This window comes from Cupressus sempervirens, chromosome 10 (genome assembly GCF_028749045.1).
Source record: "Cupressus sempervirens isolate cs-2001-9-10 chromosome 10, ASM2874904v1, whole genome shotgun sequence".
Taxonomy (NCBI): domain Eukaryota; kingdom Viridiplantae; phylum Streptophyta; class Pinopsida; order Cupressales; family Cupressaceae; genus Cupressus; species Cupressus sempervirens.
The window spans coordinates 124326290-124470468 of NC_143127.1; the positions used below are offsets into that span (position 1 = coordinate 124326290).

General features: G+C 35.6%; 1 protein-coding gene and 1 long non-coding RNA gene across 5 annotated transcripts; one reads left to right on the forward strand and one right to left on the reverse strand.

Annotated features, from left to right (window-relative positions):
* The first annotated feature begins 33301 nt into the window (after positions 1–33301).
* LOC149532915 (uncharacterized) lies at positions 33302–34774 on the forward strand. The gene is made up of 2 exons (XR_016356769.1): positions 33302–34198; positions 34312–34774. It is a non-coding gene; the product is annotated as an uncharacterized LOC149532915 (long non-coding RNA).
* A 1409-nt stretch (positions 34775–36183) lies between these two features.
* Positions 36184–75027, reverse strand: LOC149532916 (PHD finger protein ING2-like). Of its 4 annotated transcripts, none has more exons than XM_089803541.1 (7): positions 74669–75027; positions 74487–74558; positions 74167–74354; positions 37629–37692; positions 37145–37398; positions 36958–36996; positions 36184–36861 (listed from the first exon to the last, which is right to left on the reverse strand). In XM_089803541.1, the coding sequence occupies exons 1-7, from the start codon at positions 74712–74714 to the stop codon at positions 36733–36735; spliced, it is 792 nt and encodes a 263-aa protein (XP_089659667.1). In that variant the 5' UTR covers positions 74715–75027; the 3' UTR covers positions 36184–36732. The 4 variants fall into 4 exon arrangements, with proteins under 4 accessions (XP_089659667.1, XP_089659664.1, XP_089659666.1 ...); XM_089803538.1 differs by having other exon boundaries at positions 36958–37002; positions 74660–75009; XM_089803540.1 differs by having other exon boundaries at positions 36958–37002; positions 74669–74990.
* Between the last annotated feature and the right edge of the window lie 69152 nt (positions 75028–144179).

Consider the following 144179-nt stretch of genomic DNA (forward strand, 5'->3'; position numbering starts at 1 on the left):
TAGATCAGTCTACACTACAAACTAAATTATGTGATAATCTTGTATTGGTGAGTGTAGATGAATTTCAAAAATCAGTGACTGAAATAACAAGGGAAGAGGTGAATACACAAGAACCACCTACTATTACCCCTCAAGTCATTGATGTACAACCTTTGGATAAAGTACCTAAAGCTAAATTAGAAAAGGTTGATACAATTGAAAAAGTTGATACAGTTTAGAAGGACACAGTGGAAACTCAAGCCACTACAAAAGAATAGAGTCAAATAGGTCAGATAATCTTATTTGCACCTCCAACACAAGTACAAGGTGCAAGTCAAGGCATTATGGAACACAAGGACAAGCCTGAAGAGATTGAGTTGACACCAAAGGTGAAGGAGCAAGTAGTCATTCAATCCTTGGTAACTTTACCAAAATTTGGCACACCTGTTACGTATTTTTTTCCCCTGCCAAAAAATTTGAATTCAAACATTTGAGCCCACCCAACAGTCACTTCCCATCTTTAATATTATTTAAATGCCCTAGAAATACAAAAAATAAAATGATTAAAACTTATGGTATTTCTTTTATTTTTTTCCACTGGCTCGCAAATTTCCGTGCCATCAGATCTTTCGTGATCTATGGTGGGCACTTTCCTACATTCTCAAGATGAACTACCTTTAAACAATGTGGGTAAGCCCCTTTGCGATGCGTGGAAGGGGAGACAAATGTTCTGTGTGGGCTGCAAAAGGGAAGCAAGGTTTTAGAGGTGAGCTGGCAGTTTGATTAGCGCCCGCTTTCCCGCATTTTGTCTTTTGTCAGACTTCTTGACAATGTAGGCAAGTGCCCTGTGACACATGTCCTAACGACGTCATAGAGGATATTAACGTAGGTTCAAAGGGTATGAATTATGTACACCATCCGATGCAAACAGATCAAAGGCTAGCGCTCCCCCACATTATGAAGATGCAAGGATATTAAGGAATGCAGGAAAGCACCTCGTTGTTGCATGTCTCTATGGGACTTTTTTCTTGTGTGGGTTGCCAAGGTGGTGCTAGTTGGATGCCAGGTTATGTTGAATGATTCATGGGCCCAAAAAATTTAGTGGGTAGGTACAGTATGATGAATGTCTTTCACAATCGTTGATCTTTCAGAGATCAACGATTGACGCTTTCCCACATTCTGAAGATGCAAGGTAATTTAAAAATACAGGGAAGCACCTAAAGGACACATGTCCTTGCAGGCTCGAGGAGATAATGCTATAGTTAGCATTAGCAGCAGTTAAGGCTGGCAGTTGGGAGACCATCGCAGTTAGAGTTGGGAGGTGGCACAATTAGTTATGAAGATGTGGTCAACTCGAGAAGACTTTATAGGGTGGTAGAAAAATAAAAGACTATTGGCCCACATGGCCTATTTTTCTTGAAGGACTCATTTGACTTGCTGACTTTGCTGACTAATGAGCCAGAAATGAAGGAAATTAAATTTTCTTGCACGATCCGATCTTTATGATCGATTCCAACCACTCTCAAGTGAATGTTGTGCTTGGTAAATGAAGGAGAACACTCCACCACCTCTACTCCTACCCATCTACTCGGTCAAGATGGTTTAATGGAACCGTTTTCTATCTTCTCGAGGTCCTGCTTCAACAAAATATTAGATTTCATTATAGGTCCACACCAAGGTTGGATTTGCCCTAGATCTACATGATTATTCTCTGTGAGACTTAATGACAGTAGTTGTGGAGTAACTTCAATTAGAAAACATCTAAGTTATGCCTAAGCTATAAAGGCAATTTTTGTAGATTTTTTTAAAGTTGACTCTTCTCTGACTTCTTTGATATTGCTTTGCAATTTCACTATAAATCTCCTTTTCCTTTGAACTGTATGACATTCTTATCTCCTTCAGCCATTGATGTGAAGTGCAGGAACTATTTGCCTCTCATTGGTGTATTGTAGATATCTGCAATCTTGCACGACTGTATCTCTTTTGGCCTGTGAATGGTATATAAGTGAATCCTCTCTTTCCTTGTGTCATTCATTTGTGTTTTCTAATCTACATGTGATTGTTAGATTAAAGAAAGTCTGGATGTGTATATCTTTTGGTGTCATGATGGTTCAATAGTGCATGTATGGGTAGAGATTGGTTTGAAAACTCTATTTTGGTGCATCACCCCCTTAGGTTAGAATAGGTAGATTTTCTTCTATGCATTAGTTCTCCCTTTTCCTCTCCAAGAGTAGTTAGGTGCACCCTGATAGTAAAGGAAGTCAGCCTTCTCCAGAGACTCAACCTCACAGTTCAAGTACCATAGCTTGGAGGTTGTTTCCATGTTTCACAAGGTTGTCCTTAGGTAAAAACTTTGGATAAGGGTGCAAATCTTTGTGACAACAATTTTTGGCAAGCCTGATTGGACTATATTCAAAAAATTCTAGTCTACTAGTGTCAAAAGGAAGATTTCAAGATCAATATCGAGGAGATAGTACTGGCTTCAGTGTTCAAGCCTTCAAGGGATTCATTCTTCAAGTACTTGGTGACTTTGAGCTTCAAATACATCTGGTTCTAGACCAAAGTTGCAGTAATTCATGCCCAAAGCTGAAACAAGGGCATCTTCTAGAGGTAAATTTTAGTACCATGAGCTTTCATTTTCAAATCCTAGAAGAAGGAGGGCTAGAGTATCTTTATCACCAGTTAGGAGTGCAATAGTAAAAAATACACCTGCACGATCCATCTCTACTCCTCCCGCTATTAGATCTTAGCCTAGATTGCCATCAACACATATCAATAGATCACTTGTCTATATGGCACAACCTAGGGCTCATGCTTTTGCCATTTTTAATGGTGGAAGTCCTCTTTTATTGGCCCAAAGACATGACATACCAATAGCTGCACTCAAAAGTATACTAGAGTTTATTGGTGAAACTTCTATCTCTCCCTCAAAAAAAATTCAAGAAGTTGCAAATGTCTATAATATCCATGGTATTACAGAGGACGATGTTTTAATTAGGCTTCTAGCCTCATCATTGAAAGGAAAAGCACTACAATGGTATAGAGGTTTGGCTCATGGTTCTATAGTAGATTGGGATGGATTAGGAGTAGGATTGGGAAAACACTTTGAGGACAAAAGTGACCATTTGTCACTTTTAGAATAGTTGACTACTATAAAAAGAGCCCCCCATAAATGTATGATTGATTTCAACTATAGATTTCAAAAGACATGGGATAGAATACCTACTTCATAAAGCCTACCCCTGGTAATGCCCTCTTGCATTACCTCAATGCTTTTAACAGTGACATTGCCACTACAATCCAAACTATGGGAGGAGATACCTTGCCTAATGCTTATGACATAGCAATAAAGTCAGAAAACATGCTAATACAAGGAGGTAAGCTAGCTCCAAGGCCTCCTATGCCTTTCTTCCCTAACGTTCCAAATCACCAACCAGCAATGGCTCCTCTTCCCACAACTTCCACATCACAATCCCTTTCTCTAGTTACTCAAGCTTCCACATCTTCAAATGGAATAGATGAAATCAAGGAGATGATGCAGTCTATGATGCTGAACATAGATAACATAGATAAAATATTGCAAGGCCAAGAGAAGAAGCTAGAGAATAGCTTCTCTGTGATGCAGAAAGTGAGCAACAAGGTGGTGACTTTAGAGAGACAACAAGCTCAAGGTAGTAAGGCTCATCAATTACAATATCAAACTCTAAACAGTGGTAAGCCTCCAAATCATAGTCATGGGAACAATTCTTTTGATCAGAATAGGCAGAATAGCCATGCTTCAACCTCAAATGTAAACCAAAGTAGGGCCATAGTTCCTCAAAACAACATGGCCCAAGATCAAGATTTTTGTCCCTCCTATAATTACTCATATGTTTGTTGCATGTGTCAGAAGGCTGAATCTTATTTGGCTTTAACCATCCAAGAGCTTGCAACAGGACAATCATACAAGGAGGACCAATTTAAAGATACCTCGTATATGCAAGGACAAGGTGATTGTGCCTTTATGAATCATCAAGTCGAGGAACATTGTAATATAAACCAGGATTCCATTGCTCAAAACACTAGGAGCAAAAGAAGAGCTATTGAAGATGCTACCCCTCCTCCTCCCAATCATGCCTCAACTTCAAATGCAAGACCTCATGAACAAGCAGTAAATGATCAATCCAATACCTTTCAGCAACAAAGGCAAAATAATAGCAAAAAGGATGTAAGTGATCCTCAAGTTGTTCCATCTCAACCTCCTACAAATGCATCTCCCAAGGCTTCTACCAAAGTACCTACTATGCCATTCAGTGTGGTAGAACAAATGAAGAAGACAAATGCAAATATTTCCATGTGGGATGTTGTTGCTACTATACCCATGCAAAAAAGGTTGCTACAACAAGAATTGGAAAGTATTGAACCAAAGGGTCAGCCACCAAGCATGGAAAGTGCCACAAGCCTAGTACAGCCATCAAAGGAGGTAGAAACAAGTAAAAATGTTAGACCCCCTCCATTTTATGTTTCTCTAATTATAGGGGGTAAACTAGTCCATAATTGCATGATTGATTCAAGGGCTAGTAGTTCAGTGATGCTAATGTTTTGGAAATGAAATATGAGCCCACTGTTAGAGATGTATTACAGTTGGATGGTAGTACTGTCAAGACTGTAGGGATCCTTAGGAATGTGGAAGTGGTCCTACGTGCATGCCCTGGTTGTACTATAACTCAAGATATATCAGTTGTTGAAGTCAAGCCACATTTTGCCATCTATCTGTCAAGAGACTTCACTACCCAAATAGGTGGTTACATATCTTCTGATTGGTCATATATGTCTTTTAGAACAAGAAATGGGATCAAAGCTTCAATTAGAGCAGAGCCTATAGCCCTCCATCATACGAAACCCCACACCCTAATCTCATCAACATGAATTGCACTATCCTAGAAATGGATGAGAATGACATAATGAATGAGCCTACTACTTCCCTAGCAGAGATACCTAATTTTCTCTTAAATGAATGGGCTAATGCATATCAATTTGAGCCTATGTCAGAATCCCTTGAGACAGGCCTCAGTACATATTGTATATTAGAGAAGGATGCTCTAGTTCCCAATCTTGTGGAGACTAAAGAAGATGTGAGTGAGATTTGGAGTATGTACTTTGATGGATCAAGGAATAAGAATGGATCAGGGGTTGGCATGATGTTGATTTCTCCTTCACAAGTAAGGTACTACTTCTCCTTTAGGCTCTAGTTCAGTTGCACTAATAATGTGGCCGAGTATGAATCCTTGATTCAGGGTCTCCTACTTGCTTAGAAAAGAGGAATTCAAGCCTTAAGTGTATATGGATATAGTGAGTTGGTGGTTAATCAAGTGAGAAATTAGAATATCACCAAGAATGGTTTGCTCAAGTCTTATAAACATAGGGTATGGGATTTTCTTGAGGATTTTGATGCATTTAATATTCAAAGCATCCCTAGAAAAGAAAATAGATATGCTGATAGGCTTGCAGCAATAGGTACATCTTATGATGTGCCAAGGAATCTTGAGGAGAAGAAGAAGCAACAAATCAAAATGGTAATAAAGCCTGCCATCCCTGACAACAAAATCCATTGGCAAGTGTTTGAATCTGATGAACAAATTGTAAGCTTCTTATAGAATGAAGCAGAATTTTTAGATAGAAACCATTCGAGACTACATGATCAGTATGGTGATCAAATCATTAATCTCAATTCCAACAAATTTCCTAAGGGTCTCATTACCTTAGAGAGTGTTTTCAATCTTGATGACCAAGCAAGAAGTAGAGTCATGAACCTAGCTGCTGACGAAGATGATCACACCCCAGTCATGGTTGCTAATGGAAAATCCTTAAACATGGGGAAGGTATGTTCTAAGATTGAGAAAGAAAGTTTTATTCATCTATGTCAAGAATTTAATTATGTGTTTTCCTAGGCCTGTGATGATTTGAAGGGTTTTGACCCAAGGTTGTTTCAGCATGCCATAGATTTAATTGATAATGTCAAACCAGTAAGACAAAAATAGAGGCTAGTGAATCCCAAAATTGAACCCTTAATGAGAAAAGAGCTATCCAAATCAATTGAGGCCAATATAATTTTCCCCATCAAGCACTCGTCATGGGTAGCAAACCTTGTCCCTGTTAGGAAGAAGAATGGAGAAATTAGATTGTGTGTGGACTTTAGGGACCTTAACCAAGCTTCCTTTAAAGATCAACATCCTCTCCCTTCCATGGAGCAAATTTTGTCCAAGGTCAGTGGTTCAAAAAGGTTTTCATTTCTTGATGGATTTTCTGGCTACAATCAAGTGTTGGTCAAAGAGTCTGATAGGTACAAGACTGTATTTACCACCAAATGGGGTACCTATGCTTATTGTAATATGCCATTTGGACTAACCAATGTAGGTGCTACATTTCAGAAGGCAATGGAGGTGGCCTTCAAAGATGTGATTGAAAAGTTTGTATTAGTTTATCCTGATGATATCACAGTGTATTCAAAGAATGTAGAAGATCATTTTGATCTTTAAGATAGGTGTTCTTAAGGTGTAGAGAGTTTGGGGTATCCCTTAACCCAAGCAAGTGTGTCTTTGCTACCAATCAAGGAAAATTATTAGGACACGTTGTATCTGAGGATGGTTTAGCCATTGATCCAGAAAGAACAAAAGAAATACTTGCTCTCCCTCTTCCTAAACATAAGAAAGGGTTGCAAAGTTTCCTTGGTAGGATAAATTTTGTGAGAATATTTATCCCTAATCTTGCTACCACGGTAAAACCCCTTATGGCTATGCTCAAGAAAAGTATGGTCTTTGCATGGACCAAGGAAGGGAAGGAAAGTTTTGAAGAGATCAAGGTAGCCATAGCCTCAGCCCCTACTCTCATTAATCCAAATTTTGAAAAATATTTCATCCTTTATGCCCTAGGTGGTGAGTCAAGCATTTCCACTGTCTTGACTCAAACAAATGATAAAGATGAAGAGCATCCCATAGCCTTCTTTAGTGAAGGGCTTAAAGAGTATGAAAAAAAATACAGCTATGTAGAGAAGCAAGCCCTTGTAATCATCAGAGCTTTAAAGAAATTTAGACACCTCCTATCTCATAATAAAATTCATTTGTTAGTACCCCATGCGAGTGTGAAGGATTTCCTTTTGAGCAAAGATATTAGTGAGAAGAGAGTTGGTTGGATTACTAAAGTAATGGAATATGATGTTGACATCGAGATCACCAAGTTCGTAAGAGGGAGGGGGTTGTGTAAATAGATGAGGAATTCGCTATGATACTAATAGAACAACAAGAGACAAGAAATGATGGCCCAAGGAATTGGATGGATGATATGAGGAATTTCTTATTAGGAAATGGATATCCTCAAGGTTTAGATAGAACTAAAAGGAGACAGTATAGATTACAGTCAATTCCTTATCTCATAGTTGATGGTATCCTTTTCAGGAAAGATTTTAATGGAGCCCTATTAAGATGCATTGACATAGACCAAGCTGAAAGAATGATCAAAGAGCTTCATGATGGTCCTCATGGTGGTCACTTCTCAGCAAGGATGACTGCAATGAATATCATGAGGGCTGGTTACTACTGGCCATCCCTATTCTATGATTGTCATAGGTATGTGAGGAAGTGTGAAAAATGTTCCTTCTTCTCTAGTAAGCAAAAGCTTGCAACTCTTCCTCTTCATCCCATTCAGGTGGACCATCCTTTTGCTCAATGGGGATTGGATTTCATAGGCCCTATCAATCCTTCTTCTAGTTCTGGTCACAAATGGATTTTAGTTGCTACAAATTACTTCACCAGATGGATAGAGGCAGTTGCATTGAAGGATGCCACAAAATCTTCAGTTGTTGAGTTCCTTGACGGAATTGTGACTAGGTTTGGTGCCCCTTCAATCATTATTTTAGATAATGCAAAATCTTTTGAAGGAGCTCAGATTTGTGCATGGGCAGTTGACCATAATATCTACTTGAGCACATCCTCAAACTACTATCCTCAAGGCAATGGTTTGGCTGAGTCATCCAACAAAAACTTGATTAGGATTATGAAAAGAACTATAGAGGATAACCGGAGGTGTTGGCATCAAAAGTTGAGGACTGCACTGTGGGTTGACAGAATAAAACCTAAGAGGTCAATAGGAAATTCACCATTTATGTTGGTATATGGCAGAGAAGCAAGGATTTTAATTTCATTAGAATTCCCATCCTTAGAACTAGCTCAACAGCTGGAGCTAATTGAAGATGATGCCATGAAAGTGAGAATGGCAGAGCTAATGGAGCTGGAAGAGAAAAGAAGTTAGGCCATGCAGACTCTAGAAACACATTAGCAATAGGTGAAAAGAAGGTTTGACAAGAAGGCTAGGGTCAGAATCTTCAAAGAAGGTGATTTGGTTTTGAAATGGGATGCAGACAGGGAAAAGCCAGGGAGACACTCAAAATTTGATGCACTATGGAGTGGTCCCTATGTGGTTTTCAGTTGCAAGTAGGCTAATGCTTTTCAATTAAGCAAGCCTAGTGGTGAAATTTTTCCTATCCTAGTCAATGGGATCTATCTCAAACCATTTTTTTGACAGGGGTTGAGGTTTCATGTACATAGGTAGCTTAGTTTTCTTCCTATTGGTTTTCGGCTTTCCAAGAAGTGCACGAGCATATATGTTTTGCTGAGTTTCCAGAGGAGCAGAGATAGAGCTTTTAGTGTTTTACTACCCCAGAGGTAGGGTTAGGGTTTCATAATGCACTGATCCATAGTTTTTATGACTCTATGGCCCAATGGATGCATAAGGTCACTAGTCATATGCACAGCTAGCTTGCATCCTCCCTGAGTCGCCAAAAATGTTACCTATTTTTGTTCGCCACCAAAAAATTTGAATTCAAACATTTGAGCCCACCCAATGGTCGCTTCCCATCTTTAATATTATTTAAATGCCCTGAAAATACAAAAAATGAAATAATTAAAACTTATGGTATTTCTTTTATTTGTTTCCACTGGCCCACAACTTTTTGCGTTGTCAGATCTTTCATGATCTATGGTGGGCGCTTTCCCACATTCTCAAGATGAACTACCTTTAAACAATGTGGGGAAGCCCCTTTGTGACACATGGTAGGTGAGACAAATGTTCTGTGTGGGCCGCAAAAGGGAAGCAAGGTGGCAGAGGTGAGCCGGCAATTTCACTGGCGCCCGCTTTCCCACATTCTATCTTTTGTCAAACTTCCTGACAATGTGGGCAAGCATCCTAGTGACACATGTCCTAACAATGTCACAAAGGATATTCATGTAGGTTCAAAGGGTATAAATTATGTACACCGTCCGATGAGAATAGATCAAAGGCTGGCGCTCCCTCGCATTATGAAGATGTAAGGATATTAAGGAATGCGGGCAAGTGCCTTGCTGCTACATGTCTCTGTGGGATGTATTTCTTGTTTGGTTCACCAAGGTGGTGCCAATTGGATGCCAGGCTATGCTGAATGGTTCGTGGGCCTAGAAATTTTAGTGGACAGGCGTAGTATAATGAATGTCTTTCATGGTCAATGATCTTGAAGAGATCAACGATCAGCGCTTTCTCGCATTCTGAAGATGCAAGGTAATTAAACAATGTGGGGAAGTTCCTAAAGGACACGTGTCCTTGTGAGCCTAAGGAGATAACACTACAGTTAGCATTGGTAGTAGTTAAGGCTGGCAGTTGGGAGACCATCAAGGTCAGAGTTGGGAGGTGGCATAGTTAGTTATGAAGATGTGGTCAACTTGGGAAGACTTTACAGGGTGGCAAAAAAATAAAAGACTATTGGCCCACATGGCCTATTTTGCTTGAAGGACTCATTTCACTTCCTGACTTTGCTGACTGATGAGCCAGAAATGAAGGAAGTTGAATTTTCATGCATGATCTGATCTTTATGATCAATTCCAACCACTCCCAAGTGAATGTTGTGCTTGGTAAATTAAGGAGAACACTCCACCACCTTTGCTCCTACCCATCTACTCAGTCGAGATGGTTTAATGGCACTGTTTTCTATCTTCTCGAGGTCCTACTTCGACAAAATATTAGATTTCATAGTAATTATGTCTATGCCAAGGTTGGATTTGCCCTAGATCTGCATGATTATTCTCTGTGAGACTAAATGACGGTGGTTGTGGAGTAACTTCAGTTAGAAAACATCTCAGTTATGCCTACGCTATAAAGGAAATTTTTGTAGATTTTGTTAAGGTTGACTCTTCTCTGACTTCTCTGATATTGCTTTGCAATTTCACCTTAAATCCCCTTTGCCTATGAACTGTATGGCATTCTTATCTTCTTCATCTATTGATGTGAAGTGCAAGAACTATTTGCCTCTCATTGGTGTATTGTAGATATTTGCAATCTTGCATGACTATATCTCTTTTGGCTTGCAAATGGTATATAAGTGAATCCTCTCTTTCCTTGTGTCATTCATTTGAGTTTTCTGATTTGCATGTGATTGTTAGATTAAAGCAACTCTGGATGTGTATATCTTTTGGTGTCATGATGGTTCAATATTTCATGTATGGGTAGAGATTGGTTTGAACACTCTATTTTGGTGCATCACCCCCTTAGGTTAGAATAGGTAGATTTGCTTCTATGCATTCCTTGTCCCTTTTCCTCTCCAAGAGTAGTTAGGTGCACCTTGATAGTAAAGGAAGTTGGCCTTCTCTGGAGACTCAACCTCACAGTTCAAGTCCCACAACTTGGAGGTTGTTTCCATGTTTCACAAGGTTGTCCTTAGGTAAAAACTTTGGGCAAGGGTGCAAACCTTTGTGACAACAACACCTTCAAGTCATACTCTTTAGAAGTTGAGCACAGATGCAACACCATTGCAGATCTCTCAATGTCGATTCCAAGCTCATCAAAGGCTAAAGAAGTGATACAATATGGAGATGTAAGCCTTGATGAAGAGATTCTATTACCAAAATATAATTATGACACAATGACCATAGAGAAGATGGGTATATTGCAACAAGCCCTAGCAAGAAATAAGCATCAAGAACTGCTGAGAAGGGAGCATAGTTAGAAGCAAGAATTTCTAGACATCAAAGACATCTTTTTAGATTTATTCAATCTACCAACTACAAATGAGACCAAGCCACTGATTGAAGAACTGACAACTATAGTGAAGAAGGTTAGTGATGCAAACCTGGGCAAAAATGCCAAATTTTTAGAATGGTTAGAAAAGAAATCTAAAAATAAAGTGAATGAGAAAATATTAGGTGACATAGCACTCACACAAGTTGCATTGGCAACTAAGGTTGAAAGCATGAAGAAGGTACTTGAGAACATTTTCTCATTGTACACTAAATTTTGCAATCCAACACTCTTCACACAAGAGACTAGAAGTCACATTTTGAGTTTGGAAAGTCAAATAAATGCATCAAGTGCAAAACTGCCTATGACACCAACTCAAAGTGAGAAGCACTTTAGAACTTTGCTACAAACCCAAAGTCAGTTAGCTGCATTGTCAAAAAATGAAGCCAATATAAGGGAAAAACTGATTAGCATCCAAACAATACTCACCCCACACATGGAAATTTTGCAGAAGGAGTTAGGCTATGTTGAAACACTTATGAAGAAAGATCCAAATCTTTCAACATTAGATGGCCTAGTCCACTTTACTGCCGAGCTAGCCATCCAAATCAAGTGTTTGGATGTAGCATGTGAAAATTGGGATGCAACTCTCAAGATAATACTAGATGTCTATAAATCATTTTTGGAAAAACACACTATTAGTGTATAGCTCATTTATGTAAGTGTCAAAAAGGGGGGGAATATAGCAAGAGTGCAAAAGGGGGAGATATGTGCAAAAGGGGGAGATATAGATTTTGGGAGAGATAGAGAAGAATGGGGGAGAGTAAGAAAAGGAACAGAGAAAAAGACAGAATAAGCTAAGGGGGAGAAAGTACAGACAACATGAAATCAATGAGGATCAGTTGAGACATATTTACTCAGCAGGAGTATAGAATTTTTGAATACAAAATAGATCTATCAACTCAGGGGGAGTTATCAAATTTTGAGGTATCGAAGTTGTTACAAAATTTTGAAGTTTTGAAGTTTTGTACATAAGTTGAATAAGAGATATGTTATTCTCATAAGAGTAAGGATGTTAATGCATGACCAAGTGTTTTTGACACTCATGTCAAAGGGGGAGATTGTTGATCTCAGATTGGTTTTGACTAATGAGTGTCTACACACTTATGTCATTTACTTAGTTCATGTCGAATAAGTAATACATGCTGAGCACAACATGTAAATAATAAGAGGATGTCGAGTCCATAGTGAGTGTCGAGCCACTCATGTGCCGAGTCACTCAAGTATTGAGCAGACAGTGTATGCCAAGTAATTCAGGAGCCGAGTGAGTAGTGCATGCTGAGTGATACAAATGTCGAGTCTTGGTATAGAAGATAGTATATGTCGAGCATTAGAGACTTCAGATGCCAAGTGACATAGTTTTGTTATAGTTGTTTGTAATGGCACAAACAATTATGTGAACCATTTTTTGAGCTGACTAAAGATTGACTTACGATATTTTGAAGATAAGGATGAATCTTAAGTTGGATTCCCAATGCAATTACATGCATCCAATCAGAAAAAGGGAAGGTTTAAGTGGCAAAATGGATGAATCATAGTCATGGATTCATACCTAACCCTAAGTCACCTAAGTATTCTTAAGGAGGACAAACCCTAAACTATCTAGAGTGCGAGAAAGGTGAATGAAGAAGTGAAGAGAGAAGTCTGCATGCACAAGCAAAGTATTCATGGTGGCTAAGGAGTTATGATCTGAGATTGCATTACAAAATCAGTTAAAGGTGAATAGAGGAAGTGAAGAGCACACATTAGAGAGACATATGATCAAGAAGGATTGAGAATACATTAGTTTAGAGGTGATTTGTTATCAAGAAATCAAGTGCTAACTGCAGGATCATTGCTGAATCATTCTAGCAAGTGAATCAAAAAAATCTCTTAAAAGAGTAATCTTAACATGCTATATTGAAACCCTCTAACAAGGTGCTTACTTAATTGTGAGCTAAAGTCCTTTAGCAAGGCACACTTCTAATAGGGTGTTGAAATCCTTTAACAAGGTGAGACCTAACAGTATTTGTAAGCCTTTAACAAGGCATACCTTTCATAGGTTAGATCATGTCTCATGATCAAAATATTATAACCTTCATTGGATACACTTTATTACTGCAGTAGTGAAGATTTGTGGGTTTCATCCCCACCCATATTTTACCTTCTCATTTGAGGGTTTCTGTGTAATTATATCTAGTGTCATACATATGTGAATGTTTACCTTCTTATATATTTTCATGATTTAGATGTACATGCTTTACATGGTATTTCAGTTTACTTAGTAAATGTATGAGATGGATGTGTGGTGAAAACTTTTATGGGTCAAATTTTAAACTATTGATTCACCCCCCTTCTTAGAAGTTTATCTATCATATTGTAAATCCAATAAGGAATAGGCAGGTTTTGTTCCTAAAAAGTCCATCTTCGATGACATTATTATTATCCAAGAACATATCCACTCAATTCAACAAAATAAGAAACTCATTATGCTCATTAAATTAGACATAAAGAAAGCTTATGACAAAGTCGATTCACATTTCCTTTGAAAATGTCTAGAGGTTTCAACTTCTCGAAAAGATGGATAAACTTAATCTTCAACTTCATATCTTCACCTATGATTTCCATTCTCATCAATGGTCAATATAAAGGCTTCTTTGAGGTACAAAGAGGACTTGAACAAGGTGATCCAATATCACTTTTCCTCTTTGTAATTATGACAAAATCCTATGGTCGAATGATAAAGCATTAGCATTCCTTAATTATATTAAATAGGGCTAAAGTGAGAGAGGGTTTTCAAAACATTACACACCCACAAGTTCAGGATGATACCATTTTACTGACTAAATCATCTAAGGATGAAGCCTTAAACCATAAAGAGATCCTTCAAGAGTATATGAAATCCTCAGGACAATAGGTAAATGGAGATAAATCATAAGTATTTTCCTTAACATTGAACCATTTGTAGAAGCTAACATTTTCAATATCCTAGACTATAAAAAGGTACCTCTCCTTGTAAATATTCAAGCATCCCAAGTGATAAAGATAATACAACTACCAAAGTTTTGGATCATATTCTTAATAAATTTGACCAAAAAATAGAGACTTGGAAAAACATACGACTTTCAAATTTTGGCTAATGAACAATGGTAAAAGTTGTTCTATCAACCCTACCCTTGTACCAGATGTCATGTTTACATTTATTAGCTAAGGCAAAGTCTAACATTGAAAAGAAAATGAAGAGTTACTTTTAGAAAGACATGTCTAACAATAAAAAATGATACTAATTAGTTGGGATAAAATTTATAAACCTATAGAAAATAGTGGTCTTGGGATTAAAAGACCTAAATGGAAAAATTAGGCTGTGGGAGCCAAATTAATATGGAGGATGTATCAAAACTCGTAAAAAAAAGTGGTTATAAATCTTTTTTAATAAATATTTGGACCCCAGTTACAATACTAATATCTTTAGAAACATTAACCCAACAAGAGGTTCTAGAGTATGGAACTTTATGCTAGAATGCAAGAATATTATAACAGAATTATTTTTTTGTGATATAGGATTGGATAATAAATCCCTCTTTTGGGAATATTCTTGGGGAAACTTTAATAGTTATATTCCCCGAGGGAGATCCTAGCCTTGCATGGAAATGAAAATCTTTGGATAACACCCCTCTGACAAATGACCAAAGATTAGAGTTATCTTTTATTCTCGCTTCTTGAAATATTAGTTCCCTAAAAACTTAGAAGATTCTCTAGTTTGGTTGGGTTCCAAAATAGGGATTACAAGGTAAAAGATAGATATCAATCCTTAGTTAATAAATAGAATTGGAACCGATCTGAAATACCACTCTAGTTATGTTTGGATAAATTATGCCTTCCTAAAGATGGTATGTTTATATGGGCCTCTCCACAAAAATGAATCCTAACAGAAGAATGGTTTAAGAAAATAGGATTTGGAGGTCCATCTAGATGTGTCATATGCAAAGCACATGAAGAGACTATTGATCACATCCCACTAAATTGTCATATCACTCAAACTTGTTGGTTTTGGTTACTTAGAAAATTGCAATTACGTGCACCCCTTCCTAATAATATTTTCAATCTTTTCAAAATTTGGCCTAACCCATTCAAGAATAATACCCTATATCGCTTAACCAAAATTGCTCCATCTATCCTTATCCAGGAATTATGGATGGAACTCAATTGCAAGAAATTATGTGATAAAAATATGAATTCAAACAATCTAATTAACAAGATAGAAGCTAGTATTTTTATTTTTTAATAAGATAAACAGGTTTTACAGGGACCTTGAAACCCAATAGTTAAAACAAAACCAAGTCTGATAATAAGCAGTTAAAGCCCAACCAAAAATAGACAAGTCACAAGGCTGAAAATAAGCAAGAAAGCCTAGCCAAAAACAAAGGCCAATGAAAAGGCCAGTTCAACTTACAACCAAAAATCTAAAACAAGAAAAAGCCAACTTGACAAAAAACATTAGTTAACAAACAGCAAAAGACAAGAAAAAATAAACCATGATTACTCTTCTATCTTTTGTTCGAGCTCCTGCATCGTCTGAGATGCTTCATAGACTTTGTGAGTCTCCTCAGCCATCTACTCCTGAGTTTTCTAAGCTTCCTGATCTAGGTTGCTAAAAGTTATTTTTGTCGTTGTGTCCTCTTCCTTCCTGGCTCTTTCTCTATCCTTGTCCTCACTCTCATCCAGCAGACCAATAGACAAAGGTAGATAAGGTCCTCAAATAATAAGGTAGAAGCTAGTATTGTTGAAGTAACGAACAATAGACTTAGGTAGATAAGGTCCTCAAATAATATCTTCTCACAATGGGATAATGACATTTAAAATGAATGGTACAATCTAAGGATTCCCCCTCATTATGGTAATGGTGGGAAAGACTCCTCAGAACAAAGACAACACTGCATATGGTCCCACCACAACAAAATTGGTACAAACTAAAGTTTGGTGGGGCATCCTGTGGAAATCTTGGCCTAGAAAGTATTGGATATGTTCGAGTCATAAGGTATTTTCTTATTACTTATATTTTCCTTAAGTTGAACTTTAGGCATATAATAATTAATTCATTTATTAATTATTATCACCTAGGTTTTACCTTTTAGGGTTTTGATCTCCTTTATAAGGATGGATCTCTCTTGTAATTAGCAACACAATTCATTCATTTCTTTTGATTAATATCAATTTAAATCTTTTTGCACATCAAGAATGTCTCCTCTATGGATCTATGAATTCCAGCCTCAATAGTTTTTGCTTCCGTCTTTCTATGACAGGTGTTTGCATGCAGGTGATTCTTGAGAATTATGGGGTTGATCTTTCATCAAGATATTGCAAAACAAATGGTAGGCTCTCTAGAAGCAAAAAAAAGGCCTCAAATAACCCCTCTAGGCTAAATTAAGCCCCCTTGGGCCTACATATGATTGTGGGCTAGGTGCTTGGGGGTTGACAGTCATTGACTGGTGCAACAAGGATGGGTTTGGGTCATAGTGATGAGAGGGCTGAGTGGAGGTGGCAGGGTGGCGGGGCACAAGCAACGATGTGTCAAATGACTCTCCGAAGGTGTGGAGGCAGTGCAACGATGTCTCTATGATGATGCAACAACGATCGTTGCTTCCCAACGATAGCATGTTTATTAAAATCTACAACATTTTTTAAATAAACACAAATTTATAAAAAAAAATTCCAAAAAATCATATTGGGATATGTGCAAAGGATCATACGACCCTGACTAGAGATGTTTAATATCAAAAAAGGGGTTTTTAGGCACTATGAGCTCAACAACGAGGTCTTTTTTTTTTCCAAAAGTGCACCAAAAATAGTGATCTCCCTATTTGTATAAAAAATACCATATCAAATCCAACAAACCCTTGTTCCTATTTTCTTCAATAATCCCAAACAAGTTGTAGTAGATCCAGCTCTGATGCCATAAAGGATTTGAGCAAGACAAATCCATAGATCTCGTAGAACATTTGCATGCAAGAACTTGTCATAGAGAAGCAAAGATGAGAGAAGGCAAGGATTTGACTCTGAAATATGCAATAATATATTACCAGAGAAAAAGAATGAGCAAAAATATACAATGGATCAATCCCTATAAAAGGAGATTGTAAAACCTAAAAGGAAAAGCCTAAGACGTAAAAGACATTTAATAATTAATATTTAATTATTGAATGGAAATGAAAGTGCATAAAGGTAAATCTTAAGAAGGGAGTGAAGTTAATTTAATCAATGTAATTAAATTAATTTTTTACTCTAAAAGAATGTATCCTTCATAGTTGGGATTATGAAATTTGTGGAATAATTGCTAAAGTCACAGGGAGAGCCACTAATAACATTGTTGAATTAGAAGCCATGTCTAAAGGACTAATCATGTGTAAATACATTGAAATAAAAAAACCTTGAAAGTAAAGGGGATTCCCATATTGTAATCAACACCATTAGAACATGATCAACCCTACTTGGTGCCTAAATTCAAAATTAGAAAGAATTAAGGGCACGTTAAAATACTTTACCAATATTAGCTACAAACATACATACAAAGAGGGAATTGTTGTAGCCAATAAGATGACAAACTTAAGAATAGAGGGAACACCATTAAAACAGGATCAACCCTACTTGGTGCCTAAATTCAAAATTAGAAAGAATTAAGGCCCTGTTAAAATACTTTACCAATATTAGCTACAAACATAAATACAAAGAGGGAATTATTGTAGCCAATAAGATGACAAACTTAAGAATAGAGGGAACAAACATTTTTGAACTTAATAAGACAATCCCTTCATTAAACTATGTTTAAAAAAATTATTTTGGTGTCTAATGAATTACTAAAGAAATTATCATAATAGGCATAGTTATTTTAGCTACCATAATGGAAGGATGGATCTCTTTGTTCAAGACTGAGGTAGGTATAAGTATACTAAGTTTCAAATTTTGATGCAGAAATTAAATCCTTTGGGCAGAATTTTGGTATTAAATCCAAGTAAATTGTTAAAGATTATAACATGTACCTATTATTTTTAACATTAATAATATTACGTTAAGAACATAAAGAAAACCTCTTTACTCCATACTCCTATGAATACATAGTTTTGAGATAATTATTAATATTGGAGCTAACATTTATGATGCAAGATTTAAGATTCTATCCATAAATACAAGTATAGCTTTGAACATGAGTCATAAAACTTAAAAGGGCTAATAATGAATTCACAAGCAACATATGATTTTGTAATCACTATATATCTTCCAATCTATGTAAATTTCCTCAAGTCTAAATCCTTAGTTTTCTCATTTGTAACAAGAAATAAGATTTCGCCCCTCACTCAACATGTAAACTATGTACGTCCCATAAAATTGTATGTGTGCTCTAAATGAATTGCAAAACAAGGGTATGCCCATGAATGATATGTAAAAGGGGTACACCCCTTTATTCTTTCTGTATTAGTAACAAGACTTTGATCCTAGACTATACCAGAAATTTTCTTGACTCCATTCTTTTCCTCTGGTGCTTGCACTAAATGGAGGAATCTATAAATTTTGTTAAACAAAATAAAAATACAAGGTTTAGCCATTTATTGAGAAAAATAAATTAAAATAATGTTCAAATAAAATATGTTTAAACAAAATGAACTATTGTCATCTTGTAAATATAAATACAGAAAAAATCAAAAGTCTACGATATGGGAACTGCACAAAAATTAAGATTTTGTCAGTGGTCTCCAACCATTCCATTGTGGAGGCTCTTATTTGGTAGTCGAGCTTCAATGTCTTTATCACTTTCATTGCTATTGCTGGCTATATCAACCTACTTCCCTCCTTGCAATACCGAACTAGAAGAGTAGTATAAATATTATTTCTCAAATTTTGTTAGGTATAAATTTAATCCAAATTTTATTCCCTGCATAAACAAACCCAAAGAAAATCTTGGCTAACTCTGCAATGATTGTTGAGGAACAATATATGTATTACAAATGCCAGTGCGTTGATTTCGGTACCACCTCTTGCAAATATCGTGATTCAGACTCCTAAAGCCAAAATGACAATAGGGCACAATCAATATGCACCAACCAAAATCGACGATCGTCTTGCGGAGGGAGACTTACTAAAGAAAATCTGTGCGTTGTTAAATTTTTTTAGAATTATTAAAAGTGAGAAGTTGATGAATTTTGTAATAGAGTCCTTAAAATTTTAAACACTACAATTTGTGAAAGCTAGTGATTTATTTAAGTTAGTGATGTATTTGACATATTCAATTCATGCGATTAAGTAAATAAATAAGTAATTGATAAAAATTCGACTCAAAGCGAACGAAGAGCAGAATAACAAAAATCGAAAAGGAAAGGCATAATATCATATACACTTTTTTGCAAATTCGTAGAAGCAGCAGAGTAAAATATGCAGTCCAAAAAAAGAATGCATTTGGCGCGTTAGGCTTGAAAAGCACTCCAAAACGAGTTTTTGCTAACACCAGGCAGGGGAATCTTCTATCAATAAAAATAAGGAATGGATCTCGGTCAGAAATCGAAGAAGTATAAACAAGATAATCAACTAAAGATTACACCGAACATTGGAAACCCCCATCTCTCTTGCCAGGCGGGATCATATTTCTACAAAACAAAATATTGCAAGTTTCAGAGGAATTGCGGGGTCGATCACAAAATCCTAGCATACAAGGAGTGTTTATAAAGACAAGATATGCGCGGAAACAATTTTCGATCCGATTATCAGCAAGGTAATAAATCATTTCCTGAACCTAGAACCAACATTTCCGCTCAAGATATGGAATGTGAATACTTGATCATCAGCAACCAAACAACTGAAAGACTATGGCGTTACTGTCACGAGTTGGGACTAATAGCGTTCTGGCAAGATCGTCTTTTTTCTAATTTTAATTTAGCATCTTGGCTTTCCACTCACTACAAAGGACAGGTATGTACCACTGAACTTCAAAATGGTTTCGTTTTCCTAAAATGCCTTAATAAACAAATAAAAGATAAAGATGTTATAAGGATTATTACTATCTATCAAAGGTTTTTCTTTTTCTTTTTTTAGAATGGAGTGCCGATCTAACCAAAGTCCCCATTGACTTTTTTCATTAGATAGATATTTCAATTTCCTGTTGAATTAATGAGTGTTTCAATTCTTGCAAAAAATGGGAATTTATTGGGAGGATTTAAGGGGTTGAATTTCCTTAGCTCCAACTGTGTGAAAAATATGCTAGACTTTTCTACTAGGAATTCGTTAAAAATGATCAAGATTATTACCAATAACTCGGTTTATAATTTAACACCATCTTTTTTCAGAGGCAACATTGATTCAAATATAGCCTTTGTAGACTCTAAATTAAGCAATAAATTTTATCTTATAGAAAAAAGATTGGTTAATTCAAGTATAGAGGTAGGATTTAGTTTTTTAAACAAGGGAGATTTGTCTTCTGAATGCTCCTCCATCAAAAAAAAGAGGCTTTTGTGCCCCCTTTCCTCTCCTTTACCAGATATGTGCTCCCCTATTCAATTGGGAAGTCCTTTGTTTGACATATCCCCTATATTGGATTATGTCCAATCCCATATGAATCTAGACCTTAAGACTCATAAGAGGACAACTCTTGAAAATCCTTCTCCAAAATGAACTGAAATGGATGTTGTCTCCACCCCATATTTGGAGCAAGTAGAAAAAGATTCTTTGGATACTGCTCCCCCATGTAAGAAGCTAAAGTTCAATAGTATGAAAGACAAACAATTTCATAAATAAAGTTGAAAGGAACATGTCAACCCTTAATGTCCTAATGAAAGATGATAATAGATCTTTGGAGGGTAAGATTTTAGAAGCGAACAAGAATGGAAAAGAACCTATGAGATATATCTCCAACTTGTCCAAGGTTTCTGATAAATAAATAACAGATAATAGAGGAACTTTTATTATGTTGGGAAATGTTAAAAAAGAACATACATTACAAGACAAATTGGGAGAGAAATCTGTAAACACTAATTCAAATTCAAATTTAAAAAATTTGGAGAATGTGAACAACTTTATAAGTAAGGTTGAACATTATACGACAGCTCTTAGTAACATGATGATAAACATTGGTGCAATTCATGATGAAGTATATGATATATCAAAACAACAAGAATTTATTAAGAAAGACTTACAAACAAAGATTAAAAACACAAATGAACTATTAGATCAAATCAAGACTAGTTAAGAGAAACATATAAACACAACTTTTATTGAGAACTCCATCAAGATAACTTTAATCACAAAAATGTAGATATAAATTTCAAAGAAACTCCAGTATCAAATTTCATCTTTGATCATGAACCTAATCTGATAAATAATAACATATTTATGTCTAATTCAATTAAGAATCAAGCTAGTTATGAAGTTAGTAATCTAGTTAAACCCATTAATATAGCTAGAAAACCCTACAATAGCTCCATTATCAATAATGAGGGCGAGCAGAACATTAAAATTTTAAAGATCAGAATGTTAAAAAATCAAAAGATCCACAATTAAATTCACCAAATCCTAAAGTGACTAACAACGTATTTGTGTCCAAACCATTTAATGCACAAGTTCAATCCTCTAATAACCTTCAAGATGAATTCAATACCATTGTAAGCACCCATGAAAAGGTAGATAAGTTAAATAAAAATTACAAAACTAGCTTTTATATATATATATATATATATATATATAGAGAGTAATCGTTCTCGAGGCGCCTATTTTCATTTAATCCCAAGGTTATTTTAATCACAGTTGGGATTTATGAAAATGAAAATAGGCACCTCGAGAACGATTACTCTCGGTGTAATATATATATAGGTATATATAAGCTAGTGGCAATCGCGGCGCAACAAGAAAAGTATATTTTAAATTTTTAAATTTTTTTCTTTTTAAATATAGTTGTATAAACTTACTATAAAATTGTAATAGTGTAAACTTACTATAAAATTATTCTTGAACATTTTTTTTTAAAATTCTGTATATGGTGTTTATTTGCATCACTTTGGTTTAGTTTTATTTTAAGCATATTGTTACATAAAATGTTATACTGAAGAGTAGAGGTATAGTTAGCATTAGGGTTAGGGCTAGGGTTATAGTTAGGGTTAGCATTAGGTTAGGGTTAAGGTTAGGGTTAGAGTTTTGAGTCAAGGTTAAGGTTAAGTTTAGGATTAGAGTTAGGCCTAGGGTTAGAGATAGCTATAGAGAAAGGGGTAGGGTTAGGTTTAATGGTAAAATATGAGTTAGCCTGGTTAGGGTTATAGTTTGAGTTAGGGGTAGACAGAGCATAGGAATTATGGTTAGGATTAGGGTTAAATTTAGGGTTTGAGTTTGAGTCAGGGTTTCAGTTAAGGTTAGGGTTAGAGTTTTGAGTCAAGGTTAAGGTTAGCATTAGGATTACCATTACAATTAGGGTTGAAGTCCAATTACAATAGAGTAAGATTTAAGGCTACAATTAAAGGTAGGGGTAGTGTTATACTTATAGTTAGGTTTAGTGTTGGACTTAGAGAAAGGGTTAGGCTTAAGGTTATTGGTAGGGTTACGTTTATATATAGAGTTGGGTATAATATTAAAGTCCAATTATGGTAGAGTTAGATTAACGGTTAGAGTTAGGGGTAGGGTTATATATAGAGCTACATAAGGGTTAAGGTTAGGGTATGAGTTTGAGTCAAGGTTAAGGTTAGAGTTAAAGGTAGTGTTAGGGTTTTAATCAACGTTAAATTTAGGGTTAGGGCTGCGGTTAGAGTCTAATTATGGTAGAGTTAGATTTAGAGTTAGAGTTAGATTTAGGGTTAGAGTTAGGGGTAGGGGTAGGTTTAAGGTTAGGGTTAGTGTTAGGATTAGAGTTAGGGTTAGGCTAGGATTAGAGTTAGGATAAGGGTTAGGCTTAGAGATAGGGGTAAAGAAATGATTACAATAAGGGTTAGGGTTAAGGTTAGGATGACAGTTAGGGCTAGGGTTAGAGTCTAATTATGGTAGAGTTAGAGTTTGGGTTAGAGTTAGGGGTACGGGTAGAGTTAAGGTTAGGGTTAGGGTTAGGATTAGAGATAGGGGTAAAGAAATGGTTAGGATGAGGGTTACGGTTAGGGTTAGGATTAAGATTAGGATCACAATTAGGGTTAGAGTAAGGGTTAGAGTTAGGGGTAGGGGTAGGTTTAAGGTTAGGGTTAGAGATAGGGGTAAAGAAATGGTTAGGATGAGGGTTACGATTAGGGTTAGGGTTAGGGTTAAGATTAGGATCACAATTAGGGTTAGAGATATGGGTAGAGAAAGGGTTAGGGTTAGGGTTAGGGTCAAGGTTAGGGTTCAGTTTACTATTAGAATATAAGTTAACATTAGGGTCTAAGTTATAATTAGGGTTATAGTTTGAGTTAGGAGTAGACAAAGCATTAGAATTATGGTTAGGGTTAGGGTTAGGGGATAAAGTAGGACCGTGGTTAAGAGTTACATTTAGTGTTCCATGTAGAGTTACATTTAGGAAGGAATCTTGTTCTCGTTAGATAGGCCTCTTAGCATAATGGAGCAATATAAGGATTACAATGTTCCTTAAGTAGTTTTATAATTTTATCAGTTAGGTTTATAAATAGACCATTGGTTAATGTTAATTATATTTAGGGTTAGATTTTGGGGTAGGGGTAGGGTTAAGGTTAAGGTTAGTATTAGGATTATAGTTACGGTTAGGGGAGGATTAGAGTTAGGGTTAGCCTTAAGGTTAGGGTTAGAGATAGGGGTGAATAAAGGGTTAGGGTAAAGGTGAGGGTTAGGTTTAGTGTTAGAATATAAGTTAGGTTAGAATTTAAGTTAGAAATAGGATTATAGTTTGAGTTAGGGGTAGACAAAGCATTAGAATTATGGTTAGGGTTAAGGTTAGGGGACAAAGTAGGACTGTGGTTAGAGTTACAATTAATGTTGCGTTTACAATTATATCTAGGAGGGTAGCTTGTTGTCGTTAGACATGCCTCTTAGAATTAAAGAGCAATATAAGGATTACAATGTTCCTTAAGTAATTTTATAATTTTATTAGTTACATTTATAAATAGACCGTTGGTTAATGTTAATTATGCTTAGCATGAATAGTGTAGCTAGAAACACAAAGGTCAAGGAAAAACATTTCAAATATCTGCAAGTATAGTCGAGAAGAATTTGAGCTAAAAAGTTAAATCATTTATTTATTATTCTGATACATAGATGAAAGGAGAACTATATCTCCTAAAACAATTATTTAGATGAAGTAATAACTGAAAAAATGAAAGATGAGAAATCATCATATGGACCATGTATAGAGTTCTCCATAATGATGTAAGTACATAACATATTCTTAAGAGATTAAAATCGTATTACGACCTTTGTTTGTAATGTGATCATCATAGACCTCTTTCATCATGGGTGGAAATGCATCTACTTTTGTAGAAGTGTTGCGTTCATATTTGGCAACATCTTCCATCTCCATTATCTCTATCTCTTGTACATGATCAATTGATAAAGCTGCATTCTCAAGTGCTTTTACCATAGTTGCACAACATTTTTTAATTATTCGTGCACACTTCTGAAACTCTGTCTCAAAAAAATGATTTGATCCTACAAAAGAAGTTGGGCTCATGTCAAGAATGCTTGATTGTCTATCAGAGGCTGCCATGCCTAAAACAAATCATGGAAAACAATTTAGTAAGCATTAGCACCAATAAAAAAGAATAATAAATGCATAGTTAATGAGAGGGACATAAATTTTATATAAATAATGGTTTTGAAAAAACATAATAGGTCACTTAGTATAAAAACCTAATTGTATTAGAATTGGTAATGAAATTTTGGTTATGGAAACATGGTAATATTATAACCTTTGAAGGATAGTGAAGAATATACAAACATAATTTTCAAATATTGAATAGCAATGTATTGGTTGAAAGTCATGAAGCATAATCATTTTGATTTATTTCAATCAAAGGTGGTCTTTATAATTTGAATTAATGTTATAGCTACCTTAATGTGAGGACCCAATTGATGATCATAGTTTAAATTAGAAATTGGAGAATTAGTAAAATTAAATTTCAGCGTAATTGTACTTGCAACCATTAAAAAGTGCAAATAATAAGGTTATAATGTTGCATTGTGCATATCCAATTATAGTTGTCATTAACTATGGAATATAAACTATCAATGTAATAATAAGAATAACAACATAATAGTTCACGATGATAATAACATAATGTAGTAGAACAAATAAATCTTTATTATTAAATAGTTTGTTTAAAAGCATCAATGATTTTCAAGACTTCTCAATCTACATTCTTCTACTTTTCTCTTTGAAAGTTGTTTCCTACTTTTCATTTTCTCATAGCGGTCGTATGTAAATGGTGGCATTATCCTCAAAGCTTCCAGTGACTTAACACGAGATATGGCCACAAATGTCAATCCTGCTCTTTCTCTTGGACCTATGTCAATTGTGGCTTTTGAAAGAGTTAGCCCTTGAGATTTGTGAATAGTCAACGCCCATGCCAACCTCAATAGTAGTTGGAAGGTCCTACCCCTCTGAAATGGAGCTATTGGTATTATGTTTGGATGATGATCATCAAATGGTACTCCAAAATAATTATCAAATTCAACTGTAACATATGTTGGTGGCTCAGGTGGAGCAGTTCCTGGTTTGTAGACAATATTTCTGATATATCCCAACGATCCATTCACAAGACCAGCTTCTATCCATAGATTTGTAGTCAACATTACTCTTGCATTGTGACTAATCAATAACTCTGTTTCAAGTTCGTCACCTGATAAATCTTCATTTCTATTACCATTCGTTGACTTGGTTGCAAGGCTGCGTGCAACTGGATGTCTTAAAGAATACAACATCCTCATGTTATGGTTATGAACATTTTCATTTGTAGAGAATAAATGCACTGCCTTATCAAACTCATCATTGCTTGCAACATCTAATCTTATAGGTGTTCTTGTCATGAGCAAGTTCCAGTCATCTATTTGTGGATTCGCATCTCTGACATTTGTGAGAAGCTGACGAAATCTTTGTTGTTGGATATTTTCTCCATCTTGCCTAAATACTTTATCTAGTGTAACCACTATCTTGAATTCCTGCCATAATAACTTTGCCGCATGTTGCTATCATATGCTAGTCTATCATTAACCGGAGGTAATTGCCCCAAATCACCAACTAAAATAATAGAGACACCTGAAAGATAGTTGCAAAATTTTAATTTATGTACATAAAGTAAAATCGAAAGATATAAATTCTATATGACCAATGTTAATAAGAATTGAGAGACATTAATAACACCATGTGTTGTAAGGAAGGGGATACCTCCAAAGCTTATGTCTGCTTTATGTGGGAAGGCTTGTCTAAGTCAACTATCTATATTTTCCAGCATATTCTGGCCAATGAAGCTCATTTCATCAATCAAAATATATTTGATATTTTCCATCTCTTGTTGAAAGCTTGAAAGTCTTGTTCCTTGTAATTGGGCAAAATCTGTAATTGGAATCCGCAACTTTGAATGAATGGTAGATGCTCCTATATTGAAAGTTGCAACTCCAGTTGGTGCAAACAATAGAAGTGGAGAAGGATTTGTCATTGATGCCATCTGAAGAGATTGATTGATGGCACAATTAGATAAGACTTTCCAGTTCCCGTTGTTCCTTGAATTACCATAAATAAAGGATTTTGCACTTGATTGGTATGGTAGTGTGTCAAAATAATGTCAACTGCCTTTTGTTGCTTGTGACTGAGAGTTGTAAAGTTGATGCATTGTGGAATGTCATCATACATAAGACATCCATGCTTTTTCATTTCAGGTATGAAATTTATTGCTCGGATTGTCTCCTCTTCAGTTTGATATTGACTGGACCAATTTGTATTTCTATCAATATCTCTCCTTCCCAACATGTCAATTTCAGAAACTGGCATATGTTGACCACGGTGTAACCCAGATATTATTTCCCACTCATGTTCTATAGTATTTTCCTGAATGGCTCTGTTATCTTCCATCTCTGAATCAGTTGAAGGTTCATCATTTTGTGCATGTTCTTGCCTTTGGACATGCCAAGGATTATAGTTGAATGAGTCCCAATTTTCTACTATAGTATCATATCATGACCAATGTCTCTGTCAACATTACGAAAAGGTTTGTATAGTATCAAATCAGACAAACAAAAGTCCACCCATTTATTAGAATCTCGCGAAGGAATAGTAAAATGCCTAGGGAAAACTCTAACAATAGCTGCTTTCTTTCTTGGGTTCCATTTATTATCTCCTCTTCTTTTGGGATCATATATCCAGGACCTTGCTGCATCAATCAAACTAATACCTTCCATAGAAAGTGGTCTTATTTTATAACCATCAACAAAAGATTTTGTGAGTTCTTCCTCATTTCCATCATCATTGATTACCACAGGTTTGAAAACTTCACGTGAGACATTTAGATTAACAAACTTTCTGCTGCACTCCACCAATGAAAGTTGTAATAACATATGACACGTTTCTTGAGCTCCAATATCTCTTTCTATAACTGTCTCAGTTAAAAGCTTTCTATATGCCCGTGATGCTAAATCATCAAGATTTTCAAGATTTGAAAGACGCATCAACATTTGTTGATATGTTTCAGAACTTTTCTCTGCTTTTGCTGCATACTTTGCAATATATTTGATAACTGCATGTCTTGAAAGGACAGGTTGCCAATCAACATTGGCCCTCCACAATTGCAGTATGTACCGATTGTGTGTATTAACTCTATCATCATTTCTTGCTGGTTCAAATTTTCTCTCACCCGAATTTGCATCTATGTATAACTTTAACCCATCCAAATTTAATTTCCAAGGAGCATTATACCTGAAACATTGATGAATAGATATATTGTCAATCCAACTTGTTGAAAAATGTGAAATAGATAATTTAGATATAAGTTTTTTTGAATTTGATTAACCTGCAAACCATGCGTCCTCTTTTTTTACGAAGGCATGCTCCCTCCTTACATGCCGTGTGTCTTTCAACACAATTGAGTATCTGTTCATAATCTTGATCTATATCCATCTCAGCGAGTTGTGTTGTATTCTTCAGGCATGGATGCTGACCAAAATTCTGGAAGACCTAAAAATGATAATTTATATATTATTCTATTGGATAGAGGTGAGAAACATATAATAATATTTAATTGATTTATAATATGAAACTTACATGTATATTTCTTTGATGCGGATCATGTCTAGGATTCCATGCATGAATAATGGAGTCAAAATATCTTTCTACACTTTTTCGTTCATCCTCATTTGACCAATTAATAGTGTCCATATTTGGTGCCCCTTCAAGCCATAAGAAGCCGTGAACATGAGGTGAACCACGATGTTGCCACTCATATCTACACCAAAAGTCCTTTACTTTCATACCTTTTTCAAGTATTTCTTTCCTAAACATTGTATTCCTTAAGTGCATGTAATAAGTGACTATATGTGGATAGTCAATGATATTCTTCCTTCTCCATTTTTGAGCCTCTCGTGGATCAATAGGTGGTGTACCAGGCATTAGTGCATGTAAATCAGGCCATTGCATATCGGCTACACTTAATGTAAAGAAAATAGTAGGTGTGCCAAGCTGGTCAAGCAAGTCAGTTAATTCTGCTTTATTTTTTGCCCAATATGACCTTGTTCCTCTTAGACTTGTTCCGAACCGCATTAGCCTATCTGTAAGGTTATTAGATGGCATATTCTCCATATGTTCACGCAATTCATTAATAGTAATTGGCATTTCATGAAAGCTCCTTTTTACAAAAATAAATGCTGAACTTTGCACGCAATGTCTCATTACCATGTTCTGTGCAAAATACCTAAACCGTGGATGTTTTCTAAAGCGGTGATCCCTGTATTTGATCAAATGCTTTACAAATTCATGCAAGTATACTCATTTCATTCTAGGCTCTAACCAATCACAACTTCCATCTGTAAATAATGTTGGGAAAGCCATATCCAACAACCCAGATGTGACATACTCATTGATAGGTGATGCACCTATAGATGGCCACTCAATTAAAGCAGAGGGAATGGCATCAGGATTATTAACCCATGCATGAATTAATTCCATTTCCCTTTGAGCATTAGGTGGCCTTGAAGCCATAGAGTTTGTGTGCTCAATTATATTACCTTCATCTATCTCCATGAGAGGACCTAGGAATACAACTTCATTTGCATCTTAATCAAACTCCATGTGCACCGTCTTTAATCTATGAAAAATATTCTCATCCATATTTGTAGGCAAGTCATTAAGAGCACTTTCATCTATCCTGACATCTGCATAGAATTTATCATTTTCAACTTTGTATTTCAATGCTGTATAAACATGATCCCTGTTCACAATAAAGTTATATTGTGCACCACGTTGATCCCTTCTTCGAACAATAATGATTGGTAAATGAGCAATTGTGTGTGGCAAGACTTTTGATAGCTGTTCAACATGCTGGGGAAAACTAATGGTATGTCCTTTATATTTATACTGACCACCAGTTGCATGTGTAACTTGCAATATAGGGTTTACACGTGCAATCAATATCTCTTCAACCTGAGTTAAATTTGCAAGCTCTGGTGGTTGACATCCAGGATCCATATTATTTGCAGATGAAAACCTGTGAATTCCTGTCTCTTGACGACACCTATTGCATATTGGACCCTCACTGGTGCGATATACTTTCATTCCTACATATGACTCGTGACAAACATAACACATATTTGGTGTTTTCAAACTATCTATCTGATATCTAAACTGCATTTGGAATCTTCTAAATTCGGATTGAAGCATACCATTTGGGTTGGGCATGTTTTCTGTATCATTTTGAAGCGTACCATTTGGGTTGGTCATGTTTTGTCTATCATTTTGCAACTCTAAATCAACATGTATGTGACTTCCATGTTGTGGTGTTTCTGGTACACGTTCTATGGATGGTGAGTGTCCATTCTCAATATTTAGTTGATTATTTGTATTTGGAGGATGGTCATATATGTGGCTTGGTTCTGCTTGAGGATGTTGAACTTGGTAGCTTTGTGAATTTTCAGGAAGGACCCTCTCAGAAGTACATCGACGATGGTTTCTGTCTACATTTTGTAGATCTCGATTTTCAGTTTCCAGTTGTTCAACTGTTATTTCTGCACTTCTTCTGGCATATCTTCGCCTGCGCCCTTGATTTTCTATTACTCTTTGTTGTTCTCTTTCAAGTTCTGTTTGTTGTTGTTGTTGACGTCTACGATATTCTCTACGATACTCTCTTCGATATTGTCTTTGGTATTCTCTCCTTTCCTCCTCCGTCTCAAAATTCAACCTAGGTCTCACCATAGCTAGTAGGAAAAAAACATTAATGAAGTAACATTTATTTATATATACATGAGAAATATTTAACCAATAAATATTATTAAATTTATCTATGCATAAAAATTATATTGTAATGTTAGAAAATGGCGGCATTGCCTTCCACATTTCAAACATTAAAATTATTTATGGATAAAAATGACATTCTAATATTCTACAAAAAAATTAGATTATAATGTTTGAAAATGGCGGCATTGCCTTCCACATTTCAAACATTAAACTAATTTATGAATAAAATATATTTGAATAAAAGAATTAGCAATATAATATAAGAAAAATGATGGGAGTGCCTTCCACTTTTGAAACATTATTTATGGATAAAAATTAAATTGTAATATTGTACGAAAAAATTGCATTATAATATTCTACAAAAAAATTACATTTTAATGTTTGAAAATGGCGGCATTGCCTTCCACATTTCAAACATTAAACTAATTTATGCATAAAATATATTTGAATAAAAGAGTTAAATAGAATTAATATGTAAACAGTAATGTAAATGAAAATACTATTGTAAATCTAAATATTATTGAAAATCTAAATAGTATTGTAAACAAAAGGACTATTATAAATGAAAATAATACAGATCAGATCACTGAGATTATCTATAATGGATAGATATACTCACTAACTTCCTTTTTAATCTAGTTCTTCCCATCATACACATCTACATGTATACTTAAATGAAGATATTATAAATTTATGCAAGTAACCAAATTTACATTAATAAAAATATTACTTCTTTAATTGTTAATTATCATTTTAAAATGATAATATGTGTTTTAAATCATCTATTTTTATTCCACCCTACAATAAAATTATATAAAAAATAATTTGAATAATAACTTTCGTTTAGACAAATTATTATGATTAAAAGCAGTTCAAAAAACTATTTTGAATATAATACTAAAATAAAACAAAAAAACAAAAATTAAAACTGTTTTTTCTCGCCTTTCTGGGAGCAGTTTAAGAAATCGATAATGCTGGTAATAATACATTTCAGAAACCTACAACCTTTCATGAAAATAAATTCGCTTCAATAAGAAGAAACACCATAAACAATTAGAAGATTTTTAATGTAGTTATAATTTGTGCTAATCACAGAGAAAAAAATGACGATTGTATTTGAAGGGAAATGGCTAAAATTTTAAACAATCCTTTTTAGGATAATATCAATCATAGTAAAGCTTTGTTTAGCAAAAGCAAGACAACCAGAATTTGGAGCAGATTTAGCTATTCTACAAAATCATATGAAAAAGAAAGGGATTGTTTGAAAATGCATTGAAGTTTGACACAGTGACTATTCTCAATGAATGGGAAAAGGTTTTACCGAGTCTTGAGATCTGACTCTTAAACTATAGCTAAACCAGAGGCTAAATGAATACAAAGACTCGACAATACCTGAGTCAATGCTATGCAATCAAATTGGTTGTATCCTAAACTCCAGACGCGAATTGGATGTATCCTAAACTCCAAACGCGTTTTTTTGATCTCCACGGGAAGCAGTGGATTATGGCAGAGCAGAAGTCGGATCTGCAACACATTTAAAGTATTGGAATGACTTTACGGCTTCCTGCCGTTAGAAGATTGTAATCGATTTGCATTCCATCGATTGGAAAGACAAAATGAAAACGCCAATCGAAATGAAACACAAATGCATGTTTAAAAGTAACCGCTTCCATTTCTTTTTTGTTGACGGAGAATCCATTTTGGCATATTCCTCTGCTGGGATGTGTGCTGTGATTGTATAGAACGCCTCTCGGCGTAATAAACTCTGAATTCACCTTGGATCTAGCTTCAAAATCTACTTTCAATAATAAGGTCTTATATGAAGATCTTTCTAAGGATTCTGATTCTGAAGATGAAATAGTGAAGTTGCAATATTGGAAAAGAGCTAGCTACTAGCAAAAATCTTGGAAATAGATGACTCAGAATCAGAAGATGACTAATCTTGTCCAAAAAGTTTGAAAATTCAATTTTAAATAAAGATGATATCCAAAGTACTATTAAATCTTAATAATAAAACACTATTAGATCTTAAGAATAAGATAAATTATTCTTGGATAGACGTTATTTAAATAATTTTTAATGATAGTTTATTATGGAGCCAAATAATTGAAATCAATGGCTCCAATCTCAGCATTAAAACTATAAGTTCATTTATTATCAGTATAAGGATAACAATTCTTTATACTCGTTGAGCAAATTTATTCAACCAAAATAATAATTGTACCCTTACCACCTATAATCTCATTAATGATAAAAGGACTACCAAAAAACTAATAACCCATTTAATATGACAACAATCATTAACTAAAAACATCAAACTAATTTATCTAACCTCCTCTATTAATTTGTCTAAAAGTTATGATTTATCTTTTATAATATGATATGTATTTCATCTAACAATGATATTGGTCAAAATGTGTTTAAGTTTTGCAGCTAGAATCATATAAGGCGAGGGAAGGACTCTTATCCACAATGTAGTGGTATATTTCTGTCAAATGAATGATCTAAGCACATACAATCTCTAATAATATGTCTAAATAGAAATATTCAGAAATCTTTCATAAAGAAAGGATATGCTCAAAGAATTAGTGTAAAAGGAGGTATGTCTCCTAAAGTCTTATATTTTCTATACTTTGGACTTTGATATTTAAGGTATGTCCCGTACAAGACTGGAGGTTTTCTTTCCCTTTCTAGCCTATCAGTGCCCACAGTAAATAGGGACTCTGTATAATATAATTTAATTAATAAAAATTATTTGACTTTGACCTTCTACCGATTAAAAAAAGTAGACTCAAATGTAGTAGCACTGAAAAGTAGAAATAGAGACTACTACATTTAAAGAAAATTTTCGATTAATCTTATAGCAATCGCAATCTTTTTTTCCGACTTCATGAGGCCTCCTGCTCTGAAACAATTGATCCTCATGAAACAGAGCTTGTAACTTACCTTGACACCTATGTAATTGAAAGTGCTAAAATACGAGAATGATGGGTTTCCGTCCTAGAGGACAGTGCTACAGTCATGCGGGCACGGGTCAATGTTTGTTGTAGGTCTTTGTAGATTCTTAAGTTTTATTTTGCATGGCCCCGGGCACTTTCCTTCTCTTTCCTTCTCTGGCAATAGGGTCGAATGTATTGGTGGCTTGTGGGGCCGTGTATGATCTTATTAATAGTACAGAAGTCGTATGAAGTACAGGGGATTTTATATAGAATAGCGACCTCTTTCTAATGGAGTGATTATTGCACATGTATGAGCAAAACAGGGGTTGTGGTCAAGTTTGCACGATGCCATATGGGTTCCATGTTATTAACGCTAACCCTCAAATCTGAACAAGAAACAAGCCTGATCTTTAGCGTTGTGAGCGAGGATATTTTCCCTGGTCTGAATTGAATACAAAGTGTAAGCATGCTATCACAGGTCTACATCTTGTAAGCTGCAACTGATCCTGTGCTTGTGCACGTAGAGTATTTTATGCATGTAGCTTCAGCCAACTGTGATAAGGCTTGAGCAATGTAATTGTGTTGCCACGTGTATATCTACACCCTTGTGGCTATTAGTGAGGTCTCTATATTAATATGAATTTTAGATGAATGTAGGGCAGGTCCTTGAATCAATTCTGGTTGTGTGTGTCTTGGTTTATTTTAAAACATCGAGTGATGCAAATCAGATCTTGATAAGTGAGAATCCACACTGTAAATTAGAGGAAGAAAGGATGATGCAAGGAATTTTCTGTGGGTGGACTCTCCATGCCAGGATGTGAAAATAGTATATGATTATCTTTTCTTGTTACATATGGGATATCATTGATTTGCAAAAGATGTTTGAAATATGTTTACCTCTAGATTGTCTTTAATCTCTATGTTTCTATGCATTTGCAGCTTTGAGTCCATTGCTGATTATACGTATGTTCTCATTGTCCTTGCAAGCCCTGACCATGTTGGTCAGTGAAGTAGGCACTAGAGAAGAAGGTGGAAGACTAACCAGATCAGAAGATGATCATCTCTCTCAAGCAGTTGTTCTAGTTAGTAAGTTATTCCATGTTTGTATGATCTAATAATGAAGCCAGTAGCATATCTCATGCAATCACTATCAGAGGATCATGTTAGTGTGTTTCCACATTGGTCGTGTGCATGTACAACTCGAGAACTCGTTTGTATGGAAGCAAAACTAATCTTATGTTACATGTGCAAGGGTGTGTATATACTTTATTATTAGAGGTTTTATAGGTCTATTTACAACTGAATTTAGTGATATTCTTCAGATTCATAGGACTGTGGGTATGCTAAAAGCTGTAATTAATTCATTTATTTTTAATTGTCTTGTTATAAAGGTCTCAGGGAACACCACCTTGGCCTAGCAGATGCCTAAAGAGGAAGCTTTTGCCCTTTTTCATGAATTGGCACTCGGTTCATACTCTATTGATGCGTTTCTGCCCTATTCGCTTGATAACAACTTTTTGTAGCCTTAGGGAATGGTTTTGTGTCTAGAACTGCAAAGCCTGCACTTTTAAGCCAACAAGGTTATATTAGTATCTCACATTCAGAAAACACTGAATATTGAGCCACGGGGGCTAACGCCATGAGTTTCTAGACTACTACAAGTGTGGACAGTAGATCCATATCGAGAAGTTTGTAGTATAAGGCAGAGCCAAATGTTGAAATCCATTTCCTCTCATTAGAAAAGTTTCAATCCTCTATCCTATACAATTCTGAGTACAGTTACAGTCATGTTCGTCTTTAGAACAGCCTACAGATGTTATTGTAAAACTAGTTGAGACATTGTAACACATGTATAATTGTGGCCTAATGGCATGGGAACATGGGTTGTTCTTAAGTTTTATACATATCCAAGGGGTTCTCCATAGTACAACCTTGTCCTTGCACATACACGTGCAAATTATTGCATGTTGAGCTGTTTTCTATTATAACCCTTCATTACTAATAAAAGATGATTGATAATCATTGTAAGTGATCAAATGCATAAGAAAATAGCTGGCATTTAAATCCATTGTTGATACACTGGAGTCTAACATAACTGCCCTGGATTACGGATCGCTACTATCAAATGCATTAAACAAAAGTTCAACACTAAATATGACTATTGCTTGGATTTCAGACAACATCATGATTTGGTTTTCAAATCCAAAAGGTCTAATTAATACATTATGCTCTACTTATCCAAATCGGTCTGAAAGAATTTAGAGAATATCAAAAGGTGCCTAGCAAATAGGCCTATTAAGTAAAAGACTTTTAGCATATGTTTTGGATTTTGTACCCAAGTGAATCATTAAGCATTCTGATAATATTCAATGAAAATGGAAATCAGAGATAACAGTTCCCCAATTATTCCATAAAAAGGGAACCCGGCAATGTGTAGTCCAGCATATAAAATCATGATCTATAAAAGAATACTGGACAATAATTAATAGATTGCAGCAGCCAAGGCCTGATACAAGGTTCTTTGCCAATTAAACTATATCTGATTTTTAATCAGAAATTTCAGAAATTATATTTTGTCTTTCCTAACAAAACACTACCCATTGGGTTTTTTTTCTGCATTTCTCTTACTAAAACTAACATGATTGTTTCAAAATTATTTTTACATAACATATTAACATCCACTGGCTGTGAAATCTTATACTGTTAGTTCAAAATGGTCTCACCATTTTGGAAGATTCATAATCTTCGCAAAAACATTGAGCTTTCAAACTATGGCCGGTTTGAAAATAATACTTACCTTAAATCCAGAGATGGATGGAATAATCTGACTTGCATTATTGTTTTCAATTGAATATTGATTACAAATATCTCACTCATACGAGCATTAACATTAGACCAATACAAGCTCGCTTAAAAGGAAACACATTAGAAATCACTAATAGGAGACCAAGAGTCACTACATAGAAATTCACTTTTATTTAGAAACCACCTCCTATGAAAGACCAAGAGTCCCAACTTTGGATTCCACTATAGATTTCCCTATTGGAAATTGAACTCGGGTCTCCACAATGAGAACCCAACAATTTAACCAATTAAGCTCAAACCCTTGGACAATCTTTGCTTTACTCTGAAAACAGGATAGATTATATACATAACCTCTCTGCCATTTGATATTCTACAATCATATGTAACTTTTATGTGAAACATATCTATATCTATCATATGGAAGGGTCTGAAACACCCTTCCATGGCAGCATTTTGCACGTGGGACAGTACCACTTCCCCTTAAAGCGTTAACCTCTCTGCCATTTGAGGTTCTACAATCATCTGTAACTTTTATGTGAAACATATCTATTTCTATCATATGGAAGGGTCTGAAACACCCTTCCGTGGCAGCATTTTGCACGTGGGACAGTACCACTTCCCCTTAAAGCGTGTCTCTGGAGTTAAACCAACACATGCATAATGAAACCATTCTCCACCTTCACACTTTATAGAACCAAATTTTAGTAAATGAGCGTCCTAGTGCAAAACTTAAATCAATTCATTTAATAAAAATAGATTGAATTCATGACAGCTACTCACATTCTCATTATCGCAAGCAATCATATCTCCAAAAGAAACCTGGAACTACAATGTGAACTAATCAGCTTTAGTTTTGCAGAAAAACAACTGAAATTACAAATTTCATAAATTGAAAAAAAAAAGATCTAAATTATGATGCATGAAAGCACTGTTATCAGATATACACTAAGTTGGATGCAAAACATGCCTCGTGACAGATACAATATGTAGGTTCGTTGGGATCACTGGGCTGATCTACATCGACGGGAGCAGGAATGGTCCTCCTCTGACTACCTGGAGGAGGCATGAGCTCGAAATCCCTATCTCGATCCTTTTCCCAGTCTCTTTCAGCTTTTAGTTCAAGCTTCCTAGCTTGCGGCGGAAAGAAATAACCTTTCCTTCTTTCTTCCCTTGAGCTGATTAGTGGAAGAATTGCAGGTTCATCGGGGCCTATTTTTCCTTCTGCACAACAACAACCATACAGTAAACATTAAACATTTGAGCAGTAAAACTTCTTAACCTTTCTAAAAATACAATGCTATCAGACAAAAATTAAAATAGATAGATAGAGAGAGAGAAGTCAAGTTATGCCTCATGAAATCTCACTCATTTACTCATCACTGAAGAAATTATACACATTTTTCCTTGTACAAATTTAACATGGCATGCATAGTTCAGCCTATTCGTACTACCTTGCTTTAGGTCCTCTGCAAACTGAAGCAAGTCCTCATCAAGTCTTTTCATATGGTTTTCTAACTGCAAGAAGTGACAAAATATTCCACATAAAATGTTGACCAATAACCAATAGCTGAGCTTTTTAGAAACAAACATACCATTCAAAACACAATCAATCCAACATTAGATTAACCTAAAAAAATGCATGGACAGATAACATTTCTTAATTACTTGCATTGGTTGTAAAATGTTTATTTGGATTCTGGATTCCAAAACAAACCTCATTTAATTTCTCAGAAAATGCTTACAAGGTTATAATCTGACTCGTGTTCATTAAGTGAAGTATCATCCAATTAAGTATATTTGTGATTGTATAAGCCATTGTAAGCTAGCCATAATTGAGAATCCAAAAATGCACATGAATTGTAAAGTTTTTTTTTTTCCATGAGAAGAAAATTTACAAATGAAGTCTGCTTTTCTCATTTTCTGCAGGCTAAGCTATTAAGGTTAAGGCAACATAGGTCTTGTTTAAAAAAACTAGGAAAACTGAGTGCCGTTAGTTAACTTGTCCATATTTATATTTTTGCAACCAAAGAGTGGGATACCTGTGTGTAAAAATGAAGTGCTGACAATTATTCCTTTATTTGAAAGCTCGTCTGAAATAAATTAAAATGTCTTAACACTTGAATTCCATTGAAACCTCCAAAAAATAGTCCTAAAACCTCCTGAGTTTCAGTATCCTTTTATCTGCGAAATATTAACGAAACAACAGCATGCAGGAACAACAGTATGCAAACAAAAAAGCTACAAATATATCTACATTGATAACAAGAATGACAGGTTTCTTCAAGGTAGGAATCTCCTCGAAAGGAAAGTTCTATTATAAAATATGATTCCAAGATGATGTTTGCTTTACTATAACATCAATATAAAGCCCTCAAAAAGAATGACATACAAGGTAAAATCAATATCGGATAATTTCACTCAATCTAATGACCCAAGTACTAGACCAAAACCATCTCAAGCCCTACTGCAAGAGAGCAATATGAGGTAAGGATGTTTCTACTTGCAACCAAATAATTAAATTTCTTCCTACCACATATGTAAGTTCAATTGATTTTCGATAATAAGCCTCTAGAATGGTGGTGTCTCTTGAAGTTATAAAAAAGTTAGATTTATACACTTAAAAATCTTATCGTAAATACTACTGATGTTTGGTAGCTTCAGTCGGATAGACCCACAAGACCAACTATTGAAGATATTATTAATACATACATGCATGCATACATACATATAACTTTAAAGGTGTCATTATTTTAATGAATAAACATGTCCCATGAAGGGACATGTCTCTTCTTGGTTTATTCAATATAAATACAAGAGAGTGCTGCCTTTGGAAAAAATACACTACATTGGAAAGAAATTAAAGCTCACAAAAGAGCCAATGCTGATTATATTGCTGAAAAAAAATAAAAATTAATGGATGCTTTCCTTGGTCATATGATGAGCTCGAAGCATATAAAGAGGACTTGTTTCAACACATTATCCCCCTGTAACCTGATACAAAACCATCCTGGTAGAAGCAAAGACCTATTAATCGAACATTGGCCCTTCAAATGTGTGAGGAATTGATGAACTTATGTAATGTCCCCTTTTAAGGCATCAACTTATTTTAGAAATTAGCCCACAACATTGGTCCCCATGGCGATTAAGGGCCACTTCTGAGAATGTTTTATGGCTCTTCAGCTGACCTTTTGGTACTTATTTCAATGTCCTAGTTTATTTGTGGTGTGCCTTCTAAGGATCATTTAGGACACTTTGATGCACGCTTACTACTTTTAGTAATTCGCTTGAATGTTTTGCTCATACTAATAAGTCACCGAGGTCGTCAATTGGCATTATATCTATATTTAGAAAATGAATGGATCATCCCCATGAGTTTATGTTCACATTTATCAAGGGTTTAATGCATTAAGTTAAATTATTGAAGTTAAATCAAGTTTACTTTCAATAATATTAATTATATTAAATGGCTTTATGATATGATGACATAAAGGGGGTTAAAGTGATTTTTAAGTCAATTTCATAAAGTGACTTTCTTTTGGCACCTAGAGAGGAGTTATAAAATTCTAAATAATTAAATAGTGCTTAATGGAGATAGGTGTCAATATTGGGAGATATAAGGTGAATATACAATTAATTCATAACTTTTAAGTTGATTAAATTAAATAAGGGGTCATTTTATTATTATTCCCAATTGCAAGTTAATATGAATATTAAAAGTGGTAATATAAATGAGGTTTCCAGAAACTTCTTGAGGAGATCATAAAAGGAGATTTGAGATTGTCATTTGACAGACTTGGCTTATTTATTTTCTCTATGAGAAACTTGAGATCTTTGGCCTTCATTTATAGGAAATATAAGGACGGAAAATCTTAGAGTTCAATTGATTGGATGAAAACCCAGCTCCCCTTTGATAGGTGAATCAATCCAGGGTTCATCAAGTATGTTTGCATGTTTACATCATTCTGAAGCTTCAACCAGCTAGGGTTTGACCTTTGAAGTTTATATTCAAATGGAAGACATATTACTTCCGGTTCAGAGGTTTATTTGTCATATTTTCATAATACTATGGATGGCTAGGGTTTGGCAGGAATTTTGTGAAGGATTCTAAAGGATTCTTGACTGTTGAAGGCTTGCTCTAGTGGTATGAACAATGACGCTACAGTGACAAGAACAGTGCTTGCAACAGGTTTAGATTTGCTTGAGCAAGGCCTTGATAATATTTTCATTATCAAGCTGTGTGTAGGATTTGAGCACTTACTTTGAAGTCCCAGTGCTAACCATTGGAGATGATTTAAGGAGCTATTTCTGACATTTGGGCAGCCTCATAACATTCAAGGCAAAATCGGGTATGTCATTGTATTGAAACTTTTTGAATTCAATAAGAAAACCTTGCTGTTCAGAACTATATCAGACTTCTGATTTTAATTCCAGTGCACATATTTGTTGTCATTTCATATGTTAATTAAATGTTTCTACAATTGCTTCATATCAAGTCAAAACCATCTATGCTTTAAAAAGTCACAAAATGCATACACTGCAACTCAGAAAATTGCATTAGACATCAGAGAATCAGATTGCATGCCGCTTGTTATACAAATTGTCAAACTAACAAAACTGAAAAAATTCAGCACAGAATAGTGGGATATTACAAGTTAGTGGTATCATTAGGTCAATTAGACATCTCTCATGGGTGTTTAGTTTAGTGTCAGTGAGAAAAAAGAATGGAGATGTCATATTAAGTTTAAATTTCAGAAACTTGAATATCATGTCTCTTCAGGATAATTAGTAGCATTACTCCATGGATCAAGCCGATGCCTACAATTGATGGATTCTCTGATTATAATCAAGTGGTATTCAAGTAATCGAAAGAGCATACGACAACCTTTAGAACTCATTGAGGTACTTACATCCATGAAACAATGCCATTTGGGTTGAAGAACGGACATAGCCTTTGTGGTGCTTATTGATGAAACCCTGGTAGTTACCAAGATGGCTGCCCATAACACTTCAACAATAGGTCTAATCATGACAATTATCTACAGAAAATATTCAGAAGGTGCCTTGAATATAGTATTTCACAACATTGTAAGAAGTATGTATTTGGTGTTGAAGAAGAGCTGTTGGGACACATTGAATCAAAGGAAGGATAATGGATGGATCCAAGAAGCGTGAAAGCTATTGAGGTTGTCCTTTGGAAAGAAACCAAAGCCATTTTGACAATGCTAATGAACGAACAGTCAAACATGTGGTGCAAGGAACTAGCTGGTGCATTTGTATGATTAAGGAAGCACTGGTCTTGGCAAGTCTAGATTACTTCAGACCTTCCCTACTTTTCTCTTTTGTTTTAATTTGCACCATTGTCAGTGTATTTCTTCAACAGGAGAAGGATGATCAAGAACAGTCCATTGCCTCCTTGACCTCTCAATTATCATGCTGATGATGGATCACAGAATCCCATCCAAAACGTTGATGGTAAAAATCTCTACGCTATCTAATCCAGAAACATTTTGTACTGGTCTAGTGCCTTCATTAACAAAACCTTACAAAGTGCAAAACTAAAATATTCAACCAAGAAAAATATGCATACACACTTGTCAAGGTAATCAAGAACTTCAGATCATATCTCATGGATTCAGAATTTCTTGCCTATGTGCCATAAACAATTGTAAAGGATATCTTCAGCCAACAAGAGGCATTAGGCAAATAATAAAGCTAGTTTGAACAGTCTTCTCAATCTCTGATTTTTAGCATGAAGTCCTAGGCTTGGGATTTAGATGTGAAAAGCTTGATTCGAGTAGAATTTGGGTTGCAGAAGTAAAAGAAGGTTGTCTAGATGTGAAGGAAGGGTTGTCTTAGTTCCCTTATGCATAGACAGACACGGTGGGATGAGCCATTTGTCAAGAAACAACAACTGGGGAAGAGTTTTTGCAGACCCTAACCAAACTAGCCATTTAGGCCTAATTTGGGTACTTTCTGGTTGACCAGGTCAATGACAAAACCCAGTTCCCCTATTGAGATATTGTTTGGAGAAACCAAACAGGTACCCAGAAATACATTTTGTTTGGGGCCTTGTTCACATAGGTTGGGAGTTGAAAGCCAGAAACTGAGTTTGGAGGGATAATTGCTACTTGATCTCCTAATAGGCCTTATTGTGCAAGTTGGGTTTTGGGCAGTTTGGGTTCATTCAAAGGGGTCAGATTGATCAACCATGATGCTAGGAGTATGGGAAGTAGCCACACAAAATTGCAATGTATGGTGAAAAGATCCGAATATGCTAGGGGTTTAGGTTGCATTAAGTTGACTCTAGGGTGGGCTTGATGTGAGAAGTTGTATCTCCTGAGGAAGGGGTTGAATTGCTCAAGGAGTTGGTCACAAGGAGAAAGGGCCAAGGGTAAGTTCAAATGTGTGTTGAGACCTTTTGGAAAGGAAACTGTGTTGGACCATTGGATAGTGCCAAGTAGAAGCCTAAAATTTATCAAACCCTAACAGAAACTTAAAGCGATCCTAGAATCTCTGCATCATTATGGTACATCAATTGTAAAGTAGGTCACACAAAAACAACCTATCCAAAGAAATTATTTTGCAACATTTGTCAAGTAGTTGGACATTCCATTACAAAATGCATGCACCTTCAAAACAAGAAGCGCACAAGTTCTTTTTACCTAAGGGGAACAAACAACCCCACCATCCACACCACTAGAACCACCAACTCTAATGCATAGCCTTGATAGGTATCACAACAAGAAGCAAAGAACAATAATAACTACTATAATAACAATAATAGCACATAAAGAAGAATACAATACGACGAGAGGAGGAGACCAATGATCCACTGCCGAAAATGCAATCAATGGGGTCATTTTGCTCGTGACTATCAAAGCAATCAAAACACCTCCAGCTTGCTATGCAGATAGTCTAGACTCAGGAACCATGAAGATGTAGACTACCTAAATCATTAATGGGTAACACGCTTGTTGTGGAAGAACCAGATGAAGAATAACAAGCAATTGCCAAGCTGCAAACAAAGAAAACAATATATCTAGATTCCTATATGGAGAATAGACTGCGGGAACCCAAAGTTGTTATGAAATGAACAGTAGCAAATAAAAGTAGAGCCTCAAATAAAGTCGTCGATACTCCATAGTGGTCAAAATCAAAAAAGAACATAGTAAGACAGGAGTTGCAAAAAACAATTCTTATAAGGTAACAAACCATCTACAAACTACAGCATAATTGAAAATGGCAATCACAAATATAGCCGATGATGACACAACTAACCAAAAGTGATGTAAACACAAGAGAAACCAACAAGGAAACCACCACATGAGGGGGATGACGCTAGTCATCCAATGATGTTGACAATGTGCATCAAAAGGAAGCCAACCATTATTGAGATGGAAATCATGGGAAGGAAATTGACAAAGACCATCGCTGATGGAGACACGAAAGTCAATATGTTGCTGCAAGAATGGAAATGTCTTGGGAAACCATCACTCTAGCCAACAACCTTTCACTTGGTGTTTATCAACATGGCATTAAGCCATTGGAGACGTTAATGGGACAAAAAGTAATTATTGGCGCACAATACATTTTCTTGGGTTTCATAGTGATCCCATTGTAGATGAAGGCGTAACATTCTCGTTGAGAGGTGGTTGGTTGATCACTACCAAAGAAAACCACAAACAGAAGTGGAACACATTATCCATTGGGAGTAAAGGGAGGGAGTACATCATCAACAAAAGGTAGGTGGTGAGCAAAGAATTGGCATCCTCCGACTCAAAATCTAAAGATGGAAATATCAGGATGGATAAACAAAGGAGAGCAATGGAACCTAATGATAAAGGGGTGCTTGAATTAGAGAAATGCTCCAAAGATGAAATGAGTTGTCTCAATTTATTGTTCCAATGGCAAATGGGGGATTATAAAGCTTTCCAAACTAATACAACATGTTGCAAGTCGAGGAGATAGAGGAAGTCAGCCAAGGTGCCTAGAGTGTTTCCCCAAAGTATTTGGAGTATAAAGAGGGAGTAGCATTAATGGAGTAGACACCTACTCATCATTTTTTAAGGGACAAGATTATAAAATACAAAGAGCTAAGTGCAAAGATGATACAAGGTGATGAAGACAATCCAAAGGTGATCTTTGTTTGTGACGATCAGAACCCAATATTGAAGGAAGTAGCATTCATGCCATTCCTAGGGTACAAGGACACCTTAGCGTAGACATACAAGGATTTGAAAGGGATACTACCAAAATTTTGCGTACATAGAATTCCCCTCATACCTAGTGCACAACCCATATAAATGAGGCCCTACTAAATGACAAAACCTACACCACCATGGTACATGAGGAAATTGAAAAAAGTTGGAAGTGGGTATTAAATTTAAGGTGGAAAGAAGCCAATGGGTCTCACCAGTTGTCATATCTCACGAGGAAACTCGTAAGGATTTGTGTGGACTCTAGATGCTTGAATGCAATGACAATCAAAGACCCTAATCTAGTTCATGGACACTTTACCAAAGGAAGTTGCACGCCATGAGATATACTCCATGGACAAATTTTCAAGGCACAATCACAAGTATTGCCAAGGACAAACCAACAAATACCTTTGTGGTAGACAAGGATAACTTTAGTGGCAAATATTCACCAATCAACAAATTTCACTCATTGGGGACCCAGAATTTGGCGAAAATATATGCACTTTCAAGCTAGTCATGTCGCCCACACTTTATAAAAATTGGGTCCCATGCATAAGCCATTTGCCAATAGTGATCTGGAATTATGTATATTTCAGTGATGATTTTGCCAATAGAATCTTATCTTTCCACGTGGTAAACTAAATATTTTCATCTACAATTTCCAAAGCTTGCCTTAATCAAAGACCATATTTGCCAATATGTGGTCAAGATTTAAGGTTAGGGAACAAGTATTATATATTTTACACACGTCTCTATTTCGGAGACTTTATATGGAATCTTTTGTCCTTTATAACTTTGGCCTGAAATTCACTTAACAATGGACACACGTCTCTATTTCAGGGACTTTATGCAAAACCTTTAAATCCTTTAAAATTTTGGCCTGGAATAGAATTTAAGTCATTGATACGAGATCATCCAATGGCTACTAAAAACTAGGTTAGTATATAAAATTAAGACACCTTACTAAGCCCCTTGATCCCATTTTGGGGGTGTTGTCCCAAAACCCCCATTTAATAATATGAACGAAAATTGCAGCGATATAAGTGGGCAAAATTTAACCTTCAAGTCTAAGAATTAATTAGGCTCTGCATTGAAAGATTCACTAGGATTTTATAGAATTTTCATACGATTGAAAAAAATCAACTATACAAATAATATTTTTCCCTTTCAAATTTAAAAAAATTGCCAGTATAAATTTTTTTTTTCCACCCAAAATAATGTAGAATTCGCCTGGGTTTTTCAATTTTTCCAAGGAGCAAGTTTCTTAAACTTTTCCCTAGTGGTAGAAGATGCAGTGTATGCATATAATAGAATGTCATTCAGCCAACACTAGCTTTTAGCACACAATACTACATATTTTGACAACCTGCTAGTGGGACTTTAAGGCATTCCTCGACGATTGTTCAATAAACAGCAGCCATGAAAAACATCTCACCACACTTTGCAAGTGCATGGAGAGGTGTCAAAGAGAAAGGTTTCCCCTGGACCCCAAGAAGTGCAGATTTATAGCACCTCATGGCAAATTACTTGGCCATAGTCTAAAAAGAAGGATTGAAGACAAGCCCTAGTAAAGGTCATTATCCAGATGGACGCCCTAGAAAATGTAATAGGAGTTAAATTGTCCCTCAAAATTTTGGCTACTTCTGGACGTTCATAAAGAAATTTGCCCAAATTCCCTATCCCCTTGACATGTGTAATCACACAATTTTGGTCTAGTAAACTATAAGCCCCCTTTTGAGCATTTTAAATCTCTATGCTAGACCACCTTATGTGCTTAATCAATTTTGCATAATTAATCAATCAAAATTCCTTGATCAAATCATCATATATTTGATTTTATTCTATTGATTAACCACCTTATCCTAAGTTTTATTTAATTAGAAGAACTTGCTCCATTTTAATTAAATAAAATTCCCTTTATCCTATGTAAGGCATTTTCTAATTTAAAAATAAAAAGAAGAGTAATTTGTCTACATCTTAAATGTACACTTTCCAAAGTGAGTGGAATCTCTGGACTCTTTATAAAGGCTTTTGCCTCTTTATCTCCACCACTCATTATTTTGCCTCTTAATATCATCCACTCCTTTTGCCTATTGAGAATCTTGAGCACATGGATCAACTAAAGAACAAATCTCCACCATTGCTTTTGCCTTTGAATCTTCACCATCCAAATCTCTTTAAAAAGAGGTTCTCTCTCCTCACTCTCTCATAATCTTATGTCTTCATGCTAATGTTATGTTGTCATTTTGATTCTAGATTTCATGAGCACTTGAGCACTCACTTGCACTCTACCTTGGTATTTCCTTTCATTGCAATTAGATTAACACACCTAGCTTAATTGGGAGGAAGTAATCTTGCATCTTTTTAGCATAGTTTACTTTCCTTGCTCTTGCATATCATTCTAGTTTAGCTTTGCATTGCATATTCACTTGCATTCTTGGACACTAGCACTCATATTGCTTGTACTTTTTGAATCTCTCATTCTACTATGCACCTTGCAAGGGTCTCCAATCCTTAGGTTCATTTGAGAGCCACAATCATATCATTTGATTACTTGCACGTCATGGATAGAGAGTTATAAGTTGCCTCTCAAGCTTCCTAATCCATGGGATTCCTTGAGAATAATGGTTTATATAGGTGTGCTCACTTTTTGGCATACAACAAGCTAAGAAGAAAAGGACAACCACTTATGTGGGGAGGTGAGCAAAACAAAAGAATTTGATGAACTAAAGTCAAGATTGATTAGTGCACCTATCCTAAAATACCTAAATTAGAACAAAGAATTTCTTGTGCACATAGATGCCTCCAACTATGCAATCAAAGCTACACACAACTAGGCGTAGAAGGACTAGACAAACCAATATTTTTCAGCAGCCGCCAACTCTAAAAAGCTGAAAAGGATTATAAGCAATTGAGAGGAGGTACAATAGATGTTATACTTTGTTCAAAAGTTTCACCATTGTCTCCTAACAAAACTCGTGTTCTATGTAGACCACTATGCTCTAATGTACCTTGTGAACAATCCCATCATTCAAGGGTGGGTGAGTAGATGGTTTCTTCTATTGTAGGAGTTCGCATTCACCATGACACCTACAAGACCAAAGAATCCCCAAGGGAGATGTCTAACCTTGCAGCAACAGTAAGCAACAACACAAATGCACAAACAAACTTAGCAAGCATGAACAAAATATGGAAGAATACCACTAGATTTTCAAATTGGCCTGGCAGTTAGTACATCGTCATGATCAATATACAACTACTAGCAAGTTTGTAGTAAACCATCCTTCAAAACTAAGAACCTTCAACAAACCTAACCTTCCAATTGCTTCTAATCTACCTTCAACAATCTATCACTTTTGCCACAACCCGTGCTACCACCTTTCACTTCTTCGCTCTACCCTTGCACTACTAATCTAGAACCACCATCCTACTTATATACAAGATCGCCAGCAAATAACCACACAGCAGAAACACAATAATAATGCAAGATCTAATACAAAATCACAACTCGTTATTCATAAAATAACTGTTTATATGCAATGTGTCGGGCTGTAAGGCCTTTCCGGTTACGACCAAATATAATAGCAATTACAATAACAGTTGTACAATATCACTCAAGATCCAACCTCTAGTAGAAACCTCTAAGGAAAATCTAAACTTGTGCTCACAAGCCCACCAAGCAACCTCCTTGTTTCTAAACCGCAACCACTAGCTCTTCTCACAAACTCACAACTCCACCACAATCCTACTGTAAACTGCCTCACATTCAATGCTCTATCCACAGACTTAGGAAAACTCGCTCCTTTGCTTCCTCATCCCCAAGCTTCTACTAAGAAGAGATCACACCGTGAACCTTGATTACAAATGCTCATATGCCTTGCTCAAATAGGCACTTACCACCCAAGATGTTACAAACACAACCAATGTGGGATAAAAGGTAAATGCAACTAACTTACAACAAATATTTAATTCCCACCCAAATACAAATAAGCACCACCATGTGGCCCAACAAATATTAAATGCATGATTTAAGGAAATGCCCACAAGCTTCTAGAATTCCACCTACACACCTCAATAAATGGAATGACAACCATTTTTATTTATTTTTCTATTTACGCAATCTATGCACCTGAGAAATAGAAATTCCTCTTTTTCACCTTTTTTTCTATTCTTTATTTTATTTTTTTATTTTTTTTCTAATTTTCGTCACTTTCTCTCTCCAATTTTTTTTTTTTTTAAAATAAATTTCTCCCTTATTTTCTAATGCAGGATGGTCCTGCATCATCCCATAAGGACAAGGATGCAACTTGTGTACCATTTCCTCAATTACAAGATTATTTGTACTTCTACCATCCACTATCACTCTGCAACATTTGTCATTGGACTTGCAAACAGTTCGGAAAAACTACCTTCTCTACATAGGCTCTAATTCCTTCTTGCTTAGCATCACTTTTCCGAACATCAGAGATTCTCCTATCTCAGGTCCAACTTCTCTTTCAACAAGTTCATCCTTCTCAAGTTGTTCCTCATGTGCCACTATGCTATGTTTACCTTTGCAACCACCCGAACATTGGAAAGACCTATGACCAAGATTCCCATATTTGAAACAAGTGCCTTTGAATTCTCCATTGCTTTTGCTCCTTCCTTGAATCTTTTGCTCAAGTTCATCCTCAATCACCAATTTATCCTTACCTTTGTCAATAATCGATTTATCCCTAATCCTAGGGGTAACTTGTTTCTCTTCAATCTATCTTCTACCTTTATGGCATACTAATAAGCAACTTCAACTGAGCCAGTCCTCGACATACTTAACTCTTCTTGAATTGTTAAGTTGCAAACTGTTAACATACCTAGCCACCTTCTACTTGAATGACTCTTAGTGCTTGAACCTAATTGTCATCTTGTAGAACTTCTCGGTATATTCTTTTACTATCAAATCTTTCTACTTCAAATTCTATAGCCTCTTGAACAATTCAAGTTCATAATCCTCCGGTATGAACTAGCAAGTCTAGAAACCATAATCCCCATCTGGTTATCTTCGATTCACCATTATCTTCCCTATATTTCTATAATTGCTTCCACTATAAAGCAGCATGACCCTTCAACTTAGTCTGTGCTAACTAAAATCTTTGTGTATCATTAACATCTTCAAGATCAAAGTAATCCTCTAGTTCATCAATCCAAACTATCAATTTCTCTAGATGTAAAGAACCAGAAAAGCATGCAACGTCAATTCTATGATTCTTACCCATTTGTGCCATAACTCTTAACAATCTTTCCTCTTCAGCAGGAATCTCAACTTCAACTATCTCAAGATCTCCATGTGCTTCATCAAATTCATCTTCAATCTCAAGTTTTCTCCTAGCTACAGCTAAAACACTTTGGATCTTAGTCCTTATCTCATTTCTTAAATCCTCCACCATTTGCTCTAGTCTTCTAGGATTCATTCTAGGCAACGTGTTTACCAAGATGCCAATCTTTTATTCCTTAGGTTCGAGGATTTGATCACTGGTGTTCATTGCCCTACTCCAGTCCGACAAGTTACCAACACAAACAATCCATCTCAAATTAGGTTTGTCTAGTATCCAGAAAACTTATCAAATTCAACAACTAGCCAATCCTTCTTGTGCAAACTCCACAATTACAAGTCAGATCCAATCTTCTGCCACCCCACAACTAGGTTCACAAGTGTTATCTCAATCTTCCAATTGTGAAACCTTCTTTTGCCACCTTGCACTAGTCTCCATTTGAAGTAGATCAAAACCTCAACTTTTGCCACTCCAACATAACAAGAGATGCAAGTCAAACACAGGGTTCCAAGTACTTGTCACCAACAACCAACAAAACCAGCTCTGATACCACTTGATGCAACCCGAGATCAGAGAATCCCCAAGGGACGTGTCTAACCTTGCAGAAAGAGTAAGCAAAAACGTAAATGCACAAACAAACTTAACAAGCATGAATACAATATGAAAGAATATCACTGGATTATCATCAAGTTGGCCTGCAAATGCAGTTATTACATCGCCATGGTCAATATACAACTCCTAGCAAGTTCGCAGTAATCGTCCTTCAAAATAAGAACCTTCAACAAACCTAACCTTCCAGTTGCTTCTAATATACCTTCAGTAGTGTATCACTTTTTCCACCATCGTGCTACCACCTTGCACTTCTTCACTCTACCTTGGCATTACTAATCTAGAACCACTATCCTACTTTAATACAAGATTGTCAGCCATAAGTCAATTTATCCAAACAATAATTTCCAATACTCGTGAAAAGTCATATCATTGTCAATTGGTTGTCCTGGGTCAAGCTAGTTGAGCCACTTAACGAGGTGAAGGAAGAATTCCCAAATGTTCACTTCTTCCAAATTGCAATCTGCCACCATGGTACTAAGGCATAGAGGAGCACCTATCCATCTCAACCTTTTCAAGGGAGATGTCATTGAATAAAAGGATAAACCCAACACTTAAAAGCCAAAAAAATCACTACAAGATGGGTCCCAACCATGGAATCGATGATCTAGGATCCAGATTCTTCTTTTGCACATAGAGCAATCTTAATAGGATCTTCTCCAATATTTTGACTTCCAAATCTATTATTGTCATTCTCCTTATAACCAAGAACAGTACTTCATAATTTGAATCTTTTTCATCTTCATCCTCTAATGAATGAGTCTCCACAGAACAAAAGGTATTCTTACTCTTATTAATGTTATCAGTCCTAGCATTTATGTTATATCTTTTGCAACTTTCTTTCCTATCATCACCATTAGGTTTTTTACTATCTTTCCTAACAGAACATTTAGCAGCATGGTGTCCTACTCTTCCATAAGTAAAACATTTGAAAAGTAACTCACCTTATATTTGCAAGTTCATTTCTTTAGTCTTCAAAAAACAATTTCCTCTTCATCTAGACAAGATTCATCTTTAGCCTTCTTGATTGCCTTGAAAGCGTCATCTTTCTTCTCTTATTGGTTCTCCTCAAGCTCAAACGACTAGAAAGTAGGGACAACACCATAGAATTCTCCCAAACTATAATTCTCATATCATGTCTTTTTTTTAATGGCGATCAGCAAGGATTTGTAGGTCTTAATCATAGTCCTCATTTTCTTTAGTAGCACTTAGCTGTCATGTAGGGTTATGCCATAGCCTCTGATAGAATTTACAATTCCATTTTCCCTGTGCAAGTAACCTTCAATGTTCTCATCCTTGAAATTTTTTAAGTCTCAAATTTGCGCTTCAAATTCTACAACAAAATTTGCTTGATCTTTCCATCTTCATATATGATGCCAAGCTTCTCCCAAACATTAAATGTTGTTTTGCAGCCTATGGTTTTAAGCAATTTTGAGTCACCCAAAATACTAATAATAGCATTCCTTGCCTTTGCATTATTCTCATGTGCTTTGATTTCATTCAGTGAAGGAGCACCAAGTTCTAAAGAAACATAACATTTTCTAATAGCATCAAGAACTTCATATGGCATAGAGTTCGAATGTGATTCCATTCTCTACTTCGAGAAAATAAAATTTGTTCCATCAAACTTGGCTACTTTGTTGCCACTTTGCCACTACTTTGTTGCCATGTTCATTAGCCATCTCGGATCTGCCTCAAGCATGTTGTTGAGTTATTGGGTAGTTAGGCGGTTGGCATATTTGAGGGAGTTACACGGTCGCGACGATTTGCCTTGTGACCCCTCAAACACTATATGTATACATCATTTCCTTATTTGAGGCATGTTGGTATGGAGTACATTTGTGTACAGGGGATCAATGAATGAATATATTATTATTATCTCTCTTTACATTTCATGTTGAGTACTTTACTTTCTATATGTAATTAGTCTATGTTACCCCACGAGGGTAAACATTTGGTGTCATTGTCGTTTCAAATCTGGGGAAAGTGACGTAACTAATAGCATACCACAAATAGAGTAAATGGGAATACCTCTGGAGGAGAACGTGAGAGTGAACAAAAACAAAATTCTTCAACTGTTCAAAGGAGAGCATGAACTAACAGAGAACTTCCACATTTTGTTCCACTCGAGTATTGAAACCTTCATCCGGAGAGAAACCGTACGAGAAGAAATTCCGAAGGACACTGTCTAGGACTCACTGAACATGAACCCCACTACCAACCGACTGCTGGATCAATTTCTTGGACTATTTGCACAAGCCTTTCTAGCACAAAGACAGCAACGCGAGGAGATCGAATGGAAGCAGCAAAGGCAACAAACCCTTCAAAACTTCTGGGAACGCAACCATCGGGAAATAGAAGAGCGTGATGAAAATAGTCGAAGGTCCCACCCATGAGCCCTAGGCCATGGGAACATGAGTAGAGTGTGAGTGAAAAGAGCACTAACCTATGTAACAGTCGTACAGACGACCATAATGATGTAGGGAGACTTACATAAATAAAAGTGTTCTTGTTAACTATGATGTTTTTTGAGGATTAATGCCAAATCAGTTGAACAAAAATAAAAATAGAAATGAACAAAATAATGATGATATTCATGCCACACAAAGAGCTTTGGTCCTTGCTCAACAAGTTGAGCAACGAAAAAAGGCTCAAGCAACTCGCTAACAGGTATGACGGTGGGATCACGAAGGGTGACTTCAGTGCCGCAGGAGGTGCACTGAACAAAGAGCAAGGTTCGCCTTAACATCTACGACCGAGAAGTACCGAGGACTTACTCGAAGAGACATGGCAAAGGTTGAATTTGGTGGAGACAAGGGAGGAGTTTCTGAACTTACATACGCCACGGGTGGAGAACCAAGACAGAAGTAAAGAGGGAACCAGTGTGACTCAAGGTAGTGAAGGAGCACGAGCGCATGGTGATTACTTTGTCCCGGATACATTGTTTGAGCAAGTACAGTTCAATAGTAGACCACACCTCTTCGCAGAAGTTATCACACCACAATGCATGCACAACAACAATCGTTAAGGACACAACAACTACCTATAGCACCACAGTGGCCACTAGTTATGGCAGGACCGAAACAGAAATTACCCATGTTTACCAATGACGGGAAGGAAGATCTTGTCAAACATTGTCGTACGTGTGAAACTATCTGTGCAACAAATGTTGTTACCGATAGAGATGAATGGGTCCAACAATTTCCTACAACACTAGGTCAACTGGTATTCAGGCATGGACAAAAAATAAATAAATACATGGAATGATCTCAGGAAAGAATTCTAAGCAGAATTTAAACTACTTCGGGATGACAATGAGATCATCACAAAGATTTACAGTGCTCAGCTAGGAAAGAAGGAAACTGTCCGAGTATACAATAGAAGGTTGAGAGAATTGCTCAGAAAGATGGGAACCCAATTGGCGGATGAATTGAAAAAAGAGATGGTTTATCGAGGGATTAAATACATCCCTAAGAAGAAAAATGAGGATTGTACCGCCAACATCGTACATTGATACGTACGATAGAGCAATGAATTTGGAAAGTGAAAGCAAAACTTTAAAGAAAAAGAAAAGCAAGTCATCATCCGAGAGTGACCATTCCTTAGGCGAGGATAGTAGTGAGGATGAATCTAATAAAAAGGTACAAGTGTTACAGAAGGATATGGAATGTATGATGTGGGAGTTTAAAACAATGAAAGGAGGTGCAAGGCGGAATGACAAAGGGGAAATGTGGTGCACGAAATGCAAAGAAAGTAGACACACAAAGGAGTGTGTCCCAAAAAGTCGCTATGTGATATCTGCCAGGTGATGGGCCATTCCACCAAGGAATGCCCATATAACTTAAAGAAAAGAGGGCCACAAGTCCTTTTCATTTGGGAACAACCATCTACCTCTAGGACCGCCAACCAGCAAACAAACAATGCATCATCTGGCGGGTTCTGAAATAATGAGCGAGGAGGAAGAGGACGTAATGAAAACAGAAGTTGGATACAATATGATGCAAAGGGCTGACCAATGATTTAATGTCAGGTGTGCAACCAGTGGGACCACTTCGCCCGATACTACGACAAGAGTGACATACCGCAGAAGTTGTGTCGATGGTGTGGTCCCAAAGATCACGAAGAAGCCAATTGCCCGAAGCCTCAAGTCAACTTACTCAACATTGAGGAAGAAGAAGTACTAGTAGTCACTCATAACCAAGCGAAACAAGCCATGTACCCTGAACCCCGTATAGAGAAACAGAGAGTACAAGAGGCAAAAGAAGAAAAAGAGAAGGAAATGAAAGCGAATGGGGATACACCTACGGCTAATAAGTACTTGTGGACGAACAAAGGCTGAGAATAACATACTAGGGCAGATATTGCAAATGGAGGTTCCAATTAAAGTACAAGACCTCCACACCCTACCCCAATTGAAGACAACGCTACTAAACACCTGCACTGCACAACCAAGCATCAACACCATACAACAGCCAACCATTTCGGGAGGATCAGCGATAGACCCTATGCTACTTGCATTGAATAGTGGACAGTATTCCGCAGTAGTGGAGATGAGTATCCTCGAGACAATCCTCACCAATACCACAGTTGATGGTAGGTCGGGGGTAAATGTGCTTCCAGAGGAGACATGGAAAAAACTTGGGAAACGTACCCTGTGGCCCCTAACCTTCAACTTAATCGATGCAGACCAGCATGGAATCAAACCTCTAGGAACCTTGATGGCTCAACAAGTCACCATTGGAACCCAGCTATTCGTACTAGATTTCGTCGTGATCCCATTGAAGAAGAAGGGATATGATGTCATTCTTGGAAGAGGATGGCTAGTAACAGCAAGGGAAAAGCACAAGTGGAAGAGAAATACACTTTCATTGGAGAATGGCAGAAGGAAGTTCGTTATCGACCTTCAGACACAAATGCTAAGTGAGGAGATGGCATCGGAATCTGAGCCTGACAGAGAAATTGGGGGAAGGGACGAGGGATGAGATCAAATGGAGCCTAACGATGAAGGCATGGTGGAACTTGAAAGATGTTCGGAAGATGACTTAGATTCCTTGAATGGCCTCTTTTATTGGCAAATGGAAGATTATGAGTTATTTTCGAGCTGCAACATGCTAGGAGTGGAAAGAATGGATACAGAAGAGAAGGAGGTTTTTCCACTGGAGTTCGAAGAGTACAAAGAAGAAGCTCGGATGAATGAAAGCCCTGCTCACAACTTCGACACAAGAAAACCAATCAAATACAAAGAACCATCCGTACTTGTCATGAACCTTGAGGATGAAGAGAGGCTGTGCAACATCCTAGATGGCGATGATTGGAATCCTATGTTGAAGGCGGCAACATTCAAAATCTTCATGGAGTACAAAGATGTGTTTGCCTAGAGTTACAAGTACCTGAAAGGTGTACCGCGAGGGTTGTGTGTACATCGAATATCCCTAGTGCCTAGTGCGGTACCCGTACGAAAGAGACCGTACAAAATGAACAAGAATTACGCAGCTGGGGTTGACAAAGAGATCCAACACATGTGATGCAGGAATCATATTACGAGTTTAAACAAGTGAATGGGTCTCGTCCATTGTGATATCATTAAAAAAGGAGGCAAACTAAATCAAGGTTTGTGTCGATTTTTGCTGCTTGAATGATGTCACTATAAAAGAACCCTCCCTATCCCATTCACGAATACAATACTTGAAGAAGTTGCTAGGCATGAAATGTACTCATTTATGGACGGGTTTTCTGACTATAACTAGATATCGATAGTGATGAGGATAAGCTGAAGACCACTTTCGTGGTAGAAGATGGTGTCTATGCATATAACTGGATGCCCTTCAGGTTGTGCAATGCACCAATGACCTTTCAAAGAATAATCCTCCATATCTTTGATAAAATGTCCATAGGGAACTTTTGTGCATTCTTGGATGATTGATCTATCTTCAGTGGACAACACATGTATTTGGCAACACTAGGGGAATGCATGGAAAGGTGTCGTCAGGCCAGGTTGGCGCTAAACCCAAAGAAATGTAGATTCATGGTACCCCAAGGTAAGCTGTTGGGGCACATTGTATGTAAGACAGTACTCAAAACTGATCTCGACAAGATACGCGTGATCATGGAGATGGAAGCGTCGACTGATATCAGTGGGGTCAAATCATTCTTAGGGCATATTGGCTATTTTAGGAGGTTCATAAAGAACTTTGCTCAAGTTTCATGCCCCCTCGACAGGCTAACAAGAAAATGGGAACCATATGTTTGGGGTACAGAGCAAGAAACTCCTTCAATTAAAGATGAGATTGCTAGGGGCACCAATTCTGGCATACTCGAATTGGGATAAAGAGTTTCACGTGCACATAAACGCATCTAACTTTGCAATTGGCGCAACACTTGCACAAATGGGTGATCATGGCCTTGATCACTCTATCTACTTTGCTAGTAGATTGTTGTCAAAGATAGAGAAGAACTACAGCACGACGGAATAGGAGGCTCTAGGAATGTTGTACGTTGTACAAAAGTTCTAACAGTATCTATTGGCAATGCCCTTCAAATTCTACATAGACCACCAAGTGTTGATGTACTTGGTCAACAAACCCATCATTCAGGGGAGGGTGAGCCGATGGTTGTTGCTACTCCAAGAATTTACATTCACCATCATGGTACGACTAGGGAAGAGTCATGTTATAGCCTATCAACTATCTCGGATCAAGTCAGGGGAGCCAGTAGGAGTTAATGATAACTTTTCGGATGCGCATTTATTTCGTATAGCCATCCTACCGGAATGGTACAAAGCATTCACATATACCTATCCACTTCACAATTCCCCAAGGAGATGCCACCAGGCGAACGACAGAAGTTGGCATTAAGCAGCAGAACATTTTCCTGATCAATGGTCTATTGTATAAAATGGGGCCAAACCAAGTATTGAGAAGATGTGTCATGGAGGAGGAAGTACAAAGCGTCCTTCAAGAAGCCCACGAAGGCCCGGTAGGAGGGCATATGGGATCGGACACGACAATCAGTAAAGTACTTCTAGCGGGGCTATGGTGGCCTATGCTATACAATGATGCTAGAGAGTGGGTGGTCAACTGCAACACTTGTCAGCGCGCAAGAAAACCCTTGAAACAGGATTTTGTTGAAGTAACTAGGATCGTTTTTGCAAATGTAGAATCATGGCCATTGTTATTGATGATTTTCAAATGCAAATTTGGATCTCATATAAATATGAGAGGAGACATGTCCCTATAGTTAATCATCATTTAGTTAATAAATAACTATATGTATAACTCACCTTTAAGCATATATAATATTAATATATTAACCATATATGTATATTATTATATAATAATATATAATGCATAATATATATTATATATAGTATATATTATATTACATATATAATATATACTATATATATAAGATATTTATCTTAAAGATGATTTACCATCAACGAGATATCTCATGAGAAAATTAATCCGACAGAAACTACAACAAAGTCATGTCCTGTAGAGATGTGACTCTACTTGGCTAAAGGCCATGTAGGGTCATGTCCCTGCTTGATCATCGTTGGTATATAAGCAAATGCAATTAGTTTGCTTCTCAATCAACAATCATGTGGTGGTAAAACAATTACATTCAGGAACTTCATAACATAATAGTCTCTTTTGATTATATGAGCCCAATTAGTTAAGTCATTTATAATTAAATAGACATATATATATTCTTATCAATAATATGAGACATTAATAATGTTCATATAACTCGTGAACACAAATACTCAATATAATGAGTATATCACTTCGACTGATGAGTATATCTCTAATTGTCCGAAACAATATCTAGAGTAATCATAATGCTTTCGTTATCAACGACCTCTGGAATATCCGAAACAAAACTGTCATAATAACAGGCCTATCATTTGCAAGATCATCACCTTACAAAGATTACCTTCTGTCTATTCGTTATCATGGTGTCTGGCAAAATCCGGCCCAAAGAACCATGATAACAGGTTTACCATTTATAAGATTGTCATCTTATAATGGTTGCCTTCTGTTTATATATGTCAATGAAAGATCATCACCTTTCATTACATATCATATGTGAAATAGTAACCACCATAAACCCAGTCATAGGGTGGTACAAAGAGTTTTCACCTCATATTTCTCTCTCATAGAGGAGAGCGCATTATAAAGAATTTCTCTTAGAACTTCTCGTAGAGAAGATATCATCCCCAAAGGATTGCATCTCAAAATTTCTCCCTCTGAACATCAATCCTGGGAAGTCAGGTCCTCTTGTTACTTCCTCAGAAATTCTCTTGACCCAAGGATGCCTGTCGAACTCATCACTCCCTCATGATATACGTAGGAGTAGGCCCATCAACATCATGCAGTCACCCACATGTATTTCTAGACTCCCTTTGAATATAAATCTTCTAAGCTCCTGCATTGCCTATGAAGAAGTGGCATACTCCCTCTTAATGTAGAAGAATCTCATAATCTCAATCATCAAAGATGAGAGCCTTATTTTATCCATCTTGATCAAGGTCTTTGGAGTTACTATCATTAGGTTGAGTCTGCCCAATATCCGGTAGCATGTGTAAAGTACCAACTTTCTTTTCCCATAAGAACATCCTCAAACATAAAGGAAAAGATCAAGACAAATAACCCTTATAGTATGTATAAAATTACAAATAAGAGAGAGACTACAAATTAGATTCAAAAATTGTCTTTTTGAGAATAGAACATCTCCCTTCTAATGAAGGTTCAAGTGGGAATATAACATTGACTATTAGTCCCCCCACAATATAAAATTCTCACTCATTCTTATATTGTTTTGTATCAAATATGATAACTGCTTTCTTGAAAATCCAAACATTCATTTAGCTTAATAGTGAAAACAAACACAAACTTGTCCACAATACACCAATATCTTGATTGAGTATGATTGTGCCACTTGAATGACTCTACAACTCATATGTCAAGTTTCACTTATCAAAGAGAGACTCGCAGACAGTTTAATTAATGTCACAACTTTCTTATGGTATACACAAAGGGTAGGCCCATTCACATAGTTGCATGAATTACAGTCCTCTTGACTATTACAATTTATCGATCATTGAAGATTTCATCACAACATTGGTTTACTCCCTCTGAATCAGTATGATCGATATCACTGACGGTTGACAAAACTATATCCTCTATCTGCTCCCTCTGACAAATGTATCAGAATCCCTCTGAACATAAATCTTCTAAACTTCTAAAATAAACTTCCCTTTAACAAAGTGTTACTCTCTCTGAATCTAATATTAATCCTCCTTTTCCTACAAGAACATTCTCGGAGGAAAAAGCAAGGCAAAATAGTTCTACAACATAATTATATTTCTCATTAATATTATCATGATTCACATTGTAACTCATATTAATCGTTATATAATTTCCAATATAGTATAGATCCAATAAATATAAAATTTAAATGAATACATACATACATATATTTTAATCTACACTTTCAATATATGTCCCTCAAACATATTATTTCCTTATCAAATATTTAACTATGATTAAGAAATTTCTATGCAAATAGATAGGAACCTTTATTTAGTAATCTATTCTTTATCAATAATCGATTCAAACCAATTTCCAATCTATATTTTCTTAAGTATCATATTCACATAGGATTTTAAAAATTAAGAGATGTAAACATGCTTACCTCCAACTTCCTTTTGACTTCTTCAACCCGTATGTATGGAAGAATGTGGAGTGTCTAGTATGGAATATAACGCAATACAACATACCCTTATTTAATATGTGACATGCCTTATTTATGTGGTGGTATTTGTAATCCAAATATATTTGTTATATTGATGTTCCACTAATGAGATTGAATTCACATATTTTCTCTTATCTGCCTTCTCTGCAATGTCCACATTGTTCACTGATGTCATCATAGGGGTGCATTATGTCATTTGTTTCTCCTCCCGATATAACTTCGATGGAGATAATAGGTTGGCATCATGATGCTATCCCATCAATGAGATGTTAAATACCCAAATCATGTGACAAACATTTATGTTCAGTGCAAGGTGTCTTTCGTATCGCCCTTATGATCCTCTTATAATACTCACCTCCTCATATCGTCCATGGTGGATATATCCAACATAAGCTATGCATGTATTATGCACGCTGCTGGGATGATATTAACTATTCTGTTACTCGCATTATCTTTCTTATTATGCTCTACTAAATCATTGTCTTACTGAACTTATATGTTTAGTGTTGACTACGTAATCCACTAACTCTGCTTTTAAGTAACAAATGAAGTTTTTATCACTTCATTGTTCTCATCCTTATTATTGACTTTTTCTCCTTGTTATTGTACTTGTCTACTTCTTTGTATATTGATCACTGTGCATCTGTATCTATTGCTGATCCCTTTATTATAATATATGTTTGCCAATATAATATATTTGCATATTACAATGTTCTTGTTTATCCCTTATATTCTATTGTCTTCTACATATCAAATTAAGGATGTTAATGCCGTAGTAAAGCAGACATGTGTTTTCCCATATTTTGATAAGCTTAGTTAATGTTTGTTTTCTATCCATGAAAGTTCTCGATATGGGAAACAATTTTCTATGGTATTGTCTTCTCTGGTTCCTACAATGGCGTATATGTCGTCTTACTTTCAAAATGACGCTTTATGTCTTGTTCACGTTATAATTTCCTCCCTATGAAGGATATTGTGTTTTGCCAGGTAATGAATGTAATGGTCTTCTGAATGCTGATATCGGTCAATCCTCTGTACCGTTTGGTCGCAAGGAGACAAGTGCTGATAATAAATTTTTGAATCTCATATATGAAATTTATCTAGGCATTCATTCTTTCTTTCATTTGTAGTTTGGCTCTGATACCATGTTAAAGTAACTAAGATCATTTCTACAAATGGCCATTGTTATTGATGATTTTCAAATGCAGATTTGGATCTCATATAAATATGAGAGGAGACATGTCTCTTGAAGAGACATGTCTCTATAGTTAATCATCATTCTATATGTATAACTCACCTTTAAGCATACATATAATATTAATATATTAACCATATATGCAATATATTATTATATTATTATATATAATCTATATTATATTTACATATATAATACATATTATATATATATATATATATATATATATATATATATATATATATATATATATATATATATATATATATATATATATATAATGCATAAAATATATAATATATATTATACATATAAGACATTTATCTTAAAGATGATTTACCATCAATGAGGTATCTCATGATAAAATCAATCCGACAGAAGCTACAACAAAGTCATGTCCTGTAGAGACATGACTCTACTTGGCCAAAGGCCACGTAGAGTCATGTCCCTACTTGATCACCGTCGATGTATAAGCAAATACAATCAGTTTGCTTCTCAATCGACAATCATGCGGTGGTAAAACAATTACATTCAAGAACTTCATAACATAATAGTCTCTTCTAATTATAAGAGCCCGATTAGTTAAGTCATTTATAATTAAATAGACATATATATATTCTTATCAATAATGTGAGACATTAATAATGTTCATATAACTCATGAATACAAATACTCAATGTAATGAGTATCTCACTTCGACTAATGCTATACTTCAACAGATTTTATGCCGCTCAATTCATCACATTCATAGGAGTTGTTCGAACGATGGGGTTTAGATTTCATGGGACCTTTGAAGCCAAGTCGAGCTCACAGATGTCGCTACATCATGGTAGCAACAAAGTATCTCACAAAGTGGGTGGAGGCACGAGTGCTGCCCGACAGCTCGGCAATAAGTATAGGGAAATTCATTTATGAGCAGATAATCACACGTTATGGCATCCCTATCCAATTGACCAATGACAGGGGAGGTCATTTCGTCAATCATGTGATTTGACTACTCACAACCGAGTTCAAAAAAATTCACTCCCTGTCAACCCTATACTATCTGAGAGCCAATGGCTAGTCGGAAGCAACGAACAAAATTCTAGTATTAGTCATATATAAGTCATGTGGGGTGGAGCAAGCCGATTGGGAAGAGAAGCTACCATCAACACTTTGGGCCTACCTCACAACCTACAAAGTCACAACAAGACACACGCCATTCCAACTCATGTTCGGGCAAGAAGCAGTCTTGTCAGTAGAATTTATGGTCTCACGCCTCCGGATAGCAATTGACAATAGACTTGGCGATATGGAAAGTCTTAGGAGAGATTGTATAGGCTAATCAAGCTAGATGAGCAACAACTAATGGCGCAATGGGCAACTAAGGTAGCGCAAACTCGCCATAAAGCGTGGCACAATAAACATTTGAAGCAAACAAGGTTCCAGCCTAGACAGTTGGTGCTAAGGTGCAATGGACGTAATGAGATCAAACTCGAAAAGTTCAAGGTGAAATGACTAGGACCTTACAAGGTATGGTAAGTTAGCGACAATGAAGCCATTAAGCTATGGACTCTTGATGTACAGGAGAGAACATATTCAATTAATGGTTCCAAACTCAAAGTCTATCACCAACGGCAAGAAGGTCGACGTGACCCATGAAGTCAATTAGCTATGAAAAAATAACAATAATAATAATTTGTAAAAAAATCAAACTAGTCACGGACATGGTCCCGCAGACACATCCCACGGAGATGTCATTTCCTACAGAGACACCATGTCTGGTAGATGTTGTGCCAGGGACATGTCCCATAGACATGGTGCTGCGAACCTTTAAGTTCACCCCCCCACGATGCAACGCCACATGACGAGTCGTGGAAGGAGAAGACATTGTCGGGGTTCTGCATTCAAATCTACAAATACTTTTGGCAATTGAAACAGTTTGTGACCGTAGGTGTGGTGAAAGACAATTCATTTCCGACAAGGTCACCATGGAGAAACATAATCTCATGCGAAAATAATCATGCAACAGCCGTGGTGACCGAGAGGAGGCTTAAAACAACACCACCACCACCAAGTGGTCAACGGATAATGGAACCCCATGCACACCCACGGACAAGCAACTTCGGCGCACACTAAAACCCCGCAGACAAGTCACAAGGAAATTACAAACCATAGTGAAGGGAAGCATTCGCGAAGAAGAAAAGAAACAAAGAAGGGCGAGCATAGTGTAGTTCCGAGGGAAATAGTCCACACCACGAAGAACGGCAGGAGCCGCTTACACGAACAAACAAAGTGTGAGGGCCCGCAATTACCATCATCCGTAGAAAGCAAATATCAAAGGAACAAATTTCATCCACAAGGAAACCCTAACTGTTTTTGTTACAACACGACAAAGCAAGAAACAGTTAACAGTTACAGTATGCAGTCAGCTAGAAAGAGGCGACAGTGGAAAGACCAATCGGAAGCAAATAGTTCCAATATGGACAAATATGCAAGAGTCTTGGCCTCAGGCGTCCATGTTGTAGGACCGAGAGCCCCGTCGAGTAGTAAAAAACAAAAGGTGTATCTGAAAGCACAGCAAACTTCCCACAAGGCAGATATATTTCACCGTAGCGTTCAATTTGAAGGCTTGAATGATAGTCAAAGTAGGCGATGGTGGCAAGAGATGTTGGATACCGACCTCATCAAGCAAATCTTGGTGCACATGCAGGTGCATTGGGCCATTCAATTGTCAGCATTTTCCATCTAACTACTTGAGCAAGTATTGAGAACCATGATTGAATCGTATGACAAACATAGCAAGAGGAGCTCATTCAAGTACAAAAAACATCCTATGACTGTTTCATTCAAAGCCCGTGATTTTACCAGAGTTCTTGGTATTCCAGGACAGGGAGGCTGCAAGGTGGTAACCAAAAATCACAAACTCTCACAAGACAGAAAGGAATATTGGGTTAAGTTAGTGGGTCGAGAACTTACAACTGACGAATTTGATTATGTCATAAAACGCATTAGGAGTAGAGGGCTGAGATGTGACTTTGTCAAGGAAGTACCTTGGCAGTGTATCATGGATGCGTGAAAAGTCAGCTAACAGGGGCAAGTAGGGCTTCTGATATTGCCTTAACACATTGTTTTCATGAACGGGGTGGTGTATGATTGGGCATCTATACTGGCTGATTGAATGGAGGAGTTTATGACTTTGCAGCATCGCACGTTTTACATGCCCCACCATGCCATCAGGTTATTTTTAGGGGCTACACTTCATCAAATTCTTGCTGATGTATTTGAGGTACCGCCGAAAGGCAAGCTGGCACAGGGAGAACCCCCCGTATTTTATTAGCGACACTTAGACATAGGTAGCACAATGGCTGGCCAAAAGAGGGTGTTGGTAAAAACCCCTAGCCGTTTATAGTTCAACAATTAAGCCTTGATACATCAACTACCTTAGCTAATTAGAAGTTTGACATTTCGTCAAACAGTTGGCAAACACACTGTTAACACTATAAATAATGTTATAAATCTTAGCCACCATAACAGAAGTTGCACAACCACTCACAACTTTAACTTGATTATGGCCTTACGTATCAGCAAATTTAAGAAATTTGAAATGTCAATATGAGAAATCAGACTATAGTTGGAAATCAAAACCACATTGCACTTTATTTAGTATTATCAGAATTACATATTATTAAATGGAACCTGGATTGCAATATATATTTGACAAGCCGTTTCACTGAATTTGCCCTCCTACTATCAATGTTAGCTCCTCTATATCAACTCGTAGCCGTAGGCAATGACTGCTTCCTCACCATGAATTGCACTACACCAAAATCACAGCTTGATAGCCAAATGGAGAAATGCAGGCCAGCCACGTGTACAAGTATTGAGTGTAGATGTGTGAGCCCTTGAATTTGCTGCCATACGTGCTAATACACAGGTCTTAAAGTGAGACGTTTGTTGTTCCCTAGTGCAATGTTGACTTCAGCACACAATGCCAAAGCTTCCAAACACTGCCAGTGAATATGCAGCCTCAGAAATTAATGGCGTCCTCCAACATTCAGATTTCGCATATCACAAGGAAAATCTGATCACCACAATTGTAGACACCAACAACTAGTCTCTCCTCAGTCACAGGATTACAGTAGGAGACCTATCAAATTGCTATACAACAGCAACAATTTGCCAAAATACTCAGAGATGAATCCCAGAATTATAACGCCAATCTCCCAAACACAGATAATGACAGTTAGGAGATTCGACCAGTTAAGCCACTATACCTCAGCAGAGACTTCAAACATCAGAAACTCAGAGACCCTTATACTTCAGCAAGGGCTCACAATTCAGACTTTAGGAAAAAGCCACAAAGGCAATAAAAGCAATTATATATTCAAGCATACTTTTCCCAATGAAATGAACTCTCATTTATAATCCTTTGCTGGCCAAAGTTTCCTAAAAAACTCCACTTCATAAATTGTGGAAGTTTCCCAAAAGAACTCAACACTAGAAACTTTCCTACACACTTTTTAGAAATATTACTTAATGTCATTATTATAATAATATAAACATTATTATAATAATGCAACTTAATAATTAATGAATAAATAAGAGCTCATTAACTTTATTTACTGCAGGTGACAACCAATTGTTGAAGCCACCCACTACACTGCCAAAAATAGCAACTGCCAAAAATAGACTTACTAAAAATAGTAAATCCACAATTGGGACCCCCAAAACACCCTGTTAGCTCACAAGGGTTGCTATGATGAGCTAACTTCATCAACTGCACAGACTTGCCAAAAAGGAGGACAATACAATCCTCCCTCCCTAAAATTGCTTGTCCTCAAGCAATCCAGCATCAAACAAAAACCTCCACCGTGATCCCATAAGAAGCAAGTGATGTCTCTATCCTCACTGAATCAACAGACTGCCAATACCATCAACAAAACCAATAACATGACCTGCAATATAACACCGAACACTTGTGCCAAAGTGTCACCTGTAGTCAGATCCATAGAACGTTCCAATATGTCCTCTGCACTAACCCAATCATTTTGCCAATCATCGGACTTAGGTACAAACAATCTCTCCTGCACAAATCTGAAGTAGTACGAACTCCCCATAAAATATACCTCACTACATTCCTCACTAGAATCATGATCATCTCTAGTAACCCTTGTAAAAGATGAAGCCATAGGAGAACTAGGTGCAGTATGTGGTTCTTTGTTGCTCTCAACAAATGCACTCACCTCCATTGTATTCATAACACCCACGTCCTCGTCAGAATCGGCAAATATAGAAACATCACCAACTGCCACTATAGGAAATTGAATTGTATCTGCAGATGGTGTAATCTAACATTATTATAATTTGCAACTTAATAATTAATGAATAAATAAGAACTCATTAATTTTATTTACTGCAAGTGACGACCAACTTCTGAAGCCACCCACTGCACTACCAAAAATGGCAACTGCCAAAAATAGACCTACTAAAAATAGTAAATCCACAGTTGGGACCCCCAAAACATCCTGTCAGCTCACGAGGATTGCTATGATGAGCTAACTTCATCAACTGCACAGACTTGCTAAAAACGGGGACATAACAGGTGATGTAGGAATTGAGCACCAGTAACATGGACAGTGGTCAAGAAGATATTTTGTAAAGTGATGAGACTGCTTCAGAAAGTGACAATTCTCAGGCAAAGGACGAGGTGGATGTGGCCCAAGCAATGTCCACCTAGGACACTCTTCGCACCGCCTCTATTACCCACGTTGGCACACCTGGTACCCACCACTTTCACTCCTTCGATCCCATCATTTGGCCAAAGGAGACCACCTATTGTTATGACACCACCCCCAACATTGATAAAGACCACCGCAGTGGTAAATGAGCAGGTGACAAGGGAAATGGAAATAATCTTTCCAGAGATGACCACTGAGAGTCAGACGGCAGAAGTTGCCCTAGATCAAACTAGCCCAGATGTAATGGATGTAGTTCCACCAAAAGGTGCAATGGAGATGCACCAGGAGACACAGGCAGACGAAAGCAAAACACCTAAGCCTCAGATCAAATTAGAGGTAATTGGCACAGAGGTCATCGTTACCATTGCTTCTAACTTGTTGGCCGAACCAATGAGCATGGCGCTAAGGAGGTCCAGGTGATGGACAGAGCGAGTATGTTCTTCTTACAACAATTCTGACTCAATCGTGCAGATGTCGATCCCTCCATCCAATCCCCAAGACGGGAAGAGGTTTTGGCTAGGGTACCAGCAGCACCATGGGAGAAAGGAATTCCACTTTCTGAGGAATGCGCCAAATGATGAGGGGGTTGCACTAGAGGTGGAAGTGGCTGCCACAGGAGGAATGGAGATAGATATGGACCAACAAGATGGGCAAGAGGGCGAGGAGAGGTTCTCCTATGGGTTGAACAAAGAGAGATCCATGGCATATATTAGCTCTCTGGAGAATGTGTTGGAAAGAGGTCAAGTACTTGGGCATAATGCCTTGACCAGAACAAGGGAATTGCAGCTGATTCGAGCTTGCATACGGCGAACTTGCCCCAAACAGTTTTGCTCTTGCTTTGAGGTAAGAGGGTGCCCAGCAGTAGAGACACCAAAGATGCTGGCAAACTAGGCCACAAAACCTAAATTGGGACCAATCACCAACACCATGGAGAGGCTTGCACATGAGATAGTAGTGGCATATAAAGACACCTACTATGCTCAACAACGTGTGCAAGCAAACAGAGTTGTAGCTGAGAGGTCTCGAAAGGTGGAGACAAAGGCTCAAGAGGAGCTAGTCACTCACTTGGCTAGCCAACAAGTAGCTTGGGCAGCAGAGCAAGCAACGCTTTTACAGGACAAGGAACAAGCTGAGAAGGAGCTAGCAGAGCTAATGCAGCCTGTGCACAAAAAGAAGCCCAGGCCATGGAGGCAACACTTTTACTGAAGGATGTTGTGGAGGTCAACACAAGGACACAAAAGGATTTGCACATCTGCACAAATCAGGTCTATGAGTTGTGTCAGTTGTTGAACACTCCAAGGACGTAACCTCCCCCTTAGTCTCTGTTTTTCTTGATGTATTTAGATAGTTGTCTCTGATTTTGTCAGTTGTGAGTCACTAGGCAACGACTTTTCTTTTTGGGGGGATGATGTTGTCGGGTTATTGGCTAGTTAGATAGTTGGCACATTTGAGGGAGTTACACGGTTGCGACGGTTCACCTTGTGACCCCTCAGACACTATATGTATACATCATTTCCTTATTTGAGACATTTTGGTATGGAGTACATTTGTGTACATGTGATCAATGAATGAATATATTATTATTATCTCTCTTTACATTTCATGTTGAGTATTTTATTTTCTGTACGCAATTAGTCTATGTTACCCCACAAGGGTAAACAAAGCAATTAAGCTTTTTCTACAGGGTTTATTTGATACCAATTGTCGAACACCTTCAGATAATGAGGGGAGGCGAAAAATCAACATTAACAAATATTTAACTACTCAGCCACAATTCTCACATACTAATTATGAGTGAAAGATACTAAGGTACACAAAAATGAACACCAAATTTACATGGAAAATCCAATGCGTGAAAAAGTACAGTGAGAATCTTACTTACTATGTGAAATAATTGATTACAAGGTTTTAGGCCATAAGCCAAGCAACTATCTGTCCCTGATATTTAGGCAAACTACTAAGGAGTTCATTTTTCCTAAGAAAACTTGCACAACAAATATACATCTGCACAATACTGCTAAAAGAGTGCACAACCTTTTAGTAGGCATAGAGAAAACATGAAAAGATGTAGGATCTCATGATCAACTTATGTAACCTAGCTATCGGATTCGACGATTCACGTTTCTTCTCTATTGTTAAATGTATTGCTTTGTCTTCACATTCGACCCACACATACTTTGGCATTACCTCACATGATCATTTTTCTCACTTACCCATTCGCACATTCATATATAGTGGTTGTCCATTGGAAACATCATCAAGGTTGGTCATGAAATATAAGCAATATTAGAACAAAGTTGGCCACAATAAGTATTAAATGTGGTCCACCTTATTAGATAAAGAGAACCCCAATGCATCACAATAAGTCTTTCTAAAAGGATATGATCAAGTCGCACACATCACACCATCCTCCAAAGCCGGTCACAAAGGTAACATGTAGAAAGCCATTAAAACGTGCTATCGGTCGGGTCCATAACATTTTCTTATGCATTTAATGCCATGCAAAGCACAACACACCAAAGCACAATAACTCTTATCCTCCTAACTATTTCCTCATCCTATATCTAGTCTAAAACTCAAATCCAATCACCACAAATAGTTGTGTTGGCCAAAAGCCAACACAAACAACAGTATTGCACTTGTGACAACAAATCTTCACCTGCAAAGCAGTCCAAGGAAAGACATTTGAACTATAACATTGGCCAAACATACGATTGTTTCTGCCAAACCGCATGACCTCAGATTCCAATGAGGAGCATTCTCCAAGCCTGTCAATCCATTGCTGACAGCTAACCTTACTGTCAGCCAAAAATGCATCATATTTTTTTTTTGGAAGAACAGTTGGGGACCTAAAAACATGATAGTGTAATATTCACAATGCATAGTCATTGTAGCCAAAACCACAAGCCATCATCATCTTATGTGGAGAAATGCAAAGGATTTTCCCATAAGGTCTTCAAATACTCTTTCCTACATATTCTAGCTTGTCATACTTCCCTCTTCCGAATATACCTTATACTGTCTTAGAATTATCATCTTTCAATTATCTATTATCTTTCAATCATTCTTTCTTGCATATCTCACTCTTCATCATCTATTATCCTTCAAGCACTCTTTGTTGCATAGCGCAGCTCAACTTTTCATCAAATACTAATTCTCAATTACAGCAGTTTTTCAACCATAGTAGGTTAACATCAATGCAACACCAATCATGCTCACACAACCTCATTTCAATGGCCCCATCAAACCTTAAGTCTAAGCAAGTAATAGGCCAATGATGAATCATGATCATAAAAATCAACATAACACATATCCCTAATAGCAAATCTCTATATATTCATACTCAAAGCCATGACCAAAGATTATCGTGTTTCTTGTATTCTTTTGAAGGATTGTTTGGAGGTGATAAGGTAGTGCAGAGTTTACTCTTCGAACTGCAGAGTTCAAAGACTTTATTATGGCATGAATACAAGTAACTTTTCCACAGTACTGCAAATTTATTAAGGATCTCCGCATTTAGATTCAACACACATGGCAACGTTGCAAAAAATGCTTAAGCCCTTCTCTCAGTTTTCTTCCAAGAAAAATTGGCAGAAATGAAAACCTCATAACCTTTAAATAAAATGTAAATTGTGCAAGAAAATAAATATAAGAAAGGGCTAGAATGCAAAAGATGGTTTACTCCCTGTGGCTCATGAGCGGCAAGAAGGGTTAGGCTCCCTCCCTGGCTCATGGGAGTAGAAAGGTGGGTTTAGGCCCTCTTTCTAGCTCTGAATGGTTTATGAGCAGCAAGGTGGGGTTAGGCCTCCTTCCCAACTCACAGGAGTAGAAAGTTGGGGCAGTCCCTCTTTTAGGCTGTAAGTGGCTTATGAGCAGCAATGTGGGGTTAGGTCTGTTAGGATTATTTAGACAGAAAATAAGTCACATGCAAATATAACTAATAACATAAAGGAATGAAGCACGCATAAATGGAACAAAAGACACAAAGATTTAATGTGGCTCACCCAATTCTGTGTGACATCCACCAAACAGAGAGTCCGATATTATTATACAGTAACTTCAACCTGTTACAATCTTCAATCTCCCTTACGGCTCAATACTGCCGCAAGAAGCTATATGTTCTCTTGAGAACCCTAGCTCTAAGCCAATATTACATGACTTATGTTGGCTTAACAAGTTAAGCCTAAAAAATACTTGACAAGTCAACTCAAAAATGTTTGACAAGTTAACCAATAAAAAAACAGGGTCATTTCTCCGAACCCCACACCTTATGAAACATGTACAGTACTTGCCTAATCAGTCACCACAGACCAACAAGGCCTCCTTCCCGACTAATGAGAGTAGTAAGGAGGGGTTAGGCCCCTTCCTAGCCCCTAACAAACCCTCTAATGTGCTTTGCCTATTGCAAATCCAAATTCTTCTTTTTTCCTTCATTGATTTTGCTAGCCTACAGGGTAAAAATAAATAAATGAATGCATTCTAGAGATACATGTATTCATGGGTATGATTTGTGTCTACATAAATTCATGTTTGTACTTTATGTTGTATGTGTATGCTCCATGTCTGCATAAGTTCATGTTTGTACTTCATGTTTTATGTGAATGCTCCATGTCTGCATATATTCATGTATATATTTTGTGTTATCATGTGTATCCTCCGTGTTTCATTCATACTTGATGTGTTCCCAGTATGTCTACTGCAAACAGATTTCTATTTTTTGGTTGATCTTGAATATGAGTATAACTAAGAGTTTTTTTTAGGTCATAGATGTGTGTCATGCTTCTAACCTCGTCTTAATATATCTTAAACTCTTGTATTAACGCAAAGAGATATCTATGATAGTGTACATACATTGGGTTAAATCAATTCTTTACATTCTCAAGCAATAAGATAAGAAAGATGAAAGAAACTTTTCCTAAAGTTGCAATCTTGTAAATTTCTATTCATTGGTTATGATAACTCACATTTGAACTAAAGACAAAGATATATGCCTTGAGATAATATCAGAGTTGCACAGCAGAAGCTAATTGTATCACAAGGAAGATTTAAAGATTATGAATCTCCAAGGGTTACTTTAGCCATCCTCACATCAAAAACAATTGTGGTTAGAACTATCATTGCTCAAGGACAAGCAGTTTTGGAAAAGGCAGACTTTCATAACCCTGCCATTATTTATATAGGGAGAAGAACTGTAAATCTTAGGAGGAGTAATTGAGTCTATTATCTCTGCTAGCCGACCTATTTGTTGTTTGAATAAATAAAAGGTGTTTCTGCTTAGTGCTGACTCCCTTGAAATTAAGACAAAGGGCGTGTATTGAAGAAGTGAGGTGCAATCCTCTAAAGGCATGGGAAAATAAATAAAAAGGTCCAATTTAGGTTTGGGAACGGCAATCTGCTGTAAGCAGCGATTTTATACAGGCAGTCGCGACTCCCTCATAAAGAACAGCGTTGTAATTATCATAAAGACAGGGATTTAGCAGCAATTACCTTTATTAGTATAAAGTGAATTATGTCTAAAGTGGCAGTGATTAGTTCCGAAGAGGCATGTCCCTCCCCAAAGAGCTGGAACTGCCAAGGGACATCTCTCTCCATAAGACATGTAGATGGAAAATGGAAGAATACAATGAGGGACAAAAGATAGCCAATAAGTTAAAAGAGGATAATCAATTCATCAAGAAGAAAAATAAATACCTGCAAAGAAGCATCGAACTTCACAATTGAATCAGAACTAATAAAGAAGAAACCAGCAGACCTTGATAATTGGAAGGAAAGATTTAGGGCAATCCCCCAAAAAAAGGGGACATTATATATAGCGGCATTATTAGAGCATTACAGCCACACACCATCCTAGGTTCATTGCATGTTTCCTTGTTATCCTTGATCCTTGTTCCAAAGCCATTGAATCTGTCATCCTAGGCGACCAACAGAAGCGAATATGACCATCCCAACTCACTGGATTCCTCAAAAGTGTATATAAACATCCTTGGTCCTTTCTACGATTCAGACATCAAAACATCAAGATAAGAAAATTCTAACAGTCAAACTTTTTCGAGTTCATTTCTTCATGTACAGGTTCAGTTCCACATGTCCCTTTGCATCTGCAGGCACAGATCTGAACCAAAGCAGATTGGAGTCAGTTTGCAATTCTGAAGTGTCATTTTATGAAGTCCTAAAATTCCACCACCTTGGCAAATCAACTATTGGCCTCTTCATCATCATTTTCCCATCTCCGGAATCAAACAAGAACTGTATTTCAGCATCTATCATTTTGCAGTCCCAGTGCATTTATCTAGATTGATTATTTATCGTTTTGTTTATTGAATTAGCCAAGATAATTGATTTAGGGAGTATATTTTCCCCTATAAATAGATATCAAATTTTTAAAATTTTCACAGCATTCTAGTTCGCATATATTCATTTCTCGGTACACAAGGGAGAACCATTTATGTGCACACGCCAAACACTGAAAAGCAAACAAGGTTAGTGAACATGTTACCAGCCATTTAACTTGACTGTAAATCCACATATAGAAAACTACACAAGAGTTTTTGGGCAGGGCATTTTCTTTCATTTGACTTCACCAAATTTCCATAATGTCTCTCAAAGCCATCCATAATACATGTTACCAGCATTTAACTTGACTGTAAATCCGCATATAGAAAACCACACAAGAGTTTTTGGGCAGGGCATTTTCTTTCATTTGACTTCACCAAATTTCCATAATGTCTCTCAAAGCCATCCATAATACATATTACATCAACCGTAATACATATTACATCATTTCCCTATAATCAAAAGATCTAATTATTAACTAGTCCAAAAAACAAAAGGTTGTGATGCCACTGAAAACATCATTAACGGACTATTTCCCGAAGGAAATTCAACAGCGGTCACTAGTAATTTAATTGTACCTAAATCACTGAGACAGCCAAAAAAGTGCATTCTTATGGCATAGAAAACACATTAACAGGCTCTTTCTCTAAGGAAATTGTACTCTAGACTTTTTACGTGTAAACTAATCCCCTAGATAGCCAAGAAAGTGCAATCTTCCATAAAATAAGGGGGTGGGTGTGATCAACTCCCAAAAATGGAAAAAACCCAAACTTTGACACAATTTAAATTATGAGAAAAAAGGTCATTAATGAAAAGTAAAATCTTAAATAAACTTTTAGAATTAGGGCAGTAGACTGAAGAATCCCTACCAGATCCTGTGCGTGTTTGGCAAGTAAAACCTTTTCTGTAGAGAGGTTGAGTATATTCTCCTGATTGCCCTCGATATCTTTCCTCAGCTTCTCAATTGTTTCCTCCTGCTCGGGTGAGGCTTTATTCGAACTCTGCGAAGGCAAACTTAAACACTGCCTTGTGTGCTCTCTAGTCTGATTCAGCATCACTGAATACACAACACGCGAAGCTTTCGATAACATGGGCACACAGAATTCCTTCCAAACACTGACAAAAAATAAAAGAAATGCTATGTTTGCAACATAATCATTTGAAAGAATATGTTGTTTAGTTTTATTACTGTTCGATCGATCGTCCAGCTCCCTCATTGTCGACAGATGCCTCTGTATTTCTGCCGGTAGTGTGCTCGCATCTTCATTCAATAAATACACTTACGTTCAGTTTAAAAGACGAGAGACTAAAACAACAAAATTTAGACCCTTATACAATCTTATTAAGATTGGAATTGTGTACTCGTCCTACAATCGAGATAGTCGTCGACGTATACACCAGTCCGTGCAACTGCCATATCACATAGCCTTAAATGTTTGTACTCTTTTCTCCCCTTCACTGGTCCTGCTGTGACTTACTGATTTTGAAGCTCTCTATCTGCTTCAGAGTTAGGAATTGAATTCTGTACGCTAAGACCGTTTGGCTCCGAATTGTCAACTGCTTCGCGCAAATGCTTTGATTCGAAAATGGTCGTACACGACGCTCGTTTGCGTTATATAGCCTGCAGTATTGAATTCAGCAGAGATCGCGAGTGCTACCAAAAACCAAAAAAGGGTTCATGGGCGACTCTAATGCATATCCTTGAATTTTGGGGTAAGTTTAATAGAAGCAATTATATTTGTACTTTAGCTTGTGCATATCGCAAAGGAATTCCGGTAGGAAAAGTATTAAGTTGAAGAAAAAGATTGTTTGTGCATCTTTAATTCAATTTAACCGGTGTTTTCGTTCATTGATGGGCTCACGAAGGTTAATCCTGCTACTTGGAACAGATTAAAGGTAAACACTACTAGTCTAAGTTGGTTCTTCCGAAGAAGGTAGTTTGTAGATAGAAGATGTGGATGCAATAAAACAAGTAATAATGGAGTAAACGGGAAATTGACTTGTAGAAGTGTCTTAATACAAATGAAGAGATAGAAAGATTTGTGGTAGTAAAATTCAAGGTGAGTTGAGTCTTATGTTGGTCATACGAAACACCGTGTCAATTCTTCTATTATTGATCGGTAGACACGCTCGAACAACCCCACCGCCATCTCTTCCCACCCACGAAGCATATGGGCAAACAATGGTTTATTATGTGAAAGTTCAACTTACGAGATCGTGATAAGAAAGATTACTTTTAAGTGACAATAAAAGATTAGATTAGATTATTATTAGCATAACTCATAATTGACTCTTGTCATCTAAGGACATAGGGGTTGTTGAAATTGGATAACACTTTGTTTAGTTTGTCGCTTACCAAGACATCTAGGGATAGTGTGAGAACAGCTTACAAGAGTGTTGCCTAAACCAACTTTTTGAAGGGGAAAGACTTCACCAAATTGTTGGTTTCTTTATGAAGATTTATAGCCAAAGAGCAAATATCACGAATATATGGCCTAGGTTTTCATGTTAGGTCCCTTAGACTAATAGTCTCGTGGACGTCATCAAAATTACTTCATTCAATCAAGGTGAAATAAAAATATCCAAAATCAAGCTAGGCTAAGATTGACGAAGCATCAAAATGTAATATTGGAGTTGGATGTGTAGCATGGGAAGCACATGGTTGTTGGAAATACAAGAGGAGTAATTGAGAGGGGAGGGGTGAATCAGTTACCACAAAAATAAATTCTAGATTCCTTAGATGTCAATACAAATCAAAACTAATATATGTTGTAACTCGGTAAACACATAGGAAAAATTATGTAACTCAGTAAAACACTGAAATAGCTCGGCAAATGCTTATAATGAAAGTCTTAAGATATAAAAGAAATAGCATGAACACAATTGACACCAAGATTTCAATGTGGAAACCCAATTTGGGAAAAACCACCAATTGCAACTAGTTACTAATTTTCACTCTTCTGAAGTGAACCCTATTAGGAGTCAACCCTGTTAAAGGTTACAAAACACACTGTTAGGTGTGACCCCATTAGAGGATTTAATCACCCTGTTAGGAGTGGTCTTGTTAGAGGTCTTTAGACAATTCAATAGAAATGTCACCTTGTTAGAGGATTTACAAATAGTTGTTAAGCCAACTCTGTTAAGAGATTTAGATCACTGCTACGGTGGTTAAAGACTAACAATGAGATGATTTGATTCTTGATGCAACTAAATTTTTGATTACAGATCTCAGTTCTGGCTTGTATACTTGATCCTTCTTGTTTGAATGTATCTTTGCATCTTAACAAGGATATTCTGCTTATCCTTCTAATTCACTTCCTCTAAGCATCATCAACTCTTCAATTATGTTCCACTTATGCTTCTTCTTCTAATCCTCAACTTGACCTTATATTTATATTTTACACATTGTCAAGTCGGCTTGAATATAACTTAGAATAATTATTATTCATTTTCTCAATTGGCGAGAACCAACAAACAATTCAATTGAACTCAATATGCCAAAATAAGATAATCCTTTGTTAGCCAACCCTGCTCAGTAGATACTAACTCAAAGCGATTTTCTTGTGCTAACCAAGTGAACTTGGTTAACACTACATATTCATAAAGTTCCTTTGGTAACCGAGTGAGCTCAATTAACATTGGTTCCATCCAACATTTCCTTTATTAACCTAGTGAGCTCGGTTAACACTCAACTTCTGCAAGCTTTACTTTGTCACCCGAGTGAACTCGATAGACATTGGCTTCTGAACTAGGAAAACTCTAGAATTCTCGACAGACTCAAGGAATTGTCTTCAATGCCCGAGTGAGCTCGGCATACACTGATTGGCAATGATATGACATTTTGTGTAGCATCAAAGATAATACACAATTAATCAATTGTTTCCAATGCCAAAGAGCAAATATCATGAACATATGGCCTAGGTTTTCATGTTAGGTCCCTTAGACTATTGGTCTCGTGGACGTCATCAAAATCCCTTCATTAATTCAATCAAGATGAAATAGAAATATCCAAAATCAGGCTAGGTTAAGATTGACAAAGCATCAAAATATAAAATTGGAGTTGGATCTGTAGCATGGGATGCACATGGTATCATTTTGGCTATTGAAGGTCAAAAATTAGAGGAGGGTACAAACAAAACATGTAAGTGAAAGTGACTTTACTTGTAATTGATTTGGCTGAGAAGATAGATGTTGATATGTTATACCTTGAGAGCGACTCACAAGTTTTCGTTAATGCATTATGAATGGGTAAAAATCATTTTATTTTTTATTGGAAAAAGAATAACTAAAATACAATACAAATAGTTCAAAGTAGCAAAACAACTTGCACAAAGGAATAGCAAACTGCTATTACAGCTTTACATTTCATGTAAACAAACTTAAAGTCAGCATTGTCCTCAAAGGTTGTCCACCCTCACAAAAACTACTACCTCTAGTTGCACAAATTTTGTTGTAGTCTCTTCTTAGCAACCTGAAGTTAGTGCCAAAAATGAGAGGAAAATTGTGTATATGTTGAGTTGGTTGTCTAACCACGCAACTCGACATCAAAGTGCATAAGTTGTTAATAGATCAAGATCTTTATCCATCTTGCCTCCAGCACCAACAAGTACATTAAATTGTGCTTGAATCTCTCCCATTGTGATAAGAAGATCATGATTTGATTGGAGAGAGTTTCTCAAAAGAGTGAGATGGGGGGAGAGGTTAACAATTATTATCAACGCTTCCATTTGAATAGTATAGAAGGTATGGGAAAAGGTTGTAAGATAACAAAATTTCCAAAGGTTTTTCAAGAAAATATGTCCAAAAGTTTTAGAGATTGTATTGAGACATGGGGAGAGTCCAAGAAGTGTTGACTTCTAAGACCACGCTTGTGGAAAAACAACAGGAAGATTAGAAAAGAAAAAACTCCACAAACGTTGGACATGAGGAGAAAACCAGAAAGCATGTTTTACAGTTTCTTTTCTAGCACAAAAAGGGCAACAGGGAGCTGGTGGGATGAAGGATAAACAAGATCCAATGGGGATCTTAACATGAAGAATTTTCTAGGTAGTAAATTGGGCTTAAGCCTCGACTTTGGACTTCCAAATCTAAGCACTTAACATATTCCACTTTGCACATTAGAATTTGCAATTCCATTTACAATTAAGGTAGCCAGATAAAGGAAAGGCTAGTAACAATTTTCTATAAACAACTTTTGGTAGAAAAGCACAAAAATTATGGTTATTAGGCCATTTCCAATTAGAAAGGAAGTTGTCATGGCAAGGGGTGGACAACAAAGAGTACAATTCAAGAGTAACAAGACTTTGGATTTGATTGATAGGAAGCTCATATAAAAGGGACAACTTGAATTGAGACTTAAGAATAAGCAATGTTGTCCAATTAAAGCCAACATGGTCCCAAAGGTCTCGAAAAACTCAAATGCCTTTGTTAAAGAGTCTTTTGCAGCTAAGGCATGTGTATGTAGCAAGAGGGGCATTATTAAGCTAATGAGGTGGTTCCACCAAATGGAGGAGGAAGCAAAGCTTAAGCCATGGCTCAAGGATTGATCAAACTAGGATAGCTTTTTTGAGGTTATTTGCCCAGCTTTCCAAATAGAATTAAATGGGGTTGAACCATGAAATTTGAAGTATAGGGCAAGTACAATTTTATCACTCCAACTGACCAAATCCTAAGAGTGTCCAGTTGTAGTAGTTTGGATACGATGGTGGATTAGATGTTTCCATGGGGCATCACCATCCAAGGCCCTAACAATCCATTTAGTAGTGAGACAAAACCCTTGGATCTAGGGGTCTATAATACCCAATCCTCCTATATCCTTTGGTTGAATGCAATAGATCCAAGAAGTAACCAGAATGCCTTTCTTATTCCCCCACTTAGACCATATAAAGTTCCTAATTAGTTAAGTCAACTGATTGTAGCAAGCTTTAGACGACGACCAACAAGAAGAAATATAAACATGACTAACAATAAGATATTGTTGGCAACTTCAATCCTACTAGCCATAGAAAGAAACCTATTAGTCCAATTGAGAACTTTCTTTTTAATTTTCTCATAGAACCATTGCCACATATCTTTGAGGGAAAATCCAATACCAAAAGGTATCCCAAGGTATCTTATAATGGCACCATGCTTTATCTCTCTCCATTCACATGGGATCCAAGGTGGTTGAGATTGTGATCTTGTCATGATGAACTATGTTTTATGCTTAGCAAGCTTAGAACCTAACACAACACAAAATAGGCTAAAAATATCAAGTGTATTAGCCACTTCTTCTGTTGAATTCTAGATGAATAGCATGCTATCATCAACAAAATGGGAATTGAGAGCAGTTGCATTTCTAGGAAGTGAAATATCATGAATAATTTTATTGTTGATCATGTGTTGGAAAAGATATCCAAATGCATCAACAACGAGAACATACAAGAATGGATGGGGCAAGGGGGCAGCCTTGGCGAATGGATTTTTGCAAGCAAAAAGGAAGGGATAGAGTATCATTAACAACCACTCTAGCATTTGCATCTATGAACAACATTTTAATTTGTGCACAAAGTTTAATGCCAAAACTAAGCCAATATATCATTTTAAGAATAGAAGGCCAGCAAATACAATCGTAGGCTTTGTCAAAGTCCAACTTGGTAATGAGAGCATCTTGAGTAGATTTTTGGGCCCATTTAGTCATCTCCCAAACAAGGACAAGGTTATCTAGGATAAATTGGACGCAACTATACTCCAGACAAAGTGCTCCTTCAATCAAAATTGAAAAAATAAAAAACACAATGGATTTTGCTAAAATTTTCAACATTTGTTCTTCATGATCTTTATGTTGTGTAATTGAAAACAACAACAAAAATGAAAAAAAAATCGTTGTGTTTACAAAGATCTGAAGATTTATTTTATACTTTTGGTGCATTCTATCTGGAGCATAGCTAGCACCAAATAAATCTCCCTCCTAGAAACCCAACTTGTTGTAGGAAAATAATATATTGGGCAGCATACTTAATTCTTCATGTCAAGGCTTCAATAATAATTCTGTAAGAAGTATAGAAGAGTTATGGGTCTTCATCCATTCATAGTATCTTCATCTTTTCCTTTAGGGATAAGTTCAATCAACCCTTGATTTATAGTGAATCTCAAAGATCCTTTTTCACTTCCCTCTAAATACATGTTATAAAAATCATTGCCAAATGTGGGGCCAAAGGGCTCTATAAAACTCTACTGGGAATCCATCTATTCATGGCTCTTTTCCAAGGCCATGCAATGGAAAGCTTCATCCAACTCCTCTATTGAAAGGAGATGATCAAGATATATGCTAAATTTAGGGTCTGTTTTCTTAGGCATGCAACCAGCCATACTATCTTCAAAGATAGGTATAAGGATGTCATCTTTAGTGTCATCAAGTAAAAAGGATCCTAAAGTGCTCGTGAAAGGTGTGCATGATACCAAATTGGTTGGTTTGCAAATTACAATTAGCATCTTTGATATGAGGAATGTGTTCAACCTTATGCTTGTATTTGAGGTACTGAAAGAAATTTTTGGAACCTTGATCCCCATCCTTAATCCACTATAGTCAAACTCAACTTTGAGCTCCTGTATCTCTATAAATAATCATTTTACACGGCACGTTTTCAGCATTAACTAGAGACTGTTGCAAGGAGATATTGTAAGGATTATAGGCCATAAGTGACCGCCCATGTTTCAATTGTTCTTTGAGAGATTTCTAAAGTTTGCATTGTTTTGCAACAACTCTGCTACCATAATCTTGAAGGAAGGTAGTACATTTAGAAATTGTTTTTTACCACCATCTAATCCAACTATCATGTGATGGATTTGGCTCAGTGTTCCAAATTGCAAAGAGACTATCAATGCACTCTTGGTTCTCAAGATGCATAACATTTAGCGTAAAAGGGAGCTCACTGAAAATGGTGGAGTTTGAAAAGGATAGAGTGGTAGACATTGGAAGGTGATCAGAGAGAGTTGCAAAGAGGTCCAAAGTGACAAGAATCCCCTATTGGGAAGGAGGAATGGGTCAACTAAACGAGATACAGAAGCGGTCAAGCCGATGTAATTTCCTTGAGATGCCTTCATGATAGTTACTCCAAGTATAAGGCATTTGGAGATTAAATTTACCAATAAGAGGATCATGAATGCCTAGGAAGTTATGGGTTAAGGTCCAAGATTCAAACTTAGCTTTAGTCAACCAAGTATGGGGATCCTAGCTTTGATCAATGGGGTTCTCCACCATATTAAAATCATCACCCAAAACCCATTCAACTTTGGGGATATTTGATCGCATCCAATCCCAAAGTATAATTATGTCCAAAGAAGAATGAGGAGTGTAAATAGAGTAGAACCCCACCAACATGTTCAATAGAATTAGCTTCTCCCATACTTTTTAGGGGGCTAATACCATAGTTAAAAAACTTTCTAAATTGGCATTGTCATTTCATGCCAAATTTAGCAGTGGTCTTTTTGAAGATTTGTGGAAATTGGATGTGACAATGTAATCATGGCAAGGAGAGTTGGTATCCATGAAAGGACATTCATATATGTTGTGCAAATCCCAAGACTGTGTTAACACTCTCATTCAAGGTTTTAGGTGAAAAGGTTTTATTTAGTGGTGCAAGGTAAAGTTCAAAGTCAAGATGGAAGCGAATTTTAGCATCCTCACTACCAAGTAGAATATGTCCTTTTGGGGGTAGTCATAGAGGACAAACTCAAAAAATATTTTTGAAATTGACAATATGTTCTTGTTTATTCATTCTTTGTTGGGAAATGTGTACATGTTGGAAAAATATAAGTATCAAAAAAATATTGATGTTGTTTTTATGTTTTATGCATGATGTTTGGAGTTGAGTGAGATGGATAAGGTGAAGCATGTTATGCAAAGGTGTGTACACCCATAATGGAGCCAAGGGTTGGATCCCTTTTTGACAATTGTTGAGCCAAGATGTGGATTTGGTGGATGTTCCGAGTATTCTATGTTCTCTACACCCATTAGTTCCGTGGAGGATTTGGAGGACAAGGACTCTGAATGAGGTGAGGTGGATCAAACCCACAGGTCTATCAAAGAGTAAGTGAAGGATTCAAAAGCAGTGATGGCTTCTTGAGTGCCAAATGAAAAAATGGAGAATAAAAGGCACAAGTTCCAATATGTGGATTACTAGCAAGTGGAAGCTTGGTAGGTGGAATGGAGAGCTTGTGGTTCTCAAGGATGAAGAAGGAGAAGAGGGAGTTGAATATACACTTGAACTAGGCTTTTCTACTTCTTTTCTTTGTTTGCAGGCGATGTCAATATGAAGAACGTTTGGGTTGCGCAGTGCTAAATTTGTGGATTCCCTTATTTTGACTTGTATTTCTAGTTTTAATTTTTTTTGGATGACCATGGTTTGTAAACTAAATGTGTATTTGTCACCTAAGATCAATTTTTTAAAATGTTAACTAGGTGTTTTATAGGCTTGGTATGCCAGGGTGGATCCCTTTTGGGTCCAATATCACTATCCGATGAAGACTGTGTCATCGTAATTATTATATATCTTAGTAAAATTAATATTTTATCAATCAAAAAAATATCAAAAAATGTTCCTAATATTCATATTCTTAGCATAATTAAAATTATTATTTTTTGAATAGCTTTCAACATACAAAGAAATGGTAATCACATTCAAATCAAGATACTAAGGTATGATTGTTTATCATCAATTACATATATCACTTCCTTCAGAAACCAATGGATTAATAAATAAATAAAGGGATGAACAACTTAATATGTGATATTTATCAATGAACATATTAACTAATTAGGAATAACAATGCACCACATAAAACAAAGAAGGGGGTGAATAAGTTAATAGCAAATTAAAACATTAAACCATCCACTACCAATCAGATCTAAAAGATATATGAAAATGCAAATAAAATAACACCACAATGCATAATATCAATATGTTGTTCTTGAGAAAAACTTGGTTAAGGAAAATACTTGTGTGGGGGTCAAACCACAAGATGATGTACTAGCATATATAAAACCTCATTAAAGGTACAATGGGTAATGCACATGCATTCAAGCACAACTTGGAGCTCACTACTCTATAACAATAAGGGAAACAACCCTGCTTGGTGAACAATCCAATTACAATAAAGCAACAACCCAAAAGGTGAACAATAATTCACTATGGACAACAATCCACCAAGATGAATTGATTGAAAGCATTGACTATGCCAATACAATTCCTTTGAAGCACAACTTTAGATTCCACTCATCCATCTTTTCGGACCTCTGCTCTAACCCAAAATCCACATCAACAACTTTGCAACATCATGTCTCATGAGTAATACACACCTCTATCCATATACATACAAAATTCATAAATGAACCCACTTACATATACAAGTCTCAAGTATATATTAGGTTAACTCAACATAGGACCTAATACAAGAATGAATTACATAAACCAATGTGATCCCATAAGTGTTGGCTAGAACACATATAGAATTTATACAATACAATAACTAACATGCTAACACTCTAATAAATAATCCAAATAATGAAAACAATACTTTTCCTGACTAGGTTAGCTAGGAAATAAATTCCTGTTGGAGTTGATGAAATCCAACTCTGAAGATGCCCAAGATCACCTACATGCAAAAACTTGTCAAATGGAAGCCAAGGAAGGAAGAGCGTGGAGCAAGGGAAAAACCCTAAATGGACATGAGAGAGAAAATATGCAAACACAAGAAAATATGTATTTACAATATGCTAGAATGAGATGATGAGTTGAAAAAATACAATGAAGGAGCTCGAATATAAAGAGCTCAAGGAATCTCCTAGACAAAGCTAGAAGACGCTAGGAGATAAGTGTGACAACTAAGCATACATCCACATGAGGTGGAAAGTCCTCAAACAAGGTGAGAGGATAAGTATGACTTAGGAGAGAACAAACTCTCATATTGTCAACAACTTATAACTAACTCCTAGACTACAACTAATAAATGAAATGCATTTACCTAAGTGAGCTTAAGTAAATAGAATAAATAATTAATTATTAATTATTTACTCTAACAACCCTTCTTAAGTGCAACTTAGGGAAATGCCTTAAGCTCACAAAACTAAGAAATGCAGAAATGGGTCCCAGCAATAAGGCCATGTTAGATACCCATGTACAAAGTAAAAAAATGCAACCTCTATAAATGGGGAAAGAGAGAAAACCATGTGGGAAAAACTCTCCCCCAGAAAGAGGTAAGAACCTAGTGAAGAACTAAAGAAGCCTCCAATTAGGGAAATTTCCCCTAAAATAGGAATAAGAGTGATCATGAAGAGCATCATTGAAGCATGAAGAAGCTGCAAAATCTACCATTAGAAAGAAAATTGCTTATTTGAAGAACCTCCATGGAAGAAGAAGGCACGAACCGAGCATGTCTATATGGTAGATGATCCATCTCACCGAAACGCATAGGTAGCCAGCCACTGCAATCACCTTGTATATAGGATCAATCAATGAATACATAGTTCACACTGTTGAATTGTCGAACCAAGGATTCATTAGAACAATAGCATAACCCCCCCCTAAATGCAGATGGGGTGAGATGATAGGCAACTGAGAAGGTGGGCCAAAATTATCTTGCAAACGAACCAAGAATGACAAGAGAGGAAGAGGTACAAACACCTATAAAGACACGGTCACAACGACGTTGCATGGGGCTAATGTCATGGAAGGAACACTCACTTGACAAAGGGAGAAGGCCTAAAACAGCAAACAACTATCCCCCTCATGGTGCTTTATAAAAATAGTGCATGTACAACTGACTCAAAAACAACGTTCATGAACCTGAAATGCAAAAGTGACACTTTATCTCAGTGTGTATACATAAAGAGCTTACAAATGATGTCTCCAATGATCAAAACAAGGAAAAAGCTAACAAAAAAGAAAGTATAGCCTAAAACAAAAGAAACCACGCCAAGAAATTGATCCTCGAATGTAAAACACCCAAGATATCCACCATATAGCAAAAATGCCAAAAATATGATAGAAAGAGCATGGGCCAAAATCTAAGGAAAAGGACTACATTTCTAAAAAGATGACAGAACTAGCTTTCCAAAAATTTAACGTTTTAGAAAAATTGACATGGGATGCAAAAGATATGCAAGCCAGAGTCAAAAACATAACTTCAGACTTCAACTGAAAAAACAGACAATAAAAATGCATCAAAACCTAAAAATACCTATACCAATGTCTCCGTCTTGGAACCAACTTTTCAGTACTTCTTTCAGATCAGAAAAATACCTCCATATGCTCAAGTTATGGCCAAAAAATTGAAGGTAGGTCAAAAAGGACCTAGGAGATGTGCAAGAGATGATGCAGTGTTGATGTCAGCATTTCACTGGCTTAAATTTGACAGCCAGTCAGCCGTCACAGCAAAAAACAGGCCACATGGCTACCATGCAGTAGTGCCACGTGGATGCCACGTGGAAAAATGCTGAGTCAACAGGGTGACGTGGCAAAGTGCCACGTGGCACCCATGCCATGTGTCACCCCTGCAGTGGCTGAAATTATGCTCAGTGACTGTTGAATGACAAACTGCCACACAAGAGGGTGGCACTGACTAGGTAGAGCAGAACAAACAGTCTTCAAAGTGGCGCTAGATTTGTGATTATTGGTAGAGCAGAGGGATCAAGTGGTGCCGGAGCTAAAGAAGTTGGCAAAGTCTGGAGGCACCACCAGAAGGAGCGGCTTGCAAGCTGCGGAGGAGGCTAGGCGCTGCAAGGGCGGCGTAGACAATCTGTGGCGGGGCACGAGTGGGGTGTAGGTGGCTCTGCAGTGGCCACTAGGTAGTACCGCAACGGCACGGCCTGCGCTCACTTTTTTTATAAAAAAAAAATTGCAAATCGTCTGTATAGTCTGTACAACAGCCCTTGATCAAAAAAATTTTGCCTCCCGGAGCCCTATCTCCAAAATCAACGAATTTTATATGGATCATACCTGAAAAATGCCTTTTGAATCCAATGGTAGCGTTTGTTTGGGCCCAATGTGCTCTGAAAATTTGTTGCTCCCTCGATTTGAAGAAAAATGCACAAACAAACTAGGGTTTGTGACTCCAAATCACGGCTTCAAAAATTCTTCAACCAGGCAGCAACAGGGAGGCTCTGATACCATGTTGTAGTTGATGAAATCCAACTCCAAAGATGCCCAAAATCACTTGCATGCAAAAACCTCTCAAAGGAAAGCCAAGGAAGGAAGAGCGTGGAGCAAGGGAAAAACCTTAAACGAACATGAGAGAGAAAATATGCAAACACAAGAAAATATGTATTTACAATATGCAAGAATGAGATGATGAGTTGAGAAAATACAATGAGGGAGCTCGAATATAAAGAGCTCAAGGAATCTCCTAGAACAAACTAGAAGATTCTAGGAGATAAGTGTGACAACTAAGCATGCATCCACATGAGGTGGAAAGTCCTTGAACAAGGTGAGAGGATAAGTATGACTTAGGAGAGAACAAACTCTCGTATTGTCAACAACTTATAACTAACTCCTAGACTACAACTAATAAATGAAATGCATTTACATAAGTAAGCTTAAGTAAATAGAATAAATAATTAATAATTAATTATTTACTCTAACAATTCCTTTTGATTGTCCAACAACCAAACTAACTTCCACACAAATAATTCTCAAGAAAATCTACAAAAACATATGAATGTATGTCTCCATGAAATATCCTAAATCACAAATCATAAACATGTATCATCAAAACTTTATGAACAAAAAAATGGACCACTATCAAAGATAATTCACCAACAATAACCAATCTTCATCAAAACCTTTGTAACTCAACCAAAATAGCTCACTATCATGTGTGATGGAAAACATAGAATGTAGGCTTTTTGGATATCGATATGTAATAGTCGCAACAAATGTTAACAAAATTGGGTCACCATTAAACCAAATCTGAACTGAGCAATAACAAATACTATGTTTGATAAAAAAATATGTTAACATCAATGACAAAACACTAATGCCAAACATAACTAGCAACAATTCCATTCCAAAATAATCTCTTAATAATCTCAATATTCAACAATCTCTTCCTTTTGCATTGATAGAAACATGTGATGTGGCAAAATGTCAATGTACATAGTAACTCTAATAAACATGATTATATTTAAACTATTTATCACATTACAATCTCTCTCCCCCTTTGAAATCAATAGAAAAAGGCCAACATACCCTTCACATAGCACAACAATGCACAATCTCTCAACCTGCATAACTACTCCCCCTAAGGAGCAGCTCATGAAACATCAAGTCCAGATATAAGATAAGTCAATGAAGGCCATTCGATTGATGTCAACTTGGCTCAATAAATTCTAAAAAATAGGGTCTATTTCCCCAAGCATACCTTTGATATAGTCAAAGGTATCCTTTGCTAAAGGCTTTGTAAAGATGTCATTTATATGTTACTTAGTAGCTGATACTCTAGTTTTACTTCTTTATCACTCACTTTGTCTCTCAAGAAATTATCCTTGATTTAAGTATGTATAGTTCATGAATGAAATGCAAGCTTATTTGAAATATTGATAACACTTGATTTATCATAGTGAATAGTTATGTGTTCATCATAAATAACTCTGATATCCTTCAACATTTGCTTCATCCAAATAGTTTGTGTACAATTTGTATCAACAACAACATATGCAACTTAGGTGATAGATTGTGAAGTACAATCCTATTTTTTACTCCTTGAAACTAATATTTTTTTCCAAAAAGAATGCTCCACCACTAGTGTTTTTTTGTCATCAACATTACCTACCCAATCAACATTGGTGTAAACATGTACTGTGAAATATTTTTCTTTTTCATACCATAATCCATAGCTTATTGTTCCTTTCAAATATCTAAATATTCTTTTGATAGTAGCTACATGAGTTCTCATTGGATTAACTTGATATCTAGCAACAATACCAACTACATTAGATATACCTAGTCTTGTATGAGTTAGATATTGCAAACTTATAATCATAGATATGTATATGGTTTGATTAGTGCTTTAGATTCATCATCTCTTATCAATTTACAACCGATAACTATTGGTGTTCCAACTAGGTTTCAAATTTCCATCCCAAATATCTTCAATAGTTCATGCACATACTTGCTTTGTAATAAGAAAATTATGGTCTCAATTTGAGTAATTTGCAAACCAAGAAAGAACTTCATCTCACAAATCATAGACATCTCAAACTCCTTTTGTTGGAATATTTAGGAAAGGCAGGACGCTAAGAAGGGATGGGCGGTGAATCGCTATCCTTTAAAAACTTTATACCCTTTAAATTATGATTATCCCTTTGTAATTTATCCACTCGGTAGACATGCACAAATACAAAAATGAAAGTAAATGTAAGTAATCTACTTCAACATATGCATGTAAACACAAATTATAACATATGAAATAGAGATTTGGTAATGTTGAACCCCTTGGTTAGAGGGAAAAATACAATGTGAATGATATCCACAAATCCTTCACTACTATAGCAACAGGCTACAATGTTTGTCACTTATGGTGACTTACTCTGTTAGGAGTAATACAAAAAATGTGTAAAGATCTACCTTTCTCAAAGATTTTACAACACAAAAACAATGTGTGTACTTGGTTAAGAGATTTACGAATAGATTATTAATTTATCAGCTACAATGGTAAGAAAAAATAGTAAGCTTTGATTTGATTGGATGCAACTTATTCTTTTAATTCAAATTTCTAATATGCTCAATTACTTATCACCTATAATGACTAATATGACAAATCCTTCTTTTGTTGCTTGAAACTCTAATCTGCAATGGAAATAACTTTTCATTCCTCTACACATCCCTCTCATACCTTCAATAATAGCAGCTTCAACAGTAACTCCTTCAACTACTTCATCATCCACTTTAAATTGTTCCTTGTAGGTCCTTAAATAGATTTTTTTTCATCTCTCTCAAACCTTGACCTAATTTGGGTTTAGGATTTTTTTTGGAGCTTACTCTTGATCTAAATCAACGATCTAGAATCACCCTTTCCATCATATTGTCCTTCTTGTATTTTGTTGGTCCTCATTATGCCTTGGAATCATAAAAAATTATTTCTTTATTCCTAATAAATCTTACCAAATACTTTCCTCCATCTTTACAAATGCTTTTTCCCACTCAGCGAAATTGAAATACATAGTTATATGTACCATTTCAAACTTTTATGTGCTCCCTATGTAACTCAGTGTATACTATGTTCATTCTTAGTAATAATGTTGTCATTTGGTGTCCTCGTGACTCAGTTAAGCTTGTCTAACTTCAGTAGGTCTATGCTTGTTAAACATATATATGCTCACTATACATAGATCTCAGTTATTACTATCTCACACTTATGCTTATATTCAGGCTTGACTCAGTTAATACTTTGACTACATAGCTTCATTCACTGACTGTCCTTTTTGCACTAATAAAAACAATGAATAGCTCAAAATTGATTTAATGAAAATTAGTTTCACTCCCCCTGAATACATACTTCCTTCACATCATGTCTTGATACTCGGTATTGTTGGAAACTACAATTGGAACAATTTGTTTTGTCATTAATGTTGGATCTATTGATGAGACATGTTGCTATCTGATCTAAATGACATATCTATTTTGATTGATGAAGAGGATTTGAGAGATTATTCATAACAATAACACCAAGAGGAAAGATTGAGTTGTGAAAAGGAAGTTACAATGGACATTTGATTAGTTAGACTCTGATAAGACAAAATGATTTTTTATATTATTGATGTAAAGCTTATCCGAGCAGTGAAATGGAAATCTAGGGAATGTTGAGTGATGCTAGTGTCAACCAAGCCACAATAAGTGTCAAGAAAATTTAGTGTTGACTAAGCATTAGTATCAATTGAGAAATCTAGTTGATGCCAAGCCAAGAAGTTCTACAACAACCGAGTGATTAAGTGATGACCGAGTGTCAAAACTTAGTTATTGTTGAGTAATAGTATTTTGAATACATTTGAGAAATCATGATTTCCATCCGACTCAATTGATTTCTTGGGATATGGAAACTGTGTTGAGGATAAGATTTATTCAATTCAAGGAGAGGATTAGGTAGAATACCTAAAATCAAATTTGATGGATGAGAAGTTTCTAGAAAAGAAGGAAGATGGACATATACAATGAACCTGATGAACCAAATTGTAAACCCTAATATCTATAGTGAATTAAAGAGATACACACAGAGAAAGGTGGAAGAGAGGCACACGGAGGTGAACACAAGTGTGTAAGTGTGAGAGAGAAGCAAAATAAATGCTTGTACAAATGATGCTAAAGTTGATTAGTGAATCTAAGAAGAAGGCTTAAGTTTGATGTGAAGAGGGATGATTGCTTGAAGGGTTGCCAAGCAAGTTAAGAGACAAAGTTGACAAGGGGTAATTATCATAAAATCAACACATGAACTGGACAATGATCTAAACTTGCAAAAGTGAGTTGCAAATGTACATATCAAAACCCTACTATTTTCTTTCTGAAAATTTTAAACAATTTGAATTGAAATCCTTTTAATCAAAGGTTGACCTAACAATCATTGGAGGACTTAACAATCCATGTAAATCCTTTAGAAATTTGACATTCTAAATGGAATGATCAAATTCCTTTGACAAGGTCACTCTTCTTATTTGTGCTTCTGGTGATATTGTGTGCAAGTTTATCAACATCAGCATTTCGGATCATACTCAATGATCCATCATCAGGATGAGAAAGCTAAGGTCACTCTTAATAGGGTGATTAAATCCTCTATCTAGGTCACATTTAACAGTGTGTACTGTACCCTTTAACAAGGTTGGCTCCTGATAGGGCTCACTTTGAAAGAGTGAAAAATTGGTGACATGTTGCTGGTGGTTTTTCCCAAATTGGGTTTCCACGTCAAATCCTAGTGTCAAATTTGTGATGAATGTTTTATGATGTTTACATTTACATGTTTACATTCAACAAAGCCTATTTAATAGGCAGTAAACTACTAATAATTTTTCTAATCAGTATTTAGTAGAGATTGAGTTATAGTAGGATAAGCAAAATAGTGAATGTTTATGTTTGATTTTTCAAATGGTGCTTAAGGACCTTGAGTAACTGATTCACCCCCTCCCCCCCTCCAATATTCTAAACATTTATAACAATTGGTATCAAAGCTCTATGCTTATAGACAGAAGTTTGAAGGTACTTAAAGCTAAACATCATGACTCACAAAAGAGAGGTATCAAAGCTAAATAAGGAGCACTATCCTACATGAGAAACCTTGATGAGTTTGCATATATCCAGTATAGGTGATGCTACTATAAACTTTATGGACAATGAGTATGTGAACATAATGACTACTCCTCTAACAACTGATCAACTAAAACTAAAACAAGAACACAATTAGAGAATGTTGGAGATTGCCTCAACCCTAAGCTATGTCAAGTTTGATGGAATAAAACAATGTGATAGTGCAAAGAAGATGTGGGACAAATTAAAGACCATATATGGAGGAGATGGAAATGTCTTGAGAGCTAAATCAAAAAGCTTGAGAGGTAAATTTGTTGAAATGAGAATTATGGAAGGTGAGAATATAGTACATTATTGCACAAAAATTAAGGAAGTTTGTCAATGTTATTCGAGGTGAAAATGGAAGAATTGAAGATGAAACAATGATAAGAAAGGTATTGAGGACCCTACTCCCTATATATGTCATTAGAGTTTCTGCAATACAAGAGTTGAGATGCATTCCAGGTAATACTTTAACTTTGAAGTTGTAATTGGTAGACTTTCTGCATTTGAGATGTCTAATTTTGATAACTACACACCTACTACTATTGAATCTTCTTTTAAGTCTCAATTGGTTCTTGTTGAGCTGTCATTTTGCATGATGCTTAATGGTAGGAATCCTTTCAAACTCCTCTCTTGAAAAGTCAATCTTGGGGACCAACTCCAAGGTTCTAGGTGATCTTGAGACCTACTGAAATCCACTCAGTTGAAGATAAATGTGATTGTTCACGAGGAGGCCTTTGTTGGTTCAAACCAATTTTGGATCAAATGACCAACCTACTTGTTGTTTCAAAACTAACCACAAAGAGATATGTTTTTTGGTATTTTCTATTTTTCATGAATGCAATCTAACAATGCAACTAATATGAATTCCTACTTTAACAAGGGGTTAAAAAAGAAAATAATGAAGATAAGGTAACAAGAAACTTTAAGTGAATAGCATGAAAGTAAAATCCTAACAGACATAAGTTATAGAAACAACTTGTCTGCGAGTTAAGCTTTCGAAGAAATTGGTAGGTAACCAATGAAAATAAGAGCAACACTTCTTTGGTTCCATTGATGCAATCGTCAATGGGAAACTTAATAACCATAGGATGTTTCACTCTTCATCAAATTGTAAGGCCACAAAAAGTGTGCTCATGTGAGACAAAGAGTTATTCAGGCACAATTTGGTGATTTATTCTTGAATTAGATACGTCAACAGAATTTGTCAAATTGTAGCAAACACTGGAACTAAAAGATCGCACAACTAGAAACAGAGCAATAAACTTTTAGCTCAATCACAATTCCATGAACATAAATTCACAAAACAATGACACATTTAGGCAAGAATCACTACACTCCAAATGCGAGCACCAAAAGCATAATATTATTGCAAAATAACGGCAACCTTGATTACATGTTACAATGTTGTATTTATAAGAAATCATCTCCTCAATTCATGTTGAGAGTGAGAGATATCTTCATGCAATAATATACTTTTAAATTAATAAAATAAACTGATTATATACAAACTAACAATCTAACTGATGCTTAATAGAACTCCATCCATTTTATATTCATTAATTGGATGCATGAGCCTTTACATGTCATAAAACAAAGAAATTATGAGAGGAAAAAGAATAAGAAAGCCTTTAGTCAAAGTAGAAGTGTCTGGAAGTGTCAAAAATAGAAGCTGATTCTTCACTAGGCGTCTATCAGAGTCAAATTACTGTCAGAATGTGTTTCGATGCATGGAGAGCTCTATTTTTGGAACTAGTAGTTAACTGTCGGCACACCTCTAGAAAAGTGCACTAGCTCACCTAGGCACCAGCGTACCTCTGATTTCTCCAAAATTATTCCAACACGTTGTTAACCAAAAAGTGCACTAGCGCACCTGTGCACCTATGCACCTCAAGGGTCCAAAAATGCAAAATTTCACTAAGTGTCAAAAATAAAATTTTGGCTTCTAGGTTTTGCTCAAATGGGGTTTTAGATCACTTTTGTGTACTTAATTTGATCCCTTTGATGATTTATACCCTCTTTATAGCCAAAAAACTTTCATACATTTGAACTCCTTCTGCTTCTTCTATTTGAAATCCCAAAGAACTCATGTTGAATCTTGTCATTAATATTTGTGTAAGATGAGGAACCTGCTCTAGTTATGTGTCCAATCTCTATATCTTTGATCTTTTTCTTCTCTCCAATTGCCCTATCCTTCCCAGTGAGAGACTAGGTGATCTAGATTATCCAAAATGATCAAATGTTTGAAACTTTTTCACAATATTTTCTAGGCATTTTTAAATGGCTTTTCGAAGGTCTTCTACTTAGAATTTTAGGTTGAAACTTTCATTAGTCCCTAAAATTGGGCAACTAAAGGCTCACTATTTTAGGGACTAAAATTAGATTTTTAGTTCTTCTTTCCAATGGTGTAAACGATTTTGAATTTCAAGCTCTAGGTCAAAAATTATGACCCCGACAAGTTAAGGATGCCTTTTTTACATGCACAAAGAAGAAAACATTAGTCCAGAGAGTTGAAAATCAAAACTTAAGCAAACCCTAGTTATGACAAAAAAAACCAATAATGCAAAACCTTGTTAAAACACCTAAAAAACCACTTAACACCTCTGAAGACAAACTTTGGCGCACCTCGAAGGTGCGCTAGGTGCATTTTTTTTCTTAAGAAAACCTTAATATATGAGAGTGTGCACCAGTGCACCTCAAGGGGTACGCTTGGTGTGCACTCATATATCATCTTCAATGTATTAGGAGTATAAAGGTGCGCAACTGCACAACTTTATAGGTGTCTTAGTTTTCTTAGCTAGTTTCTTAGGGTTTCAAATAGAAGATGCGCAACAGTGCACCTAGATAGGTGTGTTGTTACGCACCTTCATTTTTGTGTGCTTTCCTTTAAATTTTGGTACACTAGCACACCTGGGGAGGTGCACTAGTGTGCACTTTTATGCACCAAAATGAACTTCTCCCCCAGAATTTTGATTTCCAAAATCTGGGTTTTCAAGCTGGGACCTAGATTTGACCAAAGACACTAGGAAAAGACCCTAAAAAGACTTGGACAGAAAGCCAAAAAATAAACCAGGGGGTCCCCATTTCTAGTCAAAATGGGGCGTGCGTTGTGAAACCACAATAGTTCTTAGCAAGAGAAAAGGCAAAAATGTGAAGACTGATAGTGATAGTTTTGATGACAAGCTTGATGAACTTGAAGCCCTTATTGAAAAAAGGTTTGGAAGAGGTAGATGTAAATACAAAGGTAAATTACCTTCTTTTTTTCATGCAACAAGGTTGGTCATATTGTTGCTAGATGTCCTAACAGAGAAGATAAGGATGAAAGGAAGGAAAGAAAGTACAAAGGAAGAAGAGATGCCTGAGATTACAAAAAAAACAAGGGTGATAAAGGTAAGAAATCTTGTTATATTGCTGAAGAAGAAACTAACATTGAATCTAAAAGAAATGATGATGAAGTTGTCTATGTTGCTATGAAAGAAGATTTTGATGAAGATGAGAAAATTGCATTAATCTCTTATGTGAACAAGAGTGATAGATGGATGATTGATAGTGGTTTCTCTAAACATATGATTGGTGATAATAAAAAAAATTGAGGATATTGGGGCATACAAAGGTGGATGTATTAAATTTGGTAATGATATTCCATGTGTTGTGAAAGGTAAAGGGATTATTCAACTAACTAAAAAGATCAAATTTGACAATGTTTACTGGGTTGAAGGACTTAACTATAATTTTTTGAGTGTTTCACAGCTAAATAAATTAGGATATAGATTTGAATTCCATCACGAAAAGGTCAAGACATATGATGTTGATGATAAGTTCATTGGAAGTGGTGATCAGATAAGAGGTAATTTGTTCTACCTAGATTTATCTAATGAGACATGTTTCTTTACACACAAGAATATGTTTGGTTATGACACAAAAGGTTATGTCATGTGAATTTTGACAATTTGATAAACATTAGTGAAATGAAGAAAGTAAGAGGGTTTCCTAAATTGAACAAGCCTGACAATGCTATGTGTAAACAATGTCAATTGGAAAAAATGACCAAGTCTAGTTTCAAGAGGAAAACATACACGTCTAGTGATATTTTGGAATTGGTTCATTTTGACTATGTGGACTTGTTGATGTTCAAAGCTATTGTGGAGATAAGTATTTCATTCTATTTGTTGATGACTATTCTAAGATGATGGCTGTGGTGTTTCTTAAAGCTAAATTTGATGCTTTTCAGTTATTCAAGTGGTACTTGGGCAGAGTTGAAAAAGAAATAAGGAAGAGTCTGAAGTGTCTGAGATCTAACAAAGGTGGTGAATTCATTTCCAATGAGTTCAATACATACTGCAATGACAAAGGAATTAAAAGACAATGTCAACACTAAGGACCCCTCCTCAGAATGGAATGGATGAAAGAAGAAATAGATCAATAATGGACTATGCCAGAACATTGATAATGGAGAAGAATTTATCACAAAATTATTGGAGAGAAGTTGTTAGTGTTGTTGTCTATACATTGGATAGAGTGCAAGTCAAGAAAGGTACAAATACTACACCTTTGAACTATGGTATGGATATGCTCCTAATGTGAAATATTTCAAGATATTTGGAAGCAAATGCTATATATTCAAAGATAATATGAATGGAAAACTTGATGCAAAAAGTGATCAAGGTATATTCCTAGGATATTCTTACCTTATAAGTGTTTTAACTCTAACACTAACAAAGTTGTGGAAAGTGCAAATGTGAAAGTTGATGAATTTGTAGAAAGAAATGATCTTACATGTAAAGAATAATTTGAAGATTGTAGTTCATTCATCTATGTAGATGATGATGTTCCAAACACTCCTGCTAAACAAACAAACAAAAGCTATATCTTTCCAGTAGACAGGGAATGCTGAGGTGCAACAACAAGTTGTTGAGCAGTAGATAATAGGTGTCGAGCAATAGGTTGAATATGTCGAGTCATAAATAGGTAGTGTCGACCATCAGAGAGACAATGTTGAGCGTGAAAATCCTGGACCAAAACTTGAATAAGTAAGAGGTAATGAGCCCACTATTATCTTTCAAGATGAACATATTGAAGAACAGAGAAACAAACCACTTATGCTAGCCAAGTTTGTAAAAAGGCATCACAAACCTAAAAAAATAACTGGTTCTGTTGAATCAAGTGTTATGACAAGGAAAAGATTCAAAGATGATACCTACTTACTTTGTGAATTTGAGCCAAAACTAGTGAAGGATGCTCTAGATAATAAAGATTGGATTTAAGCAATGATTAAAGAAATTGAAAAAATTGAGGAGAACAATACTTGGACCCTAGTACCAAGACCAAAGAATAAAAATGTCATTCAAACAAAGTGGGTTTCCAAGAATAAGCTGAATGAAAATGGTGAAGTAACAAGGAACAATGAAAGACTAGTATGCAAAGGATATGCTCAAGAAAAAGGAGTTAACTATGGAGAAAATTTATCTCCTATGGCAAGACTTAAAGGAGTTAGAACTCTACTTGCATATTCAACCCACAAAAATTTCAAGGTATATTAGATGGATGTTAAATTTGCATTTTTAAATGATATACTTGAGGAAGAATTGTACATTGAACAACTTGAAGGATTTGTGGATCCAGGTAAGAAGAACATGGTATGTAAACTAAACAAGGCTCTTTATGGATTGAAACAAGCCCCAAGAGCATGTTATGAAAGACTGGAGAATTATTTGGTGAAGATTGGTTTTGAAAGGACAAATGATAACAATAACCTATATTTGAAGACTGGTAAGAACACCGAAGTACTGTTATTTGAAATCTTTGTTGATGGCATTATATTTAGAGGAAAAGCAACACTTTGCAAATCATTTGTTGATGAAATGAAGAAGGAATTTCAGATGTCTATGTTTGGTGAATTCAAATTCTTTGTTGGATTGCAAGTATATCAAATTAAGTTTGGTATTTTCATTACTCAATCCAAATATATCAAGGAGATACTAAAGACTTTTGGAATGGAAGATTCAAGACTAGCGAGCATACCTATGTCTATAGGACATAAGTTATCTAAAAATGATGAATCTACTGATGTGAACTGGATACTATACAAATGAATGATTAGAAAATTACAATACGTTGTTCATAGTAGACCTGATATTACATTAGCAACTGGGATAGTTGCTAGATTTTTAGAAAATACTAAAGAGAACCACATGATGGTAGTGAAGAGGATGTTGAGATATTTGAAATGTACAAAAGACTATGGACTATATTACAAGAGAAGTGATAGGCTTGAGTTGAAGGTATTCACTAACTCTGATTTGGCAGTAAATATTGATGATAGAAAAATCACCAATGGAGGTGCATTCTTTCTAGGAAAGAGATTGGTGTCATGGACAAGCAAGAAACATAATTATATTTACCAATCAATAATTGAATCTCAGTATGTGTGTAATGATCCCATCTTTTGGCTCAACACAAGTATTGGGTGCCCATTATAGTGGTATCAGAGCTATAAGTCCTGCCATCCTGTGGAGATCATATTGATAGCCGGATAAAGATGTATATTAGTCCAGATTAAGATGTGATGTTCAGACAGTTATTGGGTACATTAGAGAAGGGGCAACATATGCAACAAGAGCAGAATAGGCGAATGGATATGATGTTGCAGCTTATGGCTAGACAGATGGGCATCAACATTGATGATTTGTATCTTGCTCCAGAGCAGAAGGTAGTCGATTTCTCAGGTGGGATCGAGACACGTATAGAGCCAGCCAGCTATGATGTTGGTGATGTGGGCATTTCGACAGAGTCAGTAGAGACATGCATGCAAAGTCAGGAGACCACATATGAAGCCTTGTCAAGGGATGATGACAAAGCAATAGTGGAATTAGGAGAATGCGAGGATACTATCATATCAGCAGCCACTTCTATGTCAATTGAAGCATCCAATGAGGAGTTTAATGGTATAAATGCAGTGGTTGATGTATTTTCTAATGAAGCCACACATGTTAATGATTATGAGTTTTTATCAACTACAAATTTAGTTCAGTTTTCCGTTGCAACAGTTAATGTTGTTCCTATGTCCATATATTTCGATGCGGCAACACCTATTGTTGATACAGTTAGCATGAGTACATATGGTTCACCTACAACTACGTCTTTTTCAATGCATGATGGTGATAATATGCATTCCAGTCCAATATATATTATGTGGATGGATAAAGGGAAGAAGACGTTTCATAGATCTTCTATGGAGCTGCCTTTTGGTGACATTCAGACTTATACTTCATCAGCACAAGTTTTGGGAGCTAATTTGCAGGACATGTGGTTGATCTTAATGATGTTTATTTGTAGTTTGTTTAATGTCCATATAGATATCACACATTACTTCAATTGGGATCCAGGTGGAGGTTGGAGTTCATTATGTTACTTAATTGCTTGAGGACAAGCAATTTCAAGGAGGGCGGATTTGTAATGATCCCATCTTTTGGCCTTCACGTTCTCCAAAGTCTAAGTGGAGGATAAGAAAAAATTAAATTAATTTCTTATAAAGTCATTAAATAAATTAAAATTAAAAGGTAGCTTTATATTTAATTAATTTAATTAATTATTGTATTACAAAGGAGATGTGTCTAGAGTGTGTATTAATTATTGGAAAGGTGGAAGCCTCTAGAAGCACAATTAATTATTGCAAGAGAGGAGTTTCTAGAGAGTGCATTAATTATTGGAAGGGGGAAGCTTCTAGCACTTGCAATTAATTAATGTTTTAGTTCTTTCTAGAAGGGTGAAGGAATAAGATAAATAGGGGTGAGAGTCTCATTGTTTAGCATGGGATTATTGTATCGGATGATTATAACTTGCATTTGATAAGAGCTTGGATGTGTGAATCACACTCCCTTCTTTTGGAAATAGAGGACGTTCATTCTTTGCTGTAACATTCTAGACGTCATTCCCTTATGGTTTGGCCTTTGGAATACATCTCTTTGTACTTGATTGCAGCATTTTTAGAATTAATATAATTTCAGCAGTTGGTTCAACTTTTGGGCATTCCTGGGTGTCCATTACAATGTGGTAGCTGCAGTGAACTACTCAAACATTATTTGGATCAAACAATTGTTGAAAGGAATGAAAGAAGATATTACAAATCCAATGGTTATCTACTATGACAATACAAATGCTATCAACATATCAAAGAATCTAGTGATGCACACTAAGACCAAGCACATTGCTATCAAGTATCACTACTTGAGAGAAATAGTTCAAGACAAAGAAGTAAAGATAGAATATGTGAACACCAAAGAACAAATTGCAAACACAATCGCTAAATCCTAACCTAAAGATGCTCATTAATATCTTAGAGGTAAATTAGGGGTGATTCCCCTAAAAAAAGCAACTTAAGGAGATAAGGTGCATTGCATTAAATGTGCTAATCAAAATACATTACACATTGATGCAAAATAGTTCTACCTTAGGAGATGCCTGAGGTAGTGAAGTTAAGAAGAAGACTAGCATAACATATCAGTCATAGATAGATGACAGAATTTAGCCAGACATGCAAATATCTACATAATCTAGATGTATGAAGTAATTGAAGCCACAAATGCCAAGTGTCTTTGGCATTGTTGTCAAGGAGGGAGAGATTTATTAAAGAGGGAGAGAATCATTGAAGAAGAATGAGGGATAGAATTACTAAAGAGACAGATAAACCTCAGAGGGAGAGAATCATATGATAGATGGAGTTTTTTGAAATTGTAGAGATGAGAATTAGAATGAAATGAAGGATGATGATTGTGATGTTTCTTAAAGCTAAATCTAATACTTTTCAGCCATTCAAGTGGTAGTTGGCTAGAGTTGAAAAAGAAATAGGGAAGATTCTAAAGTGTCTGAAATCTTACAGAGGCGGTGAATTCATTTCCAATGAGTTCAATACATACTGCAATGACAAACGATTTAAAAGACAGATGTCAGCACCAAGGACCCCTCATCAGAATGGGATAACTAAAAGAATAAATAGATCAATAATGAACTATGCTAGAACATTGATGATGGAGTAGGATGTATCATAGAAGTACTGGAGAGAAGTTGTTAATACTCTTGTCTAGACCCTAAACAGAGTACAAGTCAAGAAAGGTACAAATGCTACACCTTTTGAACTATGGTATGAATATGCTCCTAATGTGAAATATTTCAAGATCTTTGGAAGTAAATGTTAAATATTCAAAGATAATAGGAATGGAAAACTTGATGCAAAAAGTATTATGATGTGGAGCCTGATCAGACTCAGAGTTTTATTCGGTGTGGTTTCTCCCTAAATTATTTATATAGGGGTTTGTGGAGCCCTAATTTTGTAAGCGGTAAAAAGCTTGTATAGAAAGGCGTAGGGTTAGGGATTTCATAATGTATTGTGATACTATAGTTTCTTGTAATGGTATTAATTTGTAAGGGATTGCGGATTGTAATCATTGCATAATAATAATAATAGTGAATTTTTTGTTGGTGGATGTAGCCTAGGGATTAGGTGAACCACATTAAATCTTGATGTCTTGTGTTCTCTTTTGTACGATCTATTATTTTTTGATATTGGTTATATTGGCATGTAACTGTTATTTCTATCTGTAGTTAATCCTAACAAAAAGTGATGAAGGTATATTCCTAGGATATTCCACTAAGAGTAAAGATTATAAGTGTTTGAACTCTAACACTAACAAAGTTGTGGAAAGTGCAAATGTGAAAGTTGGTGAATTTGTAGATAGAAATGATCTTACATGTAAGCAAGAACTTGAAGATTAAAGTTCATTCATCTATGTGGATGATGATGCTCCAAGCACTCCAACTGAACATTTATTTTTATAGATCTAGTTAATTTTTAATTTTCTTAATTTATTACTTAGTTTTTAGATTAGATTGTGTAATGATTTTTGCCATCAACGTTTCGAATCACAGTACGTGATCCATCATCAGGATGAAAGAGCAAGAGATGTAATGTTTTACATCTCTTGCTCTTTCATCCTGATGATGGATCACGTACTGTGATTCGAAACGTTGATGGCAAAAATCATTACACAATCTAATCCAGAAAATAAGTAATAAATACTATGGATTGTGGAAATCTGATTGCATTAATTTTCTTAATTTACTAATTAATTGTATCTTAAAACTTTTTTCAATAAAAACAAATAAATTTTATATTGTTAGTGATCTTAAGAAGCTATTTAATTAACTCATTTTTTGTTATATTATGATAAAATATCTTGATTAGTTTTAAGTGTTAGAAATGTATATACTAATTGAGAGGGGTGGGTGGTGGCGGGGGGGGGGGGGTGGGGGTGAATCTGTTACTCAAGGTCCTTAATTACCATTTGAACAATCAAACATAAACCTTCATTATCTATTCTCAATAATGATGTTGTCATTCAGTGCCCTCACGACTCAGTTAAGCTTGTCTAACTTGGGTAGGTCTATGCTCGGTAAACATATATATGCTCGGTATACATAGAGCACATATATTACTATCTCATACTTATGCTTATATTCTGCCTTGACTTGGTTAATACTTTGACTCAGTAGCTTTATTCACTGACTTCTTTTTTTGTACTAATAAAAATAATAAATAGCTCAAAATTGACATAGTGAAAATGAAAATTAGTTTCACTCCCCCTAAATACATACTTCCTTCACATCATGTCTTGATACTCGGTATAGCATGTGTTTTGCAAAAATCTTTTTCAAAATTATTTTGGTATCGAACTGAGACATTTTCATTTTATTTTTAATCCTTACATCTCCCATCATGGCATATATTCATAGCATTTGATACTCCCCCTATCAATACATATGCATACACATAATAATCCCCATTTTTTGACACTTATGCCAAAAAACTTCAAAATTTTGAAATTTCACTTAAAACTTACACCCAAATGATCAAGAAATTGTTGGTAGCTCTTTATCATAACTGCCATATTGATGTCCTAGTTGGTCTTAAAGTAGAGAGTCTACTTCTCCACTTTCAATTTGCCAACAAGTTCACTCGTGTGATCTAAAATTGATAATTGAGGTGCATCAATAAAGTTCTTGGCCTTTATGATACATCTTTGTATCACCTCAAGATGGAGTAACAACAAAGCTTGCATTTCATTGATTTTAGCTCTTGTCCTAGCTTCTTCTGCTAACAAGTCATGTTGTACCCCTATATAAAATTTCACTTAGGAGTAGTGAACCATGTAGGATCCTAGATTTAATCTATTCGTACATAACTTCATTCCTCTCCAATTTTTGGTAGCTTATCTTTAATTTCCTGTGTAAGATTTGGAATATTGCAAAAAAAATTAAACAATCAGAGAACATTTTGAACAATAGTCTCCAGCTCGATAACTAAAGTGGAAATTTCCCCTTGTTGTATTGCAATCATTTGAGCAACCTTCTCCAATACTTTATTCTCAAAATTCTTCTCAAATCTATCCATTAGTTTTGTCTATGCATCTACATCAGGCTCATTCATCTTTTCAACTAATTGTACAAGTTGTTCCAGTATGGGGGTTTTCTCATCTAATGTAACTTTTAGAACAACATCGAACAAGATATCCTTGATATCAAATAAAACATGTTTCTTCTTGTGCTCTTTCCTCAATTGATCTTGATCTACTTTTCTTGATCACATCTCACCATATATACTTAGAGCATCTAGATCTAATGGCTTTGGATCCCAACTAGGTATGACAACATCTTCATCAAGAGTAACAGGATTGGACCTGATTGTTGTTCTCTTCTTCTTATGCTTCTTATCCTTGGAACTAACCATTCTTACACTTGGTGATGCCTTTAGTGGCAATGGAGCCTTCAGCTCCTAGTTTGTTTTGTTGGGTTCATTCTCTAGCTTTTTCTCTCCTTCCTTAGTTCATTGATTAGGTATTATTTGTATAACAGTGCGAGTTAGTGGCACTTGAGGCTTATCCACTGATTATTTCTATGTACCCTAATATTGTTCACTTTGGGTGTTCTTCTTGGGTTGAGTTCCTTGTCCTTTCCCTATCATTCCCTCACTTGGAGGTCCCTAGGCTTGTGGCATGTTGCCAGTAGCATAACCATCTATTGTATTGTCCTTTGTATCTCCTTCAGTTTGAGTAGGATGATCATTTTCATCTTCATATTTTTCCTCGGTACTCTTATCTCCTTCTTAAGTAGTTTGACCCTGTTGCTTGGGTTGTGTAGTATCTACCTTCATTGTTACAATAGTAACAAAAGAATTGAAAAAATCAATACGATGTTAGAATATATAGTACACCAATATAACTTGGGGGGGTGGTGGTGAATCAATTATCCAACTATTATCACAACTATCAACCTTAATTGAAATTAACCATGTGAACAATATAATCATAAACTACAACAAGATACTCATGCACAATAACACTAGATATGTTAACTAGGGAAACCCTTGATCAGAGGGAAAACCCCGGTGGGGTTGGTACCCACAAGATGATGTACTAATATAAATATTCCTTATTAGAGAATGACCTTGTTAGGAGTCTATTACAACATTTAGTACATATCAATCTCTGTCAGGAGACTTCAAACCCCTATTAGGAGTTGTAGAAAGCAGATGGACCCACTATCCAAATAGCTTCAAAGGCAAGTCCAATGAACCCACTATCCAAATGATCTATGTATTGTTCCTTATAGTATAATAGATGTTAATTATTCTTCCTTCCTCTTTCTTTGTCCTATCAACCAGAGCTCTTCTCATTCTGATCTTGATACTAGATCATGAACTTAGCATCCAATAATCCCTTGGATCACTTACTCACATTCACTGAATACTCAGCTCCTCTTTGCACTTCGCATTCAATACTTGATACACACACACACACACACACACACACACACACATAAACAAGTAAAACATATTTCCTTTATACCCTATCTTCAAAATAATTCTTTGATTCAGCCTTGAGGCTTTCCTAATTAATTATAATAAGATATTTAATTAATTCCCAATTACAATAGCACTGTCAGCTCAGAGTATATACAAAAATTCACACATGTGACTTTAGGACTTGCATACTTACTAACATCACCATAAAACTGTCTTATGTAACTGGCTGACTACACATCACCATATTATATATAAATTAGAAGATATAATAGGATCATCAGAAACTGCTTTCCATGTGCTCTGTCTCTGCACTTCTTTGTGTAAATTACTTATAGATTTTGTACATCTTTGACTTAGACTCTACACATTTAACCTCGTCATCAGGACGCAAGGTAAAAAATGTCCTTAAACACACTTCACTTATACATCAAAACTTTGTTCATATAAGTATGATCTATGCCTACTACTCTACCAATCTTTACAGACTTATTGCTATGTTAACATCAATGACAAACATAGTCATTAATGCAACATGTCAATACTCTCCAATTATTAGGATACTCCACCAAAGAAATACCATTGACATTCATGTTAACAATCTCCCCCTTTGGCATTGATGGCAACAAAGATGAAAAACATCTAAGTTCCAAGAATACGAAACAATACTTTATTTTTGTTGTTGTTTTTGTTCTCATCTATTCAAATCCTCTTCATAAATCAAATCTAAAAATCCTTTGGAACACTATTTTGTTATGTATCTTCATGATGTATGTCTCCCCCATAAAGATATTCATGAATCTTTTTAAATCTCCCTAATAAAGTAGAGATGTTTATGCACTCTTCTTCCCTATACACACTTAGGAGATTTTTTTCATGCACTCTTCTCCCCCATTGACATCAATGAAAAAAGACCTCATTATGTCAAGTGTTGCTCAAATACTTTAACCAGCTCAAGTGTCCAAAGACATTATTCAATACCAAATACCAAGAGCCCTTAATGACTATGTTCATCATAGATACTCCCCCATATAGGAAGCATCAACAATTAGTCCAATCAAATAGTAGTGCTCTATACCACTAGATTGGTGCAATCTCTGCATCATCTACTCTGAAGTAGGCAGGGGTTTAACCCCAAGCGCACCTCTCAAGTACTTAAATGTATCTTTAGGTAAAGGCTTTGTCAGGATATCTACAATCTGATCTTTAGTACTCACATACTCCAATCTAATCTCCTTATCTGCTACTTTCTCTCTCAAAACATGATACTTAATAGATATATGCTTAGTTTTAGAATGCAATATAGGATTCTTAGAGATACTTACTATACTTGTGTTATCACAGTATATGAAAATAGGTTCTAAAAATTCTATCCTAATGTCTTTCAACATCTGCTTCATCCACATCACTTGATTACAATTATTTGTTGCTACTACATACTCTGCTTTAGCTATACTTTGCGAGATACAATCTTGTTTCTTGCTTAGCCAAGAAATCAATCTTCCTCCAAGAAAAAATGTTCCACCACTGGTGCTCTTTTTTTCATCCATACTGCTTGCCTAATCCACATTAGTATATGCACATAGAGTGAAATCACTCAATCTGTCATACCATATATTCCATAATCAGATGTCCCCTTCAAATATCTAAATATCCTTTTTACTACTACATAGTGATACTCCTGAGGATCAACTTGAAATATAGCTACAATCCCAACTACATTTGCTATACTTGGTTTGGTGTGAGTCAGATATTGCAAACCTTAAATCATGGATATGTACTTCTTCTGCTCAACTGTAGATGTCTCATCTTTGCTAGATAACTTGTGAATAGTTATTATTGGTGTACCAATAGGCTTACAACTTTCCAAGCCAAATATCTTCAACAAGTCTTTCAAATACTTAGCTTGTGAAATGAAAATGTCATCACTATTTTACACAATCTGCAAACCTAGGAAAAACTTCATTTCTCCTGTCATACTCATCTCAAACCTGTTCTTCATTTCTTCAGCAAACTTGTCACTTTCTTCATCATTACCTCCAAATATTATGTCATCAATAAATATTACTAAATTATCAACAAACCATTCTCTATTTCTTTCAAGTACAAGTTACTATCTGTCGTGCCTTTAGCAAATCCAAACTTTTCCAAATAGTTGTCGAACCTTGCATACCAAGTTATAGGTACTTGCTTTAAACCATATAGAGCTTTCTTTAGCCTGCATAACATATATTTTTCTTCTATCAGAGGGAATCCTTTAGGTTGCTAAATGTATACCTCATCTTCAAGTTCTCTATTTAGGAAGGTTGATTTTACATTCATCTGATACACTTAGAGTTTCTTGTTCACTGCATAAGCTAAGCACATTCTTACTACTTCCATTCTGGCTATAGGGGCATATGTCTCTTCATAGAGTATCCTTTGCACACAAGTCTAGCCTTGTTCCTTACAACTTTGCCTTGCTCATTCATCTTGTTGTTGAATACGCATTTGGTTCCAATAACATTCTTGTCTTTGGCCTTGGAACTAATTCCCATGTTTCATTCTTCACTATCTAATCTAATTCTTCCTTCATTGCTTGAAGCCAATGATCATCTTTATAGGCTTCATCTGTACTCTTAGGTTCAACTTGAGAAATCAAACATATATCCTCATTAACTATGTTTCTTGTCATCACTCCTTTGTCTATGTTTCCAATTATTTGCTCCAGAGGGTGATTCTTTTTCAAGTTCATGTTAGAGGTAGGATTTGCTAACTTAATTCTTACTTCTTCCCTTGGTTCAAATCATTCTCCTCTTTGCTTAACAATTTGCACATCATTCTGTAGATCATTGTTAGTCTCAAAGAAAACTTCTACATTCAGTCGATTAGTCTCTAGATTATAATCATCAATAATAGTTACTAGAGCTAATTCTTATTTTACTTCCTCTTCCTTAACCAATTCAGGCTCATTTTCTTCATCAAAAAGTGAACTCTTTCTAGATTTTCTTGCTTTCATAAGACATCTTGATGACAGATGACCAAGCTCTTTACATTTCCAACAAATGAAAATTGTCATACCTTTTGCCTCTCTTTTCATAAGTAGATCAATTCCTTATTTGATCTGCATGTCTTCTTTGGATAAGGATTTTCTTGTGCTCCTATTATTTTATATGCAACAAAAGGATTCTAGATTAGGAAACTCAATGTTTATATATTTACACATATCTGATAACTCACCAAGAATATCCATCTTCTGTGTGTCAAAATTTCCTCTATCTGACTTGGGACTATCTTTTCTAAAATGACTCGCCATTGATCTCCCAAATTTTTTAAGCTTTCTCTTCAAGAACCTGATGCTCTAATACCAATTGTCAGAATATATAGTCGACCAATATAACTGGGGGGGGGGGGTGGCGGTGAATCAGTTATCCAACTATTATCACAATTATCAATCTTAATCAAACTTCATGTGAGCAATATAATCAAAAACTACAATAAGATATACACAATAACACTAGATATGTTAATTAGGGAAACCCTTGATCAGAGGGGAAACCTTGATGGGGATGGTACCCACAAGATGATGTACCGCTATAAATATTCCTTGTTAGAGGATGGACCCTGTTAGGAGTCTATAACAAGATTCAGTAATATCAGTCCCTATTAGGAAACTTTAAATACATGCTAGAAGATTCCAACCTTGTTGGGAGTTGTGCCAACCCTGTTAGGAGTTGTAGAAGGTAGATGGATCCACTTTCCAAATAACTTCAAGGGCAAGACCAATGAACCCATTGTGTAAATGATCTCTATATTATTCCTTGCAAAATAATAGATTTTAATTGTACTTAACTTCCTCCTTATCTGTCTTGTCAACTAGACCTCTTATCCTTCTGATCTTGATACCAGATATGAACTTAGCATCCAATAATCCCTTGGATCGCTTACTTGCATTCACCGAACACTCGGCTCCCTTTCGCACTTTGTATTCAATATTTGATACAGATATATATACAAACAAGGAAAACATCTTTCCTTTATACCCTATCTTCAAAATGATTTCTTGAGTCAGCCTTGAGGCTTTCCCAATTAATTATAATAAGATAATTAATTAATTCCCAATTACAATAACACTGTCGGCTCACAGTATATACAAAACTTCACACATGCAACTTCAGGACTTGCACACTTGTTGACGTCACCATCAGACTATCTTCTGTCACTAGCTGACTATGCATCACCAGATTATATCTTGGTTAGAAGATATAATAGGACCATCATAAACTATTTTCCATGTACTTTTTCTCTACACTTCTCTCTATAAATCACTTATAGCTTCTATACATCTTTGACTTATGTCCTTCAATGCGCTTCACTTGTACATCAAAACTCTATTCGTACAAGTATGATCTCTATCTACTACTCTACCAATCTTTACAGACTTTTTGCTATGTTGACATTAATTTAAAACACAGTCATGAATGTAACATGTCAATACTCTCCAATGCTTAGGATACTCCCCCAAAGAAATCCCATCAACATTCATGCTAACATAGGGTTAGTGTTTACATTTTTTGATTCTTTTTTTCTTGGCCTTCTCAAAACTCCTTAATTTATACATTGATGAGTGCACATCTTGGTATGTGTGCATGTGATGACTTGATAAGTGGTTATTCTTCAACATTGTGCTTAGTGTCATCCATCATATCTTCATGTACAATACAAGGATAAGGTAGATGAGAAAAGGAGGCAAAAGGAGTGTCAACTTGGAGATGTAGTCATGGTTCATTTGAGGAAGGAGATATTTCCAGTATGTACATATAACAAGTTGAGAATGAAGAAGTTTGGACAATGCAAGTTACTATTGACATCTAATTGAAAGATATCATTGAAAGAGGGAGATTTTTGAAGAAGATTATGTGTTTCAATCTTTGTTTTTTCACTGATGTCAAGCTTGTTCTTTGCTGGTAAGACAACTGCTTATAAGATTCAAGTACTATCACTTAGTTGATTGATGAAGAGGATTTGATCAATAAGATGTAACAAAAGCACCTAGAAGAAAGGTTGAGTTATGATTATGTAACAAAGTACACGGGTTAGTTAAGACAATGATGACATGATGTATTGGTAATCTACTTAAGGTTGCAAATTTTGGATACACTTAGAAAGTTTAGAAGAACAAGTTACATAAAGTTTGTCTGCCAAGCTTGACTGAGTGGATAGTAGGTGCTGAGCAAAGACAATGCAAGTCGAGTAGAAAGTTAGTTGGAGCTGAGTGAAAGCAAATTCTAGTGGATGTCAAGAAGGACAATTGATGCTAAGTAAAATTTTAGTTGATACCGAGCATCAATAAAATTTAGTTGATGTTGAATGAATTCATAATAGATGTCAAGAAATGCAATATGTGCCAAGCATCAGAAGGTTGATAAGGCCGAGCTGGTACATTATTTTAAAGATCAAAGATTTGTTGAATCTAAGCTGACAAGTTTGTTTTCTTGAATTTTGGGAACCAAGTGGAAGATAAGGTTGATGAGCTAGTGGCACAAAATTTGAGGTTGTTAGTGTAAATAATTAATTATTATTATACTTTACTTAAGTTACTTAGGTTAATGCATTATTTTATTATTTATTAGTTAGACACCTAGGAGTATGCATACTCATATGAGTTGTCTTGTTGACAACATAAGAGTTTGCATATTTATCTGAGTTGTTCATACTCTAATTAAGCACATGGTGTCTACAACATCTTTTTGTGACACACCTATGTAAGCTTATCCTCTCATCATCGCACTAACTTCTATGCTCAATGGAGGATAATCCACTCTTAGTAGACATGTGATTAGTTGTGAGTCTTATCATTTTTTTGACTCCTAGACATTCTAGAGGCCTTAATATACAAGCACTCCTAGTGTGTATGTACATCAATTCATTTTCATATTCTTATTCTAATCATACTTTATTGGTCCATATTGTACTAGTGCTTGAGCTTCTTGATCTTGGGTGATTTTTCCCTAAGGCAAATTCTTACATGGTATTAGAGCTGAGGGAGCTTCTCTTCACATAGCTATTGGAGACCTTTTTTTTGCTTCACCTAACAGAGGACCTCAACTCAAATCTAGAGAATCTGTAGTCATTGGGAGTGTCTAGCGCCAAAGTGGACCTCACCATTGCATCCACAACATCAATTTGGTGAATTTTGAGTATAAATTTGCCTACCCTAGGCCAACGTCAAAATTGGGGAATTTTTTTTTGCAAACTGGCACTTGAAGGCCCAATTTGCAGAATTGGGTATGATCTTTCAAATTTGTTCACTTGATTTTTAGATTTGTATTTATTACATTTTTTTCTCTGTAATTTTCAGATTATTTTACTGAAATTTTTTTGTAGAGAAGCACCTTTTTTGTAGGCTAACTGAGTGGTCAAATCCTAGTGCCCGCAAAATATTCCTCTACAATTCTAGCATATTCCATTCATAGTTTGGTGGCATATTCCCCATGGTAGGAAATTTTACAATAACTAGTGAACTAACAACGAATTACATACAAACTGACAACGGCAAACCAAACCGACGACAATAAACTCGATGACCTCATTTTGTTTTAACCATGACGGCTTTGAGGTTTTAAACACAACAACTCACCAACTTTGTGTGCATGTGGGACTAAAGTCCCATCAGCTTCCTTCTTGCCAGCGTCTACCTCCCCACTAGTGACATCTTTCTCATCAGCTACTGCACTTTTGCCAGTGAACTTTCTCATCGCTAAGCTCCTAGCAGCTTCAACCTTCGACACCGTCTGTGTGCCATCGGTGACCACCTTCCCACCGCTGGCAACAACCTTCTAGTGAACTCCTAGCGACTAATGCTTCGGCCACCTTAGCCCACATAGACCTCTAGTGTCCACACAGGTGATCTCTACAACATCCGCGTGGATCGTCAATGCCAACCCAACAAACTACCACATCAGCGTTGACTTCACCTGCCATGCAGTCCAAGTATAATCATCCACCACATCAGATCATAAGTCAGTGCCCATGTCAATAGACACATGGCACTACCATGTTATCACTTATTTTTTATAGCCACATCACCATACAGCTTCGCCGTGTCAGCAATACAAATTGCCATGTCATCTAGACGAGCCTTTTTCATTGACATTAGCTTTTTATGAGCCTAAATTTGATGATCATTTAACCGTCACCAACAGGCTAGATTACACTACCACGACGGCCATTTGGACATCAAATTTAATATCATAGTTTCCTGCACAAACCCCTCTTCATATGCAATTTTGATTTTACAATTCAACTTCGGGAGGCCATATCCCAGTCATTCGGACTCCAAATCAGGTGCAATTATTTTTTATTTTGGCTAGAATTTTCTAAACTTTCAGTGGTGTTGTTATTTTTTGGTTTTGGTGCATGGATTTGTCAAAAATATTAATATTTGGCGACTATACCTATCCAATCTTGCATTTTACAACTTCAAACGCTCCGTATGAGCTCATCTAGACACATTTTCAGGTTCTATTTTTTTAAAAGTGAATAATTTTTCATCTACTTTCCAGATCTACAATTAGATTATAGGCTTGTGTGGATAGAAATACCACTTTCAGAATTAGGTCCTTTTTTGCATTGTATTTCTTTGATTAAACTTCAAAATTGTTGAATATCTGAGTTACATTGCTATGTACCAGATTTGAACTCCAAGAGGAGGTTGTAAACAAAAAAATTAGAAGCCCACTTTTGTCCATTTTGACAAGCGACCTATTGTAAACACACTACATATAAAGTGTCAAAAGCATCATTTTCAAGAGGGGGGGCGTTCTTTGATTGAGTGAATAGGGGGGATGTGTCTTGTGTTCTTGTGTCTCTCTTTCTCTCTTATTCTCTTTTAGTTCTTTGCATCATGGGTTCACATAAAACTCCACTTTTAACTTCACACAATTATACTAATGGAAAGATATTGTATAGAGTAGACTAATGGAAAAAGGTTTAAATCTATATGTTGACAATAAAATTGTAAAACCCACTGATGCTATTGCACAAGTTGATTGGCAAGTTAAAGAAAGCTATGCTTTAGGAATGATTAGGAGTTGTGTTCATAGAGATCTCTTCTTCCACATTTCTAGCTTTAAGGATGCCAAGAGTGCTCAGGAAAAACTTGAAGGGTTGTATGGTAAGGTGGATGAGGAAAAGGGATTCCAAATTGAGGATGATCTACTTCTATTGGATTCTAAGAATTTTGACACAATTCAAGACTATGTCAACAAAGCCAATAAACTGAGAGTACTACTTAAAGATTGTGGTAATCCCATGAAGGATGATAGATTGATTCATCACATCTTGAAGAGGCTACCTTTAGAGTATGCATCTTTTGTTTTGAGTTACAACACTCACAGGTTGACCATGGGAAGTGCCTTCACTAAGCCTTCATTTGATGCATTTGCAAAAATGTTGATGTTGGAACAATCCAAGTTGATAGATATGGGAATTCTCAAGTCATCCAAGTCTACAACATTGGTGGCTAGTAATGAGAACCAATCAAATCAAGGCAGCAAAGGTTTCACCAAAAATAAGTAAAAGCAGTGGAAGCCAAAATCACAATCAGAGACAAAACAATCTTCCTCCTCACAATAAGGCAATTCTTCTTCCAACAAGAAGGGAAATAACAAAAAGAAGGATAAAATATTTTGTGCATATTGAAAGAAACCAAATCATGATGAGCATCATTGCAAGACTAAGAGAATAGATGAGTTGGAAAACTTAGGAAGAATAAAATCAATTTGCCAAATGCTTCCAAGGATTCAAAGTCGTCCACTTTAAATGGAAAAGGTCAAAATTTATGGTAAGTTCAAGTTCTTCAGGAGAATGGATTCTTGACTCAGGTGCCTCACATCATATGTGTTCTTCAAAAGGACACTTTTCTTCATTGAAGCAGTCTAAGGTACCTCAAATATTTGTAGGGAATGATACACAAGTGGAAGTTGAAGGGAAAGGAAAAGTTGAGATGGAAAATGGAGAGTTTAAAGATGTTGTCTATGTTCGTAACCTTAGCACTAATCTCCTTTCAATTTACCAAATCACTCACTATTGAGGTGGAAATAAAGTTGAGTTCCTTCTTGATTCAGTAATGGTGCAAAATCTTAAGGATGATTGATTGGTTGTAGTGGGTAAAGTTAATCATGACACAAGGCTTTATTCTTTTTCCCACTTTGTGCCTAAGTCTCCTTCACATGCCTTGTTGACACATTCATAATCACAATGTAAATAATGGCATGAGCAGTATGGACATCTTGCCTTCCACTATCTTCATCAACTTAGCTCAAAAAATATGGTCAAAGGTCTATCTACAATCAACTTTTCTAAGGGCGAATGTTCAACTTGTTCAATGGATATGCATCTAGAAGAAAAGTATGACAAAGGGAAGTCTTGGAGAGCATTAGTTGTTCTTGAATTAGTTTACACGATTCTAGCAGGGCCTTTTTTAGTAACATTAGTTAGCCAGGGTTGCTATGTCCTCACTTTCATTGATGACTTTTCACACTACACATGGTTCCACTTTCTTAATCACAAGAATGAAGTGTTTAATAATTTTCTAGCCTTCAAGAGTCATGTTGAGAAGCAACCAAGTTTCTTCGTATGGATAATGAAAGTAGATATGTAAACTCAAGACTTAGAGGCTTTTGTGAACTTGAGGGCATTGATCTTTAGAATCCCGTAGCATTTAGTGTACAAAAGACAAATGTTGCAACAATGAGGATTACAACTCTTAACTCAATGGTAAATTACATAATTTAGGCTAAGTCTCTCAATCCATCACTTGAAGTCAGAGCTATAAGTAGTGCCAATCACATCCTTAATAGGTCTCCTCAAAATGTATTAGATGGAATGACTCCTTTTGAGGCATGGTGCAGAAGAAAACTAGTTGTGAAACACTTCAGAGTTTTTGGTTGTCCAGCATGGGCACACATATCTTCAAGGGAATGCAAGGCACCACCACCAAGGCCTTGTACTTTCATTGGATATGATGAAAGTGTTAAGGTATATAGACTTATGGATCCTGAGACTCATGAGATATTCATAAAGAGGAATGTTCACTTTGAGGAAAGTTCACCTAGCTTATCCTTTAATCCTCTCCATACTTTATACATTGTGGAAACTAATAGTGACAACAGTGATAGTGATTCAATAGGTTCAGATATGCGGGATCCTATTAATAGATGCAAGATGAGGTCACAACATCAAAAAATTCCACATGCATACATTGCTACAGTGATAGGTCCAGGTAATTCAATACAGTTGGGTACACCTTGTCTTCTGATTCCAGCATCAAGGGATGACTACATAATAGATATTTCAGGCTTGTTTGTGGAGTTCTACATAATAGATCTAGAAGACATTAATGATGATATGCATCTTCTCTTTGATGAAGAAGATCCTTCTTCAGTTGTTGCAAGAGAACACTCTTACCCTCTTGTCCATTCTCTACATAATCAGTCTTACAAGGTTGATATGATTGTGGATCCTTATGTATCACAGTGGCGGGAGGTTTCTTTATCATTCGAGGAGACAATTGGTTCTTTGGGACATGTTCTACATCCATCCTTGCTAGATCTAAACTTGTTCTTTTCAACAATGTTGGAAGGAGCGACCATTAGTATTGACACAAGGACAATTGAGTATTTTCAAAGACACCATTCATCTTTAGGATTCTTTCTAGACATTGGGGAAACATCTCATATGTACGTATGACATTGTTTCTTCCTAAAGGGAGGAACATTATTCAACAATCATGGATCAACTTCTACATTCATCTTGGAGTAGCTATCATTGGTCGACATTATATATTTGGGGGGGGGGGGGGGGGGGGGGGGGACTACCATGTCTTCTTTCTTCTTCTTCTCCTTCTTCTCTCTTATGGGTGGGACCTTTCCTCTTCTGGGATTGTGTTCTTCTCATACTTCTCTATTGTACATACATGATGTATGTTGTAATGAGTGGGGGGGTCTTAATTACTCGATCCATCCATGCATCTTTTTTTTTCATCTCTCTTTTTGGGGGAGGGTTTTTCCATGAGGTTTTCCCTCTTTCTTTGTTTTTAGAGAGATTGTATTGCTTTGTACATGGGTACCTAACATGGCCTAGTAGCTGGGACCCATCATGTATTTTCATTATAGCTTTTTTGAGCTTAAGTGCATTCCCCTAAGTGCGGGGGGGGGGGGGGGGTGTGTTAGTGTAAATAATTAATTATTATTACTTTACTTAAGTTTACTTAGGTTATTGCATTATTTTATTATTTATTAGTTAGACACCTAAGAGTATGTGTATTCATATGAGTTATCTTGTTGACAACACAAGAGTTTGCATATTTATGTGAGGTGTCATGTAGACAACACATTTGTTTGCACTCTAATTAAGCACATCGTGTCTACAACATCTTTTTACATGATACACCTATGTAAGCTTATCCTCTCATCATTGCACTAACTTCTATGCTCAATGGAGGATACTCCACTCTTAGTGGACATGTGCTTAGTTGTGAGTCTTATCATTTTGTTGACTCCTAGTCATTCTAGAGGCCTTTATATACAGGCACTCCTAGTGTGTATGCACATCAATTCATTTTTATATTGTTATTCTGATCATACTTTTTTGGTCCATATTGTGCTAGTGCTTGACCTTCTTGATCTTGGGTAATTTTGCCCTAAGGAAAATTCTTACAGAGGTAAACCATTTTTAGGTGAATTCAAATGGATTCTAGGAGAAGTTTCTAGAAGAGATATGAGATATGGGGTAGATACATTGTATCCTACCTAATCCATCCAAACCCTAAATTTTGACGATGGAAAATAAGTAGGAAAATATCCTAATTTCCTACTTATAGGAATGTTTGGTCATGAAACAAAGTTGTCATGTGTGAGAACCTAAGGAAGAGAAGGAGTTAAGGGTTTTTCTTTATCAAGGGACCCAAGACAAGAGTCTACAATGACATTTTAAGCAAGAAGGCTTAAGGAGATGAATGCTTGAAGGGTGAACAAGCTATCGAAGCTACAAAGTATAAAGGCCAAGCAAAATTGAGGATTGAATAGATATCTATAATCTGCAAGAGAAATTGTAAGTTGTATCAAATCAAAGCTCTATTATTACTCTCTAACAATTGTATTAGTCTAGGGTAAATCCTTTGGAGTAAGGTTGACCTAACAGTCATTTGTAAATCTTTTAACTAGGTGGCATTCCAAGTGAATGGCCTAAAGTCCTCTAAAAAGGCTCACTTCTAATAGGGTGATTGAAATCCCTTAACTGGGTAACATTTAACAATGTGTATTGTAACCTTTAACAAGGTTGGCCTTTCACAAGGCATCACTTCAGAAGAGTGAAAAGGAGTAGCATGTTACTGGTGGTTTTTCCCAAATTGAATTTCCACATAAATCATTGTGTCAAGTGCATTGACGAATCTATTATATTTCGTGCTTTACATTTTTGCAAGTTAATTTGACAGTAACCTACAAGTTTTAGTGATTGCATAATCTTATGGATGCATGCATGGATAAGAATGGGTTCACTAAGTTGTGAAAAAAAAAATTTATACATTCGGACCTTGGATAACTAATTCACCACCCCCCCCCCACCCTAGTTATTCTAAAAGTATTATAAAAATTGGTATCAGAGCCATCTGCTTAAGAGGAATAGTTTTAAGGTACTAGAAGCACAAAGATCGAGGTATCTAAAAGAGAAGTACCAAAGCTCAATAGAGATAACTTTCCTGCATAGAAAAGTTTGAAGAAGCTACACCTTGGAGGACTTGGAGATCATGCATAGTCTACCATTTATGTGGAACATGCTGATCTAGTTGGAATTCTAACTGTTGAAGATATGAAGAAGAAGAAAGAACACAATCAGGCAATGTTGGAGATTGCCTCTGCTCTAAGCTATGCCAAATTTGAAGATATCAAAGGTCTTGATAGTGCAAATAAAATGTGGGATGCCCTAGCCACCATCTATAAAGGAGACAAAAAAGTTCAAAGAGCCAAATCTAAAAGTCTTAGAGGTGAGTTTGATGATATGAGAATGGAAGAAGGTGAAAATATTACTCAATATGTTTCTAGAATAAAAGAAGTTGATAGTGCAATAAAAGGAGTTGCTGGCTAGATAGATGATGATACTGTGTTAAGAAAAGTCTTGAGAACATTACTGCTTATTTATGTTATTGAAGTTTCTATAATTCAAGAACCAAGATGTATTCTAGGAAATAATTTGACCCTTGAAGGTTTTCTAGGTAGACTTGCTACTTTTGAGCCATCTAACTTTGATAATTACAAACCTGAGAGTCTTGAATTTGCTTTCAAAGCTAAGTTGTTATTGAAAGATTCTGATGAAGTGAAGTAGAAGAAGAAGAGAAAGATAAAATATGTATCTAGTGATAGTGATACAAATGAGGAAGATGTTGAACAGCTAGAAGCACTACTGCTAAGAAGATTTCATAGAGGTAAAGGCAAGTTCAAAGGTAAGTTACCCATCATTTGTTTCAATTGCAATGAGGTTGGTCATATTGTTGCAAGATGTACATAGAAGAATAAATATAGAGGTGGTGACAAGTACAAGATGAGAAGAGAAGATGACAAAAAATATTACAAAGATAAAGGCAAAAAGTCATGCTACATTGCTAAAGAGGAAACAAGGGATGATTCTAATGAACATGATGATGAAGTGGTGTATGTTGCAATGAAGGACGAATCTGATGAAGATGAGGCAATTGCGCTTGTGACTTGTTTGAACAAAAATGATAGATGGATCATTGATAATGGATGCTCACATCATATGACTAGAGACAAGATTAATTTCATCACCTTATATTATTATGATGGAAATAGTGTAAGATTTGGTAATGATGCACCATGTTTGATAAAAGGAAAAGGTTCTATCAAACTCACAGATAAGATTTCATGTGACAATGCTTGCTATGTTGAAGGATTAAACTATAACTTGTTGAGTGTGTCACAATTGAACAATTTGGGATGCAAGGTTGAATTTCAAAATAAGATTGCTAAGATATATGACATAAATGGGAAACTGATTGGAAAAGGTGATCAAACTAGAAGTAATCTATTTCATCTTGATATAGAGGATGCTACTTGTCTTGTTGAAAATTTTGATGATGTATGGCTTTGGCACAAAAGTTTATGTCATGTTAATTTTGATAACTTGGTTAGTATTAGTAACATGAAGAAAGTTAGAGGTTTTCCTAAGTTGAAGAAGCCTAATAATGTAGGGTGCAAACAATGTAAGCTAGGCAAAATGACGAAGTCAAGTTTTAACAGTAAAACCTATACCTCTAAAGGAATACTAGAGATTGTTCATACTTACTTGTGTGGACCGATTGAAGTACAAAGCTACAAGGGAGATAAGTACATAATGCTATTTGTTCATGATTATTCTAGGATGATGATAGTTATGTTTCTAAAACAAAAATCTGATGCTTTTCAATTGTTTAAGTGGTACTTGGCAAGAGTTGAGAAAGAAACAAGTAAAAGTCTAAAATGTTTGAGATCTGACAGAGGAGGAGAATTTACATCAAGTGAATTTGAGATGTTCTGTAATGACAGAGGAATCAAAAGATAGACATCTACCCCTAGGACCCCTCCACAAAATGGAATAGCTGAAAGGAGAAATAGATCTATAATTGACTATGCTAGAACACACATGATGGAGAAGAATGTTGCTTTGAAATATTGGAGAGAAGTTGCAAGTACAACTATCTATACCTTGAATCACGTGCAAATCAAGAAAGCTACTCATTCAATGCCTTTTGAACTATGGTATGGATATCCACCCAATGTAAAATATTTTAAGGTATTTGGAAGTAAGTGCTACATTCTTAAAGATGTTAGGAATGGAAAACTTGATGCAAAAAGTGAAGAAGGTATATTTCTAGGATATTCCACAAGTATAAAGCTTATAAGTGTTTGAATACTAACACTAACAATATTGATGAATATACAAAAGTACATGAGGCTGAACCTATGAAAAAACCAAAAGAATACAAATCATTTGTATACTTTTATGAAGGAATGCCTACCAAAGAAGATGTTGCAAATCAAGTTACAAACCAATAACAAGTTTTAGTGATTGCCGAGTCACATCCTATGAATGTCGAGTTACATTTGGGAACTAAGTTGCATTCAAGAACCAAGCTACATTCAGATGCCAAGTTACAAAATAAAGTAGATGCACATTCTGATTCTGAGATTAGTACACATGAAAAAGATGCTAAGATACCTAACAAAGATATACAATAGTGATTTTGAAATTGAAAGACAAAATGAAGAAACAAGAGCTGAGCCAAGATTGTCCAAATATGTCAAATGACATCATCCTATTATTCAAATCATTGGAGATAAAGATGCTAGGCCAATGACAATAAATAGATTGAGAAGTGAATCATGTTTGCTAAGCATGAAGGAGCCCAAATCAGTAAGAGATGTACTAGAAGATGTTGATTGGTAAAAAGCCATGGAAGAGGACATTGAACAAATAGAAAAGAACAAAACATGGAGTTTAGTTCCCAAACCAATAGACAAGAATGTGATTGGTACCAAGTGGGTATTTAGAAACAAGCTAGATGAGAATGGTGAAGTCACAAGAAACAAAACAAGATTAGTTTACAAGGGATATGTACAAGAAGAAGGAATTGACTATAGAGAGACATTTTCCCTTGTTGCTAGATTGGAATGAGTAAGAACTTTACTTGCTTATGCTACATATAATGGTTTCAAAGTTTATCAGATGGATGTTAAATCTTCATTTCTGAATGGCATATTAGAGGAAGAGGTTTACATATAATAGCCAGAAGGTTTTTTTGATGATAATAATAAGAACATGATATGTAGACTACAGAAAGCTCTATATGGTTTGAAACAAGCACCTAGAGCATGGTATGAGAGACTTCATAATTATCTTGTGAAGATTTGATTTGAAAGGACTGATGATAAAAACAATCTATACATAAAGACAAAGAAAGACAAAGGTATTTTGTTATCTAAAATATTTGTTGATGATATCATATTTGGAGGTCAAGATTCTTTATGTAAGGATTTTGCAAATCAAATGAAGCAAGAATTTGAAATGTCTATGTTTGGAGAAATCAATTTTTTTGTGGGTTTGCAAATATATTAGATGAATTATGGTGTATACATCACTCAATCAAAGTATGTCAAGGAGATATTGAATGTTATAATTTCTTTAGAATAACTAAGAGGTGGGGGGGGGTGAATCAGTTATTCAAGGTCCAAATGTCCAATTCAAACTTTTCTTCAAATACAGTGAACTAATTCAATCATTCATTCTTCCAAACTTTAACTTATCTAATTAGCAAGTAACTATAAATCATCATGCAAGTATAACACACAGGAAATCAACACATGACACAATGATTTACGTGGAAACTCAATTTGGGAAAAACCACCAGTAATATGCTACTCAATTCTCACCCTTCTGAAGTGATGCCCTATGAAAGTCTTGCCCTGTTAAAGGCTTACAACACACACTATTAAATGTGACCTCGTTAGAGGATTTAACCACCCTGTTAGAAGTGGGCCTGGCAAAAGGACTTTAGAACATTCACTTGGAATGCCACCCTATTAAAGGATTTATAAATGGCTATTAGGCCAACCTAAGTCCATAGGATTTTCAGATCTAATACAATTGCTAAAGAGTATTAGAAAATCTTGACCTGACTAAAAAATACAACTTACCTTGTAGATTTCAGATCACTTCTCTACTCACATCCTTGCCTAACCTTCTATCTCTGCAACTCTTAACTGCTTGCCTTATCTTTCAAGCTTTGTCTTCTTGATTCTCCATACTCAATGTACCAGTGCAATCATCTCTTAATGACCACTCTTAGAAGCAGAGCCTCTATCTTCTTCCTTCTCCTAGATGTCTCCTTCTTGACACCCTTTCAACAATATCAGCAACTCTCTTCTTCTTGGTTTATGACTTCTTAAATAGAAGTCTTGGAGTTCCTTTTCCCACTCAATTCATCTTTTCCTCAATTTCAATTCACATGTATTAGGTAGGATTCATTGCATCTAATCCATATTTTATTTCCTCTAGAAACTTCTTGAATAATCCATTAGAATTCACCCAAAAATAGTTTACATAGGATTCTATGCCAACAACTCATCATCCTTATCTTCCAACTTGTTCACAAAATTCAATGTAACCACTAAGTCGGCTTGGATTTGGTGAATCTTCATTATTTGATATAATGCAACAGCTTGACACTATTGAAATATTGGTGCTCAGCTCATACTATGTTACTCAGCATCAACTATGTTTTTCCTAATGCTCGACACCTGAAGATCACTCGACATACACTAGAAATATCGGTTACTTAGCTTCTACTAAGAATTTTCTTGACTTCAACTGACTTGCTCGACACTCACTAATGATCTTGGTTAAAGCTTTGCAGTCAACCTTGTTACAACTTATTCTTCCAATTTATCTAAGTGTGACCAACCTCTGTATCTTTGAGTATGTCATCAATACATTATTTAACCATTGTCTTAACTGATCCTTGCACTTCATTACAACATCATAACTCAACCTTTTCCTTAGGTTCTCTTGTTACATCTTGTTGATCAAATCCTCTTCATCAATCAACTAAGTGATAGTGCATGAATCTTATAAGCAAATATCATCCTTACAAATAGCAGGTCTAACATCAATGGCAAAACAATGATTGAAAACAATCTTTCACAACAATCTCCCTCTTTGATCTTCAAAAACAATAAGCTTTTCAATCAGATTTCCAACAATCTCCCTCTTTGGCATTGATGGCAAACCAAACTGATCAACCATCAGACTAAACTATTCCACCAGAAGCTTACTTGGTTAGAATAGTAAGTCAAATGCCAAAAAGTAAATTGTAACATCACATCTCCTACTACTATTCTGATTGTCTTATTACACTTCTCCCTCTTTGTTGTTGTATCCTTTATCTTTATCTTTCTCCCTTTGTATTATTCCTCTCCTATTGTTCTGATCAACCTCTGAAATTTCCCTCTATTTCTCTGATCCTTTATCTTCAATAGTTGTTGATCAGTTGTTCACTTCTCCCTCTTTGACAACAATGCCAAATACATATTAGCATCTTTAATATGTAGATGTATCTCTTGCAGATTTAGTCAATCTCTCCCTTTATCACCTTGCTTGTGACTAATTTGAAGCTTCTATTACTTTAGGCATGGATCCCAAAGTAAAAATCCTCTGCATCAATGTGTAAAATCTTCAACATTCTACTTATTTGATGCAGGGCATACTTGCTTTTTGGTTCAAGTAGCCTTAGCTTGGGGTATCACCCTTAACTTACCTCTAAGATACTCAAAAGCATCTTTAGGCAATGCTTTTGTGAAGATATCAGTAATCTATTCCTTTGAGCTGACATATTCCATCTTCACTTGTTTGTCTTCCACCAGTTCTCTTACATAATGATACTTGATTGCAATGCGTTTAGTTTTAGCATGCATAACTGGGTTCTTTGATATATTGATAACACTTGTATTATCACAATAAAGTGTCACTAGCTCAATTACCTCTTCCTTCATACCTTGCAGCAAGCATTTGATCCACACAATATTAGTGCAGTTTATAGCAGTTGCCACTTATTTAGCTTCAGTAGTAGATTGTGAGGTGCAACTTTTCTTTTTGCTTGTCCATGTGATCAACCTCTTTCCTAAGAAAAGTGCTCCTCCATTGGTGCTTTTTCTATCATCAATGTTACCTCCCCAGTCTACATTAGTGTAAGCTTTCAGTTCAAACTTCTCATTCCTCTTGTACTATAAACCAAAGTCATCAATTCCTTTCAAGTATCTTAGTATTCTCTTCACTGCCATTAAATGATTTTCTTTTGGATTGGCAGAAAATATTGCTACTATTCCAACAGCTAATGTAATGTCTAGTCTACTATGTACAACATATTGCAATTTTCCAATCATTGACCTATACAATGTCTGATTTACTTCAACAGATTCATCATTCTTTGATAGTTTATGACCTATTGCCATTGGTGTGCTGACTGGTTTTGAGTCTTCTAGCTCAAATGTTTTGAGTACTTCCTTGATGTATTTAGATTAGGTCACAAATATGCCATGCTTCAACTGATGTACTTGTAATCCAACAAAAAATTTGATTTCCCCAAACATTGACATCTCAAACTCATGCTTCATTTGATCAGCAAAATCTTTGCATAAAACATCTTTTCCTCGAAATATTATGTCATCAACAAAGATTTCTGAAATCAAAATGTCTTTACTTTCCTTAGATTTGATGTACAAATTTCTATTGTCATCTGTTCTTTCAAATCCTATTTTTACAAGATATTTGTGCAACCTTTCATACCATGCTCTAAGTGCTTGCTTCAATCCATAAAGTGCTTTATGTAGTTTGCAAACCATGTCCTTGTTCTTTTCATCAACAAATCCCTCTGGTTGTTCTATATAGACTTCCTCCTCCAATATACCATTCAGAAAAGCTGACTTCACGTCCATCTGGTAGACTTTGAAACCTTTATATACAGCATATGCAAGTAATGTTCTTACTCCTTCCATTCTTGCAATAGGGGCAAATGTGTCTCCATAATCCAATCCTTCTTCTTTTGCATAACCTTTGCAAACTAATCTGGCTTTGTTTCTTGTTATTTCACCATTCTCATCAAGTTTGTTTCTGAATACCCACTTGGTACCAATCACATTCTTATCAGCTAGTCTGGGAACTAGAGACCAAGTTTTGTTCTTCTCAATTTGGTCTATCTCTTCTTTCATGGCCTTATACCAGTCATCATCTTGCAGTGCATCTTTGACTATTTTGGGTTCAACCTTACTCAGTAGACATGATTCATTCCTGATTCTATTCCTTTTCATTGGTCTAGCATCCTTATCACCAGTGATTTGATCTGTAAGGTGATGTCTTCTTACATACTTAGCTAATCTAGGTTCAGTCCTTCTTTCCATGTTTGATCCTTCAACTTCAAAGTCATTTCATTCTTCTTCATTGGGTAATTCATCATTCCTTTCATGTATACTATTTTCAGAATTAGAATGTGCATGTTCCATATTCTGCAACTTGGCTTTTGAATGCAACTTGGCATTCACTGGCTGAGACTCGGCAGATACTGAAGTTTTTTGCTAATTCCCAACTTGATTTGTAGCATTGTATTCAACTATCATTCCTTCATAGAAATATACAAAGGATCTATAATCCTTTATTTGCCTTGACTCATCAATTTAAACTTTTGCATGCTCATCAAAATTTACATTTGCACTCTCCACAACCTTGTTAGTGTTACTATTCAAACACTTATATGCATTACTTTGAGTGGAGTATCCAAGAAATATACCTTCATCACTTTTTGCATCAAACTTGCCATTTCTAGTGTCTTTTAGAATATAGCATTTACCACCAAACACTTTTAAATGTTTAACATTAGGTGAATGACCATACCATAATTCAAAGGGTGTTGCATTTGTACCTTTCTTGATTGAACTCTATTCAGTGTGTATTTGTACTTACAACTTCCCTCCAATACTTAAGTCCAACATTTTTCTTCATCATCAAGGTTCTAGCACAGTCAATCACTGACTTATTTCTTCTTTCAACAATACCATTCTGTGGTGGAGTTCTTGGTGCTGATGTTTTCCTTTTGATACCTTTATTATTGCATAATGTTTCAAACTCTCTTGATGTGAACTCTCCTCCTCTGTCTGACCTTAAGCATTTCAAGTTCTTTCCTGTTTCCTTCTCAACTCCAGCCAAATACCACTTGAACATTTGAAATGCATTAGATTTTTGTTTTAAGAACATAACAGTCATCATTCTGGAATAATCATCTAAAAATAGCATTATGTATCTATCTCCTAGGTAGCTTTGTACTTCTATTGGGCCACATAAATTTGTATGAACTATCTCTAGAACTTCATTGGTAGTGTATGCTTTACTTTTGAAACTATATTTAGTCATCTTCCCTAGTTGACATTGTTTACACATTGTGTTTTTAGGTTTATTTAACTTGGGCAATCCTCTGACTTTGTTCTTTCTGCTAATGTTGATCAGATTATCAAAATTAACATGACACAACCTTTTATGCCACAACCACACATCATCAAGTCTAACAACAAGACATGTTGGTTCTTCCATATCTAGGTAAAACAAATTACTCCTAGTTTGTTCACCTTTTTCTATCAGATTTCCATCAATGTCATAAATCTTGGTAGTTTTGTTTCCAAATTCCACTTTGCAACTTACATTGCCTAATTGAGATACTCTCAACAAGTTGTAGTTTAATCCTTCAACATAGTATGCATTATCACATGGAATATTCTCTGTAAGTTTGATGGAGCCTTTTCCTTTGATTTGACATGGGGCATCATTACCAAATCTAATGTTATTTCCATCATATTGAGTAAAGGTAATGAACTTACTTTTATCTCCTGTCATGTGATGTGAGCACCCACTATCTATGATCCACTTGTCATTCTTGTTCACACAGGTAACCAATGTTATGGCTTCATCTTCATCTTTGTCTGATTCATCCTTCATGGCTACATAGACTACTTCATCATCATTTTCATCATAATCTTCTTCAACAATGTAGCATCTCTTGCCTTTCTCCTTGTAATCTTTGCTATCATCTTCTCTTTTATTCCTGAACATGCTTCCTTCTTTAAAGTTTTTCTTCTGTGGGCATCTTGTAGCTATATGACCTACTTCATTACAATTGAAACATATGATAGGAAGCTTACCTTTGAATTTGCCTTTACCTCTATGAAATCTCCTAGCCAGTAGTGCTTCTAACTGTTCCACATCTTCCTTATGTGTGCTACTATCACTGGATGCATGTTTTCCTTTTCTTCTTCTCTTACTTGATGTATCTTCCTTAGTATCTTTCATTTTCATTTTGGCTTTGAAAGAAAATTCAAGGTTCTCAGGTCTGTAATTGTCAAAATTGGATAGTTCAAATGTAGTCAGTCTTCCAACTATTCCTTCAAAAGTTAGTGTGTTTCCTTGTACACACCTCAGCTCTTGAATGGCTGAAACTCTTATAGCATAAATAGGGAGTAGAGTTCTCAAGTATTTGATGATGGATGTTTCTTCTTCTAGTTGACCACCTAGACTTCTTATTGCACTCACCACTTCTTTTATTCTTGCAGCATTCGGAGCAACAATTTCACCTTCCTCCATCTTCATGTCATCAAACTTCCCTCTTAGGCTTTCTCTCTTAGTTCTCTGAACATTCTGATCACCTCCATAGATTTTTGATAGGTTTTTCCACATCTTGAATGCAGTGTCATAGTCTTTGACATCATCATATTTGGTATAGCTAAGTATAGAGGCAATCTCCAACATTGCTTGGTTATGCTCCTTCTTTTTGTTTAAGTCATTTGTAGTAAGGGGTCTTGCTAGAGTTATATGCTCTATTCCAATTAAGGTTTGTGCATAGTCACCTATTGATCCAAGGTACAATTTCATCAAACTCTTCCATGCAGCAAAGTTGTCCTTGTTAAGCTTAGGAACTTCTCTCTTGGACATCTTGATCTTCCTACTTCTAGTACCTTGAAACTAAATCAACAGAAGGCTCTAATACAATTGTTATAATTGCTTTAGAATAACTAAGAGGGGGGGTGAATCAATTATTCAAGGTCCAGATGTCCAATTCAAACTTTTTCTCAAATACAGTGAACTAATTCAATCATTCATTCTTTCAAACTTTAACTTGTCTAATTAGCAAGTAACTGTAAATCATCATGCAAGTATAACACACAAGAAATCAACACATGATACAGTGATTTATGTGGAAACCCAATTTGGAAAAAACCACCAGTAACATGCTACTCAATTCTCACCCTTCTGAAGTGATGCCCTATGAAAGGCTTGACCTGTTAAAGGCTTACAACACACATTGTTAAATGCAACCTTGTTAGAGGATTTAACCACCCTGTTAGAAGTGGGCTTGGTAAAAGGACTTTAGAACATTCACTTGGAATACCACCCTATTAAAGGATTTACAAATGGTTGTTAGGCCAACCTAAGTCCATAGGATTTTTAGATCTACTATAATTGCTAGAGAGTATTAGAAAATCTTGACCTGACTACAACATACAACTTATCTTGTAGATTTTAGATCACTTCTCTGCTCATATCCTTGCCTGGCCTTCTATCTCTGCAACTCTTAACTGCTTGCCTTATCTTTCAAGCTTTGTCTTCTTGAGTCTCCATACTCAATGTACCAGTGCAATCATCTCTTCATGACCACTCTTAGAAGCAGAGCCTCTGTGTTCTTCCTTCTCCTAGATGTCTCCTTCTTGACACCCTTTCAACAGTATCATCAGCTCTCTTCTTCTTGGTTTATGACTTCTTAAATAGGAGTCTTGGAGTTCCTTTTCTCGCTCAATTCATCTTTTCCTCGATTTCAATTAGCATGGATTAGGTAGGATTCATTGCATCTAACCCTATTTTGTTTCCTTTAGAAACTTCTTGAATAATCCATTAGAATTCGCCCAAAAATGATTTACATAGGATTCTATGCCAACAACTTATCATCCTTATCCTTCAACTTGTTCACAAAATTCAATGTAACCACTAAGTCAGCTTGGATTTGGAGAATCTTCATTATTTGAAATAATGCAGTAGCTCGGCACTATTGAAATACTGGTGCTCAGTTCATACTGTGTTACTCGGCATCAACTATGTTTTTCCTAATGCTTGGCACCTAAAGATCACTCGGCACATACTAAAAATTTTCTAATGCTCGACACCTGATCTTTACTCAGCACTTGAAGATCACTCGATAGACACTAGAAATATATGTTACTCAGCTTCTACTAAAAATTTTCTTGGCTTCAACTGACTTTTTCAACACCCACTAATGATCTTGATTAAAGCTTCGCAATCAACCTTGTTACAACTTCTTCCTCCAATTTATCTAAGTGTGACCAACCTCTATATCTTTGAGTATGCAATCAATACATTATTTAACTATTGTCTTAACTGATCCTTGCACTTCATTACAACATCATAACTCAACCTTTCCCTTAGGTGCTCTTGTTACATCTTGTTGATCAAATCCTCTTCATCAATCAACTAAGTGATAGTGCATGAATCTTATAAGCAAATATCATCCCTGCAAATAGCAGGTTTGACATCAATGGCAAAACAATGATTGAAAACAATCTTTCACAATAATCTCCCTCTTTGATTTTCAACAAAAATGAGCTTTTCAATCAGATTTCCAATGCAAATTGATGTAGTGGATCTTACTTTAGGAGTTGTCTAAAGTAATCATAGAGCTGAAACTTCAAATTAGCCACAAGCAAGGTGATAGAGGGAGAAATGGAAGAAATTGTAATAGCCTATATCTACATGTTTAAGATGTTAAGATCATATGTCTTTGGCATTTTTGTAAAATAGGGAGATATTCTACTGATCAAGAGTCAAAATAGAGAAAGACAATATTGGTCAAGAACCAGAAAAGAGGGAGAGGTTTACTGATAAAAAGGGAGATATTCTGCTAACCAAATTAGTATAAATGTTGAGGGAGATATTCTTGATCAATAGTATCAAGAGATTATTGTCAAAGAGATGAAGAGTGTTAGTGGTCAACAATATCAGAAGAAAACACATGTATGATGAAAAAGATACAAGAAGGAACTCAGAGGGAGTCATAAGAAGGAGCTTTCTAACCTAATCATAAAATGGAAGTTGTTGATAGAGGGAGAAACTTTGATACAAGTTTTTTTCTTTTTGGTATTGTCTTACTATTTTAACCTAGTCAGTTTGGTTGAACAAGATATTCATCATTTGATTGACTTAGTTGATCAGTTTGGTTTGCCATCAATGCCAAAGAGGGAGATTGTTGAGATCTGATTGAAAGAGATCATTGAAAGAGGGAGATTGTTGATGAATACTATGTGTTCCAATCATTGTTTTGTCATTGATGTCAAACTTTCTATTTGCTGGTAAGACAGTTGCTTATAAGATTCAAGTACTATCACTTAGTTGATTGATGAAGAGGATTTGATTAATAAGATGTAACAAAAGAACTTAGAGGAAAGGTTGAGTTATGATTATGTAATGAAGTGCAAGGGTCAGTTAAGACATTGATGACATGATGTATTGGTAATCTACTTAAGGTTACAAATTTTGGCTACACTTAGAAAGATTAGAAGAATAAGTTACATATAGCTTGTTTGCCAAGATTGACCGAGTGGATAGTAGGTGCCGAGCAAAGATTGTGGAAGCTGAGCAGAAACTTAGTTGGAGCTGAGTGAAAGAAAATTCTAGTGGATGTCGAGCAAGACAGTTAATGTTGAGTAAATTTTAGTTGATATTGAGCATCAATAAACTTTAAATATGCCAAGTGAATTCATAATAGATGCCAAGCAACGTAGTATGCGTCGAGCATCAGAAGGTTGATAATGCCGAGTTTCTGCATTATTTTAAAGATCGAAGATTTTTTGAATCTAAGCTGACAAGTTTGTTTTCTTGAATTTTGTTAACCAGGTGGAAGATAAGGTTGATGAGTTGGTGGCATAGAATTTGAGGTAAACTATTTTTATGTGAATTCAAATGGATTCTAGGAGAAGTTTCTAAAAGAGATATGAGATATGGGGTAGATACATTGTATTCTACCTATTCTATCCAAACCCTAAATTTTGACGATGGAAAATGAGCAGGATAATATCCTAATTTCCTACTTAAGGAATGTCTAGTCATGAAGCAAAGTTGTCATGTGTGAGAATCTAAGGAAGAGGAGTTAAGGATTTTGCTCCATCAAGTGATCCAAGAGAAGAGTCTGCAATGGCATGTTAAGCAAGAAGGTTTAAGGAGATGAATGCTTGAAGAGTGAACAAGCTATCATAGCTGCAAAGTATAAAGGCCAAGAAAAATTAAGGACTAAATAGAGATCTACAATTTGCAAGAGAAGTTGTAAGTTGTATCAGATCAAAGCTCAACTATTACTCTCTAACAATTGTATCAATCTAGGGTAAATCCTTTGGAGTAAGGTTGACCTAACAGTCATTTGTAAATCCTTTAACTGGGTGGCATTCTAAGTGAATGGCCTAAAGTCCTCTAACAAGTACCACTTCTAACAGGGTGATTGAAATCCCTTAACCGGGTCACATTTAATAATGTGTATTGTAATCTTTAATAGGGTTGGCCTTTCATAGGGCATCACTTTAGAAGAGTGAAAAGGAGTAGCATGTTATTGATGGTTTTTCCAAATTGGGTTTTCATGTAAATCATTGTGTCAAGTGTGTTGATGAATCTGTTATGTTTCATGCTTTACATTTCTTCAAGTTGATTTGATAGTAACCTACAAGTTTTAGTGATTGCATAATCTTATGGATGCATGCATGGATAAGAATGGATTTTCTAAGATGTGAAAAGTTTTATTTATACATTTGGACCTTGGATAATTGATTCACCTCCCATCTCAGTTATTCTAAAATTATTCCAATAGATACTGAAGAATTGTGATTCAACGAATGCCTATGAAGTTGAGTTGTCCATTGAACTAAATATCTTAGTAGTATTTAATATTTTAGATTTGACAGAGTATCATAAAGGAGGTGATGAAGATGAGATCACAAAATTGTACTAAATTAATCTGTCAAGTACTTCAGCTACAAAAGAGATTAAGGATGTACTGGACAATCATGTTTATAGAAGTACAAGGAACAGGTAATATGAAGAAATTTTGGTCAAATGGAGAGGGCTCCCAATAGAAGATTCATCATGGATGACAAGGAAGTAGATTGACAATCTAATTTTTCTTCTAAACATATGATATGTGACAGTGTCACTTCTCAAATTACCCTAGGTGTTTGATGAGGGAGCATCCTAGGTGTAAGGGAAATCTTGCATCACCGAAGAATATTTATGTTGTTATCTTTTCAATAAGGGTTATTTTAGTGTAGAATTACTATTTATAGAAGCTTAATATTTTGAGTAAATTAGTCACATGATTTTGGAGTGTTCTACTTTCATAGTTGGAGATTCATATTAGATATATCAACCTATAAGACAAGTTTCATTGCCATATCATATGTATTGGTGAAGTTATTGCAGATTTTTAGTATGAATTTTTGGTATACAAAATCTAGGATCATATTTGAAGGCCTAAATATATTTTAAATGAGGTCAAACCTCACTTGATGGATGCTTGTGCAATAAGCTATTGTAGAACAAAATTTGTCTTTTTTGAAAAGGGGTTATAATAGCCAGTTAGGTCAACGATTTGTAAGTTATGGCCTACAAAAGTTGTGCCACCTAAAAATGTAATTTGTAAATTGTCTTAAGACAATTATATGTAATAAATTGTATTGAAATAATATAATTTTCAGTTGGTTTGCCTCAAGAGTTAGGGCTAAGTTTCTAGAACCTTCCTGGGTAGTGGAAAATGCCTATGTATGGAAAGCACGTAAGTTGTCTAGGATAGTTCAACCTGGTGGTTTGAAGCTTTGTCTTATAGAATATTATAAGGGAAGCACCCATGTGGCTTTGCATATTGTATTTTAGAAATTTTTAATTCCATACTTTTGGAGATAGTAAGAAACTTTTTTCAGTTCTTGCAAAATCCTATTGTTGCTCAATTTTTTGTTGTGTGTTTGTGGTAATAAGCATAGCACCATTCATTAACAATTATTAAATTTAGGGTATTCTCCTCCTCTTCCTTGGTATGAACTTTCTTATTTTAATTTTGATTTGTCTTTTCTTGCATCTAAATAAGATATTCCTCCTCTAGTAAATGTCCTACACCTTTGAGGTCTTTCACCTCTTCCTCTTTGTCTATGTTCTTGACTCTTGTTCAATTTCTCCAAATGTTTTAGGGAAAACTAATAAGCTTCCTCAATACTTTCCATCTTAACGAAACGAATCTCATCATAGATAGATGCCCTTAAACCATTTAGGTATCATGCTATTATTTCAGCCTCATTATTTATATGTCTAGATTTGATGTCCAATCTATAAAATTCTTCAATATACTCCTCCATAGTAGAGTCTTTCTACTCTAAATTCTACACTTTCCATAGCTAATCCTTAGGTGAGAATTTACTTTTCAAAAATTTCACCATTTTATCCCAAGACTTGTATCTTTTCTTTCTTCTTATTTGTTTATCCATTTACAAATGTTCCTACCATAATGATTCATGTCCTTTCAACTTATTACTATCAATTTTCACCTTCTTATCTATATTTGTACTTTCATACGCAAAATATTTTTCTATCCTAGTAATCTGTTTTAGCAATTTATCTTAATCTATACTACCATCATAATTAGGTAGTTTGATATGTGGTCTTGTATCAACTCAAGTCAAAGATCTTAGGAATATGCATCCCCTTATTCAAGAATATTTTCAACATCTCCTAAAGATGCTTCCTCAATTCTTTCATCACTCACATCTTTAATGAGTCTTCCTCTTCTTTGGGTAGTTTCCACTACTTCAAGTATAGCTTAAATTTGACTCAACATATCCATCACTATAGGATTTGCATCACTCCTTCCATGAACCATTTATGTTACCCTCTATAATTATATCTCAGATATCAATTTTTACACCTCACAACAAGTCAACTAGGGCTTCACAACTTCTAGTTTTATAACTCAATCCTTAAGAATACAAACTTTTCTCTAATACCACATGATGTGGCCACATATGGAGCGACCTCAATAAGATCAGTCGAAGCATGCACTGGAAAAAAACACAACAAAACAATAATAAGGAAAAGAGAGAAATCAATGTCAAACCTATCTTTACTCAATAGGAAACTAAATTACATTCAGTCAGAATTACACATGCCTACATACATGTTGGGCCAATATGTTTTATTACTTAAGAAACTTTGGAGATTGATCTTGAATCCAATCCTCCTACTATATTTTACTAATAATTGATTACTTCTCGATTCCTAGTCTCAATAGATCCATTACATGATATATAGGTATCACAACACGTAAGTCAACCTTGAGATCAATTATATTTCCTAAGATAAGTAAATATATTACAAAAAATAGGTTTAGTCCTAAATCACAAGGAAATCATGACATAAACCATTTGAGATCTCATGGTTCCAAATCTAGTTCCTCGCATAATCCAAGACTGTAGATGCACCACAATGATTGCAAGCCATAGATATTCATTGCAAATCCATATTATATGGTTAGGACCAAGTACATCTAAGAACACATTACTTAAGAAAGAATAATATGTAACTCAAGAAACATATATCCAAGTAAGCTATGAACTAGTGAACATGATCCTAGATAGGTCCTAAATATACTCTAGTCATCACGATTTTCAACATGACAACATGATGAATGATTGGATTAATGTCATAGGTTGTACAATCTAGAAAAATGACACAAATTACAAACATGAAAATTTCTTAGTGATGCACAATTACTAACAACCTAAGATGATATTTTATCATTTAGAGGGGCCTAACACAAACCTATAGGATTAGAAGGATCATGCAAAAATACCAAAATCTGTGAGAAATCTCCTATCAAGATTTGATAGTTTTATGCATTCAGGGCACACAAGGGACATCATTAGTATGGTATGTTGTTGAGAATTAGGGTCTATTATTGAGTGTTAGGATATGTTTTTGAGTATTTGTGCGTATTGGTAGGAAAAATGAGACCATACATAGGGAAAACCCACCCAACCAAATGTGATTGAAATGTTGATATGTGCCCATAACAAACATGACAAGATATATGATATATTTGATTCAAAATAAAAGACATTTGGGTACAAAAATAATACCACTTCAATGTGAAAATAAAATGACATGTTCATAGTCTAATTGTATTATTTTGATGAATGCATTAATCCTTTAGATCAATAAACCTTTATAGCATTTGTGTGAAAGATATTTCTATATAAAGCAAGTTAAAATCATTATGACTCTCATTAGGCTTGATCATGATTTTGTGAGGATCAAGGGCCATAATAGAAAGGTAATTAAAGTACAATCCATGAGAGAAGTACTTGGAATATCCCTGGATTTGCTTCAAGAACTTGAATTCATCTCCTTCAAAGTAGTATTGGATGGTGGTAAATAAGAATAAAGTGTCATTTAAAAGTATACACCTAATAACTTACATATCCTTTGCAATAAAATAATTTATCCTCATATTTAAATTTGTTCCTTTTGTCAAAATCATGGGGATAAATATCTTAATTAGATTATTTAACTCATTTTAAGTCATTAATTGTATTCTAGTAAGATAATAAACATTTTTTTTATTGTAGAAAGATAAATATTTGAAATTAAAGGATATGAAATGAATAAAAACATTGTATTATTATGACCAAGTGATGCTCATAATGAATAAAATTGGATTACACTTTCGTAGCATCTTAAAATGGAAGCACCTATTGACTTGGGGGTTCTTAAGATGTTTTATATCCTCTTTGATAATATTCTAGATCATGGATGCATTCATCCTTAATTTTAGCTCTTCACTTCATTTCTACCTTATTTATTATGTGTTTTCTTCAATTATTGACTACAAATGAGTCTAAAACTAGAACCTAGTTGAGCCTAGGACCAAGTTGACCTAGTCCCACATGGACCAAGTCAAGGTCAACTTGGTCCTTCCTGTGTCAAATTCAAAATTGACTTAGTCCTCCAGGTGACAACATTTTTGGATTTTGGGAATTAATTCAAAATTTCAATTTTTTCTTTGATCCTTGTTAGCTATTCGAGTTTGAACTTGTAGTTGGGTATACAAGGAAGCTTTATCCTTTCATTTTGATATCAAAAAGTAAGGAAGACATCACATGTCAATAAATAAAGAAAATCATTATCAATTTACATATTTTCAAATATTCATTTTGGGCATTTAGGGAGTTCAAGCAATGATTTATTTTTGGAGCATGCATTTTCTCTTCAGGATCTAGCCTCATTCTTTGTTGATGGCGGAGTTGTCCATTAAGGAGATCTACATCTCATCATCATTGCATTGGGTATGTTTACATCTATGGATCTATGAGTTGGTTTTTGTAGATGTATTGTGTAATTGGAGATATCCTACATTCAAGAAATTCAACATTCAAGCATCCTCTACAAGTAAGGTGAATATTTATATTTATCTTGTTTTACATACATTTTCATTTCAATTTTGATTCCTCAATCTAGGGTTTATCCAAGGAAATCCATCCCCCCAATACACCCAAAAATCTTTTTTTCTTGTGTGTAGGTTTTGGAAGTACAAGTTTTGATCATAGATACAAGTACCCATTTTAGCAAAGATTATAGATCTAATCTTTTCTCCAATATTTGAATAGAAATCATCTTGGTTCCTAGATCATCTTGGTCCCAGAGCCATTTTTCAGAACACAAATCATAGAATAGGCACAAATTAATCTAGGTAATAGTTTTCTATACTTAGGTGAACTTTTTGCCTCTAGGTTGACCTAGTATTGAAGTCATCCTAGTCCTCAGGTCAACTTGGTTCTAGAGATTATATGTTTTCATATTTAGTTGTTATAGGTCTCTTCCATGATGTTCTATTATTATTTTGTTAGTTTTTCACTGAATAATAACAAAGTTTCCAAATTTCAATTGCCTCTTTTGATCAAAGTAAGTCATTTTAGTTTCATGATATTTCATTTCCTTGCTGTTACATTTTAAATCTTATATATCACATAGATTTTATTGTCATTTCATTTACATTGCATCCTAAGTTACCTACTTTCTTTACCCTTTCAACACATATTTAAAGGCAATGTTATTTCATATTTACGCTATTTGATTCCTTCTCTTAGGGAAAGGAGGAACAAAACCCGAGCAATTCCATAATCCTAAAAAGGGTTTATGCATTGGTGAATTCTCGTGTGCTAGTCAATTCCCCTTTTGTTGTGGAGGGATCTTGGTTTTCCTCTTATTTTGTGTAATGGTGAATACCATTTTCACCATTATATTTTGGTAAACCTGACAACTTATATCTCCATTTTGATTTTGGTGTTATATTGTCTTCCTTAGATTTATCTATTTGTATATCATTGTATGCATATGTAGTTAGATCTAGATCACTTTTATTGCATTTAAATATTTCTATTATTATCGTGTATCTTTAGATAGTTAGATTCCTCTTAAAATTGTATGCATTTTCAATAGCATTGTTCGATCTTGTCTTTGCATTAAGTTATTCTTTTATCCTTCATTATAATTTCATTTATCTATTAGTCTTTGTATGATCCTTATCACTTGGAGTTCTATGTATGCATTCTGGTTAGAAGAAGTTGTAGACTTATGGGTTTCTTTGATTCTAAGTCTTCTTTCTTTCTTAAGAATATTGATGATACCAATATACTTTCTCGCAATCCCAATATTAGCATGGAAAAAAAAACTTCTCATTCTTCACATGATGAGGATGAAGCCTTGAGAGTACCTCCTTCATAGGTCCAAAAATATATTGTAGAATTTGAAAAATGAAAAATTGGTTAACTAAGGAGAATCGTAATCTCGAGTTTTTGTTTTATATATTATAGGAAAGATTATTCATACTAATGAACATGGCATTAACATACTATGTGGAATCTCTCATCTTGTCCAATCTAATGTTAAATATTTCCCAAAAATTACTTAAGATCTAGGTTAGATTTCTTCCCCTACGAATGTTGAGCCTTCCTAAATTCCACTTCTATTTCTTGTATTCCAACCTATCATTCTACTTTCATTCACATTTCTAACCCTAAACAAGGGATTTTTCCTAATCCCACTCTTCCAAAAAGTACTCCTAATGTATATTTGCCATCAACTATGCATGTCTTCTTATCACAATGTTCCTTTTACATTTTCTAATCCTCCTCCTATTACTTCTACAATGATAAAGACTTCAAAAAATATTCCTTCTTTTTTATGTAATTTTTCTCCATAATATAATGTTTCTCTTCCTATCATATCTTCCATTGATTCAACTATTAATAGTCTAGGCCAAACAATTGATTTCCTATAACAATAGTTGGCTTCTTTGACTCAATCCAAATTTAATGTTCTCACATGTGACATTGTTAATCCTTTATTTTTAGATAGTATTTGAGTTGTACTTATTCCTAACATGGAAATTTCTTTCTTTGAGAACTACAATGGTAAGAGTGATCAAAACCTTGTGTAGTGACTTTGCTTACAACTATAGGTTGATGAAAATTTTATTCAGTAGATCTTTTCAAGTTAAAGCATTGTAGTTGCCAGTGGTATTATTTTTTACTTGCTTATTTTATCAATTCCTTTCAAAAATTTGTCAACTCTGTCACTTAAAAATTTCAAAAAAAATATCTTTAATTGATTTCATGCACTGTAAATAAGGCGCTAAAGAAATTGTTAGTGACCATGTTAGTAGATTTAAACATTTGCATCCTTGAATTTCTTATCATGTGCCTAACATTGATGCGCAACACATTTTTATTCATAATTTGAAAAAATACATTAGGGATAACCTTATTCTTACTACTCTTCCTTTTTCACAGCTATGTGTAGTGCTTCATCATTATCAACTACAAGTGAGTAAGGTTCAGAGAAATACTCTGATGGCTCTTGTTCGTATTGATAAGTTTGATTCATCATCTCATCATAAAAAAATTTAGAAGCCCAATCATTACATAAAGGTAAACATGTCATCTAATATAGTAGATGAACAAGTAGCAGTGACATATAAAGGTGTGCCCTCTTTTTCTTCTATTTTTAGACCTCGTCATTCTTACACTCATTTATCTAAGCCATATCATTATGTTATGAAAAAATTGGTTGCCGCTAACATGATTAATATTTCTCTGATAAAACCAACTAACACAAGAAAACCACTTCCTTGTTACTTTTAGTCTAAAGAATTTTGTAAATATCATCATCAATCTGGACATGATATAAAATGATGTTACTCTTTGAAAAGTTTTATTCGAGATCATATTGACTCTAATGCTATTGCAATTGATGTCGGTATTATTCATGGAATAAACCTATTGCTTCTCCTAATCAAAATTTTCAAATATACATTAATCCTTTACCAACCCATTAAACTAATACTATTGCCCAAACTTCTATTACTAACAATGTTTAGGAAGATAAAGTTCAAGAGGTTAGTAATGTGGTCAATCATGTTGAGCTTGATCAATACACCCCTCAACCTCAACCATCATCTAACACCCAACTTCCTATTATAATTTATCAATTTGAGATGATTACCACACCTGATGGTCCTCTTTATATTTTTGTGGGTTGTTATCTCTCTTTCTAATGGTATCCTAGTTAACCCTTATTCCTTAGTTAATGTTTTTATTGAAGATTTTCTTTCTACTAAGAATTTACATAAATATTCTAATGATCAATCTAATTATTTGATACAAACTTATAATGTATTTATTTATCATTCTCATGGTTCTATCATACTTCTTGTATAACTCTCTAACAAGATGATTGAGACAATATTTCTTGTTATTCCTACTTCTGATAAGTTTTGAGTATATCTTAGTTGTCCCTGGTTATCTTCTATGCATGCTTTCACTTCTCCTATTCTTAGATTTCTTAAGTTTCCTTGTAATATTTTGGTTAAGAATATTAACCATAGCCTTTATCAACCTTCTTGACCTACAGATGTTTATAATATTTACTTATTTTGGCCTTTCATTCCTTAATTGAATAAACCTCGCCCTAATTATCTTTTCCATTCTTATCAAACTTATAAAACTAGAAAAATTGTGGAACTAAGTCAACATAAGTTGGTTCCTTCTAATGTAGTTCTTCCTACACCATCTATTTCTCCATTATCAATTCCTCAACATCCTATAATGGTTCCTTTATTTCCTTATTGCAAGAAGACAAGGACCCAATGGTAGTTGACTTGATTCTACCACAAATATATAGTAAGAATAAATGAAATCAGCATGCCAATGACCATTATCACAAATTTCACACTAAGGCTAAGGTGCGAGAATCTGAAGCTTTTTTATATAAAACACCCTCTACTTCTCTTCCTATTGATCATCATTTGGTGAATTCTATAGAGAATATGGATTCAAATATTCATATAATGAATAAAAATGATGATATTATTTGTGTTTTAGATTCTACTAATTTGGATGAATAATACACTCTTGATGATCCTAATGATTCTATTGATATGTATGAAACCATTGATTTAGGTCATGATTTACCACATATGATTTTATGTTGGCATTAAGTTATTATTTCCATTAGTGACAACACTTATCTGTATTAGTATAGCTACCGAGCTCATCACTCAGTCTATGATGTATACCAAGCATTCAATGGTTACCTTGTACACTCATCACTTAAACAATTTACACCGAGCTTCATAGTTCAAACCGAGCATTCTAGTGTTAATCAAGTTGAGTATAGCTACCAAATGAATGCGCAATCTAGCAGTGTCTACCGAGTTTATAGTGTTCACCTAGCTTCACAGTGTTTACCGAGTGATGGAAGCACAATGCCTACCGAGTGATGAAAGTGCAGTGCCTATCGAGTGATGGAAGCACAGTGCCTACCGAGTAATGCAAGCACAGTGTTTACCGACTGAAAGCAAGGTAAATGAAGGATTCAGTTCTTAAAAAGTGATACTATATCTACTAAGTCTCCAATGGTTACTGAGTTTAGAACTACGTCAGGTGATTAGTATGGACCGAGCCTTCACTTCTACCGAGTGCATGACAATGCTGAGTAATGCAGTGGATGTCGAGTATTAGAAGGTCACCGAGTCAGTTTAGAAAACCCGAGTTATTTACTGTTTGACCAACTCAGTAATATTTTGTTCACTTGTGTTTTAGTCGACCTTGCAATTGTAATTATTGGAATGGTATATATGTAATGTATTATATCATTTGCAAGATGTGTGTGATGTAAAGAGTATCAAGAGAGACATGTAATGTTTTGAGAAGTGTAAATGCAAATCAGTAGAAGAGAAGAGTATTCAGCAATGTCTACAAGGAGCAGTAAAGATTCATCAGTCACAAAAGGTGATCAATACATCAAGGATCTAATTAGAAAATCAAGTTTGTAAGTAGATCCACTGTTTCATCCTAATAGGTGAATCAGTTTTGTAAATCCTTGAATAGGGTAGACTTAACAGCCTTTGTATAAATCTCCTAACAGAGTGCATACTTCAGTGTATGTTTGTAAATCCTCTAACAAGGTGGACCTAGCAGTTCTTTATGCTCCTAACAGGGCAGATCACCAGAAGTGGTCAATATAAGCCTTAACATGCCAACTTCAAACTGCAGTAATGAATTTTTGTAGGTATCATCCCCACCCCAGTTTTACTTTCTATTTGGAAGGTTTTTGGGTCACCAAATCACTGTGTACATGTCTTATAAATGTTTGATCTCTCATTTATGCAGTAGCTTAGATGAATGAATGATGAATGGTTAAAGTGTTGAATTGTTTAAAGTTTTGAAGTTACTGAATCATCCCTCCCCTCTTAGTAACCTATCATATCTTGAATATTTCCAACAATTTTAATGCAATTGTCTATAACTCCTAGTCACGAGCATTATAGTTCTTCTTCATGAAAGGATCCCTTATTCAATGACAATTATGTTTCCTTCTATTGAGCTCAATTTATATCCTCTAGCAAGTTATCTACCTTCCCTAAATGTTGCATGTCTTGTATGGATGATCTTTTGTGTGCTTTCCTAGTGTGATGTGTTTCCTCTGTGATATCGTACTTGTTATATGTTTTGTCTAGATTACTTTAGACAATCCTTTTTTCTCTTTTGGCACAAGGTGATAGGGAATCAAACATACTGTAATAATTCTTCTATTTGTATCTCTCTTCTTCTATCTATTGTTTTATACATTTGTCATTATTTATAAATGTGCCTTTGTGTAGTCTACTTGGATGTTGCAACATGGCAGCACTAATTTTTTTTTGGTCTCCATAATGTTGGCCTAAAAATACACTTCTTTTTAACTCTTACATGTTTTTCCTCCACTGTGTTGTAGTTAGTACTTTCTTTGGAGAATGATGACATTTAATTTGGACATAAAATTTCATATATTATCATTTGATCACACTGACCCCATGGTTAGTAGATCCCTTAAATTCTCTATTATTTTTTGAGGAAAAAATTTCTAGCAGATACATGTACGCTTCGTTAAAGTCATTTCTCTTGTTGAGGCATTAACAACTGCTTTAACATGGGGCTATGCACTCTGCTCACACTTGCAAACATAATGTTTTTCTTACATTTTGTGATCCCTTGTTGGGTTATTATTAAATTTAAAGGCCTAATCTTACAATCCCCTAAGTGCATACACACCCTTATGCATGGATCTCCTTTTGGTTCACTTAAGGGAACACAAATCGTTATACTTGGATCTCAACCTAAAATTGGAAATTACAATTGGAACAATTGTCATGTTGTCATTGATGTCAAACCTACTGGAGAGACATTTACTAACCGTGTAGAGTTTTATATCATTTAATTGATGAACAGGATTTGAAAAGAGGAGATAGCAAGGTGAGCTAGTGATGTTGATGAGTGATGAGAAGTTAAGTATCATGAAATTACAATGGGAACTTGATAAGTTTGTCATTGACAAGATAATGTGTTGCTTAATCATTACTAAAGTAAAGAAGACAAGTGAATTGATGTATGTGTGAGATGATAAGAAGTTGAGTAAAACTCTAAGCTTGACCAAGTACCACTGTTGGTTGGTCAATGAAGGAGCTAAAATAGAAGATTAAGAAACTTAAGAAGAAGCCAAAAAAATAGTATAAGCTGAGTGCTATTTATGGCCAAGTAAGTTGTAGTAGCGATTGAGTATAGAAATGATCGAGCGAGCTAGTAGAAGTCAAGAAAGCTACATAGTGGTGATTGAGTAGAACAACTTAGTGATTGTTGAGTGACAACAAAAGTTACAGTTTGTGAAAGAATCAAGTTTGAGGATGACACAGCTGAACTTTTTGGATGAGTCAAAACACATGGATGATTAGGATTGATGAGATGGAATATTCAATGCATGATGAGAGTTTGTTATGCGATCAAAGGCAAGGATTTGATCACAAGTTTCTAAAAGTTTCAAGAGAAGAGAATGAGAACAAAATGATGGAATGATTTGATGAATCTAACCTAACCCAAAGATCTATGGTGATGTTTATGCATAAAAAGATCAAAATTACCTATTTAAGGAGGCATAAGAGATGTTTTATAAGGTTGGTTCATTGTTGATTAGAGATCTTAAGGAGAACTTATGAAGATAAGAGTAGCAAAGAAGAAGTGAGGAGATTAGTGAAGTGTGATTGCTTGAAGGAATGCCAAGCATACCAGTGATGGAGATGATAATAGAGGCCAACTAATGAACTAACAAATGAGAAAATGGAGATTTGAATTTGCAAAGTGAGTTGTATTTTATAGATCAAACCTATTGTTACATTCTAACCATTTTGATAGTTAAAATCCTTTAATCAAGGTTGACCTAACAGTCATTTTGTAAATCCTTTGATCAAGGTGACATTCTAATGGAATGATCCAAAGTTCTCAAACAAGGCCACTCTTAATAGGGTGATTAAATCCTTTAATAGGGTCACACCTAACAATGTGTTTTCTAAGCTTTAATAGGGTTGGCTCTTAACCAAGCTCACTTTAGAAGAGCGAAAAACTGGTAGCATTTTACTTGGTTTTCCCAAAATTGGGTTTCCACATTAAATCTTGGTGTCAAAGTGTCATTTACTTGTGTGAATGCTATGTTATGCATGTTATTTTTACAATTGTTTATTTTACTATTATTCGGTACATGTTTACTAAACAGAGAGTTAAGTAGTGAAAACAATGTTAAATTGTTGATAAGTTACTATATAGATCGAGTTTTTTTTTATGAGATTGATTAAGTTGTTTGAAGCTATTAAAAGTTGAATTGGTACATTTGGACCTGAAGATAACTAACCTCCCCCCCTGCCCACTCTCAGTTATTCTAGTAATTCTAACATAACCCATTGAATTGGGGACTCTTAAGATGTTTTAGCTCCCATTTAGCGATCTCCTAGAAAATAGATGCATTTATGCTCCATTTTATCTCTTTTATGCATTTTGCCTTATTTTTATTTACCTATTGACTCCATATAACTTTGAAAATAGAACTTGATTAGGCCCAGGACCAAGTCAACTTGGTCCTTATGGGGGTCCAAGTAGAAGTCGACTTGGTCCCCCAACTAAAACCTTTTTTGGATTTCAAAAATTAATTCAAATTTTTAGTATACTACCCAATTCCTATCAACTCCCTATTACATTTTGAACTTGGAATTATGTATATAAAGGTGGATTTCTCCTTTCATTTTGACATCCAAAAGTAAGAAAAACATTAGACATAAATCAAGAAAGCAAATCATTATCAATATACATCTTTACAAGCATTCATTTTGGACATTCAAGGAGTTCAAGCAAGGATTCATTGGACATCATGTTTCATGCACTTCCTCTTTAAGAACTAGCTTTTGTCCTTCTTGATAGTGGATTTGGCCATTGAGAAGATCTACATCTTATCATCATTGCATTGTGCATCCTTCTTACATTGATAATGATTACATCCATGGATCTATGAGTTGGATTTTTTAGATCTCTTTTGCGTAATTAGAGATATCCTACATTCAAGCATCCTCAACAAGCAAGGTTAATATTTACTTTTATCTTGTTTCAAATACATTTCATTTCAAGGTTGATTT

Bases quoted from the DNA above. Each gene is read 5' to 3' on its own strand.
- LOC149532916 (XM_089803538.1), bottom strand. From the start codon at position 74,714: ATGGCAGTTGCACGGACTGGTGTATACGTCGACGACTATCTCGATTGT. The intron at 37,693-74,166 runs GTAGGGATTCTT...CACTTCTTGCAG, and splicing joins CCAAACACGCACAGGATCTG to TTAGAAAACCATATGAAAAG. The intron at 37,003-37,144 runs GCATGTTTTGCA...TTCACATTGTAG, and splicing joins CATATTGTATCTGTCACGAG to TTCCAGGTTTCTTTTGGAGA.